Source organism: Gekko japonicus, unplaced genomic scaffold, assembly GCF_001447785.1.
Source record: "Gekko japonicus isolate JY-2015 unplaced genomic scaffold, Gekko_japonicus_V1.1 scaffold307, whole genome shotgun sequence".
In the NCBI taxonomy this organism is placed as follows: Eukaryota; Metazoa; Chordata; class Lepidosauria; order Squamata; family Gekkonidae; genus Gekko; species Gekko japonicus.
Window position 1 is genome coordinate 3,601 of NW_015171511.1, and position 144,179 is coordinate 147,779.

The following is a 144,179-nucleotide window of genomic DNA, read 5'->3' on the forward strand; positions in this document are numbered from 1 at the left end:
CATAGACACCTTGGACCCGCTCTAGTTGGATGTTTCACACAGAGTTAAGTTTCACCTCCCAAGACTACCCTGCATTACTGGTATTGAAGTGCACTTATCTGCTAGTGAAGGCAGCTATCAGAGATCTCCAAGATCAACCTCCTACACTAACTTTTTGCTCTAACACAGAAGTACCACAGCTGTCACAAGCAGAGACACACATGGCATCAATATAGACAGTGCTATCCCAAGGGCGGAACATCTTGCAGAACAGCTGCCATTGTGCAGCAAAAATATCTAACACCAATCATGCTTAGCACAGAACAGACCACTTGGCTCATGACAGTACAGAACCCACACATCATGATGCATTATGCATTCAGTAAAACTCAACAGTTCAAGGCAGAAGCCTCATCTGAGAAGCTGCTAGGCCAGTGAAATCTAGAGGTGATTATGAGGGATAACTCAGAGGAGTAGCAAACATCCCAGAAGATAGAGATACAATTCGACTAGATCTGAATACACTGGAAAAGTGGGCAGATGTGAATAAGATGCAATTCAGCATAAGAGAAGTGCAGAGTTCTACAACTGGGTAACAAAAATGAGAAGCACACATACTGGATGAGGGGCACACTTCTGGGTAGCCGTGTGTGTGAATGAGATCTTGGGGTATGAGTGGAGTGTAAGTTAAATATGAGGAGTCAAGGTTAATGCCATCTTGGGGTATATCAACAGAGGCATAACTACCAAATCACAAATCGGTCGGATATTAGGGTAAAAATATTTACAGTAAGAGTAGTTCAGCAGTGGAATTGGCTGTGTGTGGGGGTGAGCTCCCCCGCACTGGCAGCCTTCAGCAGCAGCTGGACAAACACTTGACAGGGAGGCTGTCGGCCGATCCTGCATTGAGCAGGGGGTTGGACTAGATGGCCTGCATGGCCCCTTCCAACTCTTATGATCCTATGATAAACTTATCACAAACAAACTTTCCATTTCAGTTACTGAGTATGGTTTTCACACTATGAAAAGGCTCTGTCTACATAGTAGCTGCATTTAGTGATACACACATCCTTTGCTCATAGTGTTGGAAGGTCCCCTTGGCTTGCTGGTGGGGGGATTTGGGGGGCATTCTGGGGGTGGATGGGGACGTGGTGCAATGTCCCTGATGCAATGGCATCACATGGAAGTGATGTCATCACATCAGGGACGTTGTGTGGCAACACTCTGCATTTTGGGCACATGGGTTTCTATTGCCTAAAACCACAGAGCCTTGCCCAAAAAGCAGAGCACTGCTGTGTGAGTCCTGACGTGAGCACATCACAGCCACTGGTTGGCAGTGGGCAGACACCCGAAAAATTGAGGGAACCCCTACCCGGACCTGGGGTTTTGCAATCCTATTGGTCCAAGCCGAAATTTGGAATCAGGTTTTGTAAACCAATTTATCTTGTCACCAATCCCCATCACAAAATAGCTCAGTTGTTTCAGAGCTAATTTCAACATTCTGAAAACCCAGTGTTCCTGATGACACGCCATGGGGAGGGCTATGTGGTCCCCAAATCCCTTCCCAACTCCAGTTCTATAAGCTCTCGACCCGTCCTGTGAACCTCAAAACTCTGTCAGCCACACTACTCCAAACACAAATGGGTGGCTTTGACTTCCACAGGGGAGTCTGCTTCTCACTTCTCTTCCTCACATTGAATGTCTAGCAATGTCCCACGTGCCAGGACTCCTGGGGAATGTGTCCTGGGAATCATACTGCGCTGGTAAGAGGCACGGGATAGACACTGAGCCATCGCAGAAGCCCCAGACAGCAACACCAGCAGTCAAGTTAAGTGGGTGGGAAAAGGGAAGGAGTAACTCTTTTCCACCTTGCATCAGAAGCCAAGGAGGAGGAGAACTATCAGGTTTTAACGGTTAGCTTATAATACCTGTTTCTATATTCCAGTGTTAGGGACTACAAAGATTGGTGGCAACACCATAGTGTGAAAAATTGAGTCATATGAATCCACCACACATCAATAACAGTCAGAGGCTGAAGCTCATGAACACCATTTCTGGGACCAGGATATGAAGATCTACATCAAATCAGATGTCACCAACATGCTGATGCAGAACAGTGTGCAAGTGTGACAAGCATTAAAATCAGAAAAATTCAGCAATCAGAGGCTCAATGACACTTGGATTTAATTCTATCCATTGCAGCACTCTCGCACTTTAAATATGTCCAGTAGGCCTAAGGAGTATGTCTGCTTGAGGATGATCAGACCTTTGCTGGTCATTTTTTTTAAATTAAATTTTAATACTACATCAAAAATACCAAAACCAAGCAGAGTATAAATACCAAACAGTAAACACTTTGCTTTAAAAGTTCTAACTACACTGAAGTCTAAATCCAAAAGCATTAAAAAAAATCGTTACTAATAAATATATATCGACTAAAGACTCTTGTTATGAGGAGACCTTTGCTGGTCATGAAGGCTTTTTGTTTCCTTCAGTCTGTGCACAGACTGCCTAAGCGAGGCCACAAGTCATATATCCACTTTCAATTAGGGTAGCTTCTCTAACACACTGAGCTCAGCTCTTATGTCAGTGCCTTGTAAATCAAGATGTTGTCATGTAAACTGTGCACTACTTGTGCCAGATTAATTCTAGGGCAGTACTACAGATTGAAAATAGGACTTCAAAAAATCTACTGCCTTTACCTATGGAAACCAAATATAGATATATCAATTGTGTTTGTATTCTATGGTCTTATTCATGAGTTGTATTTTTAAAAGTTAGCCTTAGATCATATTTCCAGCTTTGACATACACAAAAACAGGAGGTATTTAATCAGCACAACTGAACAGAGAGCTTTGAATGCATGAGAATGACATGTTTCAGATGCAGCTACAAACTACACAACAAGAAGCTGTGAGTTTGTGAAATGCATAGTATTAAATCAGGAAGCTCTCAGTTCAAGACATATCCCAAGCATGAATTCACTAGGCAATACATATGCTGTTCTACTCTTGCCTTCTCCAATATGTTTGCAGCTTCAGGGTGTCTTCTAAATTCTCCTGAATCAATTTTATCTTCATATTTTGGAGTACCAAAATTACCTGGTCATTTTTCTGGAGAGGACCCAGATACAATGGGAATACATCATTGTTCCTGAATTTTGTATACAGTACTGTGTCGCACAATTTGCTAAAATCCTTTATCCCCAAGTCATTTGCACCCTTCCCCTCACTCTACATTATCAAAGTACAAGTGCATTTTGATAAAAACACTGCAAGAGATCAGTCTCGACTGCTACCATACTATGGCTGCATTCAGACTGGAAGTTTGCAGCACTAGGGAGTCGCATCAAAGACCCGGAACAGACCCAGAACAGCTTGGTCGCGGTATTCTTGTTCACATTGCAGCAAATTAAGCAGGAGGATACCGTGGAGGAAGCATAAGGGAGCATTTGCACTGTTGGCCCGCCCCTGGCGAGCTGTTAGTGGCTGTTTCTGTGCTCCACTGCATGCGCCTATGCGCATGGGCGCCTGCCGCAGAAACAGCCAGCGCCCATTATCAATGACTGCAGGTTGTTCCCGCCTTACAGCGCTTGCATTCACACATCAGGGAACCGGAATCAACCCGCTCTCCACACGGTTTGCTACCAAATCCACCAGGAACTTTTAAAACTCGGGAGGGAAGTGGTACAAGATGGCTTGAGTATGGCTAGGGGACACCGGACAGCTGTTCCTGTGTGAACCCACCACTTTAATCTGCTAGTGAAATGCTCCTGAAAGGTTTGGCTGTCGGGCCAAACTGCTAGCCTGAACGCGGCCTATGGTTGTATCGAAATATTTCATGTGTGACCTTTTAAAAAAAATTAAATAAAATGCCACATTTGAGCATTAGTAAAGAGCCAAACAAGACAACAAGTCTTGATGCAGGCATACAAATGAGATTGCATCATGTTGGCTTTTCTGCAGCAATACATATGCACAAGCACATTGATGGGGAGGGGCAATGACAAAGAGCTGCAAGCTCACACCCTGCAAGCTCCAATTCTGAAAATAATCTGGGAAATTCACTTGGCTAAACTGATAATACGGAGCAGCACAAAGCAAGATGCCAGAACACAAAAGGAATGAAGTGAGGGAAACATGAAGTGCTGTTGTAAAGATCAATGAGATAACGTGTATATGGTTCTCTGAAAACCTTAAAATGATCTGTAAATATGAAGTACTAGGAATAAGGCTCGTTGTGGAAATAAATACAATGAGCTCCAGAAAGAGGCTCTGGGAGAGTGCCCTGGCCTTGGGCACTCAGTGTCAATTTGCTGTGGCAACCTCAGCAGGGTATAATGACACAGAGTCCACCATTTTCTCCAGAGGAACTGATCTCTGCTACCTGAAGAGCAGTTGTAATTTTCAGTGATCTCCAGCCCTCACCTGGAGATTGGCAACAATGGTTCATCAGGAGGAAATGGCTGGTTTGGAGGTTGAAGTCTATGGTATTGTACCTGTCTGAGGTCCCAACCCTGATCAAACCCCACCCTTTCCAGGCTACACCCCTCAAATCTCCATGAATTTCCCAACCTGGAGTTGGCAACTCTATCTCTTTCCCAGCCAACCATCAACCTGCCATTATCTGCGCCTCTGATTTCAGATTTGCATCTCTTCTCCCCTCCCTCCTGGAGAGCAGTTGTAATTCTGAGTGATCTCCAGCCCTCACCTGGAGATTGGCAACAATGGGTCCCCAGGAGGGAATGGCTGGTTTGGAGGGTGGAGTCTATGGCATTGTACCTGTCTGAGGTCCCACCCCTCCTCAAAACTCACCCTCTCCAGGCTCCATCCCTCAGATTTCCCAACCTGGAGCTGGCAACCCTAGTCAGGACTGGCCCTAATGAGGTCCCCACAAAGGCCTGGAAAGGGCTTCATTCCTTTGTCTTTTTACTGACAGAACCAAGCTTGGTTGCCTAGCAACAGCCACTGAGGGAAAAGTTAGTCCCACAGAGCCAAGCAGGAGATATGTCTTCATCAGGAGAGACAGCTGTTTGGCAGTTATTCTGACAGGGAACAGTGGCTGAGGTGGTAGTGGGCGGGGAAGAGGAGCAGACCCAGCACCCAGCCAATAGCACGCAATTACTCTTGAATGGCAGTTGATAGGCCGATGGAGTGCACTGCACATTCAATGAGAGAGCTGGAAATGGCCAATACATAAGGCAATTATTATATTAAGATTGCTATCAAACTGCACAAGGCAATCAGTGAACAAAACATTTTGAATGATTTCTGCTGTGGTCATAATTCTCTGGACTGATGACCTTTTAAAAACCTTGTCTGTTCTTTAGCATGCGACACACTGGCATAAGCCACTGATACCATAGGTGTGTAATTCCCCCCCCCCCCGGTATTTTACGGTTTAGGTCTATGGGATCCCTCAAAAAAAATGGGATTCCCAAAAAAATCCCAGATCCCAATACCAGTGCAGTATTTTGATTTGGGGGGTTTCTGAAAGACCCAAGAAGAAGAAGAAATTGGAGGGGGGGATTGCACATCCAAAGCTGTACCAGCAGGGAGCAATCTGCTCCCCGCCAACACAGCTGATTTTCAGGCTGGCTTCCAGTGTGGCCCTGTTTAAACAGGGCTGCATGAGAAGCCAGCCCAAAGCCATCAGCTCCCCACTGGCAAAGGTCATCCTTGGGCTGGCTTCTAGTGCAGGCAGTTTGGTGTAGTGGTTAAAGAGTGGTGGACTTTAATCTGGAGAACCAAGTTTTATTCCCCACTCCTCTACGTGCAGCCAGCTGGGTGACCTTGGGCCAGTCACAGTTCTCTCAGAGCTGTGCTCTCAAGAGCAGTTCTCTCAGAGCTCTCTCAGCCCCACCTACCTCACAGGCAATCTGTTGTGGGGAGAGGGAGGGAAGGAGATTGTAAACCGCTCCGAGACTCCAAGTGAAGGGTGGGGTATAAATCCAATCTCTTCTTTTCCCAGTCTGAAGCTCAGACAGTGGGGAGCAATCTACTCCCCGCTGGCACAGTTGATCCTCGGGCCGTATTCTGACAAACAGTGGAGAGGTGGGAGCAATCTGCTCCTGCCTCTCTGCTGTTTTTGAATCTAGCTGGTAATTCCTGAATATATCCAGGATTGGGGGGGGGGGTTGGTTTTCCTGAAAAAATCTTCGGGATGCTCAGATATTTTTGGGTATATTTTTGGCTAGGGTAGATACCAACGCACAGCCCTAACTGACACCTAAATCTCACCTATAGTAATGTCATGCTCATAATGTCATCCTCATTCTGAACATGACTAGAACCATTCCCAAGGCTTTCCCGTTTAAACTGGATCAAAAATAAAATTAACATTAGCTACAAAGAGAATTCTTCATAGTGTGCTGCAATGGAATGTGCATGTTCTATCACCACTAAGGGAACAGAGATTGAAGAACAGCTCCACTTTCAAAATAGCATGAAACAGCTGACGTCCCACTCCCCAGCCACGTAAAAAGCATTTTCCCTTTTCCTTGCCGAAGGGATTACTACGAGGTAGCTCAACTGGGAAGGGGAAAGTGGGGAGTTCTGAGCTGCTAAAGGGGCCTAGTGAGGTTGCCACTGTGTTTGCTGAGGCACAACAGAGGACAGAGGGAGGAGCACGGATCAGGGACAGTAGAAGCAGTGACCAGAGAGGGAATAGATGTCTGTGGATGCAATTCCTGCCCCACTTGTTGCCACAGCCAGGGAAAGACACATCACAAGACCCTACCTGAAAGCAGCTCGTGAACAGAAATTACATCAGAAAAATACAGAGAGTTTCAAAATATCACTTCACATCAGAAATTTCTGATCTGTATTATTTGTTATGATCATCTTGCATCTTTATGGGAAATATGGGGCTTCCATCTTTTAAACAGAGATCATTATGAGAACAATGCCATATTGGGTGTGAAACAGAAAAGATCGCAGCCACAAGTAAAACACATCTGCATAAATGTTCCGTGTGTGCCAAGTTCCATATAAACATGGTGGAGTGGAGAGGAAGGCTATTGTATGTATATAAGCATTCACCTGCAATCTAACCATTTTTAGAACACTGGTATAAAGGAAACAAAGCAATTAAAGGCTTTCCATCCAAACTAAATTACTGAGACCAACATGAAAAGAACTCTTCCATCTGCACGGGGAAATGCAATAAATAGCGATGGTGCCAACCAACCTTTCCTTGGCCACATTCCGTCCCATCAGCCCACGGTGTGTGTTGAGTGCGACATCCCTTGTGTGCTCCATCAGCATTGATGCACCAAAGTCTCCTGCACTGCTTCTGCTTAAGTGATTTTAAAGAGTCTGAGCATTAGTGAACAGCCAGTCTGCCATATGCTAGAGCCCATAAATACATTTTACATCATCTCCCTGGAGTAATTACCATTACCGAGAAAAGAAATGTAAACAATGAGTATCATAAAATAAGGGAAGAGAACTTGGCTAAGCCCGAGAATGCAGAAACCACCTTGCTCAACCTTATTCTAGGGGATCAGAGCACCCTTCCCATGAGGAAAGTCTGGGACTTTTCAGTCTAGAGAAAAGACGGCTAAGGAAAGGCATGATAAATATTTATAAAATTATGAATGGGGTAGAGAAAGTGGGCAATACTAAAACTCAGGAGTACCCAATGAAATTACTGGAAAACAGGTTCAGAACAGACAAAAAGGAATATTTCTTTACTGAACAAGTAATTAAACTGTGGAATTTGGCGTCAGGGGAGGTAGTGATGGTCATGAGCATAGATAGCTGTAAAAAAAGGGGTTAGACAGATTCATGGAGGTCAGATCCATCAATGGCTACAATGGAGACAGCAGGAGAGGACCTCAGCCTCTCCATCATCTTAGTTTGGCCCTCCTTAGTTTGGCCCTGAAACAGGATGCTGGATGAGATGGAGCACTGGTCTGATTCAAGCAGGCTCTTCTTATGTCCTTGCTTTGGATTAAGTGGCCCGGTTAGTGATTAAATTTGTAAACAAACAGAATTCACCACTTATGTAAACCACTAAAAGATATAATCAATGGTTGTTTAATTCCAACAACAAGTGACTGAGGATTTCTGCAAACATTAAGAACAGCCCTGCTGGATCAGACCAGTAGTCCATCTAGTCCAGCATCCAGTCTCACACAGTGGCCAACCAGTTCCTCTGGACAGCCAACAACAGGGCACAGAGGCCGTGACCTACCACAATGTTGTCTCCTGAAGATTAATTCAGAAGATTAGTGCCCCTGAATGTGGATGTTCCCCTCATTCACCATGGTTAGTAGCCATTGACAGACTTATCCTCCAGGAATCTATCTAATCCCCTTTTAAAGACGTTTATTCCTGTGGCCATCACTACCTCCTCTGGCAGTGAATTCCACATTTTAATCATTCTCTGTGTAAAGCAGAATTTCCTTTTGACTGTCCTGAACCTACTGCCCATCAACTTCATTGGATGTCCTCAAGTTCTAGTATTTTGGGAGAGGGAGAAAAATTTATCTTTGTCAACTCTCTCCATCCTATGTTTACTTTTATAAAATCTATCATTTCCCCCTTATTCATCTCTTTTCTAAACTGAAAAGTCCTAAACTCTTCAGCCTTTCTTCATAGGGAAAGTGCTCCAATCCCCTAATTGTCTTGGTTGCCCTCCTCTGTACTTTTTCAAGCTCTGCAATGTCCTTTTGGAGATACGGTGACCAGAATTGTACATAAAAGAATTGTACACAGTATTCCAGATGAGGCTACACCATAGATCTATACAGGGGCATTACAATATTGGCCATTTTATTCTCAGTCCCTTTCCTATGAACCCCTAACATAGAGTTTGCCTTTTCACCGCTGCAGCACACTGACTTGACACTTACATTGAGCTATCCACTATGACCCCAAGGTCTCTTTCACTCTCAGTTCAGACCCCATTAACCTATACTTGAAGGTGGGATTTTTGTCCCAATGTGCTTCACCTTACACTTACCAACATTGTTCCTGACACACCTACTGAGAAGCTTGATGAGGACGGGGATCTAATATGGGTTGCCTATCTTAGAACTCCCTGAAAATCAAGTTCCCTTTTAATACTGTTAGTTGCTTGCTATGACAATCTCACTCTCTTCCCTCCCTCACAGGATTTTCCCTTTGCTTCTTCTTTCTTGCTGAGCAGCCCCTATAACTATTTTCTTGTTATTTGTTGGACTATAGCTACCCCATCCTGTCATGTTATCATATATTTTGATGCTCTATTGAATGGCCATAAAATCACCTGCTCTGTTCTTGTAATAGCACCCGAGAGACTTTTGAAAGTTCAAAATAAACAAAATGTTTTATTTAACTTGGAGGGGGGAAGGTCAGGTGGAATTAGGAGTAGGATGTACAAGGTGAACCAATAATAAAAACTGAGGTAACTTTGTAATCACACTAACTCCAGATAATATATTCCCAACAAGTAAGTGTTTTTACTTTTCAACAAGGTCTTTGAAACTTTGAGGAGAGAGGCTTTCTTTCCAGTTTCAGCTTTAACTCGCAAGCATAGGTTTCTGAGTTTCACTGACGCTTCATGTTTAGAAGGCAGGAACATACAAGAAAGTTTCCAAAACCCTTCTCTCTGCACAGACCAGGGATCGCTCCTCATTGTAGACCTATTTCCCTTTCCACTGGGCAAGGATTACTTCTCTTGACTAGAAGCTCTGTCCCTTTTCGGCTTGAATGGGGATCTACTGTGATTCATTCACTCCTTCAGCTACTTTCCCAGTCCAGTCAGGGCTAAACTGTCTCTTCTTCAACTGTCAGTTCCCAACTGTCATTTCTTAACTGATCCTCTCTACAGAATTCTGTTTGAACAGACTGTCACTCAAAGGTTCTCAGACTTGGTGAGGCATTAACCCTTGACAGTCCGTCACACTTGCCTATACATGTAGAGGAATTCTGATCAAATATATCCCCTTCACATATTCATCTAAGACATATCCCACACTTTCTCAAGGGCTGCTGTATGTGTATGAATATTCCAAAAGTGTGGTCAGGGCTGATTGCATGTCTTTCCTACTCAATCAGAACCCTGGGGGGGAAGGTGCTCCTATTATGCAATTTCTGGATTGTTTAATGTGTCAAGTTTACATGCTTATGCATTGTTGCAGGTCTCTTTCAGATTTCTCCAGTCCAAACCCTGCTGCTGGATGTCCCACCCCGCTGGTCCATCTTAAGTCTCAGTGAGAAAGGGAGACTATAAATAACATAAATAAACAAATATAGATGGTGGTGATCATGTAGGGTTGTTCTATGACACTGGCGCTACTCCAGTTATTACGGTGTATCTGTGAATACTACAACCATGACAATGGTGCCATCACACAGGCAAGTGGATTTCACATGCTAGGGCATTTGTGTGAAGGGAATCTTAGATACTGGAGAATTTAATTTTGACAATTAAAAGCAACAAATTCAGTATGGCTAATAGGTTTGATCAGCATTCACTGTTCCCATTTTGAAACTGTGCATGCAAAACTATGTCAACGTGTCTTATTCTGGATAAGCCCATCAGTATTTCATAGAGAAAGACAAAGAAGTGGAAATGCACTTACCATATATGGGCAAACCTTAGCTCCAGGCCCAAAAATTAACTCACATTGCTTATTGACATCATAAATGTATCCTGGAAGTTGCTGAGGCAAAGTGTACATTCTCGATGAAGGTTCGTCAAGCAAGCACTCTCCATAACCCGTGCTAGAATGAAAAACATTACAGGCAACTCCACTGCTGCATTTGCAAAAGCATATTAGGATCATTCTCAAAAGCTCCTAAATGCCTAGTCAAAAGAGCAATCACAATGAATAGCAATATCCAGCAGGATACGCTGCCAGTTCTCACAAATGTCGCTTGAAAAAGACCGCTCTATTGAATGGCCATAACTATGTGCGTTATAAAATATTCTGTTCTCCCAGCTACCTTGTGAGAACTGCCCTCTAATTTAGTTAAACAGAAAGTTTCTGTCTCCTGTCTTTGTGGAGGAGAAAGCTGAACAGGGTGCCTTCTTAGGGGTGCCACCAGAGAATGTCAGAATGGCTTCCACTAGGCAAGGGAAATAAGTACTCACTCTTCCCAAACACTCTCATTCGCACAAGTCCCAACACACCAGTCACATAAACACAAGTCCCAACACACCAGTCACACAAACACAAATGCTATTCCTCCTTCCCATCTGCCACTGTACTACTCTGCCACAGATATGTAGAACCAATATAGTAGTAAATCCAGAAAGTGTGCACATGCATCAAATAACTGTTAAGGTCTTACTCTAGAAATTCAGTGATGTATTTCCGGCTACATTTTGACCACATCCAAGGGTTAGTGTTATAGTTCAGGGTGGGAGCCATAACATGCTGCTGGTTCTTCCCGCCATCTTCTTTGCATTTATTGTTGTCATCATGAGGCATGTTGAAGCTAAAGAAAGACAAAATATTGGCCAACAGGTTAGCACAGATTTTTAAGAAAAAAAATAAACAAAGGCCAACTCTGCTAAAGTATTTTAAAAATAACACATTTCAGTAGAAGAAAGTTACAACAGGTAATTCAGTCTTCAGTTTTTCCCCCAACAGGACTTAATTTTTACTGGCTTGTGCCCCAGATGTTTATTATGCCAAAAGGAATACAGTAGGTGACAAAAAACCCTCCATACCCCATGCACTTAAGATCAATGGATTCCAAGATTTTGTAAGATTCAAAGCACTGGGTTGGATACAGCAAATTTCATTCAATGTCACCCAATTCCCCTCCTCACGATAGCCCCAGGGGCAGATTGGAGACCAGCCAGTAATTAACCAATTCAGCCAGATCCAGAGATGGCTTTTTTAGGAGGGGACAAACCACAGCTTCCTTGAGTGCCCTAGGGAACTGTCTCTCCGAGAGGGAATTGTTGATAATCTCCCTTAGGGCATCTTGAAATCCATCATGGCCAGCTTTAATTAGCCATCAATATACATCATCTGATTACAACACTTTACTGACCAATTTTTTAAAAAAACTGACAAATTACTGACCAAGATGAAAAAACTGACTTTTACTGATTTTACTGGCCATTTTCCACCCCTGTAGCCCTCATCCGGCATGACTTTTGTCCATGTAATTGAAATTGAAAGCAAATAAAATGTATATCCCATGATCCCCAGCACAGCCTTTTGGAGTGGTCAAAGGGGACCTTTCTCTCCTTTTCACCAGCTTAAAAATTGGTTAGATCCAATACATATTGTTGACAAGTGTCTCTATGCCAGAATGTGAATCCCACTGCAAAGATGTGCAGTATCTTTGCCTAAACAGGCTTTGCCCTAGGGCTTTCCAAAATTAAGACCCAGAAGAAGTCATCTGTTTTGTCCCAAAGCAAGAGTTTTCACTCCTCCAAAGGCAGGAAATACTGTAGTATTAGAAGCCCATGCTGATAACAGGCTTTATAAAAGTCCTTTTGTTTGATTCATATCCTGAACTGACAGTTTATATGCAAGTTTATGCACAACTTTTCCTATAGTTACTACCTAAGTGTTGCACAATCCACTTATTTATTTTATTTATTTACTTTTTGTTAGATGACAGTGACTTTTCCCCTACCCACTGCAATCTTTTACCCCCCTCCCCAACAAATTGTGACCCCATGGGTCAATGACACACTGTAACACACAATAACACCATGAAGAGGATCAAGGCTGCAGTGAGAAGAGGGAACTATTGAAAATCACCCTGCCTGCAACCAGAAAATAGACATTAGGATCCAAGCCTTTGTAGGTACACTCTTCAAAGAACTATACTGCCTTTGTTTATTTCAGTTGGTGGTCCCCCCCTCTGAAAACAGTATTTTGTGAGCTGGGACTCGAATACTTGAAGGAATGTCTCTATCTGTAAGTATGTCTGTGATCACCAACTTAGAGCAATCCAGCAACTCTTTCTGAGCATACTTTAGTTACAGTATTGCAAACTGGCTTATGCTATACCTTTTGGCCTTTTCTGTGTTAGCACCCACTTGCGGAATGATGACCCAGAGGACATGCAAAGTGCACTTTCTTGGGTTAAGTTCCAGAAACTGTATAAGGCTGTATTATCCCAACAAATCTTTTTTGGCTACGCTCTCTGGCTCTAGATTGATGTCTGGCGACATGCGCTGCTTTGAGGCTGTCAATCTGTTTTTCTACATGCTGCTGTTCTAAAGTGCAGGCAAGAGCTTTGACTGGTTCTTAAGCCGATTTATATTTCATGATTGTGTTTTATGATACTTTTATGCAAGCCTCTGAGCGCAGAGATGCACATTTTTAGATAAGCAAGTAAATAAATATGCCCCGCAACATGTAAAAAAAACCCTCTGAGTTACAACTGTTATAGGAATAGCTTTATCAGCTACATGTAATGACCTATTAAGGCGAAGAAGGATTTTATCAGGCTAACACAAGGGGCTCTTCACTTGTTTAATGTATGCAGCCAATGATGTGTTGTTATAATAAAACCACTTTCATCCTAATTGTGCTTTATGAGCCTCAGATTGCTACTCTAAACAGTGGATGCTACAAAGGGCCTTATTCCACATGGATGCCATAAATGGTTTTACAATAGTTGGACTAAGTATCAATTCATAAGGTGGACTTGAGAAACCTCTTTTCTAGATATAAAATTAGGCCTAGCCATGCAGATAAACGAATGGAAAGTCTCTGCAGTCACAAAGTCGAAGACTGATTTGAAATTTCCAAAGGTGATTAAAAAAATTACAGTGGGGTGGAAACACCTCCAGCACCTAGTTCAGCCTGGGATGCGCTTTGGGCGCCACCCCCAACTAAAAATATTTCCTGCATAAGACTGTACCAGCATACCAGGAAACAACACCTGCAACTGACTCCAGTGCAACCTATGTGTCTCCCATAAACAAGAACACCAGTCAAAGTATTCAAAGCAGCTGTATTTGAGATTTGCTAATCACTGGTTATAAATCCTCATATGCAGAGAGCCTCCAGGTGTAAGACTCTTCTGGCTGAGTTTTCTAATGAAGCTGAACTTTTAGCTTCATTCATCCATGTGCAACATTATTTCTGGTGTCATTCTATTACACCGAGTTCGTCTCCAGGGATAAAGGTGACTCCAGAGATGAATTTGGCTCTTCTTTTTTAATGTAGCCCATTTACAAAAATGCCATCAAGCATCAATATCAATACAACCGTCCCACTGATATGAGGTGTGCAGCACATGATATATTGAAGAATGCTGCAAATACGCCACACAGACAGAACAGCTTAAGCCGCTGTGCTAGCTGAAGTGGAAGAGAGGAAATGACCTGATGTGATCTTAAATTTGAAGGCTGATGAGTTTACATTTCCATTAAGCTTGCCTCCAGTGAACCAACTCTGCCCCCCTGCTAAAAAGAACAAAAAAAAAAAGGAGCTTCCTGTGTGGAACCCCTGAAATCCCTTCCAATGAACTGAGTAAGGTTTTGTTAACCACAGGCAAGACTCGATTCCTAGGAATTGCGGTTAAGAAGTCAAATGAAAGGAGGGAAAACAACCTAGAAGCATTTCATTTAAAAAATAAAAGAAATAAGGAACACAAGTTAGCCAAAGGTGAGCTGTTCTAATCAGGAACTCTACATCTCACTAATTTCAGAGGGCAAGAAAAGCGGTTTTGCTCCCATTTGTTTTGCCAAAATAAGAACTGAAAATTCAAACAGATTTCTCCACAGCTCTGACCCCTGGCTTGTTCCTCGAGTTTCCTGTCCCTGGCTTTCTTACAGGGCAATCCTATGCATACTCTCAGTGGCGCCTGGCCGTTCGGCTGGGCTGCTCCCCTCGGTGGTGTCCCCGACCAGTGTGCGGTGTCCCCGGGGCAGCGGTGGTGCTGGCTGCTTTTCTCCCTCCTGGCTGTCCGCTGCCACTCCCTCCCTTCCATACTCTCAGCGGGCCGTGTGGAGGTGACATTGGCACCAGTAGAGAGGAGGCCAGAGCAAGGTAGGGTGGGGAGCTGCTGTCTTGTCTCCCTCATCCCCCCCCCCTCCGGCCAGGGCGATGTGAGGCCATTCAGTGGTTGGAAGAGATTCCTCCATAGCTCTGAACCCGGTCTTGATCCTCACTTCCCTGTGTTTCCTGTCCCAGGCTCTCTTACATGGTAATTCTATGCATGTGTAGTTAAAACTAAGTGTCATTATGTTCAATGGAGTTTGCTCCCAGGTAAGCATGCTCAGGATTTCAGCCTTGGTCTTCTGGCCACAGTCCTTGTCTTAATATCAGTGAGGTTATAACTGTGCCTCCCCTCTCCCTGTAACATGACTCCAATGTCATATTATTTCCTGTCCTGTGCTTGCAGTCTGATGCTTCCCATGGTAAATGGATCCTACATCTGGAAAGGCTGAAGAACACATCCCTCTTGGGAAATGCCAGCAATCTTTATTGATTTAGCAGAACTTTAAGTAGAGAATGTTTGGTAGCAGCTGAGACCACAGATAGATAATGGGGAAAGTTTTGAACATTTACATGCCCAGGAAAATGCCAATCACCACTTTGGAGTCAGGATTCGGAATCGGTTTTCTCCAGGCCAGTTTGGCCAAGGATCCTGGAGGGTTTTTTTGCCATCTTCTGGGTGTGGAAGAGCAATGGGGAGGGGTAGTTGTGATTTTCCTGCTTTGTGCAGGAGGTTGGATTAGATGACCCTGGAGGTCCTTTCCAACTCTATGATTCTTTGTGGAGTTTGGCCTACAATGGTGTCAAGTGATAGCCAAGACCATAAGAGATTAGTGTGCAACCTCAAGAGGAATGTCTGAAGCAAGTACCGCATGCTGAAACTGAACTTGCAGAACCATTTCATACATTTGGGTCTTTCTATCAAACAGTGTATTCACTGCTCCAGTAATATATCTGACTAGGAGCAAGGCCCGTTGCAGCAACAATGAAATGGACTCTAGAAAGGTGGGGGGGTCTTCCCCCCTTCCCCCCGCTCTCCACCTGGCCCTCAGACTTGGGGGGTGGCATGTCGAGGAGATGCCCTGGCAGTGGCTCCCTGCCCGGGCTGTCTCCAAACATACAGAGGCCCAGGCCAGCATCTCCTGCCACCTCTGGTGACCCTGGTGTCAAGGGGTGACTGCATGGGCCATCAGTGGCTTCCTGGGTGACTGCGTCCAGGGGGCTGGGGGGCACCTCCACCGCAGTCCACCCCTCATTCCGTGGAGCCTTTTCTCTCGGGGTTCTCACCTTGCGGCCAGGACTCTCTCCCCTGCTCTCAGCGGCGCCTGGCTGTTGAGCTGGGCTGCTTCCCTCGGTGGTGTCCCCGACCAGTGTGCGGTGTCCCCGGGGCAGCAGTGGCGCTGGCTGCTTTTCTCCCTCCTGGCTGTCCGCTGCCACTCCCTCCCTTCCATCCTCTCAGCAGGCGGTGTGGAGGTGACATTGGCACCGGTAGAGAGGAGGCCAGAGCAAGATAGGGCGGGGAGCTGCTGTCTCGTCTCCCTCATCCCCCCCCTCCGGCCGGGGCCCGGCTTTCCGCTGGCCTCACTCGATTGGCTGGGCGCAGGAGGGAGGTGCAAGGAGGCCACGTCCAGAGTGTGGTGAGGAAGAATGCAGCAGCGGTGGCGCAGGCCAGGCCAGCTGGGGCTGGAGAGCAGCAGGGTGCGGCAAGGTTAGCAGGGCCCATCCTCCTGCCTCCCCGCCGCCATTGGGTGCATAGGGAGTAAAGACGTGGATGCCTCGCTGCCTCCGCCTGCCGGAGGGTCTATCCCCTCCGGCGTCTCCCTGTAGACTGAGGGTGAGAGGCTGGCCAGGGCTTGTGTGGGCGGGGCCCCGCCACGCATCCAGCCAACGGTGGTTCAGGCTGCCAACTGATTTTGCCACACATCGAATCTTGCCACCCCAAATGACAAATATATAAGGAGAGATATTTACTCAACTCAGGTAATTTGTTTGCTTAATAGGCTGCAGATAGGTATTTTAAAACACTGTAAAGTGAAATAAAATAAATATTGCTTTCTTATTCTTTCTTATTGCTTTCTTATTACTGGATTTTAGGATATCCCTTTCATCCCCCTGATTAAAAAGCTGTATTTATAAAATCTGAGTATAACCTAACAACCATTTGTAATGAAGTTTCATATTCAATGATATTAAAGTAGAATGGAAATTTCCCAAGAAGAATGGGATGTGGGAATACTTAATTTGGCATTTGTAGCACAGTATGCAAACAGGCAATGCCAATGAAGTTAATATATCAAATACCTGCTTTGATGTATTTTGTTAAGTATCTACAGACAACTGATCTCGTGTCTCTGCTGGATATTAATAGGCAACTGGCTTTCCACCTGGCTGCATGTACTCACTAGAAGAAAGGAAGCTGGGAAGGAATGTTCACACAAAATTGAAAATGTCAGCCTTCACCCTCCCCCTCTAAAAGCATTTTCCACTAGAGCACCTAAAGCTGACATCACAACTATCATTGCTGAACAATCAATATTGGAATTCTACTTGAAAAGCTATATATTTCAGCCAAGAATTGGTGTTAACGTGCAATTTTATACCAAACAAACTATAGTTATAGACTGGTTTTGCAACCCATTGCTTTAAAAAAAAATCTGTGTTTTTTACAGAACATACACATGGCCAAGTTCATGGGCAATCGTAAAAGCTGTACTTAGGCCACTGTCTTCACTAATCGAACAGCTCCGATATGGATCACAGACTGTACCCAGTTCAGCCAGACCTGGGAAATCAAAAGCAGAACAAAAGAAAGAGTTTGCTATTTAAATACGGATATGCAACATACCATCAAGAACATGTAACATTATTACCTTAAAGAGTAAGAAAAAGGAGATTAGGCTTACCTAAAGTATCACATTTGTCTTGAGCTCTACAAATATCCTGTCTGAAAGCAAAACAGACTTGATGCTTTTAATTTCCATACCAGTTACCATTTAAACACACAATAATCAATACACACCATTTAATTATACTATGTTGGGCTTCCCACCTGATTTCTTTTTAAAAAAATGTATTGCAACATATATCCTGCCCAACTCCAAATGCTCAAGACTGGCTACAATGGTTTTTACTCTTGCTCTTAAAAACTGACTAGGTCTGTTTACCGAAAGTCTTTTAATTTCACATTTGCTTTGATTCATCTACCACATTCATATTTCTGAGCATTATTATGCCCTCTTGAGGCACAAGCTGTCATATCCCTGAAACTCGGAAGCAGACCTTGAATGCCTGGCATGATTTTTGTAAACTGCTGTGCATTGCTCTTAACCACTGACTATCCAAAAGGCATAACAGAAACAAAGAAGCAATCAAATCGATCTTTCCAATCACTTTTTAAATATGCTCCGGAGTAAAATTGTGTTATGCCCTAGAGGTAGCCAGCAATGCCTCTCATCCACACAGCACTTGGCTGGACTAGAACATATGGAGGCAGGTGATAACATCCTCGGTAGGCCTCCCATAATGCTACTAAGGTAATGCATCCCTACACAGAACAGATCAGAGGTCTCATACTCTTCCCACTAAAAACAGCTGGTGTTTTTCTGTCTTAAAGCATCAGATTGGGCTTTGAGTATTGGATTATAGGGCCAAACATTTACTGCAGTCTTCTGTGTTTTAATCTACATTCATGATTCCAAACAGGTCCCAGTGGCATGTGCTAGAACTTACACATGCGTACCCAGCTGTTTTTTTTTCTTTTTTCATTTCCACCCCAGCAGCTCCCTTTCAAACTGATAAATTGCACTACTAAAACATTCCACGTCTAAAACACACTATGCAGCGGGGAGCCCGTCAGAGTAAAAATGAAAAAAGGGTGTGTATATGTTGGATTGCCGCCTATATCCACAGCTGTAGTACAAATGCTTGTGTATGCCATAAAGCCACTTCCGTGCTCTGCTTTAAATCCTTCCCCACAATACTCTCCTTTTCTTGAGAATGTTGTAGTGGGAAACGTCTTCTTTATTGCTTACTGCTGTTTAATAAGGAACTTTCACACATCACAAAAACCAATACCAGTTGACCAAACATGGGGGAGGGGGAGGGGAGGATCCACTGGAAAGTTCACTTGGTCTTCAACCCATGAGCACATGGCAAAACCGGAACCAGACACCAGGGTGGGACCCATTCATTCTGGAAAACTATTATTCCTTGGTGCTCCCCCTCCACATTGGACTCTTCTGAAAACTAGGCATTGCGATGCCATTCTAAGTAGAATTACACTCTTCTAAATCCCACTGACTTCAATTGTCTTAGAAGGGTTAACCCTGGCTAGGATGACACTGTTAATTCAGTTCTGTCTGACTGTGACAAACATGGCAGTTCAATTATGATATCTAACATGGCAATCACACTGCTAATTTAAGGAGCAAAAACTTCCACCCGTGGCATACCTTGTCACTAGTACGGCAGTGTCATGCTTGGCTGGGTGGTGCTCATTCGGATGGTTCTGAGTCTGTTGCCACTGGCAGAAGTTTTTTAATGTTGTCTGGGCATTGTAAGATATCGATGGTCCATCCTGGTTAAAACATGCACATAAAGAGAATAAGTATTTTCCGTCCTTCCCATTTTGTGTGGTTTAGCTCCCCCCCCCCCAACTGTACAGTGCTTGGTTACAGATACAACAACAAAATAATTGTGTTGTACTCACTAGGTTATGTCAAGTGGAGAGAAAGGAAACAACCCCCCCAAGTAAATTACCTGCTCGTTATGTATGACGACTAATTTCACAATAACAATATTAATTAAATTTCCAATGCTTGGGTCTTTGTATATCGAAGCTACCTGCACAAAAGGTAAATTATGGAAAGTTAATGCTTATAGCACACAAGAAAGCTGGCAGTCATCATCACGTCTGTTTAAGCTCAAGTGTAAAAGATCACAGCTCATAACAGATAACAGTTTTGTTCCTTAAGAATCAGTTTTCATGAAGATCATTCCAGTGACTGTAACGTAACAACTTCAAGGGACAAAATGAGGGGGGGTTTATTAGAGTTATGGAGACGTTAATGGGTTATATAGCAAACAAAAAAAAATTTGAAACTGTTTACTGTTTTGCTGCTTTCGATAACAGACATAACCAAAGTAAAAGAAAACCAGCAGGCCAGTGTAAATACAATGACAGTGTTTCTCCATACCCATATGAGAAAAAGTGCTGGCATGTATCCAGGGATCATTTCCTGCAGGAGCGCAAAGGAGCGGAGCTCCGGCAGTAAAGAGCCCAAGGGGTGGGCACATGCAACAAGCCCCACCCCATGCTCCCAGCAACCCTCAGTCAGAGCAAGAAGCAGCCAGGTAAGTTGCAGAGCCAACTGGTCCAAAACAGTCCAGTGGCACCTTTAAGACCAAGTTTTATTCAGGTACAAGCTCTCCCTCCTCTGCGAGGACAGATCTGCACGTTCCCTCAATAGCTAGCAATCCAAAAGAGTCCAGTGGAGCCTGAGCAGTGGGTGTTGCCTTCTGACACACTTTCAGTGATGTCAGGGGGTGTGGCATATGCAAATAAGTTATGCTAATGAGTTATGCTAATGAGCTCCTGCACCTCTTTTTCTACGAAATGACCCCTACATGTATCCTACCTAAGGGGACCTTCCTCCAACTTAAGTGGTTCTACACTTACATTGGAGGGCTCCTTAGACTAGAGGAAGGCTTGGAGAATGGTAGGTAGGATGCATTCTACTGTGGCAAAGATATGAGGACCCCTCTCTTTGACAGGTACTCAGAGCTGCTGGTTTGGAACTACGCTATGCATTCTCTGTTCCTTTCCATAAGGCACAGAAAACCACTTCATTGAGTAGGTGGAAAACTGTGCTGATGGAGAAGAGTTTTAAGGATACCATGGACCGCCAAAGAGACAAATGAGTGGGTTCTAGATCAAATCAAGTCTGAATTCTCCCTAGAAGTTAAAATGATTAAACTGAGCCTATTGTATTTTGGTCACATCATGAGAAGACAAGATTCACTGAAAAAAACCAATAATGCTAGGAAATGCTGAAGGTAGCAGGAAAAGAGGAAGACCCAACAGGAGATGGATTGACTCAGTCAAGGAAGCCACGAGGGCCCTCAGTTTGCAAGACCTGAGCGAGGCTGTTGATGAAAGGAAGTTTTGGACGTCATTAATTCATAGGGTCCCCATCAGTTGGCAGCAACCCAGTGGCACATAACACGCATGCAATTGTATTCACTGCACTTCAAAACCAGGGAGTGAAGCTAAGGTTGAAGTGACTTAAAGAAAGCAGAGGAATGCCTTTATAAGCAGTCACTGAGTTTAAAAGAAAAAAGCCCAAAAATCAAAGGTCTCTGTTAATAAACAAAGACCTTTGAACATTGCTATATATTTTGAGCTTTTTCTTAATATACCATTAAAGTGCAATATGGTGTAATGTTTATTTCTGTAACCACGAAGAGGGGGAAAAGGCAGACACTAAGGGTACAACTGGATGAGACACAGATTTCCGGATGTTTCTAATTTTCTTTAAAAGGAGCAACAAGGGGCACTGAATTTGATCAGGACCACAGTGCTGGGGGATCGGGTGTCTGATTTTTTCCAATCTGCACTGTTATTGTGATCTAAGTTGCTATTTGCCCCACTTGGGGGGAAGGGGACAGAGAATACAAGTACCAATGTATTTTTCCCAGTGGGGCAAACAGCAATGGAAAGAATTTAGAGTTGCGAAATGGCATGGGGAAAGGGGTTAATCCTCCCCTTCCTCAGAAGAACAGCCATTCATGGCCCTCACTATTCTTAAATAAACTTGAAAGTGTCAGGAGATCTCCCAAACCTTATGTTGGTAAGTATTCAACTGCACAGACTGGAACTATATTTTTTCTTTTTTATTTGCACATCCACCATTTAGTATTTGATCTTTTGAAATATATCGCTAATACTTAATTAGGCATAATACACCGGAATCTCCCTATGTACTAATGAAACAGTTTTCAGAAAAACTGAACACACTGTGTTTAAAGTTAGTGAGATCTTTTCCCTCCTCAGTCCTTATTTTAATACTCACTATTGACATCAGCGTCAAAATGTAGTGCTGTAGATTTGATCCATGGTAAGCGACCATTCGGCTATCTGCCACCACCATAACCTCCACAAATCGAGGATAGGAGAGGAATCGCTTGGTTCTTCGGTGACCATTTTCCCCCCTTGTGTTACCAGTCTTGTTGCTGGATGCAGGAAACTGTTGTGAGGTTATGCTGTGTTTCAACGCTTCTATATCAGATAATATGCTAGCTGGGGGCCACTGGCTGGTCCTGCTTTTCCTCTTGAACTTTCTGTGATTTTTTACATGCCCTATAGAATAAAAAAAATAGACACTAGTAAATCTGTAGAAAGTACTTTAATAAGGCAATGTTTCCTACTCAAAGCCCAATGTCCACTATGGTAATGGAGCCCGTAATTAAGGCAGCTTTCCCATTCACATAAGAGGTGAGATCAGTTCCAAAAGCAGACCTTTGCTGACCAACAAGCTCTGAATCCACTCAAAGTTTCCACAAAGAATTGATGGGTTATAGCCCTTAGCTTCATGCACCATGTTAATACTGTAACTGGATGTGCCATGATCTCCCCCCCTCCCCAAGAAGAGGAAAAGCACAGAACAGTTCTTGAGAACTATGTCAGCCCCTCACACTTCCCTCCCTCAGCGGTAGATTTTCCCTCCACAATCTTGTTCCCTTCTGTGACTGAACTGCCCCAAGTAACGTGGTTTTCGTCTTTGTCTTTAAAAGACTGTCTGGCCATCCCGGTGTCACAGAGATATAATTTGGCTTTTAGTCCAGCCCTGGAACCTGAGGGAAGAATAAGGAGTCCTCTTGGGTTGAAACCCTTCAAACAGCACTTGAGACGATGTAAAATTCAAACAGAACAAAATATTTAATTTAAAAGACAGGAGAAGGTCAGGTGTTATCAAGAGTTGTTAACTTTGAGACTGTACAGATTATAATGCAAATGAGAGTTCTTGAAGATTATTTACTTAGTTATGGAGATGTTAATATTGAGAAGCTTTTCCCCTGTGTTTTCCAACCACTACAATGCTTCTCAACAGAGTTTCCTATTTCTCACTCCACACCTGAGATGTCCTTGGGCCAGGTGAGCCAGGACTTCCTGAGCATCAGGGGAAGCTGGACAGTGGCAGCAGCAGCGGTCAGAAGAAGGAATTAGGCGGGCGTGGCAGCATCTCCTGGCACGCCTGCAAGGCAGTGAAGCTGGGTGTCAGGATGGCAGCCCACCCCACGCTAACCCCACCAACACCAAGGTTGGGAAGAGGGATGGAGCCAGAAAGGTGGTGCCCCAATGGGAATGGCAGAGGACTACCACCCAAGTCCCAGCCTGAGGGGGGATTGGGGAATCCAGTGGGGTACCGCCCGCAGCAGGGGGGAGATTTAAGCAGAAGGCACGAGCCAAGCCAGGGAGGAAGAGCATGGGAGAGGCCCAGAGGTGCTGGGAGAGTGACTGGGCTGCAGGTAGAGGAATGGGAATAGGGTGCATTAGCTGAGGCGAGATCCAAGCCTGCTGCCCTTTTGTAATGTGTTAACTGACCCAAGACTGAGGATAAAATCAGACAACACATTCATGCACAGATTTTCCTTCCTAAATAGGCTCTAATCAGGACCATGGCATGGGAAGCGGAAGCAGTTAACCCCCCTCCCCCAATACCAGTTCAATGTTTTGGATCTAAAAAAGCCCCCAAAACTGCTACACAAGCAATCTGCATTTCCAAGATAGCAAACAGCAGCTATGGGAGTTGGGAATCTTTTGAGGTTAGGAAAATGGCAAGGGAGAAGAGTTAAACTACCCTTCCCAGTCGGAGCAGGCGTCTTTTAATTTCATGGCTGCTGTCACAGTCTGCGGTGATCTGGGATCCCAGGAATATCTGTGAGATATATACATATATCTGTGATATAGGGAATAACAATCTGCTGTTACAAGAACAGGGCTACCCTTTGACCTGATCTGGAAATTGCAGCTAGTGCAGAATGCAGCAGCACGCTTGCTGACAATGACACCTTTGCGGGCACATATTCAGCTGGTGTTGCACCAACTACACTGGCTGCCGATCAAATACCGGATCCAGTTCAAGGTTATGGTCTTGAACTTTAAAGCCCTATGTGGCCTGAGACCATCATACCTACAAAACTGCCTCTCTTCATAAGAGCCCGAGAGCTTTATGCTCTTCTGATCAACATCTCCTGGTGATCCCCGGCCCAAGGGACGTCCACTTAATTTCAACCAGGGCAAGGGCTTTTTCAGCCATTGCCCCAACCTGTTGGAACATGCTCCCACTTGAGATCAGGGCCCTGCATGACTTATTACAGTTCTGCAGGGCCTATAAAGTGGAGTTGTTCCACCAGGCTTTTGGTTGAGGCACCAGACATTCAACACCCCCCCCCCCCCATTTATGGCACCCTCTCCAGTGCCTTGCTGCTTTAGATATTATTGGGCACTGGAGTTTTCTGGAGTATCCATATTCACCTGATATGAGGCATGGTGTTTGTTGATACTGTCTATCATGCCATCGACTCTTTTATTGGTTTTACTGTTTTTATTGTTTTACTAGCCTGATACCCATGCTTTGCTACGGTATTTAAGTTCTGTAAATCCAGTTATAATACTGATGATGTGAAGTTTGAAATGTAACATTTGCTGTAGGAATTCTAATGGAGAAGACTGTAGTGTAAAAAATGAAGTGAGCAAGCCTCCCCGACAGCTGTAAGCATCCCACTCCCTCTCCTACAGCTGACAGGCAGCTGCCTGTCCAGTGCAGGGGGGAGGGGTATTGCAAGCCATTGTGGAGACTGGGCCAGCAGGATCGCTAAGGTGTTACTGCTGGGGTGGGCTCCATGATGGTTTTAAGCACCCCACACCCCCTGCTGCACCTGACAGACAGCCTGTCAGGTGTACGGGGAGCACTCTCTCCGAATTTCATAATTCTAGGTCCAGGGGTTTGACCTAGACGTTGATTTTACAGTGAGGGGACTTTCATTTATATATATATATAGATGGATTTTATGTTGTAAGTCACCCTGAGCCCACTTGTGGGGATAGGGCAGGGTATAAATTGAAATAACAACAACAACAACAACAACAACAATAATAGCAGCTGCAACAAAATGTTAAATATCTGAAAACTCAAAATTGCTATCTATATGCCAAGAATTATTATTATTATTATTATTATTATTATTAGTAGTAGTAGTAGTAGTAGTAGTAGTAGTAGTATTACGAGATGTATGTTTCAGATTCATAACTGGCTAGTCCCACTTTACAAAGATCTGTGGCTGCTCTTCATCTCTTCTCTCATATGATGTAGCACACTACTTGCATCTATCATGTCTGTCAAAATGACCATCTACCAGCTTCACAAAGTGCCATTTAAATTAGGAAATGGAGGTCCTAGAACATGAGTCTGCAGTCTATGGACCTAGAAAATGAAACCTTTAAGGTATATTGGAGACAAAGATCTTCATGGGACTAAACACCTTCATAGAAGTGCTGTTCAGAAAGTGAAATCATAGAGTTGAACAGTTTCCAGTAATCCAAGTGTGCCCCCTCCCCCCAAAAGCAGCCAAGAAAAAAATACCCAAAGAGCAATCCCTCATCTTAATGCAACCCAGTGTGTGTGTGTGTGGGGGGGGGATAAAAATACAATGAAAAGAAAAATGAAGGAAGGGAAACCACTAAGGAAGCAGATAGCAGGAAAATCCCGCTAAACTAATATGCTATGTGAAAGAGTAATTCAGTCCCAATTTTTCCACCCTGTTGCAGTAAACAAACAAACAAAAACCGAATCACAACACAGAGAAACCCAGGGCAAAGCAAAGCCCCCGGCCCCTAACTGAGAAAGCAAAGCAAAGCCCCCGGCCCCACCATGCCCAGCAGCAAAGCTCTTTCACAAGTACACCCTTTGTCCAAAACCATAACACTAACAAACAGAACATGCGTTCATCCTACACTTATAGACCTGAGTCCCAGTGAGACGATTGGGAATTCTGTTATTGGCAGGCAGTGCCTGTCAAGCTTTGGAGGGTCCCTATTTGTGTTTCCAAGGCTGGAAAACAACGCCTCCACCATTGTCTAGCATTTTCACACCAGAGTTTCTGGGTGGGTTTCATTTTTCGAACAGCCCCCAAGTCGTGCCCGAGAGCTCAGAGATTTCTTCGGAGACCATGTGTGTGCCAAACATCACCTACCAAGCCCCAATCTGGCATGAATTTTGGCTCGTCGTGCAATTTGTGTCCATCCCTACATGTATGATTTGAAAAACTGACTTAAGTACTGTTAGGTAATCCAGGTCTGCAAGGAATGGGGAATCTTTATTCCATTTCTTATTTGCAGATGAAGTCCTCTGAATGAAGCCACCAATGGTTTGACAAACACTACAGAAGTTGGAAGTCCAACACTGAGGCAATCTTGACATTTATAGCCAGTCATCCATGCATCTTAGGTGCTTTATTGTTTTTGTATGGTTTTTCATATGGTTTTTGAGAGAGGGTTTCCATTGCGTGATATAAGCCACTCTGACATTTCTGAAGTCAAAGAGAGCACTTCCCCTGGCCTTCTTGAGGCTAGAATGTCATGTTTTATTTCTTTTCTGGGAGAGGACACCTGTGGAAGAGTAAAGCAGCTATGGGGTAGAATTATCTGTAGTCAGATTCACTCTTAAGACATAGCACTACAGACTCATTCAGCAACCTATCTGCAATAAGAGCAAAAAATGTTTACGTGCAAAGCCAAAAAAGAAAAAGGAACTTTAGAGCACCAACATAATATAGCATAAGCTTCTGTGGACTCGAACCCACCATATCAGATCTAGTCTGTATAGGCTTGTTTCTTTTTCTTTTTTTACGTGAAATGCATAGGAAACTTAGATGCTGGATCTCCATTTTCCTCTACCTAATATTCTGTCCAATTAAAGAGAAAAGCTAACAAGGCCGGGAGTGCAACAATACTGCTTCTATCATCTTTGTTAGTTGGTACCTCCAGTGACCGTATATGCTGAGTGTAGGCTTCTCTGCACAATGGAATGGAAGAACAGGCTTGCTTCTTACTATACACCTAGGCAGAATATTTCCTACCTTTCCCCCTATCTTGGGAACTATGAAATATGAAGATTTGTTTCTTCTTTTAAATCAAAACTTAGGGCCAAACTAGACATGACAGCATCCTCCCAGTTGCCATGCTACGGATCAGGATTGGGCCCTTGCAGTATTTTAAAATTATTTTAAAATTACGGTGCCGTTCTTGTCCTCCCCCCCCCCCCACTTTATCACCTGTGGAAATAGCCACAACCCTCTCCATGGCTGTTTTGGCACTTGAAAAAAGTGCACAGGGTAGAAATAAGAGTGGTGTGCTGTGGGCTAATCAGGAACAGGCCCTCATGGCAGTTTTAGTGACTTTAAAAGGTCAGCAGTGTGCTCATGGTGACAATGAGGATACCATCAATGCTACTTTGGCCCTGAGGAATCCCTGTCCACTAATACGCAAGTGACAAGGTAAAGGCAAAGGTTCCCTTGCTCGAAAGCCAGTCGAATCCGACTCTAGGGTTGCGGTGCTCATCTCCGTTTCAAAGCCGAAGAGCCAGCGCTGTCCAAAGACATTTCCATGGTCATGTGGCTGGCATGACTAAACACCAAGGTGCACGGAACGCTGTTACCTTCCCACCGAAGTGGTACCTGTTTCTTGCTTTCAAACTGCTAGGTTGGCAGGAGCTGGAACTAGAGCTGCAGTGGCTCAAGTGGTTAAGACGCTGAACTGCAGGCTGTGGAAGGTCAGTAGTTCAGCAGTTCGAGACCCGAGTTGCCGCATGATGGAGTGAGCTCCCATCTCTAGTTTCTCTACCTTAAGGAGACTCAAAATGGTTTACAATCACATTTCCTTCCTCTCCCCACAACAGGCACCTTGTGAGGTAGGTGGGGCTGAGAGATTTCCAAGAGAACTGTGACTGGCCCAAGGTCACCCAGCAGGTTTCATATGGAGGTAGGAATCAAAGATTAGAGTCTGCCGCTCTTAACTACTGCCCTGTGCTGGCTCTCATGTGCAGCACATGACAATGAACAAAAGTCCAGTTCAGGTTCATAAAGATGGGGAAAAGTAAGTTTCTATAGCTACTTAGGAGTCAGCCTGGCTGAGGCTACAGGCAGTAACTAGTTAGTTAATTATTTCACAGACCTTTGCTAAGTTCATCAAATGTTAACCCATATACCTTAAGGCTGTAGGCTGAAAATGAAGATTTAACTGATTGGTACAAACCCAGATGATGTTGACATTATGTTAATAGACAACAAACAGGTTTTCCTTGCTAGACAGCACTTTTTACCACATCTCCGGAGGTACCAGGCAGCAAAATGGTCTCTTGCACACAGCTATATATCTCCATAATTGTCAATAGATGCCACATGAACCAAAGAGATGCCAGGATTCTGTCAGAAATGTTGCTTTCCCTCCTGTTTTCACAGTTACTACTAAGGGGAAAACTGCAAGATCTAATACCTCACAACTCGGGTGCAGAGTATGAATTGAAATTACTGGAAGTATACATACAGGAGACATCAGATCTGCCACTGCAACCCATGTCAAAAATAAATAATGTTGCCATTATTTGATAAGAAACAATTAAAAAATTAGCTAGAAACTGAGAATGCGGATGCAGCTCCTTAGTTGTAGCTGTTAACAACATTAGCGATAAGTCACGGCACTACCCACATTCCCTTGTGTTCATTGTGGGACAGCCATTAAGCTGGACTAAGTTTGTAGTGGAGACATTCCATTTATCGAAAGAAATCACGGCTGGTGGTATTCAGTGTTCCCCAACAACTGCTAGGAAGTGAAACTTTTTATTATGCAACCCTTTCGCTTGATCTTGACTACGAGAGACGTACAACCATGTTCTTGCTCCTTTAAGATATCTTTTCTTATAGCAAAGTTTTCCTACCTATTCTTAGAAATCAAAAAAAAAAAGAAGTGAACAGACAAGATTGTTCCCAACAACCAAGGATTTCAATATGTTAGACAAAATCTTTGATAACTTGCCCTCTTGTCAGGCAGCAGCATTTCAGCTTCCTAGCAGCAATTGTACTGACATTACGAGTAATACGAGTGACCCTTTAGTACAGCTGAGTATTAATCTTTGAGCCTAAAAAGGCAGGATTTCCAACTGTCTTTTAATGGACATGCCTTAACAGGTTGTGTATGTGTGTAAAATGTCGTTAAGATGTATGTGTGTAAAATGTCACTAAGCTGTAGCCAACTTACGGCGACCCAATAGGGTTTTCAAGGAAAGAGACTAACAGAAGTGGTTTGCCACTGCCTTCCTCTGCCTTAATGGTAACATATAAAATGAGATTAAACTTTCCTTGTTGCTTACCTACCTACAAAAAAACCCCCAATTACTTACAACATTTGGTATAACAGAGTAGGGTTTATTGTTTATTTAACAAATGTATACGCTGCCTCTCTAGAGAAATGTTCAGACCACTGATACCATACAACCATTACAAAGAACATAAGTTATTAATATTAAAAACAAGCCATAAAAACAAGCCAGGGCATAAAAACAACATTAAAATATATTAAGCACCCCCTATAAAACAGTCTTCAGGCTAGATGCAGACCATAAAACAAGTGAGGGGGAAACTTTAATTAAAAACCCAGGTAAAAATGAAACGTTTTTGCCTGGCACCTAAAAAGACAGTAAGGTACATACCCGGTGAGTCTCAAGGGGGAGAGAAGGCATTCCAGTGATGAGGTACCACCACTGAAAAGCCTTGTCCAGAGTAATTGGGCTGCCCAGTACAGGAGGAGGCAGTTCATCAGGTCCCCTAATCCTAAGCTTTTGAGGGCCTTAAAGGTAAGAAACAGCATTTTAAATGGTTTCTGGAAACAGACAGGCAGTCAGTGCAGATCCTTCAGCACACAAATTATATGATCCCTGTATCCGACCTCTGAAAATAGCTGGGCTGCCCTGGACCAGATGAAATTTCCAGTTTTTAAAGGCAACCACTCAGTTAAAAGCCTAAAAGCTGATCTCATACCACAAGCCAGCAGCCCTATATGAAAGTAGAGTTTCACTTCCTTGCCCTGGTAACAGACATCTATCTTCTGCCTCTCAACAAAGTCTGAGGCAGCTCATAAACTAATAATAATAATAATAATAATAATAATAATATAAAAAGTACCACTGAAAACCACATGGTCCAAGGCTCTTTTATCTGCTGTAGAGCAAATTAGGCCCCTGCCACATGGGGGGCCACACGGGGCTTTTTAAAGCCGCACCAAAAGAGATACGCGGCGGCGGGATCAGACAGATCCCGTGAGCCACCGTGCAGTTGCTCCCCGGCATGATCAGATGCTGGGGGGGAAAGACATGGAAGGGAGCGCAAGGCAGCCGGCTGTGCATTTGTGGGCATGTACAGTTCGGCTGGGAGCCTCGAATGCTCCTGAAGACAGGCGCTCCGGCGCTCCGACAGCCGTGCTTGCTGCAGCGTTTCCGGTTGGTGCTACCTTTTTGATGGTTTATTTTTACTGCACGGTTTAGGCCTGAAGGGACGGATTGGGGGCGGGGGCGCGCCAATTCCCAGATGTTGCGGTGTGCTCGTGCACGTTTGCTGCGCCCCCGATCCGTCCCTCTTCCGGGCCAAAACCTCCCATGTGACCGGGGCCTTAGAGTCCTGCTGGAAACATGAAATGGGGAAGTACAAGTGAAAGCTCAGACATAAAAGAGGGGCAGGTTTCATAATTTGTAGAAACAAGGGTTTCATCAGGTGCTGTGCAACTTGGCATGCATGAGTGAAAAAAGACATAGCTGCCATAGCTACTGTTCTTTATTGTTCCTCCTTCACAGTAGTAGTGACCTTAAGGATGTGTGAGAGCTGTTGAGCTGCTGAGTGAGGACATGGCAACTTGCTAGCCAAAAAGGTAGCAGAGAGGAGGCATGAAAGAGGAGAAGGAATGATAATTACCCTTCCCTTATATTCAATTCTAAAGTTTTCTTGGATGACAAGGAAGTTAAGGCATCATGGAATGCAACTTTGAAAATCCTGGCTCTTTCCTTGGGGCGGAACTAGTCTTAAAGCTTCCATACCAACAAAGTGTCTTTTCAGTTCAGCTTATCTCTAAATACACCCATTATAAATAGTCTCAAGGATTTCAAAAGACCTTTTGATTTCAAGCTAATGAGAATTGCAAAGGCTGCAGATAGTGGAAACCAAAGCTCTATTGCCATTGCCCTTAAAAAACACACACACAAGTTTGCAGCATAGGCTGCAGTAATCCAAGCTCTCCCATTCTGCTAATGTGTTTTGCCCTTGACTGTATGGGGCCACCTCTAGGAAGGGTTCCATTTCCATGCCCAGTCAAGTGCGCAGTCAAAAAAGGGGGCAAGTCTGGCCTACACTTTCTGCAATGCAGACTCTGAAACAGAAAACTTTTCATAAACACAAGACTGCAAAGAAGTGGGGGAAATGTGCCAGACTTTTCTCTTTGTCCTTTAAGGGTGGTTTCAAAAAGCCTCTGTTCTTATTGCCCACAATTCAGTTGAGGAGGTGTGTATGTGAAGGAAATGGTGACAGGCACACTTGAAACATTTCTAATGACAAACTAGCAAAATATAGTGATTGCTGCTGACAAGTTAAGCAAAAGAATAAAACAAAACAAAAAAGCATCAATGTACATTTATTTACTTTACAGAAACAGTGCATTTTCACTGAACTGTCCCTAGAGTTGGAAGAATGAAATGCAGCCATGTTCTTTTACTGTAAAGGCACTAGGACAAATTCTCTTCTCAGTTACTTTACATGAAACAGCCCAAGTTCCCTAGAGGCCAGCCAGAGAGTCAGCCCTAATAATCAAACAGCATACAGAAGTCTGAAGGAGCAAAAACAGTTGATATTCTTTTAAACAGACCTTTATTAAAACGGTTGCTATGTCAAAGGTATCCCTACTCTCCTGTTGTTGTTCTAGCTGTATATTTAAATTCTTCTTTGTATTTACCTCAGTTCCAGGCCCTGTTTTACTGAGGTAACAAAAATTCTACACTACATGAGATTATTCAAACCACTTTCTGACTGACCCCTCCTTATTAAGAATCTGGGTGTTTTTTAAAAAATTGAATATTTTATGTCTGAAGTAGTACTGTGCAATTCTTTCAAGCTGGTGTGTCTCAAAGAGTTTTGATGTTCATGGAAGTGAAGAAAGGATCTCAGACAAAGCCTCAGCTTTTCTGTCACCTCCATTTCACCTTATCAGTCACTGCTGGGAGGGAGAGAAAGACTTTGGCGTCAGATCCTATATATTCTCCCAGAGGCTGGCACCATGCTGAGAACAATTTCAATCTCTTGCCACCGCAGTGAGAATTGGAGGAAGTCCTTTTATTCCTGGTTACAACCCTTTTAGCTCTTCCTCAAGGAGGGGAGGCCTCTGATCCACCTTCCTACTCGTAAATGAGAGGAGTAATGTTAGGTCACTGGAATGGCTGGCCTTTTGTGAACACTTCACCTCTCTCTGAAAGAGCTATGACACACTGGGATTTCAAGCCCTCACATCTATTCTCTTGCAATCCCTGCTCTGATGTAGCTGTTTTCAAAGGCAAGATAAGCACAAGCAGGCGGGTATTCCACGAAGAGTGGCGGAGTCAGCCTTAGCCAACTACATTTACTCCTCATTCCAACATATGAGAAAATAACTTCTTATCAGCTGCTGCAGCCAGATACAGACCTCACCGCAATACCAAACAAAGGTCAAAGGAAAAATGGTGTGGAGGAAGAAAGGGAACAACTTGCATTACCCATTTTTAAAAAGCATAAAAGCTAAAGCAAGGAAGGAAAATAAGTAAGCATAAGGAAAGGTCAACTGATAAGAAAACAGAAGTTTAAAATCATTCATGACACTGAGAAGGAAATACCAGAAACCGCTTATTAAAAATACAGATGCTGAATGCAGAGAACCAGCATAGGAGGATTAATAGCTAGAAAACTAATTCAAGTACAGACTGCAAGCTGCATTATGAAAATGACAAGAACTAACCATACATGAGGTGATCTAACTAATCATGAATTATCTTCTCTGGCTTTCAGGACCACAGAATTTTACATAAGATTGATTCCAAATTTCTGACGGGTGCTCTGGCAGATAGGCTGACTCATCAAAACTGCAGATTTCTGAACACATGTCAAACCCCAGAAATGCAATAGTAGGGCCAACTAAAATATCAGAAAAATATGTCCATCTCAAGATGGTGCTGCTGTACACTCTGAAGGCCAGGAACAATGGGATTATGCAGTATTTGTACACAAAATATCCCAAGTTTCAGCCCTGGTATTTGCAAGATCTGGACATGAACACAGGACATTCTATATACAAAAGACATGTACATCACTGAACTCTGGTCCCCACTTTTATTAAAATTGATATTGAAAAGGATACCACTATGGTAGTTCCTACAGTACAGAAGAGACTTCTTTTGTAAACCTGTCCTGACCTGTACCCTCTACTTTTTCTACTATTTGCTTAAACTTTAAAAGGACATGAGATGTTCATAGCTATTCTATTCTGAGGGTAAGTACAACTTCTAAAATCAAGATCCGCACACCCAAAGTGTCAAAAAAGCCAACAGATACCTACATCTCCTTATCCTCCCTCACAACAGCATTCTCATCTGCTGTTACTCCTGCTCTGGTCTCCCTCACTCCAGAGATTCTGAGGTCTCCCACATCTTCACTATCTAGATCAGGGTCAAAGTAGACCAAAGGGGCATTCTTGAGTTTGCCCTGGGGGCAGTGTTCCCTCTAAGCTGAGTTAGTGTGAGCCAGCTCACAGCTCTTTAGCCTCTGGCTCACACATTTTTGTCCTAGCTCAGGAAGGGTGGCTCCAGAGCAAACTAATTTGTGCAGTAGCCAAATCACCTGCTCACAACTTTAATACCAATAGCTCAGAGAGTAGGATTTTTACTCACAGGACTCCACAGCTTACAGGGAACATTGCCTGGGGGCTCTCTGCCATTTTAGAGAGAGTTTCCACCTGGGAACTCCTTTAAAGCATGCTGCCAAGGCCCCATTGTGGTCACGTCCAACGGGAGGGGGGGAACACTGCCGCACAGTTTTAAAGGATTTCCAGTTAGGAATTCGCTCTCTAAACTGCATCCTGGAGCAATCTTGTGGGGCCCGTCTCATCTAATTTTGCCCTCAGACACAGTTCTGTTCAGCCATCTTCTAGCCCAGCCTATCATCTAGGGTTGCCAGCTAGGGCTGAGAAATTCCTGGCGATCTGGCAGTGGAGCCTGTGAAGAGCAGAGTTCGGGGAGGAGAGGAAGCTCAGCAGGGATGTGATGCCATCCAGGGGAACTAAGATCTGTTGTCTGTAGATCAGCTGTAATTCCAGGAGAACACCAACTCCTACCTGGAGACTGGAAACCCCAGTGGCGAAAAGAGGAGCTCATCCCAGACTCTATCTATCTATATACTAGGATATGGGAGGCCCAGCTTCAAACAAGGGCCAGGTCTTTCTCAGTGGTGGCTCCTATCTGGTGGAATGAGCTTCTGGAGGAGATCATGGCCCCGCGGGACATTTTGCAGTTCCGCAGGGCCTGTAAGACAGAGCTCTTCTGCCAGGCATATGAGTAGGAACCGCCACTGCCACTACCACCACCGTTTCTCCAGAAAGTGTTACCACTGGAAGACCTTGAAACATCCAACTGCGGCCCTAGTCTTCTCCTCTGCTATGCAAAATGTGGGAGTTTTCTCTTTTCTTCCGTGCATCCTGATAGTATTGATTTTTAACTGTTTTTTATTCATTTTATATACTGTATACTATATATATGCACTTTGTGCTCTTGTAAGCCGCCCTGAGCCCGTTCGCGGGAAGGGGGGGTATAAATGCAATGAAAATAAATAAATAAAATAAATAAAAATGAAACTTGCATGGGTGACCATGGGCCATTCACTCTCTCACATACCTTAAGTTGCCTCACAGGGTAGTTATGAGGAAAAGATAGTGAAGAACAGAATGACATATGGCAACCCAAGTTCCTTGGGGAAAGTAGGATAAAAAGGAACTAAATAAATAAAAATAGTTTCACTCCAATATGTATTGCCACTACTAAGGAAATTTAGCAAGGGCAAATATAAAGTATTAGAAATATGAAAGAAGAATGAAGCACAGAAATAAATATAGGGTACATTTTGGACAGGCAGAGATCCCCTGGAGAAGCTGAGGGGAACTGCAATGGCAAACATGCTGAACAGGCTGATATTGTGACTCAAACACCAACACTATTTTATCTTGTATAAAACTGGATATTTATTAGCGTGTTCAGTTCTTGGCAGGGCTAAGCCAAGTGTCCATGTGTTTCAATTTTCCTCTCAAAATTGGTATGTTGGACAAGGAGAAAAGTCTTTCATTGAAGAAGTATGCAAATTATGCAAACACTGAAACTGTTTTGCTGCTTTCTTGTCCAAGGCCTGGATGCAGAGGCCTGCTTAGAGAGCACTGCCCAGGAAGCCTCAAAGGACTGTTTATTCAGTCTACAAGCAGCAGCTGTGTGATCCCTGATCTTGCCCAGAGGGGCCATGCTGAGGGAAGCTCCCAAGTCTTGGAATCAAGGCAGCCTGTCCACATGGACCAAACTCAGGAAAACCCCACTGATTCAATGGAAGTAAAAATCTGCACTGCCAGCAATCCTATACACCTTTCAGTGGGATTAAACCTGGTGAACATAATGGGGCTTCATCTGAATGAACATGCATAGGATCACACAGATATTAATTTTTATAATTATAGGTTTATAGAATTATATACTTATTGCATTGTGTACATAGTGAGCGCCAGTGTGGTGCAGTAGTTGGAGTGCTGGACTAGGATCTGGGAGACACGGGTTCAAATCCCAATCTGTCATGAAATCTTGCTGGGAGACTGTTGGGCCAGTCATACAAACTCAGCGTAAACTACCTCACAGGGTTGTTGTGAGAATAAAATGGAGGAGGAGGAGGAGAAGAGTCTCAGAGCAGTTTACAAACTCCTTCCCTTTCCCTTCCCATCCCCACAACTGACTCCCTGTGAGGTAAGTGGGGCTGAGAGAGCTCTTTCAAGAACTGCCCTTTCAAGGACAGCTCTTGTAAGAACTATGGCTTGCCCAAGGTCATCCAGCAGCTGCATGTGGAGGTAGGGTATTGTAATGATTCCATGTTTTGGTGTGTGTGTGTCTTTAAATGTTGAGTTTGACTGCAGTAATGTAAGGAGAGCAATAGGGGGAGATGAGTGTGCTGTGATTGGCTGATGACTGAGAGTGTGAGAGGAGAGATGTTTTATGAGAGAGTTCTGTGTGTGAAGTTTGAAGAGACAGCATGGTCTGTGTGACTATGGAATTTTGCTTCTATTCTGTGTGAATAAGGCAAACAGTTTAGTCTGAGTGACTATAAGAGCTGATTCTATTCTGGTGAATAAGACAAGGAGATTAGCCTGTTTGGATATATATATATGAGAGAGAGATTATACTGAGAGCCTATGCCTGTCAGAGTGAAGTCTGACAGACTGTTTGTAACACCAAGTTTTGCCAGTTATATTTACAAGTTATTTTTTTCAGTAACAGTTCAAAATAACCAGAAACCTATTTTGTTCTTTATTAAATAAATCAATTTTTATTTAAGCGTATCTCAGAAATCAGTACAGTTCTTCCTAAGGGCCATAAAGTCCTCTGAAGTGCCCAGACCCTAGGTCATTCCACCAGCAGAGAGAGAGAGAGATTTGGAATTTTTAATTCCTGGTAGCAGCAGAAATCTACCAAGTTTAGGTACACAAAGCGTGTTTAAAGGTAAAACCGTCTCCCCAATAAGCGAGGATGCCACAGGTATAATTAATGTGAATGAATAAATACAATAAAACAACCTATACATAACTAAAATAATCAACTATTAAATATATTGATAAAGGAAGAAGAAAGGGATCAGTAAGAAGCCAGAACCTAGGGTCCTGAAACCTAACAAACAAGGGCCCCTGCCACACGGCAGAAAAAAACACGGCCAAAGTGCAGCTTTTTAGGAGCTGCACCAAAAAAGACAGGTGGCGGCGGGATCACACAGATCCCCTGAGCCACCACGCAATTGCTCCCCAGCACGATCAGATGCCGGGGAGGAAGCCACCAACGGGAGACCGAGGCAGCCGGCTGCGCATGTGTGCACATGCACAGTTCGGCCAGGAGCCTTGAATGCTCCTGACAACAGACGCGCCGGCGATCCCACGGCCACACTTGCTGCGGTGTTTCAGGTAAGTCCTACTCTTTACTTGGGTTTTTTTTGTTCCGCAGCACTGGGCTGTAGGGACGGATCGGGGACGGGTGCACGCCGATTCCCAGATGTTGCGGTGAGATCGCGCCTGTTTCCTGTGCCCCCGATCCGTCCCTCTTCTGACCCAAAACCTCCCGTGTGACTGGGGCCAAGGTTTACATACTAAAGCATCCCCATGAACTTCCTTACATGATTTCAACCCTTGGGGTCCACCATATGAAAACAACAGCATGCATAAAGGGTGCACATTCACTTGATATTGGCTATTCCACTATATCACAAACACTGTCCAAATAGTCCACAATGCATCAATTTGTGAATTGAGTTTGGCTCTTCTGTACTAAGCTAATTTAGACCACACAGTGTCTCAGATCCTTTTATACCAATCTGACATAGGAGGTGGGTTAACTTTCTTCAAGCAGAAGGCAATACAGATGCTGTAATTAGATACAGAGCAACTTCGAAATCTACTCCTTGAACTCTATTTTTAAGATGGTCTGATAGGGGTATCTCAGGATCAAGTGTAGACAATCTCCCTTTATTTGCCCTGTATACACATTCCCAGCCCATGTGGTAATAGCCCCAAGACCTGCTCAAGGTCACATGGACCAAATAAGACTCCCATAATGAAATAGAAACATTTTTTTCTGTTAAAAAACCCTGACAATTTCAGCCTCAGTATACAAAAAAAAATGCTCTAATGCTGGAAAGGATAGGGAGGTAAGCTGCTAAATCTATAGGAGAAAAAAAAGATTGGCAGGAAGGATATGTTAGCAATTATTATATTTTAAAAGATCTCCAACAGAACGGTGTGTGTGTGAAGAAATGTTCACCTTCTGCGAATGCCATAAGAAACAGTAGTTCTAAACTACAGAGGAAGTTACATGTTATGTGTCCATTCCTAATGTGGTGGGTTTTTTGTATTTTTGCATGTGTGTGTGTGTCCATGCCTGTTGTGACACCCTCTGGTGACTCCTACTGGGGCACAGAGGCCATTTTGAGAAGTGGCCTGATAGGCTGCCTCTGGCCTCCCACAGCCCTGGTATTCTCTGGAGGTCTCCCATCCAAATACTTGCCAGGGCCGGCCCTGCTTAGCTTCCGAGACCTGGGCTATTCAGGTCAGGGCCATTTCTAATAGTTTGATGTACCTTTTATGAAATTGTCCAGTCTGCTTAAATGCGCACAGCTACTCTGATGGCTACTGTCGTATCTGGTAACAGAAAGTCCCATGTGTTAGTTTTAATCCATGGATATTTTTTGTTTTGTTTTAAAAGTGTCTCTTATTTGCTGTAAGTCCAATAGATGTTAATTTTACAGGATGGTCTGGTGTTGCTGAAACTCCTTCTGTAGCTGGTATCCAGAGCACACAGTCTCTGAGAATGAAGCTGGGGAAGAGAAAGAAGGCTGCATGCATGCATCACAGCATATGCTAGATTTCAGGCTTCTGGAAAATCGCAGGATGATAATTACAGCAACTATACCTACCATAAACTAGAAAGGCAAGGTTAAAACAAACCATATCAGGTAAAGGGCTGGTCTGCCCAAACCTCTGAGGAATACACCTGGAGGACAAATACCAGCACTCAGAAATAATGATGTACACAATAATTGGTACGCATTGTGATAAAGTAGGTTTTGAAAAAAAATCTTGTATTTCACAATATTACGACTCTGCAAGAAATCTAACCTCCACTGTTCCTTGAAATGATCCCCCTTTCCTGGATCTCAAGCAGGCAACCTAACCATTGAGCAATTTTCTCTCTCAACATCATTCTCAAATCCTCCCTTCCCCAGCTCAGGAAAGACACAGCTCCTAAACTCTGCAGTGAGCAATTTCCCCTCTTTATTAAAGATTATTTTTAAGCAGCCAGCTCACTCCTTTTTCCTTCTGCCTCCTTCACCTCCCCACCCATATCCCCTCCCCACAATAACCGGAAATGTTGAGATCAAATTCTATTTCAAGCTATAGCTGAAAAGAACAGGGATGCTAGCGGGCAGAGGCAAAGGAGCACTCAAGTCGTTGCTGGTGTGTGTGCCTGGGAGTACCAGCTGCAGCTCTTTCCAGCCCAGCAAACCATAATCCCCCAAAGCACATAGCTCTTTTTGCCAGACTTCAGAGCAGGGACAAAGATGTGGCACTTTGGTAAGATTTGTTCAACTCGGGGGTGGGGGGAACAACCCTAAGTTGAATATCTTGCAAATATTTATACTTCTGGACAGCAGTCACTGTTTCTAGGTAGGGTTGCTAGATGGTGAGGAGTTTGGGAGTGACCCTTTCTATGGAGGCCCAGGTCACTAATGTTGCCCCGTCAACCTTTTATCATCCCCAGCTGGTCAGGCGACTAGTCCTTTACCTTTCCTCCTGTGCCTTGGCAAGGATCACTTCCAGGCCTGACTACTGCAACTCACTCTACACAGGCCTACCCTTAAACCTGATCTGGAAGCTTCAGCTGGTACAAAATGCAGCAGTGTGCCTGCTGACTGGGACATCTGTGCGGGCGCACATTCAGCCAGTGATGCACCTGCTGCACTGGTTGCCGATTGAGTACCGAATCAAATTTAAGGTTATGGTGCTAACCCAAGGGTGGCCAAACTGCAGCTCGGGAGCTACATGTGGCTCTTTCACACATATTGTGTGGCTCCTGGCAGGGTGGTTGGTGAAGCGAAGGGGAGGCATGCCTCCCTAATCACTCTTCCCTTCCTAGCCACTGTTCCCTGGGTAGGCGTGAGGTAGGGGGGAGCAGAGAAAGAAAGCAACTTTAAATGCGTTCTCAAAGCCCCCCCCCCCTGCAGCTGGGAGAAGGCATTTGTCTCTTCAAATCCCTTCTCCAAGCCAAGCCAGCCAGCCAGCATGGGGGAGGGGGCTTGGAGGATGCATTCAAAGTGTGCATGCACATGACAGCTCATACCTTGAGTAAACCTTTGGTCTTAAAGGTGCAAGTGGGCTCTAAATTCGTTGTACTGCTTCAGACCAACACGGCTGACCACCTGGATCTAATTTGGTTAAAGTTATTTTATTGTTGTAATTTTGTTATGAATTAATTTATTGTTCTATGAGTTGATGTGAGCTGCCCTGAGCCTGCTTGCGGGGTAGGGTGGAGTAACCCCCCCCCCCAATAAATAAATAAATACCCAGTCTGATGGGTTTTATTTCAGATTTGAGCATGCAATCTGGTGCCTGTTCAGCCTATAAACTGATCCAGATTCCCAACTTGTATTATTATTTTTAAAGACATTTCTGGATCTTCTAGATCAAAAGATAGAAGACAAAATGTGAATAGGTTTCTACTTATTCAGCAGAAAGGCCCATTCCACCTTCCCTTTGTTCTGGACAAAGAGGGAAATCATAGGCATGATTGACAGGAAGCCCCAGCCCTTTGTTCTAGTTAATGAGAGAAATCATGACCGACAGGACCTGAAGTAGCAACTGGCACCTCCACTTGTATTTTCTGCTTCTTAGGGTTCCACTAGCTTCTAAAACTAAGCAATTTTAAGGGAAAGTGTCTCATACCATCTTGTGAATTTCCAAACAAATAATAATAATTAAAAAAAAGTAATTCACAAAAACTGAGTCTCCCTCTTCAAAACTATAAAAGAGCAGTGCTTATGATCGGTCCTTTCCCCAGCTCTATCTGTATATTGACAGCAGCAAACCCCCCGCCCCTAAAAGTGATCTTTAGTTTTAAAAATGGAAAATAATATTAGACTACTCTAGCAAGCTAGCCAGATAGGGTGGCATTAGCTACTATAAGGAGGGCATGTAATTTGGTTCCGGGTTTGTAAGGGCAGCACACTGTTGGAGAATCCATTCCATTAATTACAAATTCAAAAATTGCAAGTCTGAGATTTATCTCTGGAAGCTGTGGAGACTGGAAATAATTTTATTTACCTAAAAATCAAAATAAAAGCAACTGGCTTATTATTATTTTCTTTTTACACAGCTGGATACTTCGCTAGCCTCTTCGTGGTAGCTGACAGGAGAAGATGCAGAACAATTGGGAAATAACACTAGCCAACAATTCACATAATATGCAACTTGGGCTACCCAGATCTGGGAAACCTGAATATGGAAACCTATCAGTGGGCCCAATCCAAAGTTTCACAGGTCCGCTGATGTACACTCAGACACAAATAGTTTATTCCATTCATGTCAAGACAAGGTTTCTGTGTACATTTACACAACACACAAAGACCTACTTCCAACACTGAAGTGACTGGGGAAAAAACAGGCATATGTAGGCTCCCCATGAACCCACTTCAGCTGGGCAATCTCCTGGGGAAACCCCACCCACCCTTGCCTCTTGGGCTGGCAGGAGAAACAGTGGGGGGGGGCATGATAATAGGCTACTTCCTGACATCAATCATATCTGGGCAACAACCCACACAGGACATCAGCCAACACTATAGAAACTCTATGGTAATATTGTAACATTTCTAGAGTGGAGATCCAGAGGAGTTAGCCGTGTTAGTCTGTTGCTGCAAAACACCCCGACCTTGTATGGGCAGCAAGCGTATTTTAGCTTGCCCGCAGAGCCAAATGGACCCTATGCGGTTCCAGATGGCTCTGTGGGATCCGATGCCCCCTGGCGGTTCGTTAGATTTGCTTGTTGAGGACTGGCATAGCCAACTCTTGGCAGATATCGACGAGATCGCTCCCCGACGTCCTCTGCACCCCCGTTCAAGGCTTGCTCCATGGTACACACAGGAGCTACGGCTGATAAAACGAGGGCTCAGACAACTAGAGAGAGAGTGCAACAAAGCTACAAGAGCATCCTATAGGACGTTTATGAGATCCTATGAGATGGCAGTCAAAGCCGCTAAGAAAGAGTACTATGCAGCTACGATTGTGTCTGCAAGCTCTCACCCAGCTCAATTATTTAGAACAATTTGGTCTATTACTACTCTGCCTCAGGGCAGACCAAACGCTAAGGAATTGGAGATTGGCTGTGAGGCTTTTGTGAGCTATTTTGCAGATAAAGTCTTGTCCCTCTGCCATGACCTTCCCATCACAGTTGATATAGTAGGTGAATTCGAGGCTCCATGCGCGTCTTCTTGTCAAGTTCTGGATGGTTTCGGTCGACTCAGCCTAGAAGAGGTTGACAAATTACTCTTAACTGTGTGCCCTACCACCAGCAGCCTTGACCCATGTTCATCGTGGCCAATTAAAGCTGGCCGCGATGGGTTACAAGGTGCCCTAAGGGAAATTATTAACAAGTCCCTCTCTGAGGGGCTATTCCCTGGGGTACTCAAGGAGGCAATGGTACACCCTCTCTTAAAAAAAACCCATCTCTAGACCTGGGTAAATTGGCTAGCTATCGGCCGGTGTCCAATTTGCCCTATTTGGGCAAATTAATTGAGAGGATGGTAGCGATGCAGTTGCAGTGTTTTTTGGATGACACCTCTGCACTAGATCCCTTCCAATCTGGCTTCCGACCAGGCCATGGGACGGAGACGGCACTGGTCTCCCTCACAGACGACCTTCATAGGCATTTAGATTGGGGCGGTTCAGTATAGACCTGTTGGCGGTGTTCGACACAGTTGACCACCAACTACTGACCCACAGCCTCGCCGATAACAGGATCTAAGGGTCTGCCTTGCGGTGGCTTACCTCATTCCTTCAAAGTCAGGGACATAGGGCAGCCATTGGGGAGCAGCTGTCCCGAAGGCACCCGCTAGTTTGCGGAGTCCCCCAGGGAGCAGTGCTTTCCATGATGTTATCATCTATATGCACCCATTTGCTCAGATTGCCCGGAGGCATGGGCTAGGGTGTCACCAATATGCGGATGACACCCAGCTCTATCTGTTGTTGGGCAGCCAGTCTGACTCTAACCCGGAAGATCTGGATCTGGTGTTGAAAGCTGTGGCTGGTTGGCTTAGATTGAGTCAACTGAAATTGAATCCAATGAAGACGGAGGTCCTGTGCCTGAGTTGGAGTGGCCCGAGGGTATGGATCCCACTCCCAACCTTTGATGGGGCGCCACTGGTGCCAGCATCGGAGGATAGGAGTTTCGGAGTGCTCCTGGATGCCTCCTTAACAATGGATGCCCAGGTAGCATCCACTATGAAATCAGCCTTTTACCACCTTTGGCTTATCAAGCAGTTGGTTCCCTTCCTTGAAGGCAATGACCTAGCCACAGTGATCCATGCAATGGTCACCTCAAGATTGGACTACAGTAATGCTCTCTACATGGGCTGCCCTTGTCCCAAATCCAGAAGTTGCAGCTGGTGCAGAATGTGGAGGCCAGGCTGTTGTTGGGTCTCCCTATGCGGGAGCACATCCGACCTGTGCTAAAAGCACTGTACTGGCTGCCTATAGCATACTGAATTAGGTTCAAGGTGCTGGTTCTTACCTTTAAAGTCCTATATGGTCAGGGACCTACATACCTAAGGGACCACATTTCCCCACACGTTCCCCAGAGAGCACTACACTCGGGGTCCCAAAACCGCTTGGCCCTACTGGGCTCTAAAGAAACCAGCCTGGCTGCAACTAGGGACATGGCTTTTTCAGTGGCAGCTCCGCACTGTTGGAATGAGCTCCTGGAGGACATCAGGGCCCTGCAGGACTTCTTACAGTACCGCAGGGCCTGCAAGATGGAGCTCTTCCACCAGGCCTTTGACTGAAATTGTAGCCCTGGCCCAACACTAACAACATTGTCAACAACCAGCTAACCCAGACTATGCTATTGGCTAGTTGTTGTCTGAGAATGCTGCTAAACCTGCCATCTGACATAAATTAGCACTTTATATTTTATAATATTTATAATTGTATTGTGGGGTTTTTTATACCTAATTCTGTTTTAATTGTTTTATATTATATGTGAGCCGCCCTGAGCCTGCCTCGGCAGGGAGGGCGGGATAGAAATTAAATGAAATAACAACAACAAGTAAAAACTCCAGTAGCACCTTGAAGACTAACAAACTTTATTGTAGCATAAGCTTTTGAGAAACACAGCTCTGGCGAAGAGAGCTGTGTTTCTTGAAAGCTTATGCTACAATAAAGTTTGTTATGGCCCCGGTCATACGGGCCGGAAAATGCGGGGGGGGGGGAGGGTGGCTGTTTGCCCCAGGGCAAAATAACGCACGGTTGCATGAGAAGACGTCCCGTGGAGGTCCCGTGGTTAGGGGGAGGGGCCAATCACAGGACAATCCTGCGGCGCTGCAAAGAAGCGGGGACGCGGGGCAAACGGGGTTGTGGTTTTTCTTTTAAACTAAAGTGTCTGCATGCTCCGTTGGGTGCTTGTGCGCATCCGTGGAGACTTGGGGAAAAAAAACCTTTTTGCAAGGGGACATGGGCGGGCGCCGGAACTACCACCGGAAATGCGATCAGACGCCTGCCCATGCCCCACGGTTTCTGGAAACTAGTACCTCAGAGGTACTAGTTTTTTACAGCGCATCTTCGGAGTGAAGCCTCAGGTGAGCCAAGGGAGCTGTACGCTTCCCAGATGTGGCAGTGAGATCACACCCGGAAAATCCGCCTATCTTTCGTCTCTCTAGCGTGCCTAATGCTCCGTGTGACCGCAGCCAAGGTTAGTCTTCAAGATGCTACTGGACTTTTTACTATTTCTAGAGTGGTGATCAATGTGCTGATGTCATGCCTGGGTTTTTATTCACCCAACACCATTTATACCTCTTCCCACACCCTAAAGATACTGGAGCTGCTGGGCCGCCACCTAGCACTGTAAGCATATGGGATCTTATTGACAGAGTGCTAGCCAAAGCAAGGAGCTGGATAAGGGGTGAGTAAGTTCAGCAGCTACCTGCTGACATGCATTCTCAGTGGTAGCTCCCAACTTGTGGAATGGCTGTTCTAAGGTAGTCAGGAAACCTCCCACACTTCTGTTATTCTCCAGAACGTACAAATCAGCAATATTCAAGAAGACATTTTTAAAAGGGGCTCGAACTGTAATATAATGAAGAGCCTAGAAGGGAACCTTTGTAATGGAATACGATCGATTATTGTTGGTATCAACTGCTTTTGCAGCACTGTCTTTACCTTGTAATTAACTTTCTGTACCATTTACAGTATACCTTGACTCAGTTTGCTGTTCACACTGTTCTCTATTCTGTATTACTAGTCCTATTGCATGGTTCATTGGTTGTTTTATGCTGTCTGACTGCACTGGTTGTATCCTGCAATTTGCCTTGAGCTTCATTGAGAAAGGTACACTATAATTGCTCATTCCAAAGGAAATACATTAAAAGTATATAAAATAAGAATGCCCCTTTAATTTCAGGGGGAACACAGTGACTGCAAAAGGGATACTTGTGTTAACACAAAATAAAATAAAAATCCAGTGGCACCTTAAAGTCTAACAATATGTATTTCAATATGAGCTTTCGTGAGTCAGCTGAGCTCGAGTTTGGTGTAGTGGTTATGTGCGTGGCCTCTAATCTGGGAGAACCAGGTTTGATTCCCCACTCCTCCACCTGCAGCTGCTGGATGACCTTGGGCAAAACCATAGTTCTGTCAGAGCTGTCCTTGAAAGGGCAGTTCTTGAAAGAGCTCTCTCAGCCCCACCTACCTCACAGGGTGTCATGTCTGCTCTGGAGAGGGGAAGGGAAAGGAGTTTTGTAAGCCGCTCTGAGACTCTGAGTGAAGGGCGGGGCATAAATCCAAACTGTCCTCCTCCTCCTCCTCCTCCTCCTCCTCCTCCTCAGATATTGAAATAAATGTTTAAGGTGTTACTGGATTTATGCTTCATTTTGGGAAAGCACACTGAAACTTCCAAAGTGTTATTTAATCAGAATAACCATTACCTTTTTGGCAATTAAACTGATCTTTATCTGCCAAGTTTCTGACCTATTGTATGATTCAAAGGAAGGAAATTGTGGTTTACAGCCCTCATGATTTTTAAGTGTACCTAAGAATATGATGGGATTATTAAAGACTATATCCATGAGAAATTCCATTCTCATTCTGAAATAAAAGGTCTCTTACTAATGACTGCTGGGGCGGGGGGGGGCTTTAATTACTCGAATTTCAAATAACTATTGTTTTAAAAGTATGCTCCATTTTTTATGCAATCCAATGAACCCACTTCATGACTCTGATGTGATAACCCTATGCATACCAACCCAGGAATAAGCCCGCTGAGCACAGTGAAAACTACTTCCAAGTAAACATAAACATGAAGGAGCTGCGTTGGCTCAAGTGGTTAAGACGCTGACCTGCAGGCTGTGGAAGGTCAGTAGTTCAGGAGTTTGAGACCCGGGTGCCGCATGACAGAGTGAGCTCCCGTCTCTAGTTCCAACTCCTGCCAACCTAGCAGTTCAAAAGCAAGAAATTGCAAGTAGATAAATAGGTACCACTTCAGTGGGAAGGTAACAGCGTTCCGTGCACCTTGGTGTTTAGTCATGCTGGCCACATGACCACGGAAACGTCTTCAGACAGTGCTGGCTCTTCGGCTTTGAAACGGAGATGAGCACCGCAACCCTAGAGTCGGATTTGACTGGCTTTCGAGCAAGGGAACCTTTACCTTTAAACATGCATAGGATTGGAGTGGGATGGCCTCTTGGAGGACATTGTTCTCCACCAAAGGAAGACTCAGGAGAATAAGGGAATCATAGGTATCTACCCACTGTGTTCCATTCACCTGTTTATGGAGTCATACCAAGTCAGCTTCAACCTTTCCTCCATGGTTTCACTCATTATACTGTAGCCATAAGCAGTCATCGTTTTTCTTTTAACACCAAAGCTATTTTAGAAAGAACTGTTGAATACAAGGTGAGCAACCCAAGACAGTTCAACAAGCAAGCAAGAAAAAGAAATTGCTACAAGCATCCTCTTATTAGAAACACGACCCCAGCTGCATTGTAGTTTGTTTCGAGCGGCATTATACTTTGCTTTGAGCATAGAGCAGGAGGCACTGGGGGTGGGGAGGGTAGCTGTGAATTTCCTGCATTGTGCAGGGGGTTGGACTAGATGACCCCGGGGATCCTTTCCAGCTCTCTGTTTCTATGAGGAGTAACTGCATAGCTGTGGCAGTAAAATTTAATGTGTAGTTGATCTGTGCAGCATTATCCGACCTTTTACATAAAAAGAAAAAAGAAAAGCTACTGCAGAAAATCTGGGGAGTGTTATGTTAACTTTTCAAGTGGCTTACCAATAGTCCACAACCTCCTTCATATATCAATTTTCAACCAGAAATCAACCATTTGGCCTCTGAAGCAGCAGCAGAACCACATGCCAATGTAAAGCACATAGCCAACAAAGGAGCCAGCCTCGAGTCCACTAGCATTTTAAAGGCCAACAAGATTTTTCCGGGTATGAGCTTTTGAGAACAAAAGCTCCCTTCATCAGATTTGACAAAGGGAGCTTTGACTCTTGAAAACTTATACCCCCAAAATCTTGTTGGCCTCAAAGGTGCTACTGGACTCAAACCCAGCTCCTCTCCTGCAGACCAACGCGGCCACCCTCCCAAAGCTAGTAAAGGATATGCTAATGAAACATTTTTAGGATCAGTGTTTATTTGCATGGCACACATACTGTGCCGAGCAAATAAAATATAATAAAAATGACAAGCGCTGAACCAGCCAGCCAGCAAATGATCTTTTAGCCAGTTTCCAAAATCAGATATAAAGCCAGAAGTGGAGCAAGGTGGCTGGTACAAATGACGACGCTGATTACGCGTGGTGCCCACATCTAGCCACAGCTGCACAGACTGGCAACTAAACTGGACAAAGTCCAAAGTCTTTCAGTCAGCTGACTGCCTGCTTGCCACCTGATCTCAGGCTACTTTTTCAGTCAGTGTTAACCTAGACCGGTAGACAGAGAGTCAAGATTCCACTGTGCACCAGAACCATCTTCAAATGGACATGAGAAGCATTCTCTTCAGAAAGTGCATGCACTTTGCACATACTCAGGAGCACCTACACCTTGGCGTTTGTTTTTTTAAACTGTCCCCTTCAAATGAAAGGAATTCTGTACATAGTCAGAGGCACTAAGCACAAAGCCACCAGAATTCATGAACAAAAAAGTTAGCTACTGTTTGTACTAACTGATCATGTCACAAGGCTACAGTTACAATGCTCAGTTGCTGTGTTATACCAAAAGGGACAAAACTTATAGAAACAATGTTACAGGGAAAATTCTACGTTATGCTACTGTAAAACTTCTTTTCCCTATGGGTACAGAAACTATTCAAAGGTGGTGCTGATAAGTAAAGCAGGTCTATACACTTTACCAGCAGATCCCCACTCTTGTGGTCTTCACACCATATTTGACACAGCCTGCCAAACGCCACTGACAAACGTACCGACAACATGTGAAACTTGCACAGTTCTATTTATTTTCTTATCCTTCTATCCTGCCCCTCCAAGCATTTCAGGGTGATGTATATGGTTCTCCCTTCCACCAATTCATCTTCAAAACGGTCCCACAAGCCATGTTAGGCTGAGAAGGAATGATTGACCAAGGTCATTTATGAGTTTCAAGGGCCAGTGGGAATCTGAACCTGGGTTTCTCCAGACCTAGTCCCACACTGTAATCACTATGCCGTATTTGTGGTAGTCATTTTCTCCCACATCTGTGGTAGCCATTTTAGGCATTTCCATCCCCCACACCATGCCAGAGTGAACCTGAAGAACTACAGATCCCATATGCACTTGACACAAAATTTAAGATGTTCAAAGCTTAAGACTGTCTTTAAAATCCAAGAGTGAAATCAGCTGCATATAAGATATCCTACTGTTCTTTATGCTAATACCCAGTTCAGTCAACCATAACATAAGGAGCAGTGTACTCAAACCACAGTCAAACAGAAAAGGAAGTAGTTGGCCTGTTACATCCTTCACTTCCAATCCATTAAGAACATTATAGAAATAAGACTCCCCCACCCTTTGTCTAGTGAAACTTAACACCTCGTTCATTTCCCCAGTGCGATGCTTTGGACTCAATGAAAGTGCAAACATTACATTAAAATAGTCATCCCCTCTGAGTCATGGCAGCAGTTGGAAAGATTCACAAATAAGGATTTTTAGCCACAGCATGGAGCAAATAGTTCAGAGGGCAGGTGTCCCAAAACAAGATGCAACTCCGCTAACAGGTCCCCTAAGTAAATTATTTGGAAATTACTATTCCTGTAAGCCACCATGACATACTAAGAAATATTTTCAGATAACAGTATTGCAGAAATCTTTATTTATAAGGAACCCCAAGACTAGGTCCCGATCACACGCAGAATCATCTGTGCGATAGGCATGAATGCCAGGCGGATTTTAAGGGTGCGATCACACGGGAACATCTGGCAAGCATCCCGCACACGTCGGCAACCCATTTCGCTCTGCCGAAGAAGCGGAGTTAAAAAATACTGGGGAAGGTGCAGTATCAAATGTGTTTGCGACGGGCCACAGATGGACTTCCCCATGTGATCGCTCCAGCGTGCTCCCATTGCGTCAGTGATCCCCTGTTGAAGCGCACCATAAACACGCAGTGAAGAAAAAAAACGGATTCACCTGCCGTTGCATCTGATCACGCAGTGGCGGGTCAAATTACTACGGAGCAAATAGCCTCCCCCCCCCGCGTTATCTGGCACGTGCGACCGCACTCCTAGTCCCACACTCTAACCCCAAGCCTACACCTACCCCACAGGGTGTCTGTGGGGAGGGGGAGGGAAAGTGATTGTAAGCCGCTCACTCTGAGACTCCGAATGAAGGGCGGGGTATAGATCCAATCTCTTCTTCTTCTACATTCAATGTGTCCCTTCATCATGGAGCTCAACTGTTAAGGCTTTAAGAGACCCTTCGGTACTAACTTGGTAACATGTAAGCAATTCCTTCCTCCTGCAGTTTTGTAAAAGTCATCCAATGGATCCCGCTGGAATACAGCCACCAAGCTTCACATTTCTAATGAATTTATTTCTTTTTCTCTGGTTGGCTGGGGACTGTGACTAATGAAGTCAGTCTGCACAAAGGACTGCAGCAAGCTACATTCCTGCGATGAAGTTGACAGCAGACACTGTTCCTCCCCCTCCTTCCCCCATCTTTTTGGGGGAAGTTGCTCAATAAAGTGGAAGATGATAGGGAGAGAGAAAAAAAGATTGGCAGGATTGGCCACTGAATACAGTGTGCTGCTCCTACATCTTAAAGGAGGTCCTCGTCAACACAAGATAACACTTACTTAATCACTGTAGAGTCCAACGATAATTCAAACGTTCTTTTCGGAAAGAGGCCCTCAGACATCTCTCGAGTGAATGTTAAATCAATTAAAAAGAAAGAAAATTGATGAGCTGTGCAGCCCTAAGCCGAGCTGCACTATTCTAAACCCAGTGACTCAATGGGCTCAGAAGGGTGTACATTGGCTTAGGACTACACTGGAAGCCCTCCTCTGGTGCATAGATGATGGCTCTCATTATTCCAGGTGAGGAGACAAGGAGATGGGAGAGGGGGAAAGAAGGAGGATCCACACATTATTTTTCCCCCTCAGGGTCCTTCCAACTACCTTTGAATCAGTGCGCGCCATCATCCGATGATCCACTCTTCCAAGGGTTGCTGGATGGATTGTGCCAGATCCCATGTTTCTTTCCAACTGTTCTGAGTCTCCTGCATGTGACCTCAAAGAAGGGAGCAGAGACAGCTGGAAGAGAGAAACCAGAGTGGCATAGTCCAGCAGCAACCCTTGGAAGGACAAACAATAAAAAAAATAAGCCTTGTGAGAGGGGTTGTTCTCTCCTGCACCTCTCTTCTGCTCCCCATAACATCGAGAAGAATAAGGAAGCTGCCCTCATTACACCTCCGCATTATATTTCATTGCCCTGTGTGTTTCTTTTTTAAACAATAACTCCTAAAATTAAACCCATAATCTGGAAAAGAACGAAATCCTGATTTTCCCAAAGGAACGCAGCATGTTGAGAAGAAATGTAGCGGCTACGAAACGCTGCATTGCCATGATTAAGGGAGTATTTGAAGATAGCACAGCTAAAGACTACTTGCCCACAACATAGTATGAGCTCTGGATTAGTGTTCAAAGGAGAGAACTCCAACTGCAGAACAGCATGAGAGAACTGATGAACACTGGCCCAGTTGCCTTGGAAACAGGCTGACGCATTCATTTCTTTCCCCCACGCCATTCAGACAGAGAGAGAGAGAGAGAGAGCGCACACCAGTGGTTTCCCTGATGACATCCCATAGCCATATCTGATTGGACATGTGATGGCACAACGTCATCATGTTTACAACACGACCCCAGATTAGCTAGGACTATATTCCAAACAACAAGAAGAGACTGTATCCAGAGCACCACACAAAGGGGAACACAGAAGCTATGAACAGTCATTAAGACAGGAAAATAAAACCCCAAAAGGCACAATAAGGGCTTTTGGAGGAGGAGGCAGGATTTAGAAACCCTTGGAAATCCCATCTTTGAACCAAAACTTTTAATAGGAAAAAAATAATTTGCAGCACTACTCAACGTAACATAGCAGTTCCGGTATTTATTTGCGAAGAAGCAAAATCATGGCTGCATTTGAACTGGACAGCTAATGAAGTATACAGAAACACATGCAAGCTGTTTTGGAACAGTCAAAAGGAAGCTCTTTCCCCCGGATGCCAAGAAACAGGCAGCTAGAAAGGCAACACTGTTTCAAAGTTTGAAAAATAAAGAAGGGGACGGAGAGGTGTTAAGCAACTCGTAGGTGTCTCTGTCCAAAATATGCTAGTAGATTGTACAACTATACATTTTGGACTTAATTACAGCTCTCTGCACCTGTCTCATGAGTCTCATGAGTTACTGAAGATTACTGAACAGGCAGCTGTAGTCTTCTACTGCTGCAACAATTAGGACAAGACAAGAAGCGAGACCAGTGATACTCGCGGGGTGGGGAGGAGTATTCCCAAAGGCTCCCGGCCTCCAGAAGCAGCTGCGCACTAAGGAGGAAGCAGCCGCAGGTAAGCCTTCTCCCGCTCCCCTGGGCCCCGGAGGCGAGGCCTGCGCGGCTCCCAGCCACCAGGCTCACTGAGCCTTCTCCCACCCACCCCAGCACCGGCAGTGAGCCCTGAGTGGCTCCCAGCTGCCAGCCCGCTGAGCCTCTCCCCCAATGGCGGCGAGACAGAGTTCCCAGAGCATTCTCTGCACATGTGCAGGGAATGCTCTTTTACTTTGGGGGGGATTTAAATATTCCCTGTATAGTTTTTAAAACTTTTCAGATTTTTCTGCACCCCTGGGGACTGCCTCAAGTGTGCAGGAAAATCTCTCTGCCCCCCCAAGTGCCCCCGATGTGCAGGGGCCATTTGGCTATTAGATATATAGATTGTTTCTTCTATTCCACCCATTTAAACACTCTCTATATACAAAGAGCTGGTTAGGCAGGAGTATGAGGTCCCTGATTCAAATTTACCTCAGCCATAAAACTCAGCTTCTCATTGACAACAAAGAGATAATATTTACCTACTTTACTACCTAATGATTACTGAGAGAAATTACATGAAACGTGTTGAACGATGCTAAAACACTATATAGCACGACCCCCTCAGTGGCCTTTATGACACCAGCATTCCACCTCTAGAAAAGATATACAAGAAATCACAATTTCACTATGCTGTAATAGATATCTATTCTTCTCCTCACTTGCTTTATTAGGGGGAAAGATGTAGGTCTAGTTTTTCATCAATTAATTTTTCGGTATTAAAATTGGTGGTAAAATTGCATTAAGGTGTTGTTGTTTTTTAATTGAGTGGGCTTTAGCAATCAACATGTGCTCCACAGAGACATGTGAATTAACACAGGGATGCAGTCCTATTATAAATGAGATCTAACTGTAACAGGCTTTTTTTAAAAAAAAAAAAAACAGAAATAAATGTGCTTGTGGACAAGCTTAACGGGAGACCAGAAGGACCCCAAAGTGCTTCAGAGTCTTTTTCAGGTAAAAACTACACTGTATTGTAGTTTGAAGGTGAAAGAGGGTAAGTTTCCATACACAAGGACTGAGAGACAGAAGGAGAATTCAGAATTCGAGTGATAAAAGGTACAGTTGGAAGCCATTGAGCTTTGCCTCTGAGAGATCAATAACATCAGAGCTCAAAGACATCCTAGGTGAGCAATACCACCAAGTTATTAACTCAGGAAAGCTATTTCTACTGGAAGTAAAAAGAAGAGGAAAGTATCTTTTCACGACACAGGTCTCAATGGTCTCCCTTACTTCAGAATTGTTTTACCTTTCTCAAAGTTCTGTAAGCTGCCTTGGGCCATTGGGTGGGGGTAATGGGGACAGGAGAGAGACAAGATATAAATGTTTTCATTACTGTAATTAGTTAAACTGAGAGTGAAGGTCTGGGGAAATGGAAACATCAAGTACCTGAAGTGTCACAGGTCTGTCTGTCCCTTGGAGGGTCCGTTGGAGGTACTCTGTGTCTGTAGACCACGTGTGGCTTCGTATGCTCTTCTTCATATTCTTGCTGGGCAGATGTCAATAGTGGTTCTACGAAATAGTCTCCATCATGTGACCTGAATGTGCCTAGCTGAGGAGGAACAAGATACCAATAGTGAAGCTTTTAATGGCACTCTGCTAAGGAGAAACTTTTAAATCTACTTTTAAAACACAGTTCTACACAAGGGCTGCGTCAGCATCGCAGGATTGCCTAGTCATATCAAATTTGCGTTAGCACACACGGCATTTGGCAAGTACGCTTTGTGGCCCTTATCAACGGCCACTTCACACATTATATACAACTAATCTGTTAAGTCGATGCCTTAAAATTATGAAATATGAATGCTATAACCTTCATGTTGAGAAGAGTATACAATCCAGTAGCAGGGCCACTTCCAGGTTGGGGGAGGGGGCAAAGGCAGAGAGTTCCCAAGGGGCACCTTTCCTATCCTCTGCCCACCAGTAGGACTCCTGGCTAACTCTTGCCTTCCCCTCCCACCCCACATGCTCATCACCCCTCTCATTGTTCACACTCCTAGATCGCAATACATCCTTGTTTCAACAGTGTTGGCAGTGCACGCGGCGGAGAGTGTTGCAACTGTGACCGTCAGGACACTGGTGCACACCACCCATACACTCTTCCCTAGAAGTGCTGGGCAGCCAGGAGAACAAGTGGTAGACCACTTACAAGCCCCCATGAAGGGGAAGGGCATACAGGTGGGTGGCATGTGAGGTATGCTGGTAAGTGCTAGGATCAGTTGTAGGGTTGCTAACTCTGGGCTGGAAAATTCCTGGAGATTTTGGGGGCAGAACATGGGGAGGGGAGGGTATGGGAGCACAGCAGGGTATAATGCCATAGAGCTCAGCCTCCAAAGCAGCCATTTTCTCCAGGGGAACTAATCTCTGTTCTCTGGAGATCAGTTGTAATTCCGGGAGATCTCCAGGTCCGGCCTGGAGGCTGGCAACTGAGGTAAGTAGGCCCTGCCAGGAACACTGCACCCCAGCAGCTGCCCCACCTTAGGGTATTCTGACATAGAACTGTACAGGTGTCCCAAACACATTAGTTGCATCTCTTTGCTGAGCATATGTTCAGGTCGAGCCATGCATGATGCTCAGGTTCTGTAACATGAATTCCCAACCTGTTATCTGACCCTAAAATGCAATTGGGGGGGGGGGGTGAACCAGGGCAGTGACTCCAGGAAATGGGAGGAAAGTTAACTCTTTTCTGCCACACCATTCCTCAGACTGCTTTAAACCCCAGTAGGGAAAAGACAGGTAACCTTACTGTAGATACAGACAGGGTCCACAGTGGGGGGGGGGGGGAATTACTGACAGTGCTACAGCGTAAGCTTTTTTGTGTGAGAGCTCATTTCAGCAGATGCACCAGACCGCACATGGGATGCACATGATGAAGTCAGCCCAAAAAAGTGCATGCTGGATACGGTTTGCTAGGCTTTTAAGGTATCACTGCACGGGATCTCACAAATACAAGTTCAGGAATGATCAAGACTGGACAGAATGCAAAAACTCCTTGGATCCTCATAAAGGCACTTGCTGCTTAGGTCCCTTATGTGTATTTCCAACAAACCTGCTCCTTTCTTTGCCCTCCCCTCCACCCGCCCAACCCCAAGAAAAACCTCTCTAGAAATCTTTCTTCCCCTTTCCACCTTAAGTTTCCAAGAGCCAAGGGGCTGGGAAAGTTCCTGAACTCCCTTAAGGTCGATCTTAGTAAGAAGTCACAATGCCAAAGTTTGGGGTGATGCCTTCTCCTTGAGGAGGTGGGTGGGAACTATTTCCTTCTTCTAGCCATGCATGTCCAGAGGGCTGAAATAACACACTCCCGCCTCCTGCCGAGTCTTCTCCGCAGAACCCTGGGCGGGCGGTCAGGCCTCCCTTCCCACCCACTGCCTCCGCCCACCGAATATCACAACAACAACAAGCCCGTGAGACTACTACAACTGCGCAGGCAGCACTTGTGGTACTACTTCTAGGGCACTACCAGTGGGAATACCAACTACCGGACAGCCCTGCCTGGCTGGTGAGTATGTCTAAACTTGGCTGCTTTGCATCTCTCCGTCTGGAGTAGAGGGGGGGGGGAGTCAGGGGGCGGGGTGGGGAGAGGAGGAGAATCTCTTTCACTCAGTTACGTCTCAAGAATATATTCCCTCACAGAGAATAAATATCCCACACCTCTGCCCCTTTCCAGTCAGCCCGAGTGCTAATTTTGGCAGCAAAACAAAAAAGCTGAGAGCAGGATGGATCGCCAAACTTTGGGGAAGTGAGAGCCCAATGCGATTACAGCTTGGGAAAATCCCCCCTCCCCCAAAACACACTGACGCATAGGAGAGCACAGTATCATTCTCTCCTCTCCTCCATAACCCATGGGGTGGGGGGGCGGGGCTCCCATAGTAAGAATTGGTCTCAGAATTGACAGCTCCGTACCCTAAACACATTAACTGTGAGGTAAGCCCTCGCTGGTTGTTTTTTTTTAAGGGCTCTTCAAAAAGCCATGTGTTGCAGGGCACAGAATTACTGTGTCCGAAAGGCAAGCGGGGTCTCCTATCTTGAGGGAGTCCCTAGAGGGAGCAGGAGGAAAGGAACGCGCAGTTTCTATTTTCCTTCCTCCACCTTAAATGTCTTCTGTTGCAGGGCGCAAAGCACCACCCTTGTTTGGGGGGTCTGACTAGCCTCCTCCCCAATCCACCCATCTCCCTCCCCCTCCTCCAAAAGCCGCCTGGGGTAACCCCACCTCCTTGCTTCCGTTCCCATTGCGAGCCCTCCTGCACGTCAGAGCAGTTCCCCTGCAAAGTTGCCTCGGACACTGCCAGGAAAAGTGCCTGGCTTTAATGGCTCTTTGGAGAAACTACAGCATTTAATAATTACCACGGCTGGTTCCTGGCAGCCCCCTGTTCTTTCCACACACACACACAACACGCCTTTTCCCATCAATCTCCTTATAAGATAAACCTTTGCCCCCCCACCCCCCCACCCCACTTCACTGATGCTGCTGCCTTAACTTTCTTTCCCACCCGGGTTGCAAAGGAGATGAACTGGTTGAAATGTGTCCAGCCGGATGCTGGATGGTTTGAAATTAAGAAGGGAGAAGAAAGAAAAACTGGAAGTTACAACATCTGTCAGTTCGAAACAACGTTGGGATGGGTGGGTTAGGGAAAAGGAGTTTTATTTCATTCAATTTCCTATTCCCTGCAATCCCCGAGGCTGCAGAACACCTCGAGAAGGATTTTCAGAGATAGCTGAATCTCACAGACATCAAGAATGAAGCACAGGTTTCAACAAACGGGGCCATTCCGTGCCATCCTGCAAGTCGTCGTGTCAAAGGGGGAGTCCAAAGGAAACCGGCACCCAGCGAAGGCACTTACCATCCCAGAACAGAGGCTGATCACGGCAGTATGTTGGGGCTTCGTATTGACATGGCCTCTGTAAAAGCAGTGCTTAATATCGCTCTCCTCTTCGGGGTAAAAGTTCGTTTGGTTAATCCCCGGCTCTCCGAGGAAGCTAACAGTGAAGAGAGGGGCAATAAATCCCGACTGGGCTGTCAGATTGAAGAAAAAGTGCTGCCCGAAAGCTGAGAGCTTGTAGTGGGCTTGGCTGGTGTTGGAAGAGGAGGGGGAGGAGGTAGCATCCAGGCCCCAGGGGGACTCGGGGTCCAAAGGCAGGCTCCGCTTCGTCCTTTGAAAGTGGACCTTGGCAGGGAAGGGCTCTCCGAACTCGTTCACCCGGGTTGGAGTCACTATCTCGTACTCGCTCAGGACGTCCAGGAGTTTAGCTGTTGAAAAGTTAAAACGCAAGAGTTCCTGTGAACAGAGGCAGAGGCGTGTGCGAGCGCTGGCGTGGGGGACCGTATTGAGTGCTACTTCGATCTACCACGTGAGACAACTGCAGGGAAAGGAGCCAGCGGCTGTACTAGGAGCTGGGCAAACAGCACACCACCACCACCCTCCCCAAGATCTGGCTAAGTGCGTGGCCGAAAAATTGGGTAAGACCCGGATTCCTGTCAGGCAGGACTGACCCCTGGGTCTTTCTCTAACAGGCTGACAGTCTTATCGCCGACTTAAGCCCTCTTTTCCTTCCTCTGCACTCTTATCAAGTATTGAAAGCCGGGTGTTCCAGGCAGCAACAGAGGGTTAGGGAGCTTCCCGGTTAGGGCACTGGCCCATGAATTGCCTCGCAGAGGATGCATGCCCATAACAGTCCAGTTCTTATATAACCTGGCTGGGCATTGCAAAATAGCGAGCGAGCGAGCCCGTTAGCAACTGCAATGCAAACTGAGCGTAGAAACCCGCCTACTAGCCTACACACATGTACGAACATTCCAAGGCTAAGACAATCTAACCCCATAAGCTCGGGCATTTTTACCTACACCGTTGTAGTCAATGAATTCTCGGCCCGTTTGGAGGGAGGGTCAACCTATTTTATAACAGTTTAAAACTACAGCCTTCTCTAGATTTAAACTTTCCTTTTTTGGGGGGGGGGACGCGAGTCGTCTGCGAACTGAAAAGTTTCGGGACAAACAGAAGTTTGCAGCTGCTTGGAGCAGAAATACACGTGACACGCTGGAGGGGGGCTGTTTTTTGAAGGCTGGGGAGCAGATCGCCGCTTGCAAAGCTACAAACCACGGGCTCTCGAGCACGATATTGCGGGGCTACAAGGCTAACATTTTGTAGGCGGAGACTTGCCTACGCCTGGATTTACAGATGCTTAATAACGCTTAGTAGGATTTCTCTCTCCCCCCCCCCCCCCCCCCCCCCTTCTATGGCAGCGCATTCAAACGTAACCCCCAGCAAAGCAAGAGCTAACTTCTACCCCTTGGGGGGAAAAAAATGTAAAAATCAAAAATCCTGAGTGCTGCCGCTTCTGCTGCCAGCATCTTACCTTGTCTCGGATGCAGCCCCTGAATCCTTGCTGTTACACCGGCTACATTCAAGAAGTCTTGTAGGAACAGCGTGCTTAATCCCACTGCCCATAACACAAGCTGCATGGTGGTTTGTGCCGCTTCGTTGCAGCGGCCAGCCTAGTTTCCACCCCCCCGTTTTGAAAAAAAAAAAAAAAACAAACCACCCTTCTTTCGCCTTCTTGCAGCCGGGGGGGCGGAGAGGGGAGGGGAGGTGGGTTGGAGCCAAAACTTCAGAGAGTTTTTTCCCTCTCTCTCCTCCTCGGCTACTCTCTGCGCCCCCCCACCTCCTCCCACAACTTCACTTTTACGAAACGTGGGGATCACTCTCCTCTAGTGTGTCTCCCCTGGGCTCCGCTGTGGCAACAACCGCCAGCTCTGGAGAGTTGACCGGGAGGAGCGGAAAGACTCGAGCCCCGAGGATCCGATACACCAGCATAATGTAAAGAGAGGGGGCTGGCGAGGAAACGGGGAAAGCCGCGGCGGCACTTTTGGTGGGCTGCCTTCCTTCCCTCCCTCGCGCTCTCTCTCTCTCTCACTTACTCACTCTCCCCCCCTGTTTGCTGGACGACAAGAGTGCTTGGGAACCAGTTTAGGATACCGGAGGAGGGGCGAGATCCGCCAGATCAAATGCCCAGAGATCCCGCCTCCACTTAAGGAGGGGAGCGGGGGGAAGGAGCTCGGTTGTCCTGCGCTATGTGGCGTTAGTGTCATTTGCTTTCCCCTCGCTTGGTCAAATGTGGCTTTTAAACAAACAAAAAAAAACCCCTCTTGTGTGCTGTAGTGTGCTTCCGATTATTTAAGATTATATTATGGAGTAATTAATAATAATAAATGCCTCCCCCGCCCCCCGCCGCCCAAGCTCTTGAGGGAACGAGGTCAAAAGAGCTTTGGAGATCAGAGAGCCACCAGGACTCTTTGAGAAGCGATCAGGGAGCGAGAGAGAGCTCTGCGGCCTGAACTGCCAACAGAGAGAGAGACAGAATAATCATTTCGACCAAGTGAAGTGGCAGCCCTTTGGTTTCCTATGGTGCGCTCCTTCCCTCCTCCCCTTTATGAAAGCTAAAACTGCCTGCTTGAAGTCTTCCCCCTCTGCTATAATTTGTTCGCCTTAAAAGAAGGAAGCTACTTCCAGTCTTTGAAATTATAGGCAGCAGCCTATTTATCCTTCCCTGGATTAAGATCTGATCTGAAACAATCAAGCGCTTCATTAATACTTTATGGAGTGTGAAAACCCTTTGTCGTTTTGCTGAGCTGGCCCCCCCCCCCATGGGAAAAAGAAAGAGAGGACATCAGCCACAAACTCCTTCCTTACAACTTTAATGTAAAAAAAAAAACCCACAGAAAAAAAATGTGCCTCTTAATTTTGTTGCAGTTCATTTAACCCCGTCTGAACAATAAGATACCATTTCCCTTATTTTTAGTTAATTAATACTGCAAAATATACCTTTGTTTGATGTCTGTTGCCCCCAAAAAGAATGTTGACTTTGAAGTGAGCCCCACTGACTTTCTTCTGAGTAAACTGGGCCCTACCACACACAGCAAAATCTATGGGAGCCAAAGTTAAGTGCATTGGCCAGTACTTGAGTTAAAATGGCTACCTCTACTTCAGACCTTATATTGATGTCATGGCAACACTTCTGCAACGGGACCCATGGAAAGGGTTGCCAGGCTCCAGATGGTGGCTGGGGATCTCCTGGAATTACAGCTGATCTCCAGGCAACAGAGATCAGTTCCCCTGGAGGAAATGGCGGCTTTGGAGGGTTGGACTCTATGGAAACCTATCCCTGCTGAGCTCCCTCCCCTCCCCAGATCCTGCCTTCCCCAGGCTCCACCCCCAAATCTCCAGGAATTTCCCAAGCCATGGCTGGCAACCCTGCTCATGGAAAACATACCAGCATATGGTGACAGCAGGAACATAAAAATGATGTCAGCACATGCTGACTCAAAGTTATCATGATGGAGTAACTACAGCACTGCTCTGGCTAAAAGTTAGAATTCTGCAGGCATAGCTAATGGGATTGCAATGCAATGCAGTTACAGTCGTCTAAACCCAAAGGGGATAAGACTGCAGTAATTCTGTTTAGGAACGCACAGTCAGGAGTGATCCTTTTTGTTGTTCAGTCGCACAGTCGAGTCCGACTCTTCGTACCCAAGGCCATCTGATGAACTTTATAACCCAGCATATGTTCGGTCTTTGATTCCTTGCAGCTGAACTCAACACTCAAATCAGTTGTCCATAGTGAGTCACTAAGGTTGCCAACCTCCAGGTGAGGCCTGGAGATCTCCCAGAATTACAACTGATCTTCAGACAACAGAGATCAGATCCCCTGGAGAAAATGGCTGCTTTGAAGGGTGGCCTCTATAGCATTATATCCTACCAAGGTCTCTCCCCTCCCCAAACCTGCTCGACTCCAGGTTCCACTCCGAATCTCCAGGAATTTCCCAATCCAACCCTATCATAAACATCAGATTACAAATATGGTTTATAATCTAATGAAAATTAGTAGTTCTCCTGTTCCTTTCAGTGAGACAATTGCAATCACAACCCTGTTTTTCCACAGTAAACCCAGTTGTTTAAAATGGAAGTTGTTTCTGGAGTTTATGCTTTAAATACTGCCTTGAGTCCCCATTTAGAAGGCAGGGAACAATTGAAGTAAATTAATAAATAAACCTGTGCTTCAAGCTCTCTCAACTGAGATTACAATCTTAAACAGAGTTACATCCTTCGAAACTCATCAGTTTGAATGGATTTCAGAAGGGTATAACTCTGTTTAGGATTGTGTTTTCTAATGGTGTTTTGGCTGAATAATGCCCCCTAGAAATATTTTAAAGGTTTTGTGATTTTATAACAAAAATGTTACAATAGCCAATGGGCCTTTTTCTTTCTTTCTTCACAGTCCAAACTCTTGATATCTTTTAATCAGAGATTAAGAGTTGTTTTGTAATTTTTATGTTCAGTGCCAATGATTGCAAAGAAAAGTCTGAAAAAAAATAACCTTATGAAACAAACAAAGCGCAAAAACCAATTACAAAAGAGTTGGCAATTTCAGGCTCAAGGGGAGATGGAAACTCCTCCATTCAGCGTGGTCGGCCCCTTGTAACTGCCTAGAATGTGTTAAGTTGGCTCCATCTTGGTTACGTTCTGGCTCCACTCAGGGCTTAATTTGGGCCATGTCTCCCTAGGGGCCTTTGGGCTCATCTCTAGAACCTGCTTTCAGTGCTAAGGGTCAGCCCTGGAACATTCAAAATGGTTATAGAGAAAAAGACTTGGGCATGCACAGAGTGATTTTTCTTCACTATGGACTGAACACAACCATCTCCTCCCCTTTGCAAACAGACAGCAGGGTTTCCAAGTCAAAGAGTATCACCTCCTCGTACACAAACTCCAGCTATTTTGGCAAACTAACTACTGGCTCACACGTGATAATAGAAGAGAATTTTCTACCGAATTACTACAGTAAATGATTTTGCAACATATCTTTATTGACTCTTCATTACTTTTGTCACGGATGTTGTTGTTGTTGGATTTCCACTTCTTCCCGTGATCTCTCATTTTTGGCTTCTACTACCTGGAGGTTGGCAATGCTACAACTGAGTCAGCCTATGGGATTGCCAACACTGTCTACTTTGTCTGGCAGCAGCTCTCCAGGGTTTGGGGCAGAGGTCTTCCATCTCACCTCTTACCTGCTAACTTCAGATGCTCAGTCATGAAGTCCCAGCCTCTTTCTCCAAAAGAGAATGGTCACAGGAAGGGATTCAAAGACACAGAGTTCTTGGGAGTACATTCACTCAAGGGCTCCTGCTGACCAAACTTTGAGAAGCGCCTTTGGCCGAAGAGGATCAGGTGGTCCTAATGAAGTGAGATTTTCCCAGTACTTAACTGCATTTTTTGCCTCTAAGCAAAAGAATATCCACAGTGTTCAGATATAAGTGTTTTGTACTCCACCCCCCCGGTTTGGCTTTGGTGATGGGGATCAGGTTCTAGGTTAGCCAGATGCGGATGATGAAATGGCTCAAACCTTGCTGTAAGGATTACACAGGAGATGGAATTTCTCCAAGTGTGGCTTTTCATATCAGAGTACTGATGAGAAAAGCAGCACTTTCAATTCTGCACAACTCTTAAAACTATAGGAGCCCAGTCCCGAGTGAGGCTAGGGTTGCCAAATTTTTGTTAAAGCCCGTATACCTTTGGGAGTTGCACGGCAAGCAGAAATTCAACAGGTAAAACCTTCCCTGGCATCTTGATGCAGTGATGAGGGAAAACATCACCAGTTTTTGTTTGTTTGTTTGTTTTGGGTTTTTGGAGTTAGAACTAGGTGATGGATGTGTTTCCCACAGCTTGCCTCGAGTTGGGGAGAAAAAAAGCCCTCGATGGATTCTGAGTACTCAAATGAAACTCACCAGAAGAAAATATAAACTTCCATCACCAATCAATCTCCTGCTTAGGGTTGCCAGCTCTGGAAATCCCTGGAGATTTGCAGGGTAGAGCCTAGGGAGAGTAGTGGGAGGGCCTCAGTAGGGTATAATGCCATAGAGTCCACCCTCCAAAGCAGTCATTTTCTCCAGGGGAACATCTCTGTCATCCAGAGATCAGTGGGAATTCTGGAAGCTCTCCAGCCGCCACCAGGAGATTGGCAACTCTACCCTTGCTATCTCTCCTGAGACTCTCCTGACTACCTTCCACAAATTTACCAGGTGGCAGAGTAGAGATGTAAGAAATGTTCTTACCAATTCTAACACTGCTTGGCCACCTAGAAAAATAGTGCAACTGCAAGAAGAATTTGAGCACAAGGAGATTTGGGAAACACAGTGGACTGGAGAACTACATTTCCCAGAGCACTTTGCACCAGGGAGACCATTTGCAGCATTTTTCTAGGCGCCCAATAGAGGGAGAGATAGGAGAAAGGGAGACTTGGTTATCACTTCTGTCCTAGTACCTGTTTATAAAGGGGAGCAAAAGGAGTTCTGAATGGGGCAGTGGCAAAGGGGGGACTAGCTGGTTGGTGAGCCCCAATGCAAGCTGAGACCTAAATTCAAAAGGGTTTGGAATTACCTTGCACTGAGGTGAATAGTTTTATTCTAAGTTGCCCAAATTTGGAGTCCCATCAGTATCACTAGCTGCTATAATGGGAGATAAGCACCAGTGTGTAGGTGTGTAGCTTTAGGGCAGGGGTCCCCAACCTTTTTGAGGAGGCCAAAGGGACCTTTGGAATTTTGATACAGCATGGTGGGCACAGCCATAAGACGGCTGCTGTAGCAGGTGGAGCCAGACAGAAAATGGCGGAACTGACACACAGTTAAGAGTGTAGCCTGAAGAGAACTGGAGTATGGATCAGACGTTATTGGACATTTATATAAATAATAGCTCTTTGCCCAACAAAGCATAGTGATGTTGGTGAGCTGTATGAAACTCTAGTCCACTGACAATAAAGTCGGGCTTTATTGTTTCAACTTGAATACAAAAAGGCCCACAGTTTAAATAGCAAAACATATGGCACTGTCATTGGTGAATATACTGCACAGATCTGTTTAAACGGTCTGATTTCCCTGCGGTCAATAAGGAAGACGACGCTTCATTCTTCCCCGCTAGCTGTTTCCTTGCCATGCATTTAAATGTGGATCCGTACATCTGATGACATTGTGGTTGTAGTACAATATTTTTGTACCCACATTTTAAAAGAAAATTGTGAATGCAGTCATGAGCTATGACGAAACTGAATGTTACCACAGCTGTTACAACAGGATTTAACTAACGCTGGCCCCGGTCACACGGGAAGATTAGATCCGCAAGAGGGACGGATCGGGGGCGCATCAAGCAGGCATGATCACACCGCAACATCTAGGAAGCGGAGCTCACCCGTTCCCGATCCGTCTCTTCGGCCGAAGATGCAGAGTTAAAATAAACCTGCTAAGCACTACTACCTACCGGAAAATCCGCTGCACGGGCGGCCGTGTGATCACTGATGCGCCCATCTCCCGCAGCATGCGAGGTCCCCTGCCAAACTGCGCAGGCGCACACATGCGCTTCAGCCTCACCTCACTCTCCCGTCCGTGGCTTCCCCTCGCATCTGATCACGCTGGGGAGCATATGCGCAGCGGCTCGGGGGATCTGTCTGATCCCGCTGCAGCGCTTCTCTTTTGCTGCAGCTCTAAGAAGCCGCACTTCAGCCGTGCCTTTCTCCCTAGTGTGACTGGGGCCACTGTGTGGCATTATTGGTGCACTATTAGGTGCACCATTGTGTTATTAGCCCAGGGGTCCCCAAGCTTCTCCAGCCTGCAGGCTGCTTTGGAATTCTGACTGAGGATGATTCTACATCGGCCTTTCCCTCCATTGTTTTAGCAAACCCTCCTTAGAACAGAAATCCCCCTCTGCATTGCATGCTGCTTTCACTTCCTTTGATCATCCGGGTTTTTATGATACCTTCTGCAAAGATTTATGGCTGTTTTATAGCCATTCATGGGTGACTTTGCAGTCAGAATGGCGTTGGCCCAGGGTATTTGAATTAGGCTTGCCAAGTCCCCTCGGGGGGCAGAGAAACCCCCGCCCCAGAGGCCCGTTCCTCACCGCTGGCGGATCAGGCCCCGGGGGGAGCCCCACACTGACGTGCGCGTCACCCGGAAGTGACGCGACCACGCCGAGCACAGTGGGGGTGGGGCCATGGTCATCCGAGGGAAAACTCTATGGTTTTCCCTCGGATGGTCGTGGCCCTGCCTCCAGCGTGCCTGGCGTCGTCACGTCACTTCCAGGTGGTGTGCGCGCAGTGCGCGCGCGCTCCAGCTGCAAGCCGGGAGTCCCCCGCTGCGGCACAACGCCGGACTTGGCAACCCTAATTTGAATGTGGTTTTGAGCTGCACCTTTTCCAGAGGGCGATTCTGCATGTAGCATTCACTCCACATGTTCTCAACTGGGAGGAAAAAGTGCAGCTCAAAACCACATTCATATACCTGGGGCAATGCCTACTGACTGCATAGTCACCCCTGAACAGCCATAAAACAGCCATAAATCTATGCAAAAGGTACAATAAAATCCCATGATCAAAGAAATCGAAAGTGGGATGGAGTGTGGAGGCTACCATAAGAACCCAATGATCCAAGGAAGTGAAAGCAGTATGTGATGCAGAGGTGAACTTCTGTTCCAACGTGGGTTTCGTAAAACAACAGAAGGAAAAGCCAATGCAGAATCAGCCTCAGAGCTGCGAAAATTAGGAGCAAATGCCAGATGCAGAACCAGCCACAGTGTGGTAGGCACAGCCACAAAAAGGCTGCCATAAAATGGCTGCCACAGGAGGCAAAGCCAGCTCCCTCCCAAAATAGCTGCCACAGCTGACTTTCGCTCACACAGTGGAAATCCTTGTGCCGTGGTGGCAGCTGCCGCCAAAGCAGTGTTCTTTTTTAAAAAAACCTGCAGAGCCAATCAAATCTCCAATGGCCAAAAAGAAGCCTTGCTGGGTAGAAGCTCCACCTGACCCTGTCCACTTTCTTAAAACACCTGGCAGGCCCTAGGAAAGGTGGCAACCGTGGGCACCACGTTGGGGACCCTGTATGATTTAATCAGTGCAGTCCTCAAAACAGAGTTAGCCCCTTTCCGAGTCCACTGAAGTCAGTGAGTTAGAAGGGCTTGACTCTCCATAGGATTTCACTGTACTTCATGTAAATTGCTGTCCGCTCTCTGCCTCTTTTCCCATATAGTTTTCAGTAACTTCCCTGTGCTAATGGTCCCTCCCCTGAAATTTAGCTAATGGACTTCCGGTACGGCGCGTTAGCGGGCAGGCGGGGGCGCGAGGTGCTCCGTCCCTGCCCGAGCCACTTTTACTTTGTTCGGACCCCCCTGCTTGTCTGGGGGGCGAGACCGGCACCCGGGTGATGGGAGCTGGTGCAGGGGGGTGTCCGGTTACAGCCCCGACGCCGAAGTAATTGAAAGGGAAAACATGGCTACCAGCCATGTTTTTGCAAAACGCGACCATCCGCTTTGTTTTTAACTTCAAGACTGAAGAAAAATAGAATTACAACACGGAGGAAAGAAAAGAGGGAGAAGGACCGAGACAGAAAGGCTGAAGGCTGAAGAAATGATAAGAGACCCCAATTTAAAACGATGTCCAAAAAGGTAAAGTAAAGCGGCCGGAACTTAAACGGGACTTAATGGCAGACGGAGAAATGCACGGGGGAGAGAAAAGATGTGCTGGCGTTTATGGACGGGCTTAGTTATGCGACCCACGTTTAAGAGACATACATTTTGGATTTAGAACTTAAAAGTGCTGGTTTTGTTGTTCCGAAATGGAGAATACGGAGCACATAATTGGTAATGGAGAGGAACGTGATAAAGAGACGGAAACAGCTGAGATGGATTGGGAACAGTTCCTTAAAGCTATAGAGGAGGCGGTGACAAGAGGCTGCGAAGAAGGCTGTAAAAAAGCATGTGCTCAAATAAGAAAGGAATTTATGACACAGACAGAAACGCACGATCAATGTGCAGGAGAGAAAGAATTAAAAGAACCAGAAGAGGTGCAATTGAAGAGCAGCGATTGCAAAAAAAAAGAGAAGCTGAGTGAAGGTATAGACTCTAAAAGCCTGCCAAGGGACACAATATGTACTGTGGAATATCTCAGTGACTTCAAATCTGGATTATCAAAAGACTATGGACAAGATTTCAGTCCCGTACAAAAGAAGAATAAAAGAAGACCCAGAAGAAGAAAACGGAGGGCTTGGAAATTTAAAAAGGAAAGTAGATTTTGGGATATGGAGGGACTAGTGATTGAAGGGGGAAAAGATGGAAGGCAAAGTTTGATTAAAGGGCGCAGGCATAGAGATAAATTGAGGCAGTTAAGTAGATTGCAAATGTTTAAAAGAAACAATAAGCTATATGAGGGAAAAGCTTAGGAGTAAATATATTGGGATATGGTAAAAATGAATTAATTGAATGGCTAGTAGAATGATTTTTGAATAGTATAGATATTATTTGATCATGGTAGATTATAAACGGAAAAATTAAATTGATAAGAAGATTTTAAGATTAATGTTTTGAAATTGAAATAATTAAAACCCAAGATTAATTAAATTAAACTAAAATTAGACGAAATGTATTTATGATAAATTATGATGACTTAATGGGGAAAGGGTTGGGTTTGGATGAAGTGCTAATCATGTGATAATTATGAGAAAAATTGAGAAAAGTGATTTAATGTATTTAATTATGAACACAAAAGTATTGGTGTTAGTGGATATAGGGGAATCATGTGAAAGGATGTTTTGAATGGATGGGGTGATGATATTTGTTGGCTGAGGGTAAAACTTTTCTAGTAATAATGTTTGATTTGTTGATGTTTGGTTTACAAAATTTATTTGTGTTAAAAGAATCTGGTACTTTAGATGTAGAGTGAGCTAAGCTAGAGAAGCCTTGATTGTGTGTAATCGAAAAGATATTCTATAAGGAACCAGAATAATGTATATCCGAGTAGAAAATTAAGGAAATAACATAGTGGTGAAAAGGTGGGGAAAACAGAAATTTATATATAAAAAATAAAAAGAGAGGAAAAAGTATGTATAAAATTATAAATTAAAGCCCATATATGGATTGCAGAAAACTGTTTATGAGGTATGAGAGGGTATTTGTACAATTATGAAAGATACACAACGCTGATAAGAGTTTGTGGAATGTAATATTTCCTAGAAAGATATATTGGTCCAAAATGGAAAGAATGAAGGGGAAAAAGGGAAGATGTCAAAATGAAATGAAATCTTAAGAATCTGTTATTCTGTGTTGTTAAGAAAAATACATGTTGTACAAGAAGTTTGTATATATGAAATCTGTGTAAATCTATATGCTATTGGCTTTCTAAATGAAATAAATAAATTATAAACCGCAAAATTTAGCTAATGGTGAGAATCTGTCATTAGCTGCTATTTAATCCACAGAAAAGAGAGCAGCAGGATATAGTTTTTACCTTACCCACACTTGCTATACTTGATTTCAGCCTATGTAGAACAACTAAGATTCTGGCCCGGATCTGAGATACCCAGATTTGAATTCCCAGTCTGCTTCAGAAGGTTGGTGGATGACTTTGGGCCAGTCACATCCTTTCAGCCTAACACACCTCCAGGATTGCTTGTTAGATAAAATGGACTACCCTTTTAATGTATATTACTGTGCTTTAAATTTTTCATTATATTTATTGTATTGTTAACATGTTTTTACCCGCCCTGAATGGGCTATAAATATGGAATATAAATAAATAAATTTTAAAAATGGAAAATAAATAAATAAGAGAGGAAAATAATGTGGGCCACTTTGGGGCGTGGTTGCCAGATCTGGGCTGGGAAATACCTGGAGATTTTGGGGGTGGAGTCTGGGGAGTATGGGGTTTGGGGAGGGGAGGAGCCTCAGCAGGCTATAACGCCATAGAGTTCACACTCCGAAACAGCCATTCTCGCCAAGGGAACTAATATTGGTTGTCTGGAGGTCAATTGTGATAGCAGGTTTCCAGGTGCCACCTGGAGGTTGGCAAGCCTGCTTTGGGATCCATATTGGGGAGGCAGGCAGCTCAGACTGGGGTGGTGGAATATATCTCCTCCTTTACAAAAGAAAAGGGAGTTAAGAACCTGTATGAGCGATCAGAGCCAGTGTGGTGTAGCGGTTAGATTATCAGATGAGGATCAAGGAGGCCCAGGGTCAAATCTCCAATCTGCCATGGAGGCTTGCTGGGTGAGCTTGGGCCAGTCATATACCCTCTCAGTCTAACCTACCTCACAGGGTTGTTGTGAGAAACACATGGAGGAGAGGAGAAGCATGTAAGCCAGTTTGGGTCCGCATTGTAAAAAAAACAAACGGGTATGGCTCCAATACTTTGGCCACCAAACGAGAAGGGAGCACTCACTGGAGAAGACCCTGGTGCTGGGAAAGATTGAAGGTAACAGAAGAAGGGGATGGCAAAGGATGAAATGGTTAGACAGTGTTATTAATGCAACAAACATGACATTAAGCAAACTCTGGAGGACGGTGGAAGACCGGAGGGCCTGGCTTGGTGTGGTCCATGGGTTCGCGAAGAGTCGGACTCAACTGTGTGACTGAACAACAACAACAAGTGGCATTCGTTGGGAAGGAAGGCAGTATGGTATTGCCCCGTCTCATCAGATCTCAGAAGCTAAGCAGGGTTGGTGCTTGGAAGGGAGACCACCGAGGAAGACTCTGTGGAGGAAGGCAACAGCAAACCACCTCTGCTTCTCATGTGTCTTGTAACCCCTTCCTGGGATTGCCATAAATTGGCTGCAGCCTGATGGCACTTTACACACAAGCAATGACATTGGTTATAAATCTAATTCTGAGTACAGTTTATAAAAAAAGGATGGCTGCTCTGGTTGTTGCTTCATCCTATATTGCTGCCACTCTTTTGGCAGGAGGCATAACTGCTCATATAGTATTCAAACTGTCGAACATCATGAGCACAGAGAGCTACAGAGTTGGCAGACCTGATGAATGGCGCAAGCAGGGGCAAACAGCCTAGTAATGGAATAATGGTTTCCTAATGCACATGAAATTATCTCAAGTAAGAGCAGGTATGTTCCACTTGGCAAGAATACAGATGAACAGTGAACTAAGGGCCAAACTAAGCCTCCTTTAAAAACACAACATGTCTTATTTGGGCCTAAGAGTAAGTGATAGGGATATGTTATCCGCCCTGGTAAACTGTATTGTATGGAAGTAACAGTGACTAAGCAGCTCCACTCAGAATCCTACTGCTCAAGTCTATTCAGAAGAAGAAAGGTAGGTTTTTATACCACACTTTCCCCTACTTTAAGGAGTCTCCAAGCGCTTTACAATCACCTTCCCTTCCACTCACCACAACAAGCACCTTGTGAGGCAAGTGGGGCTGAGAGAGTTCTGAGAGAACTGTGACTGGCCCAAGGTCACCCCACAAGCTTCCTGTGGAGGAGTTGGAAATCAAACCTGGTTCTCCAGATTAGAGTCCGCCATTCTCACACTGGCTCAATGGGGCATATTCCCAGGGAAGCCTTTTTAGGATTACACTGTAAATTTGGTTGATTTCAATTGAAATTACTTCCCCAGAACAACTACAGTACAAAAGATTAGAGCAGCATGGGGTTCATTTTGTTGCTGTTACTGAATACAACCTGGATGAGCATCTTTGCCTTTCCATTACCGAGTATTACAGTCCTATATATTTTGGATATAAATCCAGGATTAATCTAGAATAAATTGATATTTATAGGCTGAGAAAACAATAGGAATTAAAAATGTGTAACATTGTCTAAAAATATCATTTGTTCTTCAAGGTGGTTTCCAAACAAAATCACCCTGTACAATAAAAAGACTATCACAATATAAATCAGTATAAACAGCTTCATAAACTAAACAAGAAGGAAAATGTCAGATTACAAGAGATCTAAAAACCATTAAACTCTACAGATGGAGTTAAATGACAGAAGCCCTCTCCTTCCCCAAACCAACAATTTATAAGTGCTGGGAGGGGGGGAGTTTAGCCTGTGGAAGAATTTGGTTAACAGACTCAGAGACAGCTGGTGGGTTTGTGGGGGGATTGTAGTGGCACAGATAGGGAGCTACTACAAAGAAGGCCCTGTTCTTAATAGCCACCTGTTTCACTTCAGAGGGCAGGGCCTCAGATGAAGATCTCTAAATAAAGACAAGCTCACATGGGAGAGTACTGTCCTTTAGGTATCCTGGCCTTGGTCCAATTAGAACCTTAGGTAACAACCAGTACTTTAAATTAACACCTTTCCCACCTTCCATTGTAGCTTCTGCCAATTGGTGCTTCCGTAAGCCAGCTTCCAGGGGGGACCTGGGGATTCCCCAGAATTACAGCTCATCTCCAGATTACAGAGATCAGTTCCCCTGGAGGAAATGGACACTTTGGAGAGTCCATGGCATTGTGTCCCACGGAGGTCCCTGTCCTCCCCAGGCTCCACCTCCAAATCTCCAGGAGTTTCCCAACCTGGAGTTAGCAACTCTATGCTCCCCCACCTGCCACCAGTGGTCAGGGGGGACCTAACAACCCTGGTGCTTAAAGTGACTCACATGAAAAAAATACAGTAAAATCTAAGAGTAGATTTAACAGGAGTACAGTAAAATCTAATCGCAGGCCATTAAAATCTATTTCAGTCCCTTTTGTCTTCTTTTGTTTTCTTTCAATGAGAAGGTTCTTTATGTGTATTTGATTTGATTCCATTTGTGGTGTGATTTTTTTTTAAATGTCTTGCTCGTTTCAAGTATGCATATAAAGAACACAGGCCAGTATGATAGGTACTATTTCTGCTTGGTCTTTTAAATTTTGCCTGTCCTGAAACTCTCAGTACAAGTAATTTTATTAATACATGTGTGACTGGAATAGTAAAATGTTTAAAAAAGGAGTTGCCAAACACAGGCCTGGAGAAGAATGTTCTGTCCCTTGAAGTGTTGGCTTAATGTGTTGAAGTGGGCAGCTGAAGATTTTCATGGTGTTATGTATTGAGCCTGAACCATCCTTGCAAAAGGACTGAGCTTGGGATGCATAAAAATAGATTGCTAGGATCCTAGAATGGACCAGTAGGGAGACAGGGATCCTAGAGTAAACCAATTGGGAAACAATAGAGTGTAAATAGCCTATCATTGGGAGTTGGGTGTTTTGGGGTGTAACCCTTTTCAGGCATAAATCCCTGGCTTTAGCCAGGGATTGCAGTCTTCTTTCTCTTGCTGAATCACTAATAAACTATGAGCTGATCACTTCTACGCTTCTGAACCCAGTATATTTCACATTGCATTGAGGGACATAACATCATCTAGTAAATGACATTCCAAGGGGCAGGATTTCCCCCCCCCCTCCAGGCAGTTAGCAATCCTAAAAGTAATTTTTAAAAAATCAACTGAAAAAAACCAACCACTGAAGAAACCCCTTGTGTATTCAATAGCTGCCATTGCAATACATAACTGTATGTGAAACACCTAATAGAAGTTCCATGTCAAGCTTCATCCTGGGCTAGGATCCTAATCCCTCCAATCCTATCGGTAGCCCAGGAAGAACCAGCCAATCAAGCAACAATGAGCGCCCTGAGCTGGAATGTCTGTGATTGGTCTTTATGTAGACAACCTCATTGGTTGGTATTTGTACAGTAGGCGTGGCTACATTAGCCGGGAGAGTTTAAAAGCAGAACAGCTTCAATGCAAAAGCTGTTCTGGCTATTCATGTTGATCCGTGTTGGAGTTGTGTTTGAGTTGTTGAATAAAGCTGAATCTTTGCTGAATCACTCTCCGACTATTTTGTTATGTGAGCGACTTAACACCACTTGCTCCTTCTTGCCACAAAATACATACCTCCTGGATCAAAGTTATCACTATGGTCCCATTTTCAAGTTAGGCTTGCTGGGCAGGATAGGCAGTAGTTTGTGTTGCCAAGCTCTGGCTTGGGAAATTCCTGGATATTTGGGGGTGGAACCTGGGGAAGGTTGAATTTGGGGAGGGGAGGGAGCTCAGCAAGGATATGATTCCATGGACTGTATCCTCCAAAGCTGCCATGTTCTCCAGGGGAACTGATCTCTGTTGCCTGGAGATAAATTGTAATTCCAGGAGATTTCCAGCCACCACCTGGCAGTTGGCAAGCCTAGCCATAGCTCAGTGATAAGCGTCTCTGCTTTGCATGCTACAAGTGCCAGGCTCAGCCCTTGATATCTCCAGTTACAAAAGGAGCAGGCACAAAGTGATGTGAAAAACCTTGGCGTGAAATCCTGGAGACCCAATGACAGTCAGAATAGACTGACAGTCACAACTAAGGTTGTGGTCAGACATGCCAGAAAAAATGGGGGGGGGGAGCGAGGCTGCTTCCTCTGGAGGAATTTGACTCACAGCTGCATGATCACACTCCCTTTGAAGCTGCAGGCGCAGTCCGTCAGTGCGTGATCAGATGCAACTGCGGGTGAGTAGGGGGTTTTTGTGTGCCATTTCCCCCTCCCCATGCGCTTAACTGAGGGATCGATGAATCGCACCTCCGCACTGAGGGCTCCCTATGGAGTTTGCGATGATGTGCATACTGTGAAGGGGGGAGGGGAACAATAACATGGAGTTGGGATGGCCTGATCCTGACGCCATGAGAGCGCGCTGGAGCGATCAGACAGGGGAAAGTCCGTCAGTGGCCTGTCGCAACCTGTTTGCTACCGGATTTCCCCCGGTGTTTATTAACTTCGCTTCTGTGGCAAAGGAGAACGGGTTGCTGACATCTGCGGGGTGCTTCCCAGATGTTGTTGTCTGATCACGCCCTTTACATCTGCCCGGCATTCGCACCTATGTTGGGTCTAATTGTGCGTATGATCGCAGCCTAAGCTTAGTAGGACCAGTGCTCTGTCACTAGCAATGGGAAATTTGGTGAAAGGGCAGTTTGCATTTGAGGGGGAAGGGAAAAAACCCAAATCACAGGACAGTCACATTGATGACCCTTGTATCCCAGTCCTCTGACAACTTCTCTACCTCTGGATTCCAGATACAAGAAAACAAGAAATTCGACTCCAGTACGATAGGTAGGGCACAAACTGGAGAAGGCAGAACGGAACAGCCATCTGAGTTAGCAATCCCCAAGCACTCCACTACATTTATTGCTAGTCCTGGCAATGATGTGGGTTTTCTGGAAAAAAATCTGAATCATAAAGTTTTCCGATTCAAATTTAAATAATTTAAATATTTAAATAATGAAAGAAACATCTAAATAATGCTAGTAGTAGAAGGCAAATACACTGTGTAGAAGCCTAGACCATGGACAAGTTTGTCCATGTCTTTTAGCCCATGTTTAGCCCATCTAACTTGATGGATTTGCAGGACAACAACTATAGATAAACATATTATATTTGTGTATGTGGGGTGGGAAATCTTCCATGGAAAAATACAGGAAGGTTTCCCACCCCACATCACTGGTGCTGACCAAGCACTCATGACAATGTTTCCTTGCCGGTTAGGAACCGCAGCACATGGCAGCAGAGCAGACTGTAGCAAGATGGGTATTCCAAGCAAATGCATGCACTGGTACATGAATGCCATGTTTACCTGAAAGAAAGGGTTATTTTACACAAGTGCCATCAAGAAAAAAAATCACAGTTGCATACAAGTTACAGTTATTGAAAAATTATTTGTAGCCTTTTTAAGGAGGGTCATTTTACTTTCTGGGCTGTCTTCCTGTGGGATAATAAGGGTAGTGCTGTAGTGGTTAATACAGCTGGACTCTAATCTGGAGAACTGGGTTTGATTCCCCCCTCCTCCACATAAAGCCTGCTGGGATGACCTTGGGTCAGTCATAGCTCTCTTAGAACTCTCTCAGCCCCACCTACCTCACAAGGTGGCTGTGGTGGGGAGAGGGTTGAGACTCCAGTTGAGAGCCAGTTTGGTGTAGTGGTTAAGTGCGCGGACTCCAATCTGGGAGAACCGGGTTTGATTCCCCCACTCCTCCACTTGCACCTGGCTGGATTACCTTGGGCAAGCCGTAGTTCTGAGAAGAGCTGTTCTTGAAAAAGAGCAGTTTCTGTCAAGAGCTCTCTCAGCACCACCTACCTCACAGGGTGTCTGTTGTGGGGAGGGGAAGGGAAAGGAGTTTGTAAGCCGCTCTGAGACACCTTTGGGTAGTGAAGGGCGGGGAATAAATCCAATCTCCTCCTCCTCCTCTTCCTCTTCCTCTTCTTCTTCGTTCTTAAGATAGAGACAAGCAGGGTATAAAAACCTACTCTTCATCATCATTAGCTGGTCAAACAGGTGGCTTTTCATATGGCAAACACACCAAATGGAAAGATTTTTAAAATCAGAATGATTTTTTAACAGCAGCAGTATTTTTTAAAAAGGCATGCAGTATTGTTTTATTGTGAATGTTATTATTTAATTATTTCTAGGGGTTTTACCTTTTCTGTTTGTTATAGATCTTTAAAAATGGAGTTTTGCTTTTTAGGTTTTACTCTTCATTTCTTTTCTCTTCTGCTTGGAACTGAGTTACTATATGAGAACAAATAGCACTTTGAAGTGTATGGGATGATTCATGTTGGAGCCTTTGTTCTGGGGTGAATCTTGATGTTATGGTAAAATTGTTTTTATTTGTTTACACATGTTTTGCAGATTCTCCTGAGGAAGAACAATGAAAAGCGTCCAAAATTACTTACAGAATAATGAGGGCAACTTATCAGCTTTACCCTTTGCTCCTTCCTCTCATACAGACACCAGTACAAACATTTTGTGTGTAGTCTGCTAAGCACTGTCTGTATGAATTCCTTGATACTACAACGAGACACAAGCACTGTCTGTATGAATTCCTTGGTACTACAGCGAGACACAAGCTTGGTCACTACAACGAGACACAAGCTTTCCCCAGGGGCTTCGGTCACGTATGTTTTTTGTACACTGAACTTAGCATTGTCAACAACCTGGACAAAAAAACTCTCTGCCCCTTTAACAGAAGATTGATGTGTGGAAATGTACAGATGAAGGGATGGAGGTAAATAACATCACTTGGTTAAAAACTGCCCATAAACCTGTATTAAAGGGACAGGACAGTTGTTCTCCAGGCTGTTGGCAACCCTAGCTCAACTCCTCACTAATAATCTATGAACTGTGGACTGAATGTTGACCATTCCTTCTCTGTGAATGGGAGCGGTTCCAACAATGTATTTTTCCATTATACGTGTGTGGAGGAGGGGGTGGTTTCCATGATATCACAATGGCGTTCTGTCCATTGTTGCCTATTCATCAAGATGTTGTCAGAACTGTCACTGTGATTTCTGGATGGTGGTGAATTGACAGCAGCTCTCTAGGTGTCACTGGTGGTATTTCTGTGTTTTCTGCTTTGCTACTGAGAGTGCAAGAGTTTATGACTACTTTACACCATTGCTTATTTTCCAATCACTAATCAACACACTAAAAAAGATCCTTTGTTGAATGAGTGTAGATCCCTAGGCAGGGACTATTATAACCAGAAGGCCACTTTGAGAAGGGAATGGGTGGTTATGGTGATCAAGGGGACCCAGGCTAAAAGTCCAAACTCAGCCATGAAGCTCAGAATGTGACCATAGGCCAGTCACTGTCTTTTAGTCTACCTCATAGGGATGTTGCGTGAGGATAAAATGAAGGATGGGAACATTATATAAGCTGTCCTGAGCTCTTTGAAGGATAAAATGCAAATAGTACTGATAGCGATATCAGTAATGAATGATGATCACTGTGTCTACCTGTTAAAACAGTGCCTTCCTAAGCAGAATTACACCCTTCTAAACCCATTCCCTTTGGTAGAATTAGAGGGACATAATTCTGTTTAGGATTGTGCTGAAATTGGTCTCATTTCAAGTTCTCTTCAAAGATGCCATTTTCTTCACATCTCTGTGGTCTGGGCAACTGCATTGCCCTGAGAGCTTCATTTGCTGCATTCTGACGTAGATAATTGTTGGGAGTAATATAAGTCACTGACAATAAAAAATAGTATGATGTCATATTTCATGTTACACAAAGCTCTTTGTCATTAAGAACAGAACACATATTAACTTATGGGTATATAAAAAGGGCATATGGTTGTCAGTTAATTCTAGTTTGAAGTTGATTTAGGTAGATAGAGGTAAGCTTGCACTTTTTAAAACTTTATTTTGATTTTAATAACATGAACAATTGATTTTAATAATTACATGAACAATAAACATTAAACACTAATCCATAAACAATAAAATAGAGTGGAGCAGTATTTGGTTACAATAACAACATTTAAGATATCAAAAGAAAGCTATGACTTTATGGTTTTCTGGAATTGTCTGTTGCCGTTATGGCTCGCTCTCTATATAATTCAGAAATGGAAACCATTTTTCCAGAAAAACAGATTGATGTGTTGGGGTTTCAGCACACTGCATGCAGTCAGTCAGTTTCGCCATAATAAGGAATTCCCAAACTTTAATCAACCATTAATCTATTGATGGTAGGGTTTTATTGTTCCAATGCTGAGCAAACTTGGCTTACAACAAAACAGGAAAGCAGATACTTCAGAATAATTGATATATTGTCATTTGTTTAATTTTCTGTAGGCCAATATATTATATATATTTCTCTGTCCCAATCAGAGGGATAGTAATTGAGCGTACATATGAAAGTATATTTTAAAAAGGAAGAAATATGACAAATGCTAAAAATATTCTAATTGGCTTAGCCCCAGTCAACAAACACCATCTTTTGATTTTCAAGTGGTTCTGTAAAGTCTGTACTTTTCCATTCTCTGGATAAAGAGTTCTCTATAACTCAAGAAGAGAGCATGCCAGATTCTTGGAATGAAGCTATGGACTGAATACTCCTTTAAACAAAGATTTTTTTTTTTTTAAATAGGAGTGGCTTTACATGAGGAAAAGATTAAATGCTACATTTAAGTAATATATTTCTACAAATAAGGATGTCTTGATTAAATGACATGTATTAAAAGATAACACTGAGCAATAATCCTTTAGATAAAGGGAGTAATTATCACTAGCCAGGTGTTTTGGCTTTTTTATTTTTATATATATAGAAAAAGTATTTGATTGCCTGGGGAAAGGTTCTTTGGATTTGATATGAAGGAAAAACAACAACTTTGGGTTAAGCATTACACTTGGCTATCAAGATCTTATAAACCTCCTACAGGAGGAATGTGATCTCAGGGTAGACTTCTTATTGTTGTTGTTGTTGTTATTGTTATTATTCCTTTGTTATGGATAATAGTCAAAAGCCCAGTAGCACCTATAAGACTAACAAACTTTATTGTAGCATGAGCTTTCAAGAAACACAGTTCTCTTTGTCAGACTCATGGCTAGATCAATAGTTATGTTATGAATAGATCACTAGTTGCTAGGGTTTAGTCTTACAGGGATTCCAAGACTCTGCAAGGGTGGGGGATCTAGTAAAATGATCTGCTCCCAGACCCAGATGAATCCAAATGGCTTTCTGGTGGGTCTAGGGGGTTTATCTGTTGATATGGTCAGTGCTGCTATTGAGGCCCTGGTTAACCTCTGGAATGAGGAAATGACCTGGGTGGTTGATAGGATTGCTCCCAATTTCCCATTCTCAGATGTTTGAGCCTAGGTAGCCCTTGGTTTACAGAGAGGCTTCAAATGGGGGAGGGCAGGTCCTCTTCAGGATTTGTGCACACAGCATGATGACATCACCCGGAAGTGACGTTATTGTGTTGCTGAGGTTGGGGTGATGCTCTAGTCTTCAGGCAAAACTCTGCTGGGGGGGGCACTGGCTGACTGGGGTTGAGAGGTAGTTAATGGTTCCTTTAAGAGAGGGGATGGTTGCCCCAGCCTTGAAACAAGCTGTGGTGTGTCCATTCTAAAGAAGAAGAAGAGAAGAGATTGGATTTATACTCCGCCCTTCACTTGGAGTCTCAGAGCGGCTTACAAACTCCTTTCCCTTCCCCTCCCCACAACGGACACCCTGTGAGGTGGGTGGGGCTGAGAGAACTCTGACACAAACTGCTCTTTCAGGAACAGCTGTGCCAGAGCTTGTGACTGACCCAAGGTCACATCAGCAGGCACAAGTGGAAGAGTGGGGAATCAAACCCGGTTCTCCCAGATTAGAGTCCGCACACTTAACCACTACACCACTACACCAAACTTAACCACTACACCTACCCTGTCCAGTCTTAAATGTTCCATTTTTGAGTAAGGGGATTGAATGTGTGGTGACTGAACAACTCCAAACTTTCCTGGATGAGACAAATTGTTTGTATCCTTTCTAGTTAGGTTTTAGGCCTGGTTATGGGACTGAAAGAATCGGTTGCCCTGAGGGATGACCTGAGGGAGAGTAACTCTATTTGTTCCCCTGGATTTCTCAGCAGCTTTTAATACTATTGATCATGGTATCCTTCTGGACTGCCTATCTGGGCAGGAATTGGGAGGCACAGTTCTGCATTGTTTCTAGTCCTACATGGAGGGTGGTGCAGGGGGACTGCTGTTCAGCCCCTTGGCCTTTGGGCTATGGGGTCCAGCAGAATTCCATCTTGTCCCCAATGCTTTTTAACCTCAATGAAACCTCTGGGTGAGGTCATCCAAAGATTAGGACTAGGTTGTCACAAATATGAGGATGACATTCAGCTCTGTTATGCACTTGCAGATGATTTCAGGGAGGCTGTGGAAGCCCTGAACCAGTGCCTGGAGGCAGTTTTGGAGTGGATATTGGCTAATAAACTGAAGCTTAATCCTAACAAGACAGAAGTGCAACTGGTGGGTCTGAATCAGAATTTAAGGTGTCACCCAGTCTGAATGGGGTTGCCTCCCCTTGAAGGACAGGTCTATAGTCTCAGACTGCTTGGACCCAGGCTTATTGTTGGGTAAGTAGGTGGCAGGAGTACCTTTTGCTAGTTTTGATTGGTTAGCCAGCTGTGGCCTTTCCTGGGCAGAAAAGGTCTGGCAGCTCTGGTGCCCTGGTTACATCTAGATTAGATTCCTGCTCTGTGGGCCTCTGTGGGGCTGCCCTTGAGAAGTGTCTGGAAACTTCCGTTGGTACAGAATGCTGCAGCTAATTGGAGTGGATTGTATGGATGATATCACTCTGGTCTTGACCCATCTACAGTGGCTCCAAATTTGTTTCAGGATAAACGTCAAGGTGCTGGTTTTCACCTTCAGAGCCCTGTACGGTTTGGGACTAACATACCTAAAGGTCTACCTACTCCCTTATGAATGCCAGCTACTATGGACATCTTCAAAGGCCCTGCACTGGGTGCCCCTGCCTTCTGCAATTAGGTGGGTGGCAACCCAGGAGAGGGCCTTCTCAGTCATGGCACCCACAAAAGCTCTGGAACTCTCTCAGAGTGAGATTTGTCTACCCCCTTCTGTTGCTGTCTTCCACCAGCAGGTGAAGATATTTTTGTTTTGTTTGGCAATGCCTCAGTTATCCCACCTTCGTTACCGAACTTTTAATTGTTGTTGTTATGTCTTTGTACATATTTTAGCTCTGTCTTTCAATTGATTTAATGTTTTATGTGGGTTTTTTTTTGAAGGGGTTGATTTTAATGGTTTTAAAATGTGGTTTTATCATGTATGTTTTAATTTGTTACCCACCTTGGTGGCCCTTGTGGGAGCAGAAAGGCAAGATACAACTTTTGTAAAATAAAATAAATAAATACAGCCAAAACATGATGTAAGTGGTACCCTATTTGAAACTACTGAGTTTGACAATGGCACACAACAGGGATTGTATCAGTAAGGTTTGCAATTTTTACTGAAGGTCTAAACATGCAAGTAGAAATGTTCAAGAGGTGATGAGGTTCAAATAACATTTACACACATGGTGTCATGTCACGCTTGGTAGATCAAGTTAGCTAATTAGCAGTGCCACCCTAAGCAGAGTTACATCTTTCTAAACCCAATCAATTACTTCAATAGACTTCGAAGTGTGTAAATTCTGATTAGGATGGCACTGTAAATTGACAGAACATTCATGAAGTGAATGGGTAAAAAGAAAGAAGCAAAGACAGAATGTTTCATTAAATATCAGCAGTAGAGGTTATTAGCTGTTTGTGATTAATGGCATAAATGGGCAATAAACTCTTCACATATGTGGTTTCACACATATTTACACGTATTTTATCCCACCAGATTGGATTGATGGGTTATAATTAATCAATTGATGAGTGTCTTTGGTTAACCAATTGATTGGTAATCAACCCAGTTATTAAAGAAGTGAAGTTTATTATGGACCACCAGTTGGAAATGGAATATAGACTGATCTTGTCGGATCTCAGAAGCTAAACAGGTCTGTACTTGGATGGGAGACCACTGACAAACACTCTGCAGAGGAAGGCAATAGCAAATCACCCCTGCTTCTCACTTGCCTTGAAAGCCCTTTGCTGGAGTCACCATAAGTTGGTTGCATTTGACAGCACTGACTGAGCCCGTTTGGGGAGGATATAAATTTAATAAATAAGTGTAATTGGAAAATTGGTGAAAACATTTCAATGGAAACTTTAAATATAAGAGACTATATTAAGCAAGAGGAAACCATACCATGTGTGGTGGAAGAGTCCCGCTAACCCATGGTCCTTGCTCTGCTTTCAGCCATCTGAGGCATTTATGACATCCCGATTCTCCACCTGGTGATGTGTTCCTCTCCCTGCTTGCCTAACTCTTGGAGGGGTTTTGTGCTTTGTCTTTGATACACTACCATGAATGGATCAATTTTGGAATTACTACCAAGTGTGCTAGCACTCTCATCTTCCCTTCTACATTCCCAAATAAAGGCTCAACCTAGCACCCAAATCTCCCAGTACCCAGTAACTCCTTATAACAAGGATAGCTACCACCCTTGTGCACTCCCAGAGCTGCCTCCCTTTCCCTGGCATCAGTTTTAATAGCATGTTCAGATGGTGAATGTCTAAGTGAGATAGAGAACAACTACCTGCATTTATTAAAAGGGAAAATTCCACACACATACTCTGCACGGCAATGAGTTGAGCAAGGGGTACAAAAGAAAGGTGCAAACACACCACACCCTGTCCTTCAATTTTGTACATTCCATTTTTGTTGTTCAGTTGTACAGTCGAGTCCGACTCTTCGTGACCCCATGGACCGGATCACGCCAGGCCTTTTGGTCCTCCACCATCCTCTGACGTTTGCTCAACTTCATGTTAGTTGCATCTGTGGCACTGTCTAACCATCTCATCCTTTGCCGTCCCCATCTTCTTTGACCTTCAATCTTTCCCAGCATCAGGGCCTTCTCCAGTGAGTGCTCCCTTCTCATTTGGTGGCCAAAATACTTGAGCTTCAGTTTCATTATCTGGCCTTCCAGGGAACAGTCAGGGTTGATTTCTTTTAGGATTGACTGATTTGATCTTCTTGCAATCCAAGGGACTCTCAAGAGTCTTCTCCAGCACCATAGTTCAAAAGAATCTATTCTTCAGTGCTCGTCCTTCCTTATAGTCCAACTCTCGCAGCCATACATGACTACTGTACATTCCATAGCTGGTCTTATTCTAAGGCAGGCTCTTTAAGCTTGGATGTTACAGTGATCTAAAAGCTTTCCATTACCTTGGACTCCTTGTCTCAGCAGCCAGCCTGCCCCATGTGGCCATGCTGGCCATCAAGATGGAGCCCAAGTGTAAGAGCTCCTTCCTCCAGATGGAATCAGACCAAAATGGGCCTTTCTCCCTTTTCTCCACCCACCTCCTTTGTGAGTCAAAAATCTTCCTGGGGTGGCAAGAAGGATCCTATTTAATCCCTTTTCCCCAAGTCTCTTTCACCTTCTGGGAGTCAGAGTCTAGCCAAGGTGTGAGCTGGCCAATTCATAGTCTTCAGCCAGGAGGGCTATTTGGATTTACAAAACTTTGATGGCAAGGTACTTTTCAGAACCATTGATAAGTGGGTGATACTTGGAACCATTGACTTCCCACTTCCTGCTTGTCTTCTGCTAACCAAGAAAAACTTCTATAACCAAGTGTGGGGTTTTTACAAAGCCTGAACTTTGAAATTAAATGCATCTCTCCACATCATGGATGTTTTATGAACAACCTGGAATTAGAACATGTTTAAAGTATCTCCCTTGGTCTAGACAAAGTGAAACAACTGTTAATAAATATAATAAAGTTATTGTAAAGAAAATTTTAAAAGTGTGGAGTAAAACTAAAAAGATCTCAAGCTTGGAATATATCACCTTGGGAATTCTTTTATGCTGAAGACATAGAAACACTTGGAACTAGCTGGGAGCATCTTCAAACAACAAGACATTTGATAGAACAAGATGAAATTCTCAGACGTGTAGGCTTAATTGAAAAAAGGAATAGGAAACAGTTTCTTTTACCTCCATTGTTTCTCATTTTGAGACAGTGGTTTCATTTTAAAAAAAAATCTGAGGGATCAATTAAGTTGCCAGGTCCCCTCAGCCACTGGTGGGGGATAGGGTAGGGTTGCCTGATCTAGGCCAGGAAACTCCTGGAGATTCGGGGATGGAGCCTGGGGAGGGCAGAGAACTTAGTGGGGTGCGATGCCATAGAGTCCACCCTTCAAAGCATCCATTTTCTTCAAGGGAACTGATCTCTGTAGTCTGCAGATGAGCTGTAATTCCAGGGGATCCCCAGGCCCCACCTGGAGGCTGGCATCCCTATGTGGGATGGACAAATTTTGAGAAAGAGGTTAATTCTCAGAAGTATTATCAAATAATGATTGAAATGTTTTGTGTAAATGGTGACGCATGGCATTATATTTGGGTACCTCATATCAAATTTAGACAATTTCTTTAAAAACTATGCATGCTCCTGGCACCTAACTTTGTCGCAGTGAAAGAAAATATATCCTAAACTGATTTGATGCACATCTAGTGACTGTGTCCCCATATAAACATTTTGGAATCTAAAGCAGTAATCCTAAAATTCTTGGAAGTAGCTCCCATTTTATTTAGTGAGGCTTACTCCAAGGAAAGTGTCTTTAGGATTGTAGCTGAAGCACAGGAAAAATTGTAGAGATTATCTTGGTAATAATATCTTTTGATCCTGTAAGGATTATACTAAGACCTCAGAACTAAACAGGAAATTCAATTAGTTTTTAATTTGTTGGTAGAAGCAAGAACTTTCATATTTCAACATGGAGTGGGATGCATGTTCCACCAATTAAACATTGGGAAATGAAAGCTTCGTCTTAGTTGCTTGATGTTAACATTTTTTTAGGGAGCATATGAGAAAGGATATTGGAAACTAGATGCCATTCATACATTTTCCCGAGAGGAATAAAGAAAGAGGATTCTACAGTGGGATTGGCATGGTCCAAGGTAGCTTCTTAAACTGAAAGAATCATCAAATCAGAGTTAATGATTATTATTCTGTTTTTATTTTGTGATTAAATAAATTGCATTGAAGCTATAAATTCAAACTGTGATGCTGTGACTGATACATATGTTTGAAACGAAAGTAACTTGTACATACATAAAATTAAGAAATGTTTTCTCTAGGTTGTTGGCAACCCTAGACTGTGGTAAAGGAAAAATTGGGGAAAAATTAATGCGCGGGGGGGAGGCAGGGCTTTTTGCACCACCGCAATTAGAGCCACCATAAGGTGATCCCATGCGTTGGCGGCATGCCACGGTTCCTTCCCTCCGCGCCTGCACATCAATGAGGGGCCGGAGGGAAAAGCCGCGGCCGGCACGATCACACCAAGGGACTCCAGAGGCAGCCCATGGCAAACCAGTTGCTAGTACCTTCGAGCAGGTAGTTTTTAATCACGCATTTTCAGCAGTACACCACGGGTTTGCCACGGGTGCGCTCCACTTCCCAGATGTTGCGATGTGATCGTGCCTGGATAATCCGCCATGCAATCGTTGCTCTCCCACGGCAAATCCTCCGTGTGAACAGGGCCCATGTATGCTATTGTCAGTTTAGTGGAATTAAAATGTGTTTACCTGATGCAAGGGAGTTCCTGCACCCTTAATAAACAGTGCAAAGTAAAAATTCAGTAGCTGCAGGGTTTCTTACCCCATGGTAAGCTCAACCTGCCAAAATCCCCACTCCTCTATAGCGATTGTCAAGGTACAGAAACTGTATTATATTTTACATTTGGTCACCCTGTTTGTAAATACATTAAATGCTGAGACTTCTAGGGAAAATGAGAGTTGTGTGCGAGGGGGTGCTGCCTCAACCTCACCATAAGTAGAAAAGCATACAAAGGTAAGAGGAGAATAAAGGTGCGGACCTTGGAAAGACAAGGCTTGAGGCCTTCAAGATTAACCATGCCGAGGTGTTTGTTGAGGTGTTTTAGAGAGAGACTTTTTGTGTTATGGGGCAGAAAAAAAATGTGGGGGAGCTCTTTTACAGTGTGAGTGGAACTTTCTGAATCAGTTGTTAGATTTTCATAACTCTCATACTTAAAAGCAAGCAAAATGAGGGAAGCAAAAATATTCAGAAATGAGCAGCAAATAGATAAAGAAGTGGAGCAACATACATATACATATCCCTATTATGAAGAAATATGTGGTAAAATGGCTGCTGCAAACCCAAGTCAGGTGCTGTTCTGAAGGGTGGTAGCTAGGGCTGCCAGCCAATACGGTTGCCCAGTGAGAGACATGAGGGTGGGGACATGGAGGCACCATTTGTGCGATCATGTGAAGTCGCTTCCCAGTTTTCCTCAGAAGTGACATTGCACCATTGCATCAACAGTGACTTTGTCCCCCACGTAATTTTTTCTACCACTGGCTGACAGAGTGGAAGTAGGGGTTGCCAGTGGGAGGCCTGGCAACCCAAGGCAGCCTACTTCTTTTTGTACGTATATTACAAAAAAAATTAGAGCTACGTCATGCGTCAGGATGCAGAGACACAGTGAAAGCATAGACTGCACCCCTTTAAGTCATAGATAGAGAATCGTGTTTTAGAATGCTTACCCTAAGTTCAGAACTCCCTCCAAACAGAAGAGGAGTCAGGCAAGCAAAAGAGGGGGTAGAACTTTTTCCCTTGTTGAGCTAATTTTCTGTTTAATGGAACTTGGTGTGTGAAGGAACATTCAACACCAACATCTACACCCAGCATCTCTAGTGGTGTTATCCCTTCAACCGCCTTTGCGTTTTGCCACTCTGTTTTCCTGCATGTGTGAACCATGCCTTAGTTTTTACAGTGAGAAACATATGTCATATCATATAGATATTTATACCTCACTTTTCTCCCTAATGGGGACCGAAGGAGAAGATTGTTGGTTTACCTTCGTATTTCCTGGGATGCCTCTCGGGATCTTTCTCAACATGTGTACCAGCCATTAGTAAATGCGCCCTGTAAAGTCCTATTTTTGTAAACCATATTAGCCTGGTAGTCGCTAATGTAATATACACATCCAAAAGTTAAAAACAAAGCTTGGGAATAGGAAAGAGACCAGTCTATTTTAAAATTACTTCAGGCTGTTGGGCACCCTTTCTGTGCAAAGCCATTGTTCTAGCCTTCTGCCCTGGCTCACGATGAAAGAGCAGTCTGTTGGAAGCTGAGGGAGGTCACATTGGCTCTGGACTTGTAGGATTCTAAGATCTTGCCCATGTAAAGCACTACAAAATAGGTAGACATGGGAGGCAGCATGGGATGCTGGGACGGGGGGAGAAGAGAAAGCCAAAATAGAGCTTCCATTAGTGCAAACAGCAGCAGTGTACAGGCCAGGAAAACTGTCAATCTATATATATAAAATAAAGTCCCCTCACTGTAAAATCAACGCCCAGGCCAAACCACTGGACCTAGAGACACCAAATTCGGGGAGAGCGCTCTTACCGTGGCATAGGTGCTCACTAAGAAGGGTTTTTTTAGAAATTCGACCCCCTAAGTGGGTCAAAAGGGAGAAAATGTGCTCCCCCCATTGATTCCTATGAAACTCCCAGGCAGCTGCCTCTCTGCACCCCTCACTCTCTTATTGGTCAGCTGCAGAGCTCAGTGATCTGAGGTAAAAAACAACAACCCAACAGTTACAGGGGACTGCACAGAGCTAATGACACTTGAGGAAATCAGGAGTGGCCAACTGCCTGTGAGGTGAAGCAAAGCTGCTGGCCCAGCCTCTCTGATGGCTTCCAACACACTCCCCCCATTTCCTACACCTAATAGGTGGTTGTCTGTCAGGTGCAGCCACACCTCCACAGTGACTTCTAATACTCCTCCCCCTCCTACACTGGATAGACAGTCGTCTGTCAGGTGTAGGAGAGGAGGTGGGATGGCTTCCAACACACTCCCCTCACCTCCTACACCTAACAGGCGGTAGTCAGGTGCAGCCCCACCTCCACAGTGGCTTCTAATACTCCTCCCCCCTCCCTGTCCTACACTGGACAGGCAGCTGCCTGTCAGATGTAGGAGAGGAGGTGGGATGGCTTCCAACACACTCCCCCACCTCCTACACCCAACAGGCGGTTGTCTGTCAGGTGCAGCATGGTTGCAGGGTGCTTAAAGCCACGAGGGAGCCTGCCCCAGCAGTAATGCCTTAGTGATCCTGCTAGCCCTGCCTCCACAGTGGCTTCTAATATTCCTCTCCCTCCCCATCCTACACTGAACAGGCAGCTGCCTGTCAGGTGTAGGAGAGGAGGTGGGATGCTTACAGCTGCCGGGGAGGTTTGCTCAGCAGGACTGCCTTAGCACTGCTGCTGACCCAGCCTCCCCGATGCCTTTAAATACAATCCCCCCCCAACACCAGACAGGCCGGTGTCTTTCAGGTGTAGGAAAAGAGCCAGGGTATGAATGTTTATGGGGAGATAGTAAAGGACATTTCTAGGAGCCATTTAAATCCGTGCTTCCATCATGAACCTGAAGAAATGTCCACCACATCACCACTACCTCACACCAACTCCCCCTTACACCTCTCATCTCTTACTGCCCCCAAGAAAGCTCCTGGCAAACGTGGAGCCAGATATACGAATGCTACAAGGAGGAGGCAATTTAGGAATGCGGCAAAGGAATTTGCATATAGTACTCCTGCAGTGCACTGAGCTGCACAGACCAAGTACCAGCGAGATCACCCTGAGGTGCTCAGAACGACACAGTCTCCATATGAGCAAAATAATCCAGGAACACAAGTAGAGAGGCCATCACTTTCGTGGAAGGTAGCAGGAGTTGACTTAACAGACGACTGCTTCTTAAATGGACAGTTCTATGTGGCTTGCTCCAGAGTGAGCTCATCAAGCAGCCTGGTGATTTTAGCACCTGTGGGCAGAACCACCAATGTGGTCTACAGAGAGGTCCTTCAGTAGAGGGGGGGGGGGAAGTATGTATGTCTGTCCTGGTCGCGACCGGGAGCTCCTGGACCCAGCGGGAGACGGAGGGAACCCGCTCGCCAGCCAGCTAACCTTACTCACCCAGAGGACCAGGGAAAAGGGCAAGGAACCTGGAGGAGGGCTAGACGCACAAGAGGCCGCCACGGAGGAGACAGGAGATGGCAGCGAAGCCAGAGGCAGCGGTGCGGGTCCCCGAGGGAGCAGCAGAAAGTGCAGAGCCAGGGTGCAGCTCGGGGGCGGGCCCGAGCTGGCTGATGACGAGGAACTGGGCTGGCTAAAGCTGTGAAAGGCAGAGAGAGAGAAACGAGCGCACGGGGTGGAGAGAGAGAATGGGAGCCGGACGGCGGGAACAGCGAATGCCAGAATCCCAAGGGGGTAAGAGGGTGACGCAACCCTCTGCACACCTCGTCGTCTGAGGCCACATCTCTCCAGTGGAAGGACCGACCTCGGCTCAAGCTCTTCCTCTCTGCGACTTCTCCCCCCCCTTTGTCGTGCGGGGAAGCCCTACAAGAGGTAAACCCTGACTGCGCGTCCCTTGTTCGTCGGGGCCGCACGGCAACCGGTGGCCCACCCTCACAGGGGCGGCATGAGCGTGACAACGTCTCACTTCATTTCTTACACTACAATCTTCTCCATTAGGATTCCTGCAACAAATGTCACATTTCAAATTTCACATCATCAGTATTATAACTGGATTTACGAAACTTAAATACTGTAGCGAAGCATGGGTAGCAGGCTGGTACAAAATATTGCTGGCATTAGGGCCTAAATAGTGACACACATAGGCCTTTAGTGCTAGAAGCCAGTTTAGTGTAGTGGTTAAGTGTGTAGACTCTAATCTTGGGGAACCGAGTTTGATTCCCCACTCCTCCACTTGCAGCTGCTGATGTGACCTTGGGCAAGCCATAGTTCTGTCAGAGCTGTTCTCTCAAGGACAGTTCTAGAAAGAGCTCTCTCAGCCACACCTACCTCACATGGTGTCTGTTGTGGGGAGGGGAAGGGAAAGGAGTTAGTAAACTGCTCTGACACTCTGAGTGAAGGGAAGAGTATAAATCCAATCTCTCCTCCTCCTCCTCCTCCTTCTACAGTCATGCTAACCCAGATTCACTACTAATTGCACGGTGCACTAGGAGAAGCATAGCCATTCTTCAGCCGAGTCGTTTGCTGGTTCTTCTTTTTTTCCTTTTAAAAAGGTTCAAATAGGAGGCAATATAGTGTAGTAGTTAACAAATTTATTTCTTTACTTACTTTAGATGTATCCTGCCTTTCTCCCTAATGGGGACCCAAAGCAGCTTACATCATTCTCCTCTCCTCCATTTTATCCTCGCAACAACCCATGAGGTAGGTTAGGCTGACTGAGTGGGACTGGGCCACGGTCACCCAGCAAGCTTCTATATGGCATGAGTGGGGATTCAAACTTGGGCTCTTCCAGATACTACTACACCACACTGGTTCTCATTGGAGTAGGATCTGGGAGACCCTACACTGCCATGCAGCCTGCTGGGAGATGCACTCTCTCAGCCTATACTACCTCACAAAGTTGTTGTGAGGGCATAATGAAGAAAAGGAGACTAATGAATGCTACCTTGAGCTCCTTGGAGGAAGGGTGGATAAAAATATGTGAAATAAGTGAGCTTCAGAACTGGGGAGGGCTCACACAGAGTTGTTGGGCTGGAGAAAAACAGTGCATGAAATTGAAGGAAATGGCTGGCAGGAGGGTTGCTGTGGTGGTGAGAATGGATGATATTCACCAGCTCGGTTCTTGTATTTTTAAAAAAAGGTATACTAGAGCAATATAGCTTCTATAAGAAAGAATGAAGGCAGCTTCTTAAATATTTTTCAAAAAGGTAGATGCTTTATTGTTAGGGAAACGTATCTCTTCCTCCAGCAGGCATGCCCCACTGTAATTTGGGAATTTTGGCATATCCTGTGATTGTTCGGTTGTCACAAGATCCACACAGCAGCCTTCCAGATTCCAAGGGGAGATGTCCGCTGGAGGAAAAACCTTGCCTCTTCCGAGGAATGAAACATCACTATGTGAGTACAAGGAGAGTGCGACTTTCCGAGAACACTGGAACTAGCTGAGGAAACATACGAGTGTCCTCTTTAACACATGAGCGGTGATTTTTTTTTTTGCAAATAAATCACCCCTAGGGAAAATCCCAAAGAGACCACGTAGTATGGCTGGTGCTTCTTTTTGTAAGACACTGACTTCAGCACTATAAGCCTCACGAGCCTGGCACAGTTTCAGAGGACAGCCACAGTCTGCAGTAGAGCAGTTGGACTTGAGTCCAGTAGCACGAACAAGAGTTTAAGTTTTTGAGAGTCAAAGTTCCTGTCATCAGACAGGAATAGAAATGGAGATCTCGGAGTCCTTTTATTCTGGTCAGAAGGTGGGAAGGATGTTGTAAAGGATGCTTGTAAAGGATGCAAAGATACGATGCATATTGTAATCAGTTTGATTAGAGCAGAGGGGAAACGCTTGGAGGGATAAAATTAACATCTGTGGTGAGATAAGAACCCTGTGTAGCTTAGCACAGTTAGGCACGTAGTGTTAGGTGCACACTGCATACGCTGTTGGCAGCGTCTAATAGAACAAATCCCATTAAAATTGGCTGATGTGGTCATATCCTCTGATGTTGCAGAACACAGGAAACCTGGTGATCATATAAAGAGATCCCAGCACTGAACCATCATATTTCACCGCAAGCCCCTGCAAGAAATGATTTCTTTTTAATTTACCCTTCACCCCCTTTGGGCTTTCTGTAAAGGATGTGTGTCATAAGGGTCAGTTATTCTAAAGAAGAATGTTCAGTATTAAAATGTGTTGGTATAATATTATGTAGTGCGACGAGACTGCACTGACAAACCCGTTTACCCGACTTCATTGTGGCTGAGAGGAAGACATACGTCCTGCCATCATAATGACGGCCATCTGAATCACTTTGCTTTTTTCTTCCTTCCGTCTTTAAAGCCAGGTCCAAAGCTAATGCTAGGAGGTCAAACAATAAATGCTTCTTTTTATTTCCAAGCCTGACCAACATATTTTTATGCTGACGCTCAAAAGAGCTATCAACTGTGGAATGGTATTATAGATCAGCCCCTGCTGTTGCGACCAGTTTCTGGGTGGTATTATATCTGATTGTTTGAATGCCTTTTTATTGGCAGTTTGGACGATATACAGACAAAACTTCTCACAGTTCAACATTTGTGAATCTTTGCAGATTGGAGGCCCTGAGAGACGGCAGGAAAATCTCAGCCTTAGTGAACAGATATGCAACATCTGAAAGAACTAAGCCATAATCCTAAATACAAACTCAGCAAATAACTTTTCTATCATGAAGGATCTGTTTCTACTTATGGACAGGCTCAGGATACAATATTTGTGCAACATTTGCATACACACACAGAGAAGAAAAACTGGATGTGGATGGGTCCCAAGTCTACATCATTCTTTCTAGATGGGATGGGTTTAATTATTAGGTGAGCAACCTGATTCTGAGGCTGTGATTACAATGATTGAAAACATTCAGGCATACCAGCACAGTCCACAGTTGGGCTTGTCCTTCGCTTGACCCATGTGATTCCTCCACAAATGGCACTAGAACTATGTGAGGCCAGACAAACCTTTTTCTAGAAAGAGCCTGCACGTGTTTGGAGGGCTCCGATTTCACTGGTGGTCTAGCCTGTAGAATGTTGTGTAGGGGAAGCCAAGTGGTACCCTTGGACTCTGTTGAAAGCACATTTGGGCTCATCTGCACAACACCGATATACACCAGTATATTGTAGGGTTGCCAGATCTGGGTTGGGAAATACCTGGAGATTTTGGGGGTGGAGGCTGAGGAGGGTGAGGTATGGGGAATGGAGGGGAGGGACCTCAGCAGGATATAATGCCATAGAGTTCACTGTCCAAGACAGCCAATTTATACAAGGGAACTGATCTTGGTAATTTGGAGATCAACTCAGATAGCGGGAGATCTCCAGGTGTCACCTGAAGGTTGGCAACCCTGGCTAGATAGAACCCCCACTGGTTCTTGTATCATTTGTTCCATGGTGGCTGGTAACTGCAGCACCTCTGTCCAGCCATGTGCACTGGTGGTACCTTAATGCAGCAGAAATCGCAGAAGCCAGGGATTTCTTCTTCTTGCAGGCTACATAGTGTTGTAGTGATTAAGGTACTTATGCTGTGCTGCTAGGATTCCTGAGTGGAAGAAGGTTCTATGCATGGTTGGTAGGTTCCTGGTATGCATGAGTGTAAAAATAGAAAAGAGCTCTGGACAAGTGAGACTTGCTATGGCCTTCTTGAACTTCGGCCTTTATACGGTGGCCCTGGATTTATAGAATGGCCTCCCTGAGGCCATCAGGAATGCACCCACAGAATTAGCAGTAAGTTTTACAAATGTGGAATATTCAGGAGGGTAGTTGAGGACAGACAGACAGACAGACAGACAGACAGACAGACAGACAGACAATATTCTTCTTGTTTTAACTTCTTGTACACTTCCTTGGGTACAGTTTAGAAAGTTTAGACGAGTTTCAGATAAATAAATACCAGAAGTAAAAGTATACCTTAAGCAAGAGAGATTTTAGCTACAGCTTTGGCAGTGTGTATGAATATATGTATGCAGCCCAACTATATGTTGGATGTAGGGGGCATCTGTCCCATGACAATCTGGAAGGAAGAGAAGGAAATCTCAAGCAGGTAATCACTGGGACATACGTCCAGAGGACTGAGAACCAATAAAGCACATTAGTCACAATAAAACAAATTAGTCACAATAAAACAAATTAGTCACAACTAACTGGACCAGAGCCAGGGAATATTAAAAGTGTTAATCTTGCAGGAAACCGTGTTGCTTAAGGTTGTGTGGACCTACCTTCAAGAAGCTGCTTAGGTGCTTGTCAGAACCTGGACAGAAAATGCTTCCCACGTGATTGTATCTTCTGTTAACTTTGGGACTCTGTGTAATCTAATGGAATGAAGGTCTACACTTACTGCAATATCATCCAAAGGCCTTCAGTGGAACTATTCTGGGGTGTGAGTGCTGGCATATACTACAGGTGTCTGTTTTCAAACTTTCTATGTACAAGAAACATGTTTTGCATCGGCTTGTCTGTTGAGGAATTCCTGTGGATCTGCTATAATGGGACCCTGTGCACAGAGCCTTGGTGGCCCTAATATTAGGGCAGAAAGGCAAAGCATAATTGTGTGAAATGAATAAATAAATATTATAGTGCCTGGGCAAGAGGGAAGGCAACATGGAATAGCCCAGTTAATCAGATTTTGGAAACTAAGTGGGGTCAGTACTTAGATGGACGACCACCAAGGAGGAGTCTGCAGAGGCAAGCTATGGCAAACCCCCTCTGCTTCTCACTTGCCTTGAAAGCCCCTTCCTGGGGTCACCATCAGTCGGTTGCAGTTTGACAGCAATTAAGTACATATTTATGGTGCCTGGGCAAAGAAAATAAACACCCCCAGATGGATTTTCATAGTGCTAAAAATATAGCTAATAAATGATTGACAGTCTGCTGCCGTTCATGTGTCCCTCCAAATCTGCCACATGAACCTAACGTTAGAGCTAGTCTCTGCCAGTGCAATGCTGAGGAATCTTGGATGTTCTTTAGCAGTGATCTCATTGCAATGAGCTGCTGCCCTGGTCTGCTGGGCCTCAGCCTTGTCTCACAAGAATTTACTGCATCTAGAACACACTCAGTCAATTTGGTGTAGTGGTTAGGAGCGTGGATTCTAATCTGGGAGAACCGGGTTTGATTCCCCATTCCTCCACATGCAGCTGCTGGTGTGACCTTGGTTCAGTCATGAGTTCTCTCAGAGCTGTTCTCTCAAGGGCAGTTCTCGAGAGAGCTCTCTGAGCCCCACCTACCTCACAGGGTGTCTATTGTGGGGAGGGGAGGGGAAGGGAAAGGGATCGTAAACCGCTCTGAGACTCCTTCGGGTAGTGAAGGGCAGGGTATAAATCTAATCTCTTCTTCTCTTCTTCTTCTTCAACACTGATTTCAGTGAGGCTTCTCAAACAGGAGAGGGCTATCACTTGTAAATATATTTTCAGTAATTGTGCCAGAGCATTTGTTATAAATCCTACAGCATCCAAGATTTTCATCCCTGGCCAGGAAGCCAAAAACCTGCAGGTTCTTGGCATACATGTCATTTTCAAAAGTCTGCCTGCCAAGTGAAAGCTTTTGATCATCCACTGGTTGAAGGGTTTTAAATTTATGGTCTAACTCTTTACCCAGTAGCGAGCCCTGCTGCTGCCTCTGGCTTTCATTTCTCTGTTATCCTCATATCTCATGGCCCCCACATTGCCAGTACTCCAGGACTGGATGCCGTATATGTGCAGGAATGGAGGAACAGAGTGCAGGCAGCTAATTTTAACAAAGTGAGTTCACAGACTCTCCCAATTTTTTCTAGACAAAAAGTAGGAATACTTATGTTATCTGAGAGAACAGCTCCTTGCAATGGGCCATGAGGGAGACACTACGTTGGTGTTTGGAGACTGCATTCATTATTTTTTTAATGTGATAAAAATTATTAATTGCAGTCCACCCTTATAAATTGGGAGAAGAAACACATAGGCTTGGATTGACCAGAAATTTCTATAGATGGAAGGGATTTCTGTTAGTAGAATGCAACTGTCTTGGTTGGTTTTCTCTTCTGCTGCATCCCAAATCCCCCTGAGTGTTAAAGGATATGTGACATGTGACATGAGTCAGGTCACAGGTATATCAGGGAAACTCACTTTAAAAACTGCTCCATTGTTCCTTGCAGCTCAGAGCACTGGGGGGGGGGGCGGCTTCTGCTTTCAATTCCTGCACCGCTTTCCTTAGCAGAAACAGGCTCATTGCCCCCTTCCTCAAGCTCTCCATGTCCTGGGATCATGTGACAAAGGATCCCAGACCCATCTTGTGTCTAGAGGTGCTAACTCCTGGTTGAGAAATTTCTGGAGCCTTGTGGGTGGACCCGAGGAAGACTGTGTTTGGGGAAGAGAGGGACCTCAGCAGGATATGGCATGTAGTCCACTCTCCAAAGCAGCCATTTCCTCCAGGGAAACAGCAATTAAGGGAGATCTCCAGCTCTCACCTGGAGGCTGAAAAAGCAACTCGTGGGGGCAAATACCACCTCTAGCGCAAGAGGTCATTCTGGCTCCCCCAGCTCTCCTTAGGGGCTCCTTAAAAAGTTATGGCCGCTGCCGTGGCAGCAGCGACGCCAGGGGGGGGGGCAATGGGAAACAGCCTCGGGGTGGTGGCCTTGGACTCGTAGGGGCAAATTCGACCTCTGGCTTGTGACATCACAAGCGAGAGGTCATTCTGGCTCCCCCAGCTCTCAGGAAGGGCTCTTTAAAATGTTATGGTCACCGTCGCTGTTCTCGGTGGCAGCTGCGACACCCACACGGGGGGAGGGGAGGGGCAAAATGTTCCCTTGCCTCACTGAGCCCCGGGTTGGTGGCCTTGGACTCGTAGGGGCAAATTCCACCTCTTGGGTGTGATGTCTGAGCGGACTCTATGGCATCATACCCTGCATCACACGTGAGAGGCCATTCTGGTTCCCCCAGCTCTCGGGAGGGGCTCTTTCAAAAGTTATGGCCGCTGTCACTGTTCTCCGCGGAAGCTGCGACACCTGCCTGGGGGCCCCGGTGTGAAATGTTCCCTTGCCTCCCTGATCCCCGGGGTGGTGGCCTTGGACTCATAGAGGTAAATTCCACCTCTCGCGTGTGATGTCCGAGCAGCTGTGGACATCACACGCGAGAGGCCATTCTGGCTCCCCCAGCTCTTGGGAGGGGCTCTTTAAAAAGTTATGGCTGCTGTCACTGTTCTCGGTGGCAGATGCAACGCCCGCAGGGGGGAGGGGCGGGGTGAAACGTTCCCTTGCCTCCCTGAACCCCAGGGTGGTGGCCTTGGAGTCATAGGGGCAAATTCCACCTCTCGCATGTGATGTCCGGACATCACACACGAGAGGCCATTCTGGGTCCCCCAGCCCTTGGGAGGGGCTCTTTAAAAAGTTATGGCCGCTGCCGCTGTTCTCGGCGGCAGCTGCGACGTCCGGGCAGGGGGGCGGGGCGAAACATTCCCTTGCCTCCCTGAGCCCCGGGGTGGTGGCCTTGGACTCGTAGGGGCAAATTGCACCTGTCATGTGTGATGTCCGAGCGGCCGCAGACATCACACGCGAGAGGCCATTCTGCCCCCCCAGCTCTTGGGAGGGGCTCTTTAAATATTTATGGCTGCTGCCGCTGTTCTCGGCGGCAGCTGCGACGTCCGGGCAGGGGGGCGGGGCGAAACATTCCCTTGCTTCCCTGAGCCCCAGGGTGGTGGCCTTTGACTCGTAGGGGCAAATTCCACCTCTCGCGTGTGATGTCCGAGCGGCGAGATGCCATTTTTTGTTCCCCCCATCTTTCAGGAGGGTCTCTTTAAAAAGTTATGGCCGCCATCACTGTTCTTGGCGGCAGTTGCGACGCCCGCACGGGGGGAGGGGTGGGGGGAAATGTTCCCTTGCCTCCCTGAGCCCTGTGGTGGTGGCCTTTGAGTCGTACGGGCAAATTCCTCCTCTCGCGGGTGATGTCCGAGTGGCGTTGCTGCGACATCACACGCAAGAGGCCATTCTGGCTCTCGCTGTAGGGACAGCTGTAGGGAGCTGGTATTCCCACACAGTATCCCTCTTGATCCTTTAGTTTGGTGTAGTGGTTAAGTGCACGGGCTCTAATCTGGAAGAACCGGGTTTGATTCCCCACTCCTCACTTGCACCTGGCTGGACGACCTTGGGCAAGCCGTAGTTCTGATAAGAGCTGTCCTTCAAAAAGAGCAGTTTCTGTCAAGAGTTCTCTCACCCCCACCTACCTCACAGGGTGTCTGTTGTGGGGAGGGGAAGGGAAAGGAGTTTGTAAGCCGCTCTGAGACACCTTTGGGTAGTGAAGGGCGGGGTATAAATCCAATCTCTTCTTCTTCTTCATGTATTTACTGAAAAGTAAATCCTTTCAAGTTCAGGGGGTTGATTCAGGGAAATGTGCATGGAGTTCTGCGGCACCCTGACAGGCTCACTTCTCTGCAGAGTTGGGCATGCTTTTTAAGCTGACTAGTGTCAAAAGTTCAGGTGTGCCTGTAATCTATATAGAATAAAGGTGTTAGCAACAGACAAGAGTCTGTGCTCTGAGTCAGCTTCACAACTCACCATTCAGCCACAAAGCAGTCTTAAAGCAGCATTAGAATTAGTCACTATTGTCTCATTCCCCCCTCCCTACTAATAATTATACTGAAGATAATTAGATGGACCTATCCTATGTTGTCATTGTGAAGATCATTGAAGTAATTTTGGTAACGGGGCACTGCAACCAACCAGCCATGTCACCCTCCCAGGTTCATAAATAAATACATAGACAATCACATATCCACAACTTCAGTTCCCTTCACTAGTAAATGTCATCAACTCCTCAGAATAATTAAGGAGGATTCCCTCTGCCCCAGTTCCTCTCAGATCACCCACTTGTAATAGTCTAATACATTTCTTTTTCTTCCCTTAGGATGTGCACTTGCAATATTAATAACCAAGATCCTTTGAAATCAGTGTGGCTGCCTCATAAGTAAGTGAACGCAGGCTTGTACTGTCATGGGGTGGTGTATCTGCAGGAACAAGTGAACTTGGGAGTGCAGCCCAGGTGTCTTTGCCAATAAAATTATAAATAACACCCAATTAAGTGCAAAAACAACAGATGCTTCTTGCTTCCAGCCAGAAAACGACTTGTGAAATGTGGAACGTATATACAGGCCCAGAGAGCTTTTAGCCTTATGGCTATGTATTCTTACATTAAATATTTCATAATGCGTGTTTCCATAAACTAATCAATCAAGAAAGCCATGAGGAAAGTGTTACTCCCCCATTCTTTTTCAGCTGGAAAACCTGCAGCAATCCGATGCTTTGTTCAGAGCCATACAATCTATCCATGACAGAGAACCAAGAGTGCCAGATTTCCAACTCGATGCATTGTTCGATTGAAAGCACTGTGTTAAGACGCAGGCATAAGAAACAGGCATAAAATACGGGCAGTGAAACTTGGTCCCCTTGTGCTGTAGTTTTTGAGCTGTCAGGCTTCAGACTGAGGGATGAGTTGTTGCCTCATACATTCCCTTACCATAGTCATTTGAGGGGTATTTGTTTCATGTTCTCAAAGATGGTCACCATAGAAGCAAAGAATATGGTATTTTCCCCATGTGTGTGAATGTTTGTAGTCCCAATTGATTGGCTTTGAAGAGATGGACTATTTACCACCAATTTGTAATGTGATAAGCATAAACTGTAGTTTAGCTGTTAGTTTTAGGATTATGGCTCCAGTCTCCAGTAGCTATCGCAAGCAGGCATGTGCAGAAGTCTTAAAAGAAGCTAATTAGTATGTGCGTCAGCTGACAGCACTGAAATTCAAATTTGCTGCCCAGAGGCCCTGAATGTTCTCTTGATTCCAGACAACAAGTATACACAGGGAGTAGTTCTTAGTGGTCTCCCCAGGGCTGGTTACAGGGAAATAGAAGTTTCTGTTAACTGTGAGGAAATCACTGATCTTCCGATTCAACCCCCTGAAGTCCAGTTGGAAATGCAACAATACAGAGTACTATGGTGCTGACAAGTATCCTTGATTTCTCCTTGGACCTCACTGTAGCTTTGCATCTGTCCTGCCCTGTCTGTACCAGCCTTGCTCTCTCCCAAAACCACCACTTTCCCTGCCCTCCAATTGCCCCATTGGCTACAGAATTTGGAACTACCCAACCCTTTGTGAATCATCTCGACTTTCCTGGTTTCACAGCTCTGACTTCAAAGCTTAGGCCTGCTCCAACTTGGCTCCAACCTGCCAACTTGGCTCTGACAATCTAGAATCACAAAGTTCTCCAGATTTATTCTCTAGTGCAGGATCTGCAGGGATCTTTACTTTTAACCAAATATGACACAGCCTGGATCATGCCACTGTAGCAACTTCCTTCCTGGTTCAACTTTGAGAACAGCTTTACTCGGAAGAGGTCAAAGCAGTGGGTCTAACACTGGGCCAGGTTGTGTGTTTAAAACTAGGGCTGTGCAGGTCACACATCCTGTAAGATTTTGAATGTGACATATTTTCCTGAGAACAATCCCCCTTTCACCTTAACTTTCAGCGCCAATTCATTCCCTAACAAGCTGCAGCTTCAATCCCCCACCCCAGTGCCAAAATTAGGTCTTCTTATAGGAATAGGAATTCAGTATGTGTTCACATCGTGAGTACCATGGTGTCCTTATGACACCCATGGCGTTTTTTTTAGAAAAAGCCCAACAGGAATTCATTAGCATAATAGACCACACCCAAGCACAGAAACTCATTAGCATATTAAGCCACACCCCTGACAGCACAGCTCATTAGCATATTAGGCAACACCCCATGTTACCAGAAGTGTGGCCACCCAACCACACCCACCTTTTGCTTCTTATTCTGTTTACTTTGTTGTCAAAACCCAGGGCTTTTTTTGTAGCAGGAACATCTTGCATGTTAGGCCACACACCCCTAATGTAGCCAATCCTAATGAGTTTCTGCTGTTAGGTGTGGCCTATTATGCCTCGGACTCGACTGTGCAACTGAACAACAACAAAATTATGCTAATAAGTTCCTGCTGGGTGTGGCCAACTCAGGAGCCAGCCGGAACTCCGTTCCTGCCCAAAAATAGCCCTGATGACACCTAATAACAAATCATTTTGTTCTGTTGCCTCTTTGAGAAAGCTGGAAAGAAACAGAAATAAAGGTAGACAGGTCCATCAGGGGCTGTGCAGGAATGTCCATATACTATCCACAGTAATTGGAAGAACAAAGGACATAAGAAGAAGAAGAGAAGAGATTAGATTTATACCCTGCCCTTCACTACCCAAAGGAGTCTCAGAGCGGCTTATAAACTCCTTTCCCTTCCCCCCCCACAACAGACACCCTGTGAGGTGGGTGGGGCTGAGAGAGCTCTGACAGAAACTGCTCTTTTTCAAGAACAGCTGTGCCAGAGCTTGTGACTGACCCAAGGTCACATCAGCAGGTGCAAGTGGAGGAGTAGGGAATCAAACCCGGTTCTCCCAAATTAGAGTCCATGCACTTAACGACTACACCAAACTGGAAAAACAAAGGACATGACAAGCAGTTTAATTTGTTGAAGGACATTTACCAGCACTTTCATTTATCAGATGAGTATTTTATAATGGACTATTGATATTATTGTGATTTGAGAATGGTTTGTTAATATTATTATGGAGACATATTGAAGTTTGTCATAGTTATAACTTCACGGTTTTGGATTTTTTATTGTATCTTGTTTCCGTGGATCTCACTGGACTGTAGCCTCTAGGTGGTAGCTGGAGATCTCCTGGGATGACGACTGATCTCCAGGTGACAGAGATCAGTTCACCTGGAGAAAATGGCTCCTTTGGAAGGGGGACTCTGTGGCATTATAGTCAACTGAAGTTCGCCGTCTCCCCAAACCCCACCCTCCCCAGGCTGCACCCTCAAAATCTCCAGGTATTTCCCAACCCGGAACTGGCAACACTACTTATCACTGCTTCAAAAAGCTTTCATAAAAAGCATTCCCCTTTGGTCTAAGAGGATATGGCCCCTGGCAAATTTCAATTTAGACTTAAGTCAGACCAAGACACCAAAGCCAGATTTGGTCTACTGGATGTCTTAAAAGTGGCCTTGATCACAAGGCTGGGCCTGTTGGTCACAGCATCCAAATTGGTGGTGAGCAAACACTCTTCCTGCTCAAATCATAACTTTACTGCAGATTGCAAATACGATTCTCAGACACTTGGGGAAAATGCCCCCTTTCTCTCAAGTGTTCTTATTCTGAATTGAATTGCAAATATGTTAGGATGTTCTTTCACTGCTGCCGGAGGACTGTGGTTGATGTGCAGCAGGGAAAGGTACCATTCCAAAGTAAAGCTGTGCAACCTTGTTGCCCTGCACACTCAGAAAAATCTTGACAAAAATACTCACAAAGTGGGTACTTATTTCTTCTGTGATGCCTGTTTGGCTTGCCCAGTTTATCCCCTTTTGTAGCTTGATGCAGGTAAGGAGACAACGAAAGGCAGCATTCTCAACACAAGGTTTTTATTCTTTAGTCTTTCTTACAGTCCCTGCTCTGAGTTCTCCTCTGTCTTTCTTTCCCCCCTCCCCACTTTCCCCCTCTTAGTATGGGTTTAGTTCCCCAGCAATAGACTTTGGTCACCCTAATGGAACAAACTTCTAAAGTAGGGTTGCCAGGTTCAACAGGGCTCCAAACCAGGGGATCCCCTGCCCCCAACTGGGGACTGGCAACCCTATTCTAAATATCAATATAAGTTTTCCGCCAAAACCTTCCCATAATGCAGAAGAAGAAGATGAAATTGGATTTATACCCTGCCCTTTACTACCTGAAGGAGTCTCAGAGTGGCTTACAATCCCTTTCCCTTCCCCTCCCCACAACAGACACCCTGTGAGGTAGGTGGGGCTGAGAGAGCTCTTTCGAGATCTGCCCTTAAGAGAACAGCTCTGACAGAACTATGGCTTTCCCAAGGTCATCCAGCAGCTGCGGGTGGAGGAGTGGGGAATCAAACCCAGTTCTCCCAGATTACAGTCTGCACTCCTAACCACTACACCAAACTGGCCACAAAATGGAGCTAGGGACAGACTCTGCAACCCTGAAGGAAGTCTCAAAGTTGGAGAAAAAGCTGTGGGAGTGGAAAATGCTCTCAAGTCACAGCTGACTTATGGCGACCCCATAGGTTTTCAAAGCAAGAGACATTCAGAGGTGGTTTGCCATTGCCTGCCTCTGCGTCACGACCCTGGCATTGCTAGGAGGTCTCCCATCCAAATACTGACCAGGGGTGATCCTGCTTAGCTTTTGACATCTGAAAAGACTGGGGCTAGCCTGGGCTAAGAAAAATCGGCAAGCTTTTTGAAAAAGGAAGGTTAAAATGCCCCCAGATAATACAAAGAACATCTGTACTGTAAGAAAAGGAAATACTGTAGAACTCTCAGTGGTTGTTGTGGGTTGTGGTGGGTTGCTGGGCAATCACAACAATATTGCCAAGCCTTCCGAACCTTGGTTTCAGTAAAGCAAAGCTTTGGGTGGGAGGGGAATCAGCAGTGGACTGGGAGAGCAGAACAGCCCTGGAAAAGCCCCCCCCCCATCATGTCCGCTAATGCAACAGGACTCACCAATGACAGGCCCAGAGGCAATGACTGGAGATTACACACACAACTCTGCCTTGCTGGGCAACCACCACATAACTCAGCCCAACCCAGCCCAGGTAAATTGGCTGGTGGGTGGGAAGGAGGCAGGAAAGCAGGAAAAGAGGCTTTGGGGGCAGACAGGGAAGGGGAAGAGAAAGAACTGAGGGAGGGGGGAAAGGGAAGATGAGATGCCCCCAGCAAGTCCTTGTGGATCCTCCACTTATCAACAATGAAGTAAAATATAGTTTACGATTGCCAGGTCCCCCCCGGCCACTGGCAGGGAATGGGGGGGGGGGTAGGGTTGCCAAATCTAGGCAAGGAAACTCCTGGAGATTTGAGGATGGAGCCTGAGGAGGACAGGGACCTCAGTGGGTCACAATGCCCATAGAGTCTACCCTTCAAAACATCCATTTTCTCTGGGGGAACTGATCTCTGTAATCTGGAGATGAACTGTAATTCCAGGGGATCTCCAGGTCTCACCCAAAGGCTGGCATCCCTAATTAAAACACAACACCCACTTACAACCTGGTCCTGCTGTAGGGAGGGAAAGGACACCAAACTGGATCTCAAATATTTCTGTATGTATGACTTGCGCTGTTGCTTGGGATGAGTGGGAAAAGGCATAACTGACCAAAGGGAGGTCCAAGGAGAAAGGGAGTAGTGGCGCAGGCAGTAAGAATGCCTGCAAGTAACATCAATGAACAGCCATTATGGCTGTTCAAGTCCCACCGTGGCCGGGGTGAGCTCCTGGCCCTAGTCCCAGCTCCCGCCCACCCAGCGGTTCGAAAGCATTAAAAATGGCAAGTAGATAAACTGGGTACCTGCCCCTAGGTGGCGGGGGGCACCCTCCTCCTTGGGAGGTCGAGGCATCAGCAACGGCAATGGCGGCGGAGCAGTTCCTGGTGTTCCAAGCGGAGCAACGGCAGAGGCGGAGGCTTGGAGAGCGACGTCGGATGCGGAGCCCGGAGAGGCGGAAGCTTGGAGAGCGCGGGGATGTGCGGCGTGGCGCGGCAGGAGCCGTTAAGGACATTAGCCAAGGCTGCAACCGACACGGGGCCGCGCACCAGAACGAGGCCTGCTGGAGGAAGCTTCCCAGAAGACCTGCTCCAGAAAGGGCACCAGAAGAATGCCGACATCCGGAGCCGCAGGAGGAAGCCAGAAGCCAGGGTGCTGGTAGGCGGACATTACCCCATTGACAATGTGGCCCTAGTCAGATGAACTGGAATTTGGAACTATATGTAAACCGCTCAGAGACCTGTCATAAGGTTAGAGCGGTATATAAATGGAATGTATACATAAAAATAAATATAAAATAAATAATGCCTATAGCCGTTATCTGTATATTGTAGTGATGAACGAAGAATGTGTCCAACTTCATACTCTCAAAAAACATTCAAAATGCATCTCAGTTTTAATTACTGCAAGACCTTCCCATGACCTTGGGGCATAAGACTTTGCCAGCACTCCAACAAGTTCTGAGCATGTGCCAACAGCTTCACCTAGCTCACTACCTCATGTGATGTTGAATGCCACTGATTACATAGATGCAAAGCTATTGACTACAGTTTACTAAACTCTGCTAGGGGCAGCACCAAAATATAGCTCGGGATGCCAGCTCTGGTTTGGAAAATTTCTGGAGGTTTGGAGGAGGAATTTGGAGACAGCGGAGTTTGGGGTAGGAAGGGGCCTTTGGGGAGTCTAATACTACAGAGTCCCCCCTTCAGAGCAGTTATTTTCTCCAATGGAATTGATCTCTTTAGTCTGGAGATCAGTTGCAAGTCTAGGACATCACCAGGCCCCGCCTGGAGGTTGGTAACCCTAAATACAGATCATTTTATGTTGTCACTATAGCAGCTTAAGTGTGTGTATGATGGGGTGAATAGAAAAAAGACACTGTGTTCTGGATAGGTTCAGGTTTTAAACCTGTTGTTTTTGCCTTCCTGAAGACTTTTATTCTCCTGCCTCAGCACAGTCATTCCCTTCACAGCCAAGTAAACTGGTCTTAGGGAAGGTAGCCATTTTGATATATTGAGTTTACTCCTGTGGTTTCTTCTGGAATGCTGATGATGTAGGAGTGCTCACTCTTAAAGTAATGCTTTTCAGGGTGTGTGGAAAGCAAATGGAACAATACAGCATCCCACCCAAAGACAGAGTTAATTTCTTGCTAGTAAAATGAGTAGAATTAGGTTAGTGGTCACACCACAGCTGTTTACCGGGGCTTTCTTGGAAAGAGGGTCCTGACCACTAGGACAGCCACCCACCAATTTTAGATAGACTCTGCTGTACCATTTGAAATATCCTGTCAGAACTAGTACCCAAGAGAGACCAGAGTCTAAGATTAGAAGCGAAATCTTCTTCAAAAAGAAATAAAATTACTGTATGTCTTGGCCACGAATAGAAGGTACCAGATGGTTTTGGAAGAGTATTAAACAGAAGACAAGTTCTTCTGGCATGCCTGAATTCATCCAGGGGTTGTGTTTATGTTTATAACAGATAATTTCTTTTGAGACAAAAATTGTCCACATTGTCAGCTCTACTCACTATAAAAATGTGAGCTAGATAATAAAAAGGAAAACAGAACTGGAACAATTTCTGAAATTAAAAAAGTTGGGAAGGAGATTCTCTCTCAAGACAAAGAGATGCTTGTGAAGAGCTCCCACATTTCTTCCTCCTATAAGTTTACCAAAGTTATAATATTTAGAACTGAGAGACAATTCAATTTTTTTCTAAGACAGTACAGTCATCTCATGAGAATATACTACCTCAGGTTTTCATATGAAGAGGCATCTATTGGAGGAGACCTTCACTAAAATGTATCTCAGAGAGCAGCCTCAACTTTCCAGCCTTCTTGCTGAGGCAGTTTGTTTTTACATCAGGACATTTCCAAATTATTTATTATATTAAAGTGTTTGCTAAGGGCCCAGTGGGAAGTCACAAATAGTAACAGTGTGGCAGTGTGGGCTTATTTCTTATTCCAGTCTGTGTATCGGAATTATGTATTATATTGTGATGCCACCCAAGTGGGACCCTCAAGAAACTTGTAGGAGTGGCTATTCCATCCCCTGCACCTTAGCTTCCTCCGCTTTTCCCCTACTTCTGTCAACCTCTCATTTTTTCTCCCTCCTGCCATCCTTTTTCTTTCCCCCCCCCCCCCCGCCTGTCACTTTAGAGTTGCCAGATCTTCCCTGGTCACTGGCGGGCGGTGTAACTTTTCCTCTTTCTGCCCCCCACCCCATCACTTTCTATCTCCCCACCTCATCACACACTCTCTTTCTGTCCCCCACACCATTGCTCTTTCTCTCTCTTTTTGCCCCCCTCCCACCAGACCCATAGCTAGGGGGGCATTTGGGGGTGATGCCCCCCATGGATGACCCCTGCCACCCCAGGAAGATGCCAGACCCCACCAACCCCAGTGCACCGCACTTCTTACCCCTGCCCGCCACGGCCCCGCTGGCTCTTCCTGCTGCTTCCTGCTACAGCTAAGCAGGAGGGGAGGGAGAGTGGTGGCCTCACGGGTCTCTCTCCCCCCTACTTGGACACAGCTGGAAGCAGGAAGCTGCTTCCTGTTGTGGCTGAGGGACAGCCTTGCTGGTCTCTCCTTCTCCCTCTCCCTGAAGGTTGCAGAGCCAGGTTGGGCCAGGAGTCCTCAGCCAGGCATGGCTGCTGGGGCATACGCGACTAGAGCCAAGGAGAATGGCCAGGCCTGGTGCCTCATTGCGCCTGCACCAGCAGTGAGATCCTCCTCCTTGCCACATGCCCCAGCAGCCATGCCTGGCCTTCTGGGGCTGAGAGCACCGGGGCTCATCAGGCTTTGGCTGCAGTACGCAGGAAAGGATGACATCAGAGAGAGCTCTATCTTTCTTTGTTTCTCTGCCTCTTCCCTTTCGCCTCCCCCCACATAACCCCCCATGTGCCTACGTCTGTTTCCCATGTGCCCCACATGCCCCCAATTCCCCATGTGCCCCCCACTGAGAATGTTATGGCTATGGCCCCATGTCCCTCTCTCTTTCTGGCCCCTATCAGTCTCCCAGCGACCCCCCTGCTGCTCCCCCCCCCACAGCAGTGGCTTACCTGGCCTGCCTGCTTCTCCCCCCTCCCAGAGCAGCAGCAGCAGCTCTCTCCACCACCTGCCCACTTCTTCCTCCCTACAGCAGTGGTGGCAGTTGGGTTTGCCAGACCCCCAAATTGAGGTGGGGATCCCCCACCGGCAGGCCCAGCCCCCCATCCACTGATCAGCTGGCCAACAGGGGGACTTACCTGGAGAAAGAGAAAGGCCCAGACCTCATTGCCAGCATCACATGGTAAGCAACATCATCACACCAGCAACATCCAGGCAGTGCTCTGGTATTTGGGCAAAACTCTGTGATTGAAGCTGGTTTTACCACAGAGTTTTTGCCCAAATACCAGAGTGTCACCTGGACATCATTGGTGTGATGATGTCACATCCTGTGCGATGATGGTGAAAAGGCCTGGGGCTTTCTCCAGGTAAGTCCGTCCATCCCCTGCTGGTTTCCAGGAGGGACCTGGCAACCCTCGTGGCAGCTCTCCTGACCACCTGTCCACTTCCTCCCTCCTATATAAACCCTGTTTTTCCCCCTCCAGAAAGTTCTACCTTTTAGTGTTTGTCTGAATCTTTTTAACCAGGTAATGGCTACCAATCTATCTATGTGCATGTTTTCGCAAACCCCTATGTGAGTCATAGTTTGCCATCTTTCAGCAGTGTTTTATAACCAGACCAGGCAATCCACGACCCCAGGGGGAAATCAGTTACATCTATTGGACAAGTGCAAAACCAGAGACAAAGTAAAAGGAAATGATACTTCATCATCCGCACAGGTATTATGCAGCCACAAAGCTGTTTGACATGCTGTTCAAGTAAGATGGCTGTGAGACATCACCAGAAGAATGGATTCACCACAAAGTTCTCAGTATGCCTAATAACAACTGCTGTTTTTCTTATTTGTAGAGTGTTATTAGTCCTTCTGCCACCACTAGTTTCATGGGGAAAACATGCATTACAATACTTGAGCTTTCTTTCACTGTATCTATTTTCTCTGAATGCAGTGTCTTTCTCATCTTTCTTTCTGCAAATGGACGTGTTTATTAGTTAAGCAAGATTTGCAATTCTTGGTTTAGATTTTTAAAAAAACATGCAGTCATAACTCTTTTGCTTTTGGTGTGTCTAAAATTTATAATTTCCCATTTCTTGCACAACCTGTACATTAGGATACAGATTTGTTACGTTGTGATACATCATTCCAGGCTTAAATACAATATGCTTCCACAGAGGTCATTTCGGGGGGGATCGCGGGGGATCGCAGATCCCCCGGGTGAGGTACGGGGGGCGGGGCACATGACGCAGCCCCGAGCTTCCTTGCACTCCCGCCGGCCTTGCAGGTCCACCGCCGGGCCCCTCATGGGGCTCAGCAGTGGAGCTGCAATGCCGGTGGTGGCGGCCGGGACCGTTGGGGGTGGGGTGTGTGGCCTTATGACACACTTCCGGCGATGTCAGGGGGTGTGGCCTTATGACGCACTTCCGGTGATGTCAAGGGGCATGGCATATGCTAATGAGTTATGCTAATGAGTTCCCCTAGCTCTTTTTCTACGAAACGACCCCTGTGCTTCCATGTCCCAAAGTAGTTTTTTAGTTGACTCCCATGGGAAATGCACTGTTGTACTGGGAAATATTATCTAAGTAATGCTGTGAAACAGGATGTTTATCACTTAAGAGATTTTTTAAAAATCTGGGACACACTCTATTATGTATTATTTACATAATGATATTGATGTGTGTTGGCTAAGGGTACAGTGGTCTTCCCACTGTGACAGGTTGTTATGTAATAATCACCACTTTCCTGATCCCACAAACATTTGGCTGAGCATTATTGACACATACATATCAAATAGCCTATATCAAAAGTGATGCTGGGCTTGGCGCTCTCAAAGGATGTGGGGTTTTTTTTGTTTGTTTGTTGTCTATGTAAACCACTCCACATAACTCCGTTAAACAGCTATTTCCTACACTTTTATTCCTTATTTTGGCTCAGTGAACACACATCTGTTCAGATTTTTCCTTTGTTATTCTCTTTTCTATAGTAAATTTGATTTTGATTTTATGTTGTACAATGCTTCGTCTGTCCTAGTCTATTTGTTAATGTAAGTACACGTACATGCCTTGGATGTCCTCTCTTCTTTGCTTTTAGCAATTTCCTGACGTCTTCTCCTTATGCTTCCTGGAAGCAAGCCACCTTAACTCTCTGTCTGTCTAGCTGTCTCTCTCTCTCTCTTTCTCTCCCCCTGCTTTTTCCATCAGTCGTTTATGGAAATTTTCCATTACCTTTCACAATAACAATAAAAACAGAGAATAAACATTTTGCAAATGTTTTAAATTCTGGGTGGTATAATATTTTCCGGAAGAGAATAAATTAAAATTAGAGTTTTGTCCTTCTCGTTAGCTCTTGAGCTCTATGAATTCAGAGTCTCGGATTCTTGGCCAAACTACATTTTCTGGGGTTATGTGATTGGAACACCTGATGTATAATTTGGCCCCCAAAAGCAGTAATGTCCCCCACCCGTCAGGACTTGGTCCACAGTACGGGTGGAGGGATTTACTTTTACCTCCTTGCTGTTTCCCCAATTAGAAATGTCCCCCCCTCCCCCAGCTGTGTTGAGTCTAACTAGTGGGGAAAAGACTATATATTTTTTTTCCTACTGGGACTTAAAACAGCAGGTGTGGGATTTCTATTTGAGAAAATGATACAGCACAAAGAGTTAACCCTTCTTTCCCCAGTGACAGTGGTAGGAAGTGCTCTCAAGTTGCAGCTGGCTTATAGCAAATGTGTAGGGTTTTCAAGGCAAGAGATGTTCAGGGGTGATTTGCCATTGCCTGCCTCTTCATCACATCCCTGCACTTCTTTGGTAGCCTCCTATCCAAATACTAACCAGGGCTGGCCCTGCTTTGCTTCTGAGATCTGACACGATCAGGCTCGCTTGGGCCATCGGGATCCCAATAAATATGAGTCCCTGTTCATGGCTACTTTTTAAATAACAAATTACACATGAGGCCTGAAGCAGGGCATCAGAAGGCAACTTGTTTTGTGACCATTTGAACCTTATCTTCTGTACAGATGCAAACAGAAAGATAAATTTCAGTAAACTGAGTAAAGGCAATTTTTAATTAATTGTTGCTTGTAATTAAAGATGCACAGAGGAAAGGGGGGAGGCCAGGACCAGACCAGCAGGAAGACGTTTGTTTCATGACAGTTTGGACCTTATCCTGCTTCTAGATGTAAACAGAAGGCTTATATTTCTGTTACTAATTCTTCGTACAGTTTCACACATAGAAAGATTTAAATACAAGGCAATCAGGGATAAGAGTGAGTAGCTATTCTCTCTCTCTCTCTCTCCCCATAACTAAGGATGTAGCATGAAAGACAAGCAAAGAGCACTCAAAAGATTACCAAACGGAGCATTAATCCCTGTCTAAATAGGAAATGATGGTCAAATTCGGCATCCTTACATAGCACACATATTTAGTGTACAGAACAACAAAAAAATGGGTAAATAAAGCTGTCCACCTAGCAAGTGTAAATGACAGAGGTATACCCAATCAGAGCACTTACTGTCTGCACCATCCAGCCCTGTAATTTTACTACTCCTCTATTTTTAATTTGATTTCTGAGCTCTTTCAGCTTTCTCACTGGGAACTTAGCATCATAGAATCATAGAGCTGGAAGGGACATCGGGTCATCTAGTCCAACCCCCTGCACAATGCAGAAAATTCACAAATACTTCTCCCCTGCACCCACAGTGAACCGTGTTCCACGCTCAGAAGATGCCCCCCCCCCCAAAAAAAAACCCTCCAGGATCCCTGGCCAAACCGGCCAGGGGAAAATTTGTTTCCTGACCCCAAAGTGATAATCAGCATTTCCCTAGGTGTGTAAGAAAGGGCCACAAGAACTAAGCACTGAGGCAACCCTTCCTGTCTTCCCTCTCATGAGCTGCCTAAATTCACAGAATCAGCATTGCTGTCGGATGGCCATCTAGCCTCTGCTTAAAACCCTCCAAAGAAGGAGAATTCACCACCTCCCGAGGAAACCTGTTCCACTGAGGAACGGCTCCAACTTTCAGGAAGTTCTTCCTAATGTTTAGCTGAAAACTCTTCTGATTTAATTTCAACCTGTTGTTTCTGGTACAATCTTCTGGGGCAACATAAAACAACTCCACTTCATCCTCTATATGACAGCCCTTCAAGTACTTGAAGACGATTATTGCAGGGTATAAGTTTGATAGATAGATAAATAAATAAATAAATAAATAAATAACCTCTCAGTTGCCTCCCCTCCAGGTTAAACATACCCATCTCCTTCAACCTTTCCTCACAGGACTTGGTCTCGAGACCCCTCACCATCTTCATTGTCCTTCTCTGGACATGTTCCAGCTTGTCTACACCTTTCTTAAATTGTGGTGCCCAAAACTGAATACAAACTCTAGGTGAGGTCTAACCAGGGCAGAGTAAAGTGATACCATAATTTCGCGTGATCTAGACACTATACTTCTGTTTACACCCCAAAATCACATTTGCCTTTTTAACTATCACATCACACCGCTGACTCATGTTCAGTGTATGGTCTACTAAGATAGATTCTTTTTGCACACACTACTACCAAGACAAGTCTCCCCCATCCTATAATTATGCATTTGATTTTTCCTATCTAAATGCAGATCTTTACATTTATCCCCATTGAAATTCATTTTATTTGTTTTAGTCCAGTTTTGCAGCCTGTCAAGATTATTCTGTATCCTGACTTTGTCTTCTACTGTATTTGCCACCCCTTCGAATTTAGTATCATCTGCAAATTTAATAAGCATTCTTTCTATTCCTTCATCCAAATCATTTATAAAGATGTTGAACAAAACAGGTCCCAGGACAGATCCTTGTCACTCCTGTCCAAGAGGATGAGGAACCATTAACAAGCACTCTTTGGCTGTGATCTGTCAATCAGTTACAGACCAACCTAATGGTAATAGGATCCAAACAACATTTTACCAACTTGTCAACAAGGACTTGGTCCTCTATATCATCCTGTAATATTGCAGTGATTTTTTTTCGGACGACAAAGGCAGTTTAACTAATTTATTTAAAATATTTACATCCTGCTTTCCCTTTGGTTGACAGAACTCAGTTGTGTGAAATGTGGAGAGAATGTATAGTACCAGAGGTCATTTCGGGGGGGGGGATCACGGGGGAACGCAGTTCCCCCGGGTGAGGTGCGGGGGGCGGGGCACATGACAAAGCCCCGCCCCCTGCTTCCGGCCCTCATTCAGCCAGGAGGAGGCAGGAGAAGAGGGAGGGTAAGTTGCTTCCTCCCCGCCTCTCCCCACCCCTGCCTGCCTGGAGCCAGGGAGGGCCTTGCACTCCCGCCGGCCTTGCAGGTCCACCGCCGGGCCCCTGATGTCAGGGGGTGTGGCATATGCTAATGAGTGATGCTAATGAGTTCCCCTAGCTCTTTTTCTACGAAATGACCCCTGTATAGTACAATTGTAGTTTGTGTTGATCCTTACTGGATGTACAAATGTGGTAGTCTTCTCCCTACCATGCCAATGACTGAAGCAGTCTTCTACCTCCTTTTGCAATTGTGTGCTCACCCTAATAAGCTACCACTTGGGTATAAGTTGTTGAAGGTTAAATATACAGGAGACCTGCTTGCATGAGTGAAAAAATTGCATTTAGAGGGGTGGTGGGAATTCCTGGAGATTAGGGGGTGGTGCCTGGGCAAGGCAGAATTTGTGGAGGAGGAGGAGCTCAGTAGGAATGTGGTGACACTCCTAGACTCTGTGATATACTGCCCTCTGAAGCTATTTGTATACTGTAGTAATTTTTGCTGGACTTTCCTTTTGTTTTCCATGCAGAGCCTTCGGGGGGGGGGGGGGCACAGTATGACGTGAGCTCTTAAAGTGGTATGAAATTTGCCAGTATAAATTGGAAGGATTTGATAGGGGGAAGTTGCTGTTGTAATACTATTACTGACTAGGGATGCCATCCCCACATCTCTCCTTTAAATTATTTTTTAAAAGGTTGTTGGCCCTATGGCATGATGTCACTCCTGGGAAAATTTGATAGTGACATCTCACCTCTCAAGAAATCACCTGAAAATCTGGTTTTACTGTAGAGTTTTCAGTGATTCCTAGAGAGGACTCTGTCACTGATGTCTGTCCCCCATGCCCCCCCCACGGACCTGGCAAACCTAATACTGACCAAGAAATGTTATGAAACAAAAGCCCCAAGTTCTTGCTTCTAACTAGGGGCCAGGCTGCCAGGCCTCCTGCTATAGCAGGAGATCTCCTATTGGCAGTCCACTCTGAGTGGCAGTGGGAGAGAAAAAATGGCATTGGTGATGTTGCTACATCACTTACAGAAAAACCCATAGAGTTTCTGGCAATTCCTAGAGCTACCCTATGTCACATCGAGGTTTTCCCCAGAAGGATGTTGCTGATGTTGCAACCCTCCTCCCATATCCCCACTCTCAACCCTTTTGCCAGTTGCCAGGTTCGGCCTAGCAACCCTACTCCAAGTGGCTGGCTTGAGAAAGCTGGATTCTCTCAGCCTACCATACAGAGTTTGTAAAACTTACTAAGAAAATATATGCAGAATGGTGGAGATGATGATGAATAGGGAGCAATAGTGTAATATAAATATATTGATTCAAAAGAGGTATCATAATTAACAGCAATGTCGTCCCACTATTCCACAACAACAAGCAAAGAGGCTGATGGTTCTGTAAATTGTTTCTGCAAATGAGAAGTGCCAGAGAATGGCTATGGTTGTAAAAAGTCAAGCCAAGATCAACTTCACTTATTTAGTCGAAGTTCTGATGACATAATACAGCCCTGGAGCAGAAAAATAAATAAAGGGTTTTTTTTAATCATTCAATGCACAGATTAACAATGGTTTAAATCTGGAAATAGTTAAAGGAAGTAGAGCTAACCAAATAATCACGAAGGAACTAATAATACCTTCAGAGACATAATATTTGTTTAGACTGTGATAGATGAACATATTTTTAATCAGTCTGCAGGGATGGCCTATGGAAAAAACCAATTGGTTCTGCTTGTGCGGCAACATGGCCTCCATAATACTGAAAGCTGTTGCACTGTGCCTCAGTCATGTGGGCCAATGGACACCTGAATAGTTTGCTTTGAGCGTCTGTTTTGTATTCCACTGAAAACCTTCTAAATATGGCTGAGCATGTTATACCCTTCCCATTGTAAAGTTCCATGTGGGACTCCCATGCGAGGAGATTTTAATAATGGTTTTTTGCAGGGAAAAGTTACTTTTGCAGTGGGCAAGAAAATATCTCACATGTCTCAAGAAGACTTGAACAAAGGCTCAGGTCCTTGAAAATGTTCAAGTGGAGAACTTTGAACTTTGGAGTGAATGCCGATTATACCCAGCCCTTCACTCGGAGTCTCAAAGCAGCTTACAATCTTCTTCCCTTCCTCTCCCCACAACAGACACCCCGTGAGGTAGATGGGGCTGAGAGAGCTCTGAGAGAACGGCTCGTGAGAGAACAGCTCTCCGAGAGCTGTGACTGGCCCAAGGTCACCCAGCTGCTGCACATGGAGGAATGGGGAATCAAACCCGGTACTCCAGATTAGAGTCTGCCGCTCTTAGCCACTATACCAAACTGGTCATTACATAATGTCATTTTTTTCTTAGCGGAAAAAATAAGTATGCTTATAATTTAATGTTTTCAAAACATTTATACAGAGTTTGGAAGCTAAGCAGGGTTGGCTACTGTCAGAACGTGGATGGGAGATCAGCAAGGAAGACCGGTGTTGCTATGCCGAGGAAGACAATTGCAAACCACCTCTGCAAATCTCTTACCTTGAAAACTCCATGAGGTGGAATTTCATGGGTTCACCATGAATTGGTTGTGACTGGATGACTCACAATCATTAGATACTTCACATCAGTCTAATGCAACAATATAAGAATATCATGTGTACTGAAATCTGAAAGGGGAAAAAAGGACTCTCGGGTTCACTGTAGACACATTAGTAAATTGTGGTGGCAACTTTGGTTCAGTTTAAAAGTTTACGGATCCATATTACTGGGAAAGATTGAAGGTCAAAGAAGACGGGGACGGCAAAGGATGAGATGGTTAGACAGTGTCAGCGATGCAGCGAACATGAAGTTGAGCCAGCTTCGGAGGACGGCGGAGGACGGGAGAGCCTGGCGGGAGATTGTCCATGGGGTCGCGAGGAGTCGGACTCGACTGTGCGACTGAACAACAACATTACTATCTCCACATGGACAGGATATGACTTTTAACATATATGATTTAGACTATTTTAGTGTAACTTTTGTTTTGTTTTTAGAGTTTTGACATTTAGTGATGTAAGGGAAGGTGGTATGATATAGCTCGATCTTGTCAGATCTTAGATGATAAGCAGGGGCAGTACTTGGATGGGTGACCACCAAACAAGACTCTGGAGAAGCAGGCAATGGCAAACCACCTCTGTTTCTCACTTGCCTTGATAGCCCCTTGCTGGGGTCTCCCTAAGGTGGTTGTGAGTGACTTGGCTGCACTTACAGACATGAGATTACTTGGAGGTATGTTGTAGCAAAGGGGTAGGAGTAGCAAACAAATATGTAGATTTCCTACATTGGAACTAACTATTGGATATCTATGAGGATCCCTCCATTTATGAGACACAGGGGCAATTGCCCGCCTTTAAAAAGACACTCTTGAGAGAAAAAACATTGAGTGCTTTCATCTGCAAAGTATATAACTTGAAGCAACCACAAGATATGAGGGCATTTACTTGGATGCTTATCCTACACAGTTCTGCGTCACTTCTCTGAAATGGCCTTTTGTGATAGGTGAGAATGATGGATGTACTACTGACTATTTTATGACAGGATCTAATGGAATAGTATTATAGACCCTGATACTTATTTGGGAGGTTGTTCTAAATCTTGATGTTACTAGAAAACAGAGATGTTACCAAATTCTGCATCTCCATTGTTTGGATCTGAAAACCCCACTTCCCCCCTCTTTTATAGCATTTTACAGCATTTTTAGTCCATGTATGTTGTTCAGTCGCACAGTCAAGTCCGACTCTTCGCGACCCCATGGATCATCTCCCGCCAGGCCCTCCTGTCTTCCGCCGTCCTCTGAAGTTGGCTCAATTTCATGTTCGTTGCATCGATGACACTGTCTAACCATCTCATCCTTTGCCGTCCCCGTCTTCTTTGACCTTCAATATTTCCCAGCATCAGGGTCTTCTCCAGGGAGTGCTCCCTTCTCATTTGGTGGCCAAAGTATTTGAGCTTCAGTTTCATTATCTGGCCTTCCAGGGAACAGTCAGGGTTGATTTCTTTTAGGATTGACTGATTTGATCTTTTTGCAGTCCAAGGGACTCTCAAGAGTCTTCTCCAGCACCATAGTTCAAAAGAACCTATTCTTCGGCGCTCGGCCTTCCTTACAGTCCAACTCTCGCAGCCATACATGACTACTGGGAATACCATTGCTTTGACCATGCGGACTTTTGTTGGCAGGGTGATGTCTCTACTTTTTATCATGCTGTTTAGGTTCGCCATCGCTTTCCTCCCAAGGAGCAGGCGTCTTTTAATTTCATGGCTGCAGTCACAGTCTGCGGTGATCTGGGATCCCAGGAACGTGAAGTCTGTCACTACTTCCACGACTTCCCCTTCTATTTGCCAAGGAGTGATGGGGCCGGATGCCATGATCTTAGTTTTTTTGATGTTGAGCTTCAAGCCCACTTTTGCGCTCTCCTCTTTTACTCTGAGCAAGAGGCTCTTTAGGTCCTCTTCACTTTCAGCCATTAGAGTGGTATCATCTGCATATCTGAGGTTGTTGATCTTTTCCCCAGCAATCTTAATTCCCGCTTGTGATTCATCCAGGCCAGCATTTCGCATGATGTACTCTGCATATATATTAAATAAGCAAGGTGACAATATACATCCTTGTCGTACTCCTTTTCCTATGCTGAACCAATCAGTTGTTCCATATCCGGTTCTAACTGTCGCTTCTTGGCCCTTATACAGGTTTCTCAAGAGACATGTGAGGTGGTCTGGTCCTCCCATCTCTTTAAGGACCTGCCATAGTTTGTTGTGATCCACACAGTCAAAAGCTTTAGCATAGTCAATGAAGCAGAAGTAGATATTTTTCTGGTACTCTCTTGCTTTCTCCATAATCCAGCGAATGTTGGCAATTTGATCTCTAGTTCCTCTACCTCTTCGAAACCCAGCTTGTACTTCTGGTAGTTCTCTATCCACGTACTGTTGAAGCCTAGCTTGTAGGATCTTGAGCATGACCTTGCTAGCGTGTGATATGAGTGCAATTGTGCGATAGTTTGAACATTCCTTGGCATTGCCCTTCTTTGGGATTGGAATGTATACTGATCTTTTCCAATCCTGTGGCCACTGTTGCGTTTTCCAAATTTGCTGGCAAATGGAGTGCAGCACTTTAACAGCATCATCTTCTAAGACTTTGAATAGCTCAGCTGGAATACCATCACCTCCACTAGCTTTGTTGTTAGCAATGCTTTCTAAGGCCCATTTAACTTCACATTCCAGGATGTCTGGCTCAAGGTCAGTGATTATACCGTCGTGTTTGTCAAGGACATTGAGGTCTTTCTTGTATAGTTCTTCTGTGTATTCTTGCCATCTTTTCCTAATCTCTTCTGCTTCTGTTAGGTCCCTACCGTTTTTGTCCTTTATCATGGCCAGCTTTGCATGGAACGCTCTCTTGGGTAGCCCTTCACGGCATAGCCCACAGCTTCATTGAACTGCTCAAGCCCCCTCGCCACGACAAGGCAGTGATCCATGAGGGGGAGTCCATGTATACATATGTTATTTATACCCTATTAACAATATTTAAAAAAAATTGTAATAGGGTATAAATGACATGTGTATACATGCTATAAAATGATGTAAAAACACAAATCAGGAACAACAGAAATGAAAATGCACAAAATGAAAAGATTCACCATAACAACGTGTGAAAATTAAAATAATGACAAATGGCATGTTCATACCAGTGAGGTTCAGCATGGATTTGAAAGTTTCATAGTATCACATTTTACCATTTTAATTTGTCAGAAGCTCTAAAATCACCACTTTCACAACTGCAAAATTCTGAGTACTGGAAAGTCCACATGACACTTCCTGCATTTTTTTCTATTCTCAGCTTGTCTACATTTTATCAAAGAGATTAACTTCTTACATCTCCGAAATCATTTGTAAGATCTACTGAGAATGCCCTGTACTAGTGGCCTTCAGTCTTTTAAATCCTTTAAGCCCCCACAAGTGGCAGCATAGGACCCTGTGACGGACTGTACTGTAAAAACTCTTAAGTGCTATGTAAACATGTGAAGGACTGTGAGAAGGAGGAGGAGGAGGAGGAGGAGGAGATTGGATTTTTACCCCACCCTTCACTACCCAGCGGAGTCTCAGAGTGGATTACAATCCCTTTCCCTTCCTGTCCTCACAACAGACACCCTGTAAGGTAGGTGGGGCTGAGAGAACTCTCCTGAGAACTGCCCTTGAGAGAACAGTTCTGAAAGAACTTATGATTGACCCAAGGTCACACCAGCAGCTGCATGTAGAGGAGTGGGGAATTATCCCAGATTAGAGTCTGCGCTGTTAACCACTGCCTCGCAAAGTCAGAGAGTCTTGACTGACAGGCTGCTCAAAGGGATTTGATTGGTTAGCATCAGTTGAGCAAGAAAGACTTGGGAACTGACTGTTGAAGGGACCTCAGTTTAGCTCTGACGGAGAACTGGAACAGTTCAGCCCTGACCCAGGAGAATTTCGCTCTGACTGAGAAAAGTTTAACAGTGACTGAGGACTGTGAAGGTTAGCAAGGAGGAGTGGGAGGACTGGTGAAAATCCCAATTTGGACCAGAAAAAGGGATTAATCTTCTAGTTACAGAAGTGATTCCCTGCCCATTAAGAAAAGGTCATAGCTCAAAGAGTGGAGTGATCCCTGGTATGTTTAGAGAAGGAATTTGGGTACTTTATAGTGTATTCCTGCCTTCTGAAACCTGAAGAGTCAGTTAAACTCAAGAAAGTGAACTGGAGTGTTTAAGAAATACTGAAACCAAAGCCTCTCATATCTCGGATTATAAGACTTTGTGAAAAAACTTTAAACTCTCACTTGCTGGAAACATATGAGTGTAAAATTACTAAGTTACCCAGAGTTCATTATTGATTCACCTCAAACATTTTACCACTGATTTTACCTGACCTTTTCCCCTCTATGTTGAATAAAATATTTTATTTTTGAATGTTAAAAAGCCACTCATATGCCATTTTCAGAAGTTTGAGAGGGTGATCTTGTCTCTTTCTCAAGGTCCTGGGCTGAGCCTGCATCAGAATATAATACTGGCCCTTTCTGCACTGACAGCTTGCTCTGTGGAATCCAAGGAATCAAGCCTTAAAAGCTACAGATTCACCCACATTCCCTCTGCACTGGTCCCCCCCCCCCGTTGCATTTATTGTGCATTCCATACGTGCATTCTCCATCTACAAGCAAAACCCATGTTTCCCCATAATTAATATGGACACGTCAGTTGTGACATCGTGGGGATGGCACCCAATATTTTTTAAAATTTATGCAATCATCCTGCAGCAGCTGGACAGAACCATCACCGAACATGGTGCTCCAGAGAAGCTCAGCTTTTTGCTTCTCTCCGCTGCCATCAGCCAAGATGGATTATGGCCACCCCAGCCGAAGCCCGGCTCAGAGTGCTTCCCCGCCACCTTCTCTCTCTCACTTTTCTCCCAGCCCAAACTCCTCCAGGGTTAATTGCCCATGGTGCTTGCAGGCTGCCACTGCTCAATCTCCTCCCCAGCCCATACCTCTCGCCTGCCTGCCTACCTGGCGATTCCCCATCACCACCACCATGAAGTTGCCTCTTGAGAGCCAGTTCGGTGTAGTGATTAAGTATGCGGACTCAAAAAAAAAAAAGTATGCGGACTCTAATCTGGGAGAACTGGGTTTGATTCCCCACTACTCCTCTGCATGTGTGGCTACAGAGGGAAGGCCTGAAAAGTGACTCTGAGGTGGGTGGGCCTCCCCGTACCTTCCCCGACTTGTGCAAGGGCCGGCTTACCCGGGCTCCCCACAGTCGCAGGGCGCCCGGGCAAGCCAAGGGAAGGCATGGGGTGTGGCCTAATATGCTAATGAGATGTGCTTTCAGAGTGTGGTCTAATATGCTAATGATTTTCTGCTGTTGGGTGTGGCCTATTATGCTAATGAGTTCCTGCTGGGCTTTTTCTACAAAAAAAGCTCTGGATGCAATGAACATGAAACTGAGCAAACTTCAGAGGACGGCGGAAGACAGGAAGGCCGGGCGTGATCTGGTCCATGGGGTCACGAAGAGTCGGACTCGACTGTGCGACTGAACAAGAAAAAAGTACCTTATCAAGGTCCCTTGCCTCCCTAAACCCCTCTCCTAGGCTCCACCCTTGGATCTTCAGTTATATCCAGACCTGGAGCTGGCAACCCTACAGTGTGACTTGACGGTACTCTCCACCACCACAGGATGCATAGAGAGAAGGGCCATCCTCACAGCCCCGGCTGTTGCGTGGAATCAGTGGGCAAGAGATGCAAATGAAATTATCAGGTTTGTTGCTTTGGTTGAAACTTGTTTAAGGGAGGTTCTTTTACACTGCAGGACAGATCTTTGACCACTGAACATGTTTGTCTTCCAAACAAATTAAAGAGGAAACCAGACATCTCTTATCATGTTTGAAATTGATTGTTTATTCTACCATCTGTGCTTTTTAAAGATTCTTTCACTATTTCTTTTTTTCCCCTTTGTGACTTGAGTGATGGCCCGTTTCTGATTTTTTTTTGGTGATAATAGCCAATTTTGATTGTCTTTTATCAGGGGCTGAGAGGCAGATTATTTATGTATTTATTTATTATTTGATTTATATCCTGCCCTCCTTGCCGAAGCAGGCTCAGAGCGGCTTATATAAAAAAATTATTAAACAGATAAAACAAACAAGTCAAGAAATAAAAAGATAAACATAAAACACTACATAAAGTGCTAGTGCAGGGGTGGCCAAACTTGCTTGACGTAAGAGCCACATAGAATAAACGTCAGATTTTTTTTTTTACAATCTTTTAATTGAAGATTTAAAAATACATACAACTGTTAGGGTAAACTGTAGCCACTTCAATTATAGCAGAGATTATTAAGTGCGATTAACAACATAGTTTGTACAACAATTAGGTAGAGCAAGTGAATAATCAACATTTGTGTAACCGTGAGAGTAAACTGAAAGTCGTTACATTTCAAAAGATAAGAAATATTGCAGTAAGTCCGGTAAAACAGTAAGAAAATCTAATAATACTACCTTTCTGTATGTATGTTTTTGATCTGTCAAAATGTGTCATTATCTGTAATACATTATACCATCTTGCCTTGACTAAAGCAATTAATACCTATCGTTTTCTTTTCAGAACCATTTAATGTAATCTTCCCATGGTAGTGGAATATATTGTTCTGCTCCTAAAAAGGTAAGGATAGGAAACCACTTTGCACTAAACTTTAAATCAGGCTGGCCTGTTTTTGCAGTGTAATTTTTACCAGTGATGCTTTCTATTATGTATTGGTCCCAGAGTTTTTGGAACCAATCTTGGATAGTGGGTGGGTTAGGGTTTTTCCATTTTGAGGCTATCGAAGTTCTTGCTGCATAAAGCATTGTTTTTAGGATACTTCTATGGTGATGTTGATCAATATTTTCTGGCCAAATGTCTAGCATTAAGTTTTCGGGGGTATATACAAGCTCTATGTCAAGGATTTGTTTTATTTTCTTTAGGATTTCCATCCAGAAGGGGCAAATCACATTGCAACTCCACCAACAGTGTGCAAATGTGCCAGTTTGTCCGCAGCCCTTCCAACATAGCGGTGAGTATTTTGTGGAAATTCGTGATAAGGTTTGAGGGGTTAGGTACCATCTCGTGTTTACTTTGAGTCTGTGAATATCTAATGCGTAAGATCTGGAGTCTGAGATGCTGGATTTCCAGATCTTAGTCCAAATTGATTCATCTAGTGTTGTCGAGCAGTCTTCTTGCCACGGTTGTTGGTATGAGAGTATGGAAGTTTCAAATGTGTCCAATAGCATTCTGTAAGTGTGAGATATCAGACCTCTATTCTGGTCATTGAATTGTTTAATAATTAACTCTAGTTTGGTGAGTGGTTGGGTCATGTTTTGTCTATATTTACCTTGTGTTGCTGCGTGTTGGATAACGTCAGATGTTTGAGAGCTGCAAAACATGAACAAATATTACACACAAGTTTTTATGGAAAAATATGCAAATTTGCTTTTTATTAACGTTAAATTAGATTGTGTGAAGGAGCCACATGTGGCTCCTGAGCTGCAGTTTGGCCACCCCTGTGCTAGCGCATAGCGTATGGCGATGGTGAGGCATTTAAAATTAAATGGCGAGGCCATTTAAAATGATTACATCCTAATATTTCCAGTCCTGAGGTCCCACTGCTACAGGAAGGTGAAGGAAGTGAAAATGCAAACGTATAAAACTTATGCACTCAGAAAACCTTTTTTCTCTCTCATTGACTGGTGGCGTTAATTTTATTTACATAATCTGACCTCTGAAATTTCTTTTGAAACACAAAGGTGTCCCGCTTTGTTTGATGAGAGGTCATTCTACAAAAAGTACAAAGCACTAATTGGTCACCTGCAACTCATAACTTTTGATTAAAACAAAGTTAATCATGTCATGCTGATAAATTTAAAACCTTTGGTGCCTGCCTGGAGATACCTCTGAACAACAAAAGAAGTTTGATTTGAATGGGGTCATTTTATCCACTGGTACAAAGAGGAGGGGGAAGGAGAGAAGAAGAAGAAGAGATTGGATTTATACCTTGCCCTTCACTACCCAAAGGAGTCTCAGAGTGGCTTACAAACTCTTTTCCCTTCCCCTCCCCACAACAGACACCCTGTGAGGTAGGTGGGGCTGAGAGAGCTCTTGACAGAAACTGTTCTTTTTCAAGGACAGCTCTTGGCTTGGCCAAGGCCATCCAGCCAGGTGCAAGTGGAGGAGTGGGGAACCAAACCCAGCTCTCCCAGATTAGAGTCCGCACACTTAACCACTACACCAAACTGGAAGGATTCTTTTAAGCCCCACTGATTTCCAGAGAAGAATTTAACATTCACCCTGGTTTGCTATTGGGAGGGAAACCAAAATAATATAGGATAATGCTAGCACGTTTGCACGTTTGGGACAGAGAAGAGATGCTTCACATGAAGGAAGACACTTCAACCAACTTTTGAAAAAAAACACATGTTTTAAATCAGATGGTTACAAGGGCTAACTGGGTTGGATCCAGCCATCTCCTGGAAAAGGAATGAACGGTCCCATTTGACCAACCCAAAAGGCTACACTGAGGATCAAGGGACCTGCATGGACAAGAATAGTAGGCTTTTATACTCACTTTTCTCTATGCTAAAGTGGCTTACAATCACCTTCCCTTCCTCTCTCCACCACAGACTCCCTTTGAGGTAGGTGGGGCTGAGAAGAACTGTGACTTGCCCAAGGTCACTCAGCAGGCTTCATGTGGAAGAGGGGGGAATCAAACCCAGCTCTCCAGATTAGAGTCTGCCACTCTTAAGCACTACACCACACTGGACAAAAGTTACGAGGGATGGGGCTGTGGTAAGGAGGGGGATTGGGCAGGATTGAGCAGGATTGAGCGAAGAAGCTGGCAGGATCCAACCCAAAGCGTAAAACAAATGTCATACTAAGGTAAAAGAATCAAGTAAAGTCAGATTTTTTTGGGGGGGAGGGGTTTCACATAAGAACCCACATTTTACAGGTCTGTCTGTCCCTACAACAGCTGTGATTCTTATTCTCCCCATTGCTTTTAATTGATTGCCAAGCCTTACCGTGGGGATCCTTCAGAAATACTGTAATTCTTGTCAATTATGGTGGCTTAGGCTGCCAGTAGGGGAATTTTTAGCATACATTTGTTTTTAATATAAATTGGGTAGAACAATCCTGTGTTGTGCCTACACCATGGTGGGTGGCTGCTACGTAACTATGGTGATGATAGTCTGTTCCCTATGGGCATAAGACACACAGTGGCCAACAGTCAGTGGGCTCTCAGTGTTTTTTGATCATCTATAGCAACTGTGCCACAGCGGTCAGTGGAGGCAGTAGCACTATGATGGACAGGACCACCAGAACCAATAAGGGGCCATGTGGCAAGGGGGTGGAGTCTGGCATCCATCTCAGGCAGGGAGCAGAAAGGGGCTGGCCACAGGATTTCCGCTTATTGTCAGGAGCACACAGCCCACCTCCTTAAAGGGACCAACTCCTGTCAGCAGATCCAGGCACCTGATAGTGGGGAAGGGGTTCGAGCTGTCCACCCCACAGGCATCTGCCTCAATTCCCACACAGAGTACAGGGTCCCCAAAGGGCAGGAGAAGGGGGTTATCATTTTCACCCTATGCATTTGCTCCCAGCAGCCCAGCCATGTTGCCAAGGGCACTTCTGCACCACCCCTGCCAGTGGTGGAGCAGGTGAGGGGACCGCTGGAGTGGGCTCTGATGTGGGGGGCATGCAGCACCACCCTCAGATCCCCCAATTCCCTCCTCAATGGAGCAGAGGTGGTCGTGGACTGGAATGACTGGTATTCCACTCTGGGCTCTGTCATTCCAGTTCCAGAGCAATCAGTGCCCAGAGACTGTCATTCCAAATCCATTCTGCATTCATCATTAATTCCATGTGTAGTGATGTAGTAGTGACGTATTACAATGGAAACCATGCAAGCCATTTGTCATTCCTGGTTGCCAGTATGTCCAATGGGCATACACCCCAACCCCCCCTCCAAAAACACTGAGTCTAAATGCTGCATTGGTTCTCCTCCAGCCATCAACTCTGGGGACTCCTGTGATCCCCTGGCCCCTGAGTGTTACCTTCACAGATATCTTTACCCTGGGTGACAAAAGCCTCGAGTTCCTAGAGCAGACACACAGTTACAGATTTAATTAATTCACTCTATTTATTTCCCTGGAAGGCCAGATAATGAAACTGAAGCTCAAATACTTTGGCCACCAAATGAGAAGGGAGCACTCACTGGAGAAGACCCTGATGCTGGGAAAGATTGAAGGTCAAAGAAGACGGGGATGGCAAAGGATGAGATGGTTAGACAGTGTCATAGATGCAACGAACATGAAATTGAGCAAACTTCAGAGGACAGCGGAAGACCGGAAGGCCTGGCGTGATCTGGTCCATGGGGTCGCAAAGAGTTGGACTCGACTGTACGACTGAACAACAACAAAAGTTTATTTCTGACCTTTCTCCCCCAAGGGGCTTACATCATTCCCCTCTCCTCCATTTTATGCTCACAACAACCCTGTGAGGTTAGTTAGGCTAAGAGTGGGTGTCTGGCCCAAGACTACCCACCTAGGTTCCATGGTACTCCCAGATCTAGTCTCATGTCCTAACCACTGCACCAAGCTGGCTCATTCACCCAGACCACCCTCTAACCCCTCCCTCTTCATAAGAACATAAGAGAAGCCAATGTTGGATCAAACCAATGGCCCATCCAGTCCGACACTCTGTCACACAGTAGCCAGAAATGCCAGGTGCCATCAGGAGGTCCACCAGTGGGGCCAGGACACTAGAAGCCCTCCCACTCTTGCCCCCTCCCAAGCACCAAGAATACAGAGCATCACTTGCCCCTGACTGAGAGTTCCTATCTATACCTTGTGGCTAACAGCCACTGATGGATGTTCCATGTGTTTATCTAATTCCCTCTTGAAGCTTGTAGCTCCTGCCACCTCCTGTGGTAGTGAATTCCATGTGTTAATTACTCTTTGGGTGAAGAAGTACTTCCTTCTATCTGGTCTGAACTGACTGCTCAGCAATTTCATTGAGTGCCCACGAGTTCTTGTATTGTGAGAAAGGGAGAAAAGTACTTTCTCTACCTGCTCTATCCCATGCATAATCTTATAAACCTCAATCATGTCACCGCTCAGCCATTGTTTCTCCAAGCTAAGGAGCCCTAAGCACTTTAACCTTTCTTTATAGAGAAAGTGTTTCCAAAACTTTTATCATTCTAGTTGCCCTTTTCTGCGCTTTTCCCAATGCTATAATATCCTTTTTGAGATGTGGTGACCAGAACTGTACACAGTACTCCAAATGAGGTCGCACCATTGATTTATACAGGGGCATTATAATACTAGCTGATTGGTTTTCAATTCCCTTCCTAATAATCCCCAGCATAGCATAGGGCCTTTTTTATTGCAGTTGCACACTGTCTCTACATTTTCATTGAGTTATCTACTACAACTCCAAGATCTCTCTCTTGGTCAGTCTCTGACAGTTCGGACCCCATTAATGTGTATTTATAGTTAGGGTTTTGGGCTCCAATGTGCATCACTTTGCATTGGCTACATTGAACCCTATTTGCCACTTTGACGCCCACACGCCCATCCTCGACAGATCCCTTTGGAGTGTCTCACAATCCTCTCTGGTTCTCACCACCTTGAACAACTTTGTGTCATCTGCAAATTTAGCCACTTCACTGCTTACTCCCAATTCCAAATTATTAATAAGTTAAAAAGCATTGGACCAAGTACTGATCCCTGTGGTACCCCACTGCTTACCACCCTCCACTGAGAAAATTGCCCATTTATACTCACTCTCTCTTTCCTATTAATTAGCCAGTTTTTGATCCACAAGAGGACTTGTCCTTTTATCCCGTGACTATTGAGATTACTTAGGAGCCTTTGATGAGGAACTTTATCAAAAGCTTTCTGGAAGTCAAGATAAGCAACATCTGTTGGGTCCCCCTTGTCCACATATTTGTTCACTCCTTCAAAGAACACTAACAGGTTAGTGAGACAAGATCTTCCCTTACAGAACCCATGCTGAGTCTGCCTCAATAGTTTTTGTTCATCAATGTGCCTACTAATTCTTTCCTTAATAACAGTTTTCACCAACTTAACTGGTATTGACGTCAGACTGACTGGCCTGTAATTTCCTGGATCTCCCTGGAACCCTTCCAGCTGCCTGCAAGGTGAGGGAGGGAACCTGTTGTTAGGTCGCCTTTGGAGATGCCGCTGGGCCCCTGCTATGTCTGGCAGATGACTATGACCAGTGGGACCTGCACAACCATTCACAGCCACCCAAGGCACCTGAGAGCCCTCCCTCTTAGACGTGTCCTTGGGAAGCCCTCAGGAGGAGTCACAGATGGGCTGAGGAGGGAGTGGGGCAGGGAGGGGTGTGGAGCTCCTGTCATGTAGTCAAAACCAAACAGACAAGAGAGACAATTGTGGCACAACACCAACTTTATTGAACTACAAACCACGGGCTGTGAAGACTCCATTCACTTCCTCCCTAGGGCTATGGGAAAGAGGACTGAGGATCCCCAGCATGGCATGTGTCTAAGTGGGATGGCATAGCAGGTGGAACTTGGAAGGGCTGGCTGGGTGCATCGCTCCACTTCAAGAGGAGGTCTGGAACTGAAGACTGAACAGAATGGAGGGGGGCAGGATTTGCCACACCCACAATTATTCCTGTTTAATCTCCACCTGCAGGAAAGTAAAACAGAGATACGTCCAGCCATGGCAAGTGGGCACAAGTGCCATGCTGGGCTCAGCCATTGATGTGTTGTCCTGACAGGGTCTGCAACTGCAGCCTCATGGGAGGGGCTTCACCACAATCCCCTGCCCTTGCAGCACATGATGGCACCATCCAAATTACAGTTACCTGTCCTGTGTTGAATGGCTCATGGATTGCTGGCAGTCCATCTCCAGCAACACCTGTAGCTGCTGCTTGGGGCTCTGAGTTTTCACGCAAATGAGTTAAAGCGTCACATCCCAGGAACCTTTCCTGGGATCTTTTCCCATGGGATGTCAGGGGCCATGGTGCCACATGGTTGTAGTTTGTGCTGTCCATGCACGAGCTCAATGCTGGGCTTAAGTGCAGGAGGCATTGTTGCAGCATCCAGCAATGTTCCCTCTAAGCTGTGGAGTTTTGCGAGCAAAAATTCTACTTTGTGAGCTACTGGCATTAAAGTTGTGAGTGAGCAATTTGGCTCCTGCCTAAATTAGTTTGCTCTGGAGCCATCCCTCCTGAGCTAAGACATAAATGGGTGAGCTGGAGGCTAAAAAACTGTGAGCTAGCTCACACCAACTCAGCTTAGAGGGAACACTGGCATCCAGTGTTAAGTGAGGAAAATGGGGGGAAAATGCTTGGGATCCTGGCCCTTGCTTACCTGTCAGTGTGTGATTTCCCCTTTTGGTCAAGCCTCCAAAGGTGGGGTACCTGTTAGGGTTCTGAAATGGGAAGGGTCAGCCATAGAGTATGGACTTTGCTCTCTTCCTTGAGTATTAGTGCCAAGTGCTCCCCCTGTATTGCTAAGGACCCTCTCTGTGCTTTTCCCACCACCAAAGTGCCCCACTGTTTACTCTAACTCTCCACGGCAGGGAGCTCTGAGATGTAGTCCCATGTCGCATGCTCTAACTACTGAGCTGTAAGATGTCCTGGCTGAAGTTTTGTGGGGGGGGTGCAATTGGGTGCTGAGGAGGGAGGTGATTGGCTGAGCCTGAGTCATCATCCCGAGCTCCTCCAAACCTAATTGGTGAGGCTGCAGCGGCAGGGGAATGACTTGAATTTTCAGTTCAATTGGCTCCTATGGGCCACGCCATGTTTTTTATTGGCATAACTTTCTTCCTCTGGCAGGGGGTGTTCCCAAGCTGAAAGTGCTCAAGGAGCCAACTACCTCTGGTCATGCCCCCCAAACCACCCACAAACATGCCAGCACAGGGGTCTAAGCCTCTCTTGCACCAACTGAGAGATGAGAGAGAGAGATTGGATTTGATTTATATCCCGCTCTTCACTACCCAAGGGAGTCTCAGAGTGGCTTACGAACTCCTTTCCCTTCCCCTCCCCACAACAGACACTCTGTGAGGTAGGTGGGGCTGAAAGAGCTCTTGACAGAAACTGCTCTTTTTCAAGAACAGCTGTGCCAGAACTACGGCTTGCCCAAGGTCATTCAGCAGGTACAAGTGGAGGAGTGGGGAATCAAACCCGGTTCTCCCAGGTTAGAGTCCGCACACTTAACCACTACACCAAACCACTACACCAAACAGGCAGCCACCACAGCCCTCCATTGGCACCCAAGAGCAACAAAGCAGCACTGGGGGCTTGCACCATTGTAACTGACCCTTACACTGGTGTATCTTGGACATATGCCGACACAAAGGTAAGTTGGCCCCCTGAGCACTTTTGCACACACACACACACCAGGATTGTGCTGTTAAAGGACATGTCGCCTTCCTCTGCAGAGTCTTCCTTAGTGGTCTCTGCCAAAGCGAACTGTGCACTGGACTTGTAGAGTGCAGTTGGCAGGGGAGATCTTATTTTTAAATGCTCCCTTTAAAAAGCAAACCCAAACCTCCATGCAAATGGGAAACAAGCAGGGCACGGAGCAGGACTAACTAAAACCTATCGCATTGCTATGCTCTTATTTTTCCTTGCCAGGAGGAAGACATTCATAAATGGTGAGGGGGAGGAATGGAAAACACCATCCTCTGAAGTGGAATGATCAGTTTTGCCAGATTATTCTGCTGCATGCACCAGAGGGGAGGGGCCATGGCTCAGTGGTAGAGCATTTGCTTGGCATGCAGAAGGTTCCAGGTTCAATCCCCGGCATCTCTAGTTAAAAGGATCAAGTAACAGATGCTCTGAAAAATCTCTGCCTGAGCTTATGGAGAGCCACTGCCAGTCTGAGTAGACTGCTGACTTTGATGGACCAAGGGTCTGATTCAGTATAAGGCAGCTTCACATATTCATGTAAGACCTGATAAGATCGGGTTATACCATGCTGCCTTCCCTTCCCATTTCAAAGATACCCTTTGGTAAATTCATATGGCTCAATAGAGACAGGTTGGATACTATGCATGGGAATGTGCTTCCTTCCCTAAAGTGAGGAGCATTGCTTGGCAAGAGAATCATTTTGAGAGTCCCTGGTTTAGTCCTTATTTTCACATAAAGGTTCTCAGCTAAGAGGCCTGGGAAAGACCCTGAGAACTGGGAGAGCTCCTGCAAGGCAGAGGAGACAGCACTGGTCTCTAGGGACCCACAATTTGGCTCAGTGCAAGAGAGCTCCTTCCATCTCCATTTGGGGAAATTAGTTTTTTACCTGGGAGAAACAAATGTGGAGGGATGGATTCATTTATTATGATGATTCATGGCTATAGGGAGGATAAGGCTGAGATCAGCTCCAGACCAAACAAGGAGTCTGGATTCGTCAAGGGTAAAGCAAAATGGTATTGTTTAAATAGACAGAGATGGATACCGAATGATGCACGTAGCAAAATATAATGAATCAGCAAGCATAGGCTGATAAGGAAAAGAGGAATAAGGCTGGGGTCCAAAGGGGACGGGCACAAGGCCCACTTCGTGAATGTCTGTAGCAGGATGCCTCAGTCTTCCCCCTTGCAGGTTTTGCTCCCTTCCATGTTTGCTTTCTAAAGTGGGGGAAGTCAAGCTGACCTCCGTTTTGCAGTTGGAGAGAATCCTTGAAGGCTAGAGGCGAGGAGGAGTCTGAAGCCAAGAACTGGCTGCAGTTATTTATAAACAGTTTAGAAGAACAGCATGAACTGGAGCCGGAGTGGGGGGGGGGAGTTTTCTTTTTGCTGTCTTTGCTGCTTCAGTGAACATAGCAGCGTGTTTAGATTTGCTTTGTTACATGCCAGCAGGCTTCATGTTAGACAGTAATGCAAGATCCAAAAGCGGCTCTTGATGCACATGCATGCTGACCTTGAAGTAGGTGTGACGTTAAGTCGGCATGACACCGTTTGAGGCCCTGCTTAAGGTAGTTGTTATTAAGTGTTACTTCCCATTACAGTTTCTTAAACACAGTCACAATTACCTGTGTTATCTATGCAGGAAAAATCCAGACATTAGAGCTGATTAGTTGTTGTAGACTTTCCGGGCTGTATGGCCATGGTCTTGGCATTGTAGTGCCTGAAGTTTCACCAGCAGCTGTGACTGGCATCCTCAGAGATGTGACACAGAAAGATGGAGTACTCTCTGTGTCAATGTGAGAAGAAAAATGGTAGGCAGGTAATTTATATCTATTCAGGAAGGTGGGATAGGGCTGAGACATTATCTTGTAGGAGTATCCTAGGCTGTGACATGCTAATGGAGGAGCTTTCCTGAGGAGGTTCTTTTGTATATGGATTGGCTTTTGAAATTCTAATCTTATCTGTAGTGCTGTTGTAAGATGTAGAGCATTTTATGTTTTTTAGGACAGGAAACCATGCACTATTTATTTTTAAACTCTCTTCTTTCCTGTTGAAATTGTGTTTATGAATTTCAATGGCTTCCCTGTGTAATCTGATATGGTAATTGGATGTGTTGTCCAGCATTTCAGTGTTTTGGAATAAGATACTGTGTCCTGTTTGAGTTAGGCTATGTTCAGCCACTGCTGATTTTTAAAGTTGGCCAAGTCTGCAGTGTCTTTTATGTTCTTTTATTCTTGTCTGAATGCTAAGCTGTGTGGTCCCAATGTATACCTGTCCCCAACTGCAGGATATGCGGTATACTCCTGCAGAAGTGAGGGGGTCTCTTCTGTCTTTTGCTGATCATAGCATCTGTTGTATTTTTCTGGTGGGTCTGAATACTGGTTGTAGGCTGTGTTTTTTCATAAGTTTTCCCATCTGATCAGTGATTCCTTTGATATATGGCAAAAACACTTTTCCTGTCAGAGACTTTTTTTCCTCAGTTGTTTGTTTTACCTTTGGTTTAATCGCTCTTCTGTTTTCATTCTTGGAGTAGCCATTTGCTTGAAGTGTGTGGTTTAAATGATTTAGTTAATCGTTAAGAACAGCACTACAGAGAAGATTAGAATTTCAACAGCCAATCCATATACAAAAGAACCTCCTCAGGAAAGCTCCTCCATTAGCATGTCACAGCCTGGGAAACTCCTAGAAGCCCTACCCCACCGTCCTACCATTTTTCTTCTCACATTGACACAGAGAGTACTTTGTGTTTCTGTGTTATACCTCTGAGGATGCCAGTCACAGCTGCTGGTGAAATGTCAAGTACTATAATGCCAAGACCATGGCCATAAAGGCTGGAAAATCTGCAACTAATGAACTCCAGCCGTGAAAGTCTTCAACAATATATTAGAGCTGATAGCGGAGAAGTGCTCAGCTGGTCTGCTGTTGCTGTGCCCATGGCTTGTCTTCCACAAGTAGAGGCTGAAATGTTTCTATTCCACCATTCAAGTAGTGTGGTTCTCTGGGCTCTCCACCTGCAGAGGAGAAATGGCTGGCAACTACAGAGACAGGACTTTTTGGTGGGGGCACCTTGCATTTGAAAAGCCCATTGTTAACTCCTAGAGACCCCCTCATTTGGGAGGCACTCTCCTTCCAGGCCTTCTCAGACCTTGTGATGTCTGAGATTGCAGGAGAGTCCAAGGTCTGATACTGAAACTGAGAAATCAGGACCCAGCTACAAACTAACCAAAGGCCAGCAAATATGGGAGTATTTATTTAAAACATTTTAAAGTCACCTTTCAGCCCAATGCAGAGTTCCTAAGGTGCCAAACACTAACATGTTTTAAAGATTAGAAACACACATAAATAGGTCCAATGAGAATCAGTGAGGGAATGCTAGTCAAAGCAGAAAAAGTCTTCACCATATTCCCAGGGGGTCTTGGTTAGCCCTAGATGATGGCTCTCTTCTTTGGTTTTGTAGGGACTCATCAAATTGAGACTTACCAGTGAGGTTTTCAGGACGATAATCAACCTTATAGGATGATGCTGGAATCTGTCTTACAATACAGACTACTCCTGGAAGTCTGATCAAAAGTATAGCCCAAGCAGTCAACCCCATCCCCTGGCCTTTGCCAACTGTTGTTGTTGTTCAGTTGCACAGTTAAGTCTGACTCTACATGACCCCATGGACCACATCACACCAGGCCCTCCCGTCTTCCACCGTTCTCCGGAGTTTGCTTAATTTCATGTTCATTGCAGGGGTCATTTGGGGGGGGACGCGGGGGGACGCCATCCCCCCGGGTGAGGTGCGGGAGGGTGGGGCCTGGAGCTCCCTGCTGGTGCCCGCTGGAGGTCGCCGCCGGCTGTGGGGAGGACACACTTCTGGTGATGTCAGGGGGTGTGGCATATGCTAATGAGTTATGCTAATGAGTCCCCCTAGCTCTTTTTCTACGAAATGACCCCTGGTTCATTGTATCGATAACACTGTCTAACCATCTCATCCTTTGCCGTCCCCTTCTTCTTTTACCTTCAATCTTTCCCAGCATCAGGGTCTTCTTCAGTGAATGCTCCCTTCTCATTTGGTGGCCAAAGTATTTGAGCTTCGGCGTCAGTATCTGGCCTTCCAGGGAACAGTCAGGGTTGATTTCTTTTAGGATTAACTGATTTGATCTCCTTGCAGTCCAAGGGAATTAGTCAAATATGTTGCTCAAGTAATTCCATCACCACCACCCCAGAGCCATTTCACCTTCTCTGTACCTCATTAGGTACCTTCTTTCTACCCTAGGATCCTGTCTTTTCTCCCCAATAAGCACAAGATTTCTGACATCACACCACATCCCAAAATTACCCCAATCACAGGCAGAATTCTGAAATGTGGCCCTATGATAGAGAAGATCCAAATGTGCAATGAATAGGTAATAAATGACCAGGGAAAACATATTGATTGACGGATTTACATTATTCATTGTCTGTCTATCGCAATGCAACTTACACAGTGTAAGTCAATGCAGGATGAGACGTCCAATAAGTACAGTAATAGGATTAGGACCACAGAAATCTGAAACAGGCAGAAATATGAAACAAAGAATAAGTATTAACATGGCATGTTAAATGATGCAGAAATTATGTAGTAGGATAACATATACAGCAACAGATAGTACATACTATACACCTTGTTAATATATAAAGGTGGCATCCCGGCATGAGGCAAAATGGGTTCAGTTCTCAATTTCAGGCTGTTCCTCATTTACTTCAGGAAAAGGCTAAGTAGCATAAAGTTTCAGCCCCCTCACCAAGACTGTTCCTTCACCCAGGGGTGGCCCACTCACTAGGTGGCTCCAGGCAGGGGCATCAGGAACATCAAAGCGGGCAGTCCTATGATAGCCCCAGCACCACTGATTCCTGGGTCACCTGGATGGAATCTCTAGGTACATGTGCACCTGTGAGCTGGCTGGCTAGCAACTTGGGGTGCACTTGCAAGGCCAGGTGACCAGCTGGTGGCACCCACTGGCTATACATGTGCCCAAAACCCTCAAGCCAGTCGAGCCTCCACCGCTAAAGCACAGAACTGATACATTCTGCTTCTGCCCAGATCCTCCCTCTAATTCAAAACTTCTCCAACTGCATTTGCATCAGGAGATGTTTGAAACTTTCTGTTCTGCTTCTTGAATTTGGTCTCCCTTACCTCTTGATCATAGCCTCCTTGCCTCCCAAATGTATTCCTTTCCTTCCTCTGCTCTGAGTGCTGCTCACAGGGAAACTTCAGTCATCACCCTCTAACCAAGGGGTGGCCAGACTTGCTTAAACATAAGAGCCACATAGAATAAACATCAGATGTTTGAAAGCCGCAAGACATGAACAAATATTACCCATATGTTTTAATTGGAAAATATGCAAATTTGCTTTTTATAAACTTTAAATGAGACTGCCAAAATAAAAAACAAAAGGGGAAAAAACAGGCATTGATAATTACATTTATTTGTTTGCTAATGATATTTGTCCAAGAGAGAGAGAAAGAGAGATGGAAAGAAAGAATGAAAGTGGAGACAGAGAAAGAGAGAGAGAAACAACGAAAGCAAATAGATGAGGAGGGAGGAGAGAAAAGAAGGAAGAGAGAGGAAGGAAGGGAGGGAGGGAGAAAGAAAAAAGAGAAAGGTGGAACGAAAGCAAATAATGGGGAGGGAGGGGAAGGAAGGAAGAGAGAAAGAAAAAGGTGGAAAAAATGAAAGAGGTGGAAATAAAAAGGTGAGAGAGAGAAAAGGAGAGAAACAGAAACAAAAAAAGCATATAGATGGGGAGAGGGAGGGGGGATGAAGGAAGAGAGACAGAATTAAAGAAACAAGGAAAGCAAATAGATGAGGTTGGGGAAGGGAGGGAGACGAAAAGGAAGGAAAGGAGAAAGAGAGAGAAAGGTGGAAAGAAAGAAAGAAAGAAAGAAAGAGGTGGAAAGAAAGAGGTGGAAAGAAAGCAAATAGATGGGGGAGGGAAGGAGGAAGGGAGAGTTGGAAAGAAAGCAACTTTAACTTTAACTTTATTCTCCAAACCCACCCTCACGCCAGCTGGCTTGGCTTGGAGAAGGGATTTAAAGAGACAAATGCCTTCTCTGAGCCAAGTCAGCTGGCCAGTGTCGCAGTACTTGGAGAACATATTTAACTTTAGATGGGGGGAGGAGAGAGAGAGAGTGCAAATACATGGGGGGAGGGAGGCAAAGGTGGAAAGAAAGCAACTTTAAATGTGTCCTCCACCCCCCCCCACCTCCTGCTGGCTGGCTTGGCTTGGAGAAAGGATTTAAAGAGACAAATGCCTTCTCCAAGTGGGCCAGTGGGGGAGGGGGCTTTGAGAATGCATTTAAAGTTAAAGTTGTTTTCTCTTTCTGCTCCCCCTCACCTCAAGCCTACCTAGGGGGGAACACTGGCTGGGGAAGGACAGACCAATTGGGGAGGCATGCCACCCCTTTGCTTCCCCAGTCACCCTGCTGGGAGCCACACAATATGTGTGAAAGAGCTGCATGTGGCTCCAAAGCCACAGTTTGGTCACCCCTGCTCTAACCTTTCTTTCTAGGGACATAGTATGATCATAACAACACCAGGGGCCCATTCTCACTTTGGACTCACCTGAGGGAGGGGACATGAAGCATTAGTAGCATAGCTTGCACTAGGAATAATCAGTTTTCCTTATTGTTGCTTATTCCCTAAATGCTGATGTGCTTTTATATGCCATCCACTTACTTGTAGTTCAGTAATTCCCCCGACTTAGAATTTTATATCACTCATTCTACCTACTTGTCCCTGATTTTCTCTTTGACATTCTTATGGGTTCAATATACATTAGATCTCACTTGCTCTCTCCTTTACTGTCTGCTAGGTCATTTAATGTCTTGCTAAGGTATTGCCCAAATTTTTGCCTGCTCAAGCACAGATGAAAGGAGGTTCATTCTGAAGGAACCCTGGATTTCCAGGAAATGTCACACCTTTGAAGGTTGCCTGGCACCCAGTACTATTTCTCCTTGTGTATATGATAAGTGCCCTCAAGTCACTTCTGACTTCTGACCCAATGAATTAATGACCTCCAAAATGTCATATTGTTAACAGCCTTGCTTAGGTCCTGAAAACTGAGGGCTGTGGCTTCCTTGACTGAATCAATCCATCTCACGTTGGGTCTTCCTCTTTTCCTTCTGCCTTCAACCTATCCTCATTACTGTCTTTTACAGGGCATTTTGTCTTTCCATAATGTGTTCACATTATGTGTTCAGCCTCAGTTTAGTCATTTTAGCTTCTAGGGAGAGGTCAGGCTAGATTTGATCTAGAACCCCATTTATTTGTCTTTTTGGCAGTCCACCGTATCCTCCAACACCACATTTCAAATGAATCAACTTTCTTCCTATCAGTTTTCTTCATTGTCCAACTTTCACACCCATACATAGTAATGGGGAATACTTTCACACCCATACATAGTAATGGGGAATACTATTGTATGGATTATCTTGATCTTGGTTGCCAGTGACACATCCTTACCTCATCATATCAAAATACTCCCTCTCATATTGAACATTTGCAAAAACAGATTTTTACTGAGAGATGACCCAGGTTTTAACTAAGGGGGTCTGTCTCTTTTAGCTGAATTATGGTCTTCTCCAAAACTGAGGACTGTTTTATCAATATCATTTTAGTCTATTCTGTTTTATGTTGCTTTTATGCGCTGACATGTTTTTCTTGACCTGTTTTTGTCAGGCTGACTTATTTTTACTTGTTGGCCTGTTTTAGAGTGTTAGTTGTGAGCAGATTGTGGAAAGGTGGCATACATACTTTTTGAATAAGTAAATAACAGCTGCTCCTACTTATAGAAAGCAAACCATTTTTTAAAAGGAAGAATGATTGACCCAAGCTTAGCTAAAAGATGGTCACTGTGAGAAAAGTGGTTATGTTGTCACATGACCCTGAAAGGTGGATCAAAGTTTGAGTGTGCAGTGACATGTTTGTGATGTTACCTCACATAATGAAAAGCAGATGTTTCACAGAAGGTTGATATTCTACTTCTCTCAATCTTTCTGACTAGATCTTATACCCTGGATGAAGGGGAACAGGCATATGAATGTCTTACTTCTGTCTATCTATGACAGCCAGTCATAGGAAAGAAATGTGGGCTCTTCAGTTTTAACTAAAAGCTACATTTGGAGTTCTGGGAAATAAACCATATGACAGTTGATTCCCATGACATTCCAACGTGCCAACTTTTTAAAAAAATGTCCAAGGGTGTCCCACTTGAATGCATAATGTAGCACGGAGAAAGAGAGAAAGCCTGCCTTTTTAAAAAATACCTGTTCAACAGCATTGGGCATAGGGGTGCCCACCCCTCATGACAGGAACCAATCCTTATCTTACAAGTTAGAGAGAGACTGCCAGAGCAGAGCTTGAGGGAAGCCACTCATGAAATCTTATGCTACTATGAGGTTTCCATTACCTGTGATAATGAAGGTTGATTTGAATTACCAGGAAGGATAGTATTTCTACTTGAACCTCTGCACCAGGCTACAGTGCTGACTAGCATGTTAAATTGTGCATTCCAAGAAAAGAAAAGGCAGTCTGACCAGTTCCTTCCAAAACACAGATGATTTAAGATTAATTGGGCAATGGACTGGGAGGGGACAGGGAAAGCCAGGTTCCCATTGTCATGGCAACAGGCACGAAACACACTTAACTTAAGTCATAGCTTAGCATTTTCTGCCTGCCAAATCTAGTTTTGCTCTTGTAAAATCAAAGCTAGTAATATCAAGCAGGACAATATAAGTAAAGTATTTCTACTTGAACCTCTCCACCAGGCTACAGTGCTGACTAGCATGTTTGGTGTAGTGGTTAAGTGTGTGGACTCTAATCTGGGAAAACCATGTTTGATTCCCCACTCCTCCACTTGCACCTGGCTGGATGACCTTGGGTCAGTCACAAGCTCTGGCACAGCTGTCCTTGGAAAAGAGCAGTTTGTGTCAGAGTTCTCTCAGCCCCACCCACCTCACAGGGTGTCTGTTGTGGGGAGGGGAAGGGAAAGGAGTATGTAAGCCGCTCTGAGACTCCGAGTGAAGGGCAGGGTATAAATCCAATCTCTTCTTCTTCTTCTTCTTCTAAAGTATATCAGACACGCTGTCCCTATCACAGTTACAGCCATTTGTGAAGATCATTTCAGATGGGCAGCCATGTTGGTATGCAGTAGAAGAGAAAGGTTTGAGTCCAGTAGCACCTTAAAGACCAAAAATATTTCCAGGGTATAAGCTTTTGAGAGTCACTAGGGTTGCCAGCTCTGGGTTGGGAAATACCTGGAGATTTTGGGGGTGGTGCCTCAGGAGGGCTGGGTTTGGAGCATAATGCTATAGAGTCCATCTTCCAAAGCGGCCATTTCTCCAGGTGAACTGATCTGTGGAGATCAGTTGTAATAATGGGAGATCTCCAGCTACCACCTGGAGGTTGGCAAGCCTGCAAAGCTCCCTTTGTCAGTTACATTTGTGAAGGACTTTCTGAAAAGGCCTAAAGGACAATGCAAGCCCTACCCATGCATTCTGAAAGACAGACATAAAATTCAAATGAAAGGAACAAAGGGAGAACCAGTGTAGTGGTGCATTGGTTCAAATGTCATATGAGCCAGGACTTGGGATGCTCAGGTCAAATCCCCCTGCAGATGTGCCTTGACCATGTGCTCTTTCATAGCCTGTGAGGATACAACAGAAGAGAGGAGAATACCTTGAGGTCTTTGGAGAAAGGGTAGAAAATGTCAAGGAAAGAAATATATAACTCATAAGAACATAAGAGAAGCCAGTGTTGGATCAGGCCAATAGCCCATCTAGTCCAACACTCTGTCACACAGTGGCCAAAAATACCAGGTGTCATCAGGAGGTCCAGCAGTGGGGCCAGGATACACCAGAAGCCCTCCCACTGTTACCCCCCCAAGCACGAAGAATACAGTGCATCACTTGCCCTAGACTGAGAGTTCCTATCTATACCTTGTGGCTAATAGCCACTGATGGACCTCTGCTCCATATGCTTATCTAATTCCCTCTTGAAGCCATCCATGCTTGTAGCCACCACCACCTCCTGTGGCAGTGAATTCCATATGTTAATCACTCTTTGGGTGAAGAAGTACTTCCTTTTATCTGTTCTAACCCGACTGCTCAGCAATTTCATTGAGTGCCCATGAGATCTTGTATTGAACTCCTTCATTAAAACTGAAGAACAGTTTTGTGGTCCTTGACTACATACATTTGAGGTATGGTAATCGATAATACGGACCTGCCCTGACATGGAGATCTAAAATGAGAAACAAGTGTTTGGATTTGAGGAGAAGATTGTTTCTTCAAAATACTCTCTCTCATATTGAACATTTGCAAAAACAGATTTTTACTGAGAAAATAAGGCCCCAGTGTAGACCCAGCAGACTTTGTAGCTGTTGCCCTAAACCTGCCATGATTTGGGGACGGAAGAAATCCTTTCCCCAAAACAATGCTTGCTCTGGCTGGAAACTCCCAAAACACTATTAGGTATTTTCCAGACTACAGCTGCCTTCCAGGTTTTCATTTGGTGTAGTGGTTAAGTGCACGGACTCTAATCTGGGAGAACCGGGTTTGATTCCCCACTCCTCCACTTGCACCTGCTGGATGACCTTGGGCAAGCCATAGTTCTGGCACAGCTGTTCTTGAAAAAGAGCAGTTTCTGTCAGAGCTCTCTCAGCCCCACCTACCTTACAGGGTGTCTGTTGTGGAGAGGGGAAGGGAAAGGAGTTTGTCAGCCACTCTGAGACTCCTTTGGGTAGTGAAGGGCAGGGTATAAATCCAATCTCTTCTCTCTTTGTTAGTGTTGTGGTGGTTCCGATGATCGTGCTATTGGTGTTATCATTACACACGTTTTCTTCATTTTTTCCCTTTCAGTGTTCCATCTGTTCACATTCACATTGTAGATGGGTTTTCTGCTTTCCCCCCTCCTTTTTTGTGCATGCACTGAAGCATTGCAGTGCTTCAGCAGCCTCAAGGGGGCTGAGAAATCTCCTTATGAGTACATTCCCCACCCACAACACCACACCTTATAGACTGCTTCCTTTCTCACATCTGAGCACTCTCTCTAATTAGCTCCCCCCCCCAATTTTGAATTCCTTTACCTGACTTGTATCAGGTACACAGCTCACAACAGCTTGTTTCCTTCGATTGGATGTTTCCAGGCTACTTGCACACATCACAAAATGTTTTTGAAAATGGCACTCAGGGACGTGCTAGAATCTGCTCCTCAGTGTGAATGAAGGACTGGTTAGGAAGGCAATAATTGGCTGCTGGTGTTGGGCCTCACAATGTGACTGAACTTTTGTTTCAGGGCAGGTGCCCTCCAACATTGAAATGTTGAAACGCTGGCATGCCGATTTAAAAAAAAAACCACTAAAAAAAGAAACCTGTTAAGTAGTGGGTTCCATGGGTGAACACACCCCAAGTATAGTGATCAGCTCTACTTTATTAGTGATTCCAGCAAGGAGAAGGAAGACAAAATCCCAGGCAGAAGCCTGGTTTTTAAGCATGCAAAAAACCACACCCCAAACACTCCCAGTCCTAAGGATAGCCTATTTACATTACATTGTTTCTCTATTGGTCCATTCTAGGATCCTAGCCAACAATTGTTTTGTGGACGCAAGCTCAACCCGACCCCAGGGCTAGTTTAGGGATGACTCATCCTTAGTACACAACAATAATAAAAATTACTGCCCTTTGTGGGTGGGTTTGAGTGGCAATTCATGAGGCAGAAAAAACTGTTCAGATTTCAAGCAAGAGGCTATCTTGCGAATTCATTCTGCAATGGGGGAAAAAGGTATTAGAAAAACTAGTTAAGGCAAGAACAGGAAAATTTTTTGGGAAAAACTGAAACAGCTCAGGGATGTTAACAAAGTTGTCTGGACAAAAGAACACCCCCCCCCCCCCCGTAAAATAGGGGGATGACAATGGAACATTAGGGCAATCTGAAGAAAGCCTTAGAAATTTATGCATCTTGTGCATTATTCATTCATTTAGGTGTCATTTGAACAAAGTTTGAGTCCAGTGGCACTTTTAAGACCAACAAAGTTTTATTCAAGGTATGAGCTTTCGTGTGCATGCACACTTCTTCAGATACATTGAAATGGAAGTTACCAGTCCATACATATAGCTAGAGGGTGAGCAGCAAATTAGCATACAACATAATGAAGATGTTTTAACAGATGCAAGAACCAAACAGGAATAACAAGCTAAGTTTATATGGTCACCAATTTTTTGTTGTATGCTAATTTGCTGCTCACCCTCTAGCTATATGTATGGACTGGTAACTTCAGATCAACATGGCTACCCACCTGAATCTATTATGTTCCATTATATTGCTAAATTTCTATCCATCTTTCTACCTATATGCCTAAGTCCCTGTTCACACGGAGCATTTGCCCCGCTGACGGCACAGGAGTCCTGCAGAGTATCCAGGCGTGATCACATGGGAACATCTGGGAGGCGTAGCACTCCTGTGGCGAACTTGTGGCAAGCTGCCGAAACCGCGCATTAAAAAACTACCTCAACGAAGGTAGTGGCAAACGCTTTGCCACGGGCCGCCTATGGAAGCCTGGTGTGATCACGCTGGCATGCGGCTTCCTCCCCCGCTGTCCTCTTTGCTGTGAGGAAGCCGCCGTCACGTCTGATCGCATAATAGCGCATCAGACTGCGACGGTGCAAATAGCCACGCTCCCCCCCCCGCACGTGTTTTCCAGCACGTCTGACTGGAGCTTTAGTAGAATTGCCATTTCTGAGTTGGGAAATACCTGGAGATTTTGGGGGTGGAGCCTGGGGAAGGGAGGGACCACAGCAGGGTACAATGCCATAGTGCCCATCTTCGAAAGCAGCCATTTACTCCAGGGAAACTGATCATCTGGAGATCAACTGTAACAATGGGAGATCACCAGGCCCCACTTGGAGATTAGCAACCATATGCCTAAGGTGTTTGACAAAATTGTCACTGAAAGCATAAAGATAATCAATACCCAGCACAAGAATAGCAAGCTGTATGCACCAATTTAAAAAGTGCCATTATAGTAAAGCCACATCTACTACATGGCTGTGCCTGGTTCCCAGGCAGTTAAGCTTCTAAGTGCTGAATGGATACATCTCGTCTCTAGCATAAACATGTAATAGATGCATGTACGTAAGCATTAAGGCACCATGCACCATGCCATATACAGCCTGTTGTTTCAGATTCTGCTAAGAAATATTTTGAACTGTTGAGAGAACAGGCTATTGCAAATGAATACAGCAAACAGCATGTGGAAAATGCTTTTAGCAGTCTGTAATACCGAAGCTGGAGGCGTTGGGCTGATGTCCTTTTTTTTTTGAGAATAGGGTAATACTTGTTATTTATTGTTGTTGTTACAGTTGTGATTTTATTGTTTTATTGGGTTTTATGCTGGGCTTGAGCCCCTGTAAGCCGCCCTGAGCCCACTTGCGGGGAGGGCGGGGTAAAAAATGCCTTAAATAAATAAATAAATAAATACAAGCATGCTCCTTTTTTCATCTGCAGAATGTTAGACAGTGGGGAATTGTAGGGAATCATGGGGTAGATCCTATCCCCATCCTACCACTCTTCTGAGCAAAGGTATTTATTCATTAAAATATTTATATTCCACCTTCACTTTTGGCTCATGTCTGAAGCCTTCCTCCAGTCTAAGGAGACTTCCTCCAAATTAAGTGGCTCTTCCATCTGAGGAAGAGCCACTTAAACTGGAGGAAGACTACTTGGAAGATGGTTGGATTAGGGTTGCCATAGCCCCGATGAGAGTGAGGTTTGCCCTGACTTCGGGCCCCCTGATATGCCTGGGGGAGCCCTGCCCCCAAAGAGCTACATGGCACCCAATGTACCCAGTGCAGTGATGTCACCTGGAGGTGATGTCATCACACTGGGCACATTGTGGGGGGGACACTGTAGTGTTCAGCAAAAACCTCTATGGTGACCATAGCGGTTTTTTGCTGAATGCTAGAGTGCCCCCACGACATGCCTAGTGCAATGACGTCACTTCCGGGTGATGTCATTGCAGCGCACATGTTATGTGCACACACCTGAAAATCCCAGAGAGGGGCCAGGAGGCCCCTGCCACCAAAACATAGGGATTGCCTGGCAACCCTAGGTTGGATCCACCTCAGTGCATTTTTTTAAATATGTTGAGTCTAGGCCACATTAACCTTAGGGTTACCCACTCCAGGTTGAGAAATGGAATAGGGTTCTTTAGGTCTCCTACTAGGGATGCCGAATCACAGCCAGCAACATCTGAGAGATATTTAGGATCAAGGCCTAGCATGCCAACCTCATGCCAGTGCACTGGCATAATTTTGTGATGTCTTTAATCAATATAGCATTTACAAAAGCTCTACAGATTTACCATAGATTTTTTTCTAAATGCTAGAGTGTCCACTGTGTCACTTCTGGGTTTTACTGGATGGATGTCAGTGTGCTGGCGGGAAGTGGTATGCACTCCATCCACCCCCATCCCTGATCAGGGATGCCAGAAGTCTCCCAACTCCTGCTATAGCAGGCATCCTGGCATCCCTATCTCCTTCTCTGACAGGAGACTTCTTGCTGGCAACCCCCACTCCTCTCTGCTGCTCTGTCAGCTGGTGGGATAAAAATACGCTTTGAAATTGCTGTTGGCCCAGTGGTGTTATGTCTCATCTGGGGAAAACCTAGAAGTGATGTCATGCCTCTCTGGGACTCACTGGAAATTGTACGGTTTTCCCACAATTTTTTGGGGTGATTTCTAGAGAGAGATGACATCACTTCCAGCGTTTCCCTGGAAGCGACATTATTCCATCGTGCTAGTGGCAACCCTCCCACATCCACATCCCCCTAGGCTCCTGCACCAGCCATAACCCTAAAATAAACACCAGCATTTTGAAATATATTTTCCCAGGCAATCAATGTTGCTGATGCAAAAGTAGTTGGATATGCCCTGCCCACCCCCCCACCCCCAGCTTCCAGCATCTATGTAGCTAACCTGGGAAGCCTAATCCTAGGCATGATGCTAAATTCTGCACTTGCTGTCATTCATGAGCACTTTTCACAGGCATACAGCAAGTATTGCAGCAGTCAAAGCTTGAAGTTCACAGAACACAAATGGTGGCTAAAGGTCTTTGTAGTGTATTGGCCCTCCCACCTTTCTGTTCTAGGAATTGTTGGGATTTACCCTCTTAGCAAGATCAGTTTTGCTTTCCTATTTCTTGTTCAGTCCAAGGCTGTGAAGGGCTTTGTATGCGGAAGAAACTCTATCAGTAGTAAGGATAATTCCAAAATGGTAGCACATTCTCAATAGGATTACTTTTCAGGACTCACACCATATTTACTGGGGTATCGACTTTCATGTACAGATGTGTAAAATGGTTCTATCTTTTACAGAATCTTCCCTGAAAATTTATTTGGATGCTACCTCAACTCTTTGGTTTCCATCCAGTAGGCCATGGCC

At 45.0% G+C, this 144,179-nt stretch overlaps 1 protein-coding gene across 1 annotated transcript; it reads right to left on the reverse strand.

Moving 5' to 3' along the window:
- Nucleotides 1–7,167: 7,167 nt before the first annotated feature.
- On the reverse strand, nucleotides 7,168–58,623 carry LOC107117262 (A disintegrin and metalloproteinase with thrombospondin motifs 9-like; the record flags this gene model as incomplete). Its single annotated transcript, XM_015419354.1, has 11 exons — nucleotides 58,477–58,623; nucleotides 56,964–57,370; nucleotides 53,512–53,674; nucleotides 21,958–22,244; nucleotides 19,646–19,729; nucleotides 19,339–19,463; nucleotides 17,791–17,831; nucleotides 17,564–17,669; nucleotides 11,262–11,408; nucleotides 10,550–10,691; nucleotides 7,168–7,275 (listed from the first exon to the last, which is right to left on the reverse strand). Coding segments are annotated over exons 1-11 (1,716 nt in total), but the record flags the coding sequence as incomplete, so codon positions are not given.
- Between the last annotated feature and the right edge of the window lie 85,556 nt (nucleotides 58,624–144,179).